At 44.1% G+C, this 142236-nt stretch overlaps 3 protein-coding genes across 6 annotated transcripts; 2 read left to right on the top strand and 1 right to left on the bottom strand.

Moving 5' to 3' along the window:
* Positions 1 to 19101: 19101 nt before the first annotated feature.
* Positions 19102 to 43863, bottom strand: PTPN11 (protein tyrosine phosphatase non-receptor type 11). The gene is made up of 15 exons (XM_086474289.1): positions 43817 to 43863; positions 39308 to 39430; positions 37950 to 38144; positions 36599 to 36791; positions 35220 to 35336; positions 34584 to 34697; positions 29611 to 29707; positions 28936 to 29015; positions 28651 to 28809; positions 25405 to 25536; positions 24374 to 24528; positions 23643 to 23710; positions 22847 to 22998; positions 19426 to 19538; positions 19102 to 19197 (listed from the first exon to the last, which is right to left on the bottom strand). The coding sequence occupies exons 1-15, from the start codon at positions 43828 to 43830 to the stop codon at positions 19128 to 19130; spliced, it is 1782 nt and encodes a 593-aa protein (XP_086330415.1). The 5' UTR covers positions 43831 to 43863; the 3' UTR covers positions 19102 to 19127.
* Positions 43864 to 44406: 543 nt separating this feature from the next.
* On the top strand, positions 44407 to 48338 carry RPL6 (ribosomal protein L6). Its single transcript, XM_086474210.1, has 7 exons — positions 44407 to 44482; positions 45148 to 45399; positions 45492 to 45590; positions 46025 to 46168; positions 47005 to 47053; positions 47463 to 47647; positions 48142 to 48338. The coding sequence occupies exons 2-7, from the start codon at positions 45148 to 45150 to the stop codon at positions 48292 to 48294; spliced, it is 882 nt and encodes a 293-aa protein (XP_086330336.1). The 5' UTR covers positions 44407 to 44482; the 3' UTR covers positions 48295 to 48338.
* A 16993-nt stretch (positions 48339 to 65331) lies between these two features.
* HECTD4 (HECT domain E3 ubiquitin protein ligase 4) lies at positions 65332 to 141817 on the top strand. 4 transcript variants are annotated; one of them, XM_086473921.1, is made up of 76 exons: positions 65332 to 65502; positions 77267 to 77784; positions 80324 to 80413; positions 80776 to 80906; positions 83132 to 83240; positions 83895 to 84033; positions 84965 to 85135; positions 86399 to 86591; positions 87951 to 88112; positions 88209 to 88322; positions 89709 to 89849; positions 90227 to 90459; positions 90959 to 91104; positions 93191 to 93261; positions 93942 to 94047; positions 94689 to 94809; positions 95733 to 95861; positions 97058 to 97182; positions 98236 to 98389; positions 98685 to 98785; positions 99801 to 99999; positions 101446 to 101565; positions 102756 to 102860; positions 103697 to 103860; positions 104216 to 104449; positions 104698 to 104890; positions 105061 to 105165; positions 105263 to 105351; positions 105932 to 106107; positions 106579 to 106714; positions 106865 to 107006; positions 107115 to 107281; positions 107853 to 107999; positions 108319 to 108503; positions 109029 to 109182; positions 109535 to 109815; positions 110133 to 110322; positions 111457 to 111538; positions 112182 to 112384; positions 112584 to 112719; positions 113412 to 113594; positions 113858 to 114028; positions 114457 to 114626; positions 115054 to 115169; positions 116103 to 116206; positions 116490 to 116651; positions 116782 to 116930; positions 117200 to 117279; positions 117406 to 117569; positions 118118 to 118355; positions 118803 to 118939; positions 119110 to 119236; positions 119841 to 119978; positions 120114 to 120250; positions 120423 to 120583; positions 121147 to 121328; positions 122736 to 122941; positions 123248 to 123378; positions 123614 to 123819; positions 124769 to 124948; positions 125264 to 126567; positions 128242 to 128449; positions 129303 to 129526; positions 129608 to 129759; positions 129968 to 130074; positions 130967 to 131090; positions 131852 to 132042; positions 132674 to 132820; positions 133812 to 133931; positions 134069 to 134224; positions 135962 to 136065; positions 137037 to 137258; positions 137716 to 137882; positions 138519 to 138714; positions 139515 to 139737; positions 140184 to 141817. In XM_086473921.1, exons 1-76 carry the CDS (start codon positions 65332 to 65334, stop codon positions 140318 to 140320), a joined length of 13257 nt encoding a protein of 4418 aa, XP_086330047.1. In that variant the 3' UTR covers positions 140321 to 141817. The 4 variants fall into 4 exon arrangements, with proteins under 4 accessions (XP_086330047.1, XP_086330043.1, XP_086330044.1 ...); XM_086473917.1 differs by having other exon boundaries at positions 101446 to 101572; positions 102727 to 102860; XM_086473918.1 differs by having other exon boundaries at positions 101419 to 101565.
* The last annotated feature ends 419 nt before the right edge of the window (positions 141818 to 142236 follow it).

The raw sequence follows: 142236 nt of genomic DNA, 5'->3' as shown, positions 1-142236 counted from the left end.
CCACCAGCATCTCCAAGGGAAGGACGTGCCGAAGCCCAGAGCCACCGAACTGGCTGGCTGCCACCCCCACGTCCTTGCAAAGTCCCTTTGACACTTTGCAACCTTCACCGGGCCGGGGAGGGGGGGAATCACCGCTCTGCTCTGCGCAGTCGATGCATGAAAAGCTCCGACTGCTGCCCTCGGCCACGGAGGGGGAGGAGAGCAGTGATTGTGGGGCTGGCTTGAGGACATCTTTGGGGTAAAAAACAGCAGGATAGGGACAAAAGCACAGCCAGAGCCCCAGAGCTGGAGGGAAACGCAGGAGGATTTCACATCAGTCCCAGGGTAACAGCCACACAAGCCACACGCAGGGGCTGCCGGGAGGACCTGGCTGGCAGGGGGTGGGCAGAAAGGTCACTGTCCTGCCTGGCCTCATGGTGGCTGAAGGTGATGGGGAGGTTTGGGGGTGGCAGGAGGAAGGACGGGAGTGGGGAGCTGCAAGGAGCAGCTGGGTATTAGTGCAGAGGGGCGAGCACCCGGCTGAGCCCTGGACTCTGTTAGAAGTCTGGTGCCTTTGTACCACCCAGGGAGAAGGTTTTCTCCCAAAGGGGTTGGCGTACTCGGGCAACCAGCTCCTGCTCCGAGTTTGCCCCTGTGAGCTGCATCACAGGGAGGAAAAAAAAAAAAAAAACCCAAACCCCAAACAAAGCAGGTCTGTGCTTCTGGGCATGCGGAGGCACCTTCCTCCCCAGCCTCCGCTCCTCTGCAAAAGCTTCACGTCTCCGAAGTGGCGCAGGCGGAGGAGCAAACACTCCTCCCGACGCTGATGAGCCCTTTTGTACTCAGCCCTTGCGCTCCTTTACCTTTGGGCAGGGATAATAGGACAGCCCGAGCCAGGCGGCTGCTGCAAATGTCACCTCTTCGGAGAGGAGGACAGGGGGTGGCCGCCGTGCTGCGGCTCGTCAGCGCTCTTGTCTGGAAGGAGCCGTGACAGCAGGAGGAATTAATCCTGAAAGCTCAGCTGGTACCTTTGATTTGGGGGCCCTGGAGCATCCACCAGCTCCTGCGCTGTGCAAGATCCTGGGAGCAGCAGGGACCATCAGCACCCCCATGGCGATACACCCTTGTCCTCACATCGTCCCTCCCCGGGTCTGCCTAGACACCAATTCCTGTCCCATCGACCTCTCACAAACCAGGACTGATTTCTGCCCATCAACAAGCCCGTTAGGGACAACCTGAGGCTGTTACCTCCTGGTGGCTCAGGAGCACATCTCCCCACTGTGCTCCCGACCTGCTATGGCCACACCTGCTCAGGAAGCCCAAACGCTCTCATTGCACACCCCTGCAGAGTTTTACACTCAGATGTGACCTTCTGGATCATCTCCAGGCTGTGGCCATCAGTAATCCTTCCCCACTTCCCTCTCAAAAACAGGAGAGACAAACATGAAGGACACGTGTCACATCAGGCACCTGGTCTGATGCTCAGAGACACTGAGGCGCCAGAGCAAGGGAGCGAGAAGAACCTGGTTAGATGAGGCCTCCAGAGATGACTCAAGCCCGAGGGAGGACACCGAAGGACGAGGCGCATTGAGGGTCTCCACCCAAGCGCTCTCGCTGCAATGAGCCATGAACACGCCGTTCACTCTGCCTCGCGTTCACTGCTGCCTTTACGTGCTCGGCTTTCACCAGAGGGATGCGCCCAAGGAGAAGCTGACCTGAACGCTGCAACACGGCAAGTCCAAGCAGAGGATGTGGCCCTGGAGCAGAAAGCCACATGAGACTGGCCAGAAACCAGCTCCTCCAGGGAACGAGAGGCAGCAGCACAGGGGATAAGCCCAGTGCCAGACCACCCCAAGAAGCAGAGGGTCTCCATTCCCAAAAGCAGGAGCATCCTTCCTGTTAGCCCTCATCCCTCTGGATTTGGACCTGGTGGGACACAAGGAAGGGACGAGATGAGCCACGTCTCCATTCACCGCTCCCTTTTGGAAACTCTCAGTGCTTCCCAGTGACCTCTCCGACCCCCTTCTCTCCTGCTCGAGGTTTATCACAGACCCTGAGCAACAAACTCGCACCAACGGCCTCCGAATAATGTAAATTATTCCAGTTGTCTCCTGTACGTAAAGCTTCCTCCGGCTTGCTGTATTAATCTGTGCAATTAATTAGGCATTTGCCGATTAAATTTTAAACATCATTTTAGTTTAATTGAAGCAGGGGGGCGAGATTTCCTGTAATAAAAATTAAATAAATAAATAAGCCAAACCAGAAACAGAATGGCAAGTAAAGCCCTAACGACAGGAATGATTAAAGACAGGCTGGCCAAGGGGCCCTTAGAAGACACAGATCAGCAGCCAGCTTGGATCACACCTCTCTCATCCCTAACTAAAAAATAATCGTCATCACAGCATCACTACAAAGTCAATAACTTTAAGACAGTCGAGAATTACTTCCACTTGCTTCATCATCACTTATCCCCGGCGAAAGCAAGCTGCGAGTATTCTCCGGGTAGAGACAAAGCATTTTGTCCTCATCCTTCCTTCGTGGGAGGAACCTGACGCGGCAGCAGCAGACCGGAGCTATTCGGCTGAAAAGCGATTGTTTTCACAACCAGATGAATTCACGGGTAACTGTGAGCACTGAGAGCTTCCATCGCTGGGTGAAACGTGGTTTTCTCAGCGAGGCACAAACCTTCTGGCTCTTCACGGACAAACCCCGGGCCCCAGGAGCCCTGTGGGGGCACAGAAATGGTCCCATTTCCCCACCAGCAGTGGGACCCAAGGCTGCAGGGTGCCAGGATGGTGCTGTCTTCCCTTTTCTGTTCTTCATGAGCTGCTAAACCCACGCAAAGGAGCAAGTGTCACCTCTCCCGCACAGACACGATGTGAGGATGGGCCACTGCCGTGGTGAAAACTGAACCCGCTACGGAGGATAAAGCTGATCTGAAATCCAGACGAGTATCTAAAGACGACCCAGCGGCAGCCACGGATCAAACCCGTGTCCCTCGCATTCACACTTTGTCTCTCACCAAAAGCTCTACAGGCCCTGCTGAAGGCAATTAACTAGATTCACCTTCCCAGAGAAAATAACCTTCTGTTATTTTCCATGAGCAGAGAAGGTTGAAGAAAAAAATAATTTAAAAAAAAAAAAAAATCACAAGTAGCGTTGCTTTCACCCTAATTATTTTAAAAGGCGATTACAAAGGATAATCCTCTGAAAAATTAGGTGATGGATTTCCCTTAAACCTGCTCCTTGTTCACCTGTTTGAGGGTCCCCGTCAGTTCAATGCCGTGGGGGAGGCATGCATCCCCGCAGCCCCCCGGGTTGGCTGGGTGCTGGCCTCCCCTTCCCACCTGCCCAGCCCATGCCATCGCAGCTGCTCCTTAAGATTTTTCACTCTTCCTCTAATTTAAAACAGAAAACGGATAAAGCACCAATTAAAAAATAAAGCAAGCTGTGGTTTGTCTTGGGTTAAGCTGGGGTTTGCAGAGGACACTGCCCCAGTCGGCTGGAAACCAAGAGCAATGAAGCTCTGCAGCCGTCTCTGTTCAACGCCTTTGAAAATCCCAGCCTTTCATCCGGGTTTGGGCTGAAAGCAGAAGGAACACCAAGGGGTGGTTTCATCCCCCTGTGGTCACGCTGCCGGCTCAAACAGGGCCACACGCACTGCCAGGGCAGTGTCCCCGCTTGTCCATCCCCCCTGCTGTAGCTCCAGCTCCTCGTTTGTGCCCAGGGGAAGGAAAATTATTAAAATCCAAGCACCCATTAGCACGATAGAAAAAAAAATCACCTGGGTAGACCTGCTGGCCAAAGAGTCGGCTCTCCGGCTGCTCAGAGATGTACCCCATGCTGGGGAGAGGGGTGGGTTTAGAGAGCGGGTATTCCCAAAAAAAGAAGAGGGATATCGATTCATTACTCTAAATACTTGGGATGTCTTGCTGCCAGCGGTGGTTCTCTGTGAAAGCCCTCCAGATGTGCTGCTGTGCACACGCTCGACCGTAGGCGACACCCACAGCACAGTGCTGGCAGCATCTTTCCATCTTTCTCGATAAAGTCCACTCTCAACAGGGGAGCTCATAAAGACAACGCTCCAGAAGCCAGCGAGGGGCTGATGAGTTTGACCTCAGCACAAGAAGGACCCTCGCTCTTCCCTGCAAGGCCGTTATCCTGACCGTGACTCTGTGGGTGATGGAGGAGCGTTGGCTCGATGGGCTGCTCAGGGCAGGTACATTCCCCGCATCTCACCCAGGGGAGCTGCTGGCTTAAAGTAAAACCTGACCCAATTTGGGCTGTTTCCAGGAGCAGACGTTCGTCTTTGCAGAGATGGACTGGAGCAGCACGCAGCTCGTGACAAACACAACTGGGGAACCTGCCCTACTCCCAGCTAGTCCGAACTTGACATCTGCACTGCCTACCAGCTGCTGTTGGAGAAGGATTTCAGAAGAGTGAGATATTTCACTGTATGACTGATGGGTAAGGCTCAAAGCTGCTCTCAGCAGCATCTCCACACCATGAGCTGGAGCAAGAAGAGACACAATGCAACACAGCTCCATTTATCCAAAGCTCCACAGCCAGCAGGGAGAAGCTTGCAAACTAAACCTAAAATCCAGCCTCAGCCCCACAAGAGTTCGCCGGAGAACCACCACCCACCCAGAGAGGCTCTGGTAAGAACAAAGCTGCCTTCACAGATCCTGTCATAGTGCGACAGGGCAGACAGCAAGCCGTGCTGGAATGCCACGCTGACCTTTACAAATCTGATTTCCACCGCCCATCTCCCGCTCGCCAGTCCCGGCTGCAGCCGGAGCGGGACATTCACGGTCATTTATCATCAGGACTGAAGGAGAGGACCCAGGGTGGGAGCAGGAAGGGAAAAGGAAGGGCACTGCGATTAGGCAGTGCTCGTGGGCCCACCTCTGCTTCCCATTTGTCATCACAGTGAAAATAAGAAAGCGAAGCCGGCTGTAACAATCCAGCCTCTTCCTAAACACACGCATCGTTGGCAGCAGCTTTATGGCTGCCGGTTCCAAAGCCAGGCAGCGTGGCCTCTGCTCTCCTGAGCTTCCCGAGGATACGGCAGAGAAATGCATGGAGGGGATGCATCGCAGTGAGTCTCTACCCTAAAGCAGAGAGCCCACCACAGCACCCGTGGAGAGGGAGATCCCACCAGGACCCTCGCTGCGGGCTGCGGGAGAGGTGCAGCGATGAACGTCTGCTCCTCCGAATGGGGGAGGTTATAATTACTGTGATCAAAAATATCCAGAGGGAAAAAAATGTTACACCAGATATTACCAATTAACCCAGAAATCTAAACATCACAATTGCTGCAATTAATAGGATCCTACACTTATGCTAATTACCAGTCTGCACGAGAGGCGGCTGTGCGGGGAGGGAGGGAATCCGGCTGTGGACCCGCCAGAACGGCAGATCCCAGCCCTAACTGGGGATGCTACAGTCGGGTCCCATCTAGAGTCGTGCCAAAATGGAAGTGGCAGGGGGGACCGGAGGGCTTAGGGCGATCTCCTGCCTTCAAAGCTCTGCCAGGGTGCTCAGGGCCTTGCACAAAGCTCGTTAAACCTCCAGCAAGCCAAATCCGCTCTCGGTGGTATCGCTGCCTGTCCCCAGACCTGCAATCACACAGGCTTTAAACTGGGAAAGGAGCTGATCCTGTATTCAGGCTCACCCCTGGCACAATCCTCCCCGGTTACGGTGAGCTGCAGACCACACCGTGACCATGCCAAGGGTGTCACCGTGTGCCAGGAGGATCCCAGGGAAAGTGCAGCGCATGGAGGACACCACACCTCCACTGGGCAGCGCAGAAGTTACACCGTCTCCTTGTTTCAGGAGCGTTGAAAGGACAGAAATATCGACTAAGGCTGGGTAAAACAACCACCTTTTCCCTCCTGCCCTACGAGCCCAGCTCAGACGCAGCCTTGTCTCAACCCCACCAGAAGCCAGAGCCGCCTCCCCTCGGGCCAGCAGGTTAAAGCAGGAGGGAGGATCCTCCCTCCTCACCAGCACTTTTATAACTTTTTAGCTCGTTCAGAAAGGGGCTCCTCCGTTCAGAAAGCAGTTCCTCCGCACAGAGCAAATGCTCCCACGAACACCGCTTTGCTCTTTAAGTAACCTGTTGGTCGTTACTCCCAGCATGCAAATTCAGCTATCGAGGGCAAGGCGATGCAATATAATGGATGTGATGTCAAGAAAAATTAAATCAAATGTCAGGATAAAATTCCAGGGGGGAATACACTTTTATGATTCATAATGCCAACCAATTATCCCTGTGACAGGCCGAACGGCAGTATTTTATCATGCCTAGCAGCCTGGAAAGGGAGTTGTGCCAATCTAAAAAGATCCTGTAACAACTTCGGCGGACGTTGTGATGATCACTAGCACACACTTCATTTTTCAGCCCCCAAATGACAAAAAAGCATGTGCCAGAGACGATGTATTCCCAAGAGAAAGCACCTCGGCCAGAAACGCTCCGGGTGCTTTGCTCTCCCCTCTGCCCCATCCGCCGGCGCTGGAGATCTCTCCCTTCTCCCAGCAGCACGGGCAGGGCTCAGCCATCCATCCTCAACCGCTCCAGATCTTTTCCTTTTCACCAGCTGACACACTTCAGCGCTACTTGCTTTGGGCACCGAGACATAAAACCGAGGTTACATTTCCATCAGAAACACGAAGTACTTTAATATCTCCACCAGGTCCGACACATCGCTCGTGCTGCTGCCTGCCCCCAAAACGCCATCGGCTGAGGTGACCCAGCGGGGGATCAGCCAGGCACCACGGCCGGGCGCAGCAGCAGGCGAAGCGGCGCTAATACAATCCTATCGAGGCCAAATGTATTTTGCGTGTACGCAACATTTACCCCCGGTGTCTCATCAGCCGGCGGAGCGGAGCGCGCTGGAAGGGCGGTGGCAGGAGATGTCAGCCTGATGGGAAGCCACCGCGCTGAGACCAACCCAGGAGATCACAGCAGAAAGTCCACGCAGCCTCCGGGTCAGGCTGCACCACAGGCCACCCTCGAAAACCCTCTAAATACCAAGGGTTGATGTATAAAATAGAGCACTGAGCGCAAAACAGCACGCAGGGCTAATGGGAGTCAAGCTATCAAAACACAACAAAAACGTCAGCGTTATTTTTAATCCCTGGCAAAACCACACTGAAAATCAAAGGAAAATCTTCAGGAAGGAAAAAGCCTCCTGCACTGGAAGTATTCATCTTGCACGGAAACGTCTGCAAGATGACAGCTCGAAGCGTAATAACCACACGAACTTGTTATTTTGTAGGACCTACAAAATGCTTCGTACTTCAGTGTCCTAAAAAGCAGGAAGGGGGGAGGCAGCTGCACCTCTGCCGGCAAAGGTGGAGGCATTTGCATGAGCCATCGCTCCATAAACCAAGGCAGATGAACAAACACCCAGCCCCGCGTTGCAGCGCTGCCTCTGTCCAACGGAAGGAAAAACCTGGGGTGAAAACCAGAATTTTTTCTGGCTCAGAAAAAGGGTATTTGGACCAAGAGGGGGAAAGACAGATTCCACCTATTAAAAGAAACTGCTCACTAAGACTCAGACACTCGTATCAGCTCCTGTTCCCAAAATGGCTTTCCCCCCCCGCCCCCAGAAGGTGTGCTCAGGACTTCCCTCTGTGCCAGCGCAGGGAGCCAGCGACCACCCAGGGGGCTCAGGGCTCTGCCTGTGCCCAGGAGCCCTGCCCAGCCAGGGAGAGATGTGCTGGCAGACGGAGCTGGGTGGACCTTTGCCTGGCATTTTGTGTTACACGGACCTTTTCCAAGCGAGCAGGTTCAATCTCTGCATCCTGGAGATACGAAAGAAAAACCAAGCCACCACCAGCCGGGTCCCCGAGGAAGAGGCTGCTGACGCTTTCCGTCGCTGTTAATAAATCAGAATTCCTGGCTGGTGCAGGATCATATTGGAGAGGTGTTTAATTGGCACTTATCGCTGTAGCTTTCCAGCCCCCTGCCAGGATGGGACAGTTAACGAAGTGGGCAGCAGCTGCTCCTGCGCCGCTTGCAATAACAACGGGGTTGTAGGAGGCAGCTCCAAGCCACCGGCTCAGCGGCCACCGCCACCGGCACGCACGGACACCTACCCAGCTCCCCCACTGCTCCTACACAGCCACAGGTCTAACGGCAAAGAGATTTTGTTGCCTGTTTGTTCCCAGCCTGTGCCAAAACACAGCAGCGCTTCCCTCGCCGAGGCCGTGGAGGATGGCAAAGCCACATCCCCGGGAGCCCACGCTGGCTGCTCCCAGCCCGGGGCCGGCTGGAGCAGAAGTGGAGCCCAGATGGTGCCAGGCTGCCCTTCCCACCGCTGCTCCGCGTGACGGGGCCTGGAGCATCCCCCTCTCACCTCGCAGGGTGACTTCCAGCCGGGCCATTCCTCTACGAGAGGCAAAAGCAAAGACACCGACAAAACAGGGACAAGGCAGCTGTGCCTACAAAGCCCCGCTCCGCACCGCGACACGGCCCGAGCCAGTTTTCTCGGCAGGTTTCACCACCGTACCCCAGCCTTTTGGGCATCCACAGACCTCCAGAAGGGCTCCCATCATCACGACCCCGCAGAGACAGACCTGGGTATCCTTCCCACCCTCCCAAACACGCATCCCCCCCTTCCAGGGGCTGGCTGGCCTCCAGGGTCAGCCGCAGCCACCCCGCAGGAGCCTCAGCATCCCCCGGGGCAGCAAAGGAGCCCCCGAGGACCCTGCGCAGGCAGGTTTGAACAGGGCTGTTGATGCTGTCCCGCTGCCACATGACACAGCATCCAAACGGACTTAAAATAAACTTCCCCTCCTTCCTCATGCATGACTGAGCTGCCTCCCGAAAGCGCGTGTGCCTGTGCATGCACGTGTGCGTACACACACGCGCGCGCACTCCCCACCGCGCCGGCACCGTAGGCAGCCGCGCGCTCATTATGTTTTAAATAAAGCATTTTTAAAACCTCTCGGAATTTTAGCAACAATCGCCATGGATACCAATCACTGAAATCCCTCTGTTACTATGGCAACACCTTTCCCATCCTGCCTATTTATCCTGGAACTGACACACCATTTATCGCGAAGTGATAGGAAGAGAATTTGAAAGCAACCTTCCCCAAGTGCACGGAAGCATAAAAATCCTGTGAGGAAATAACTATTAATAGAGATAAAACAGCTACAGCGCGTATTAGCCCCAGCCCGACGGTACGCGGGGCGCGTTTTGTTCCTGCGCATCACTGCCAGAGGCCGGGGACAGCACGAGCGAAACGCAGCCTCCAGCCAAAGGGAAGGGGGCAGCAAGGCTCAGGAATGGAAAACGCAAAGGCACATATTTTTATTTGCATGTTAAATACACAAACAATTAACACAAAAGCCCACAAGAGCGAGACTTTGCGAGGTAAAAGGACTGGGGTGACTGTGCTGCTGCGGCAACGCAGGGATGCTGGAGCAAACGCTGCTCGCAGCCTCCCCGAAAGCCTGCGGGCGACACTTGGGGCGCACAGCAAGCCCTCGCCGGGGTCCGAAGGCACCAGAGTATGAAATTACCTCCTCGCTCAGGCAAAGGGGCTTCCAGGGGAGCGGAGTCGGCAACCCAGCCAGGTGACCCGTACGTACCCGTCCCACGGCAGGTACTCGTGGTGCCCGCCGGGGTCACGCTCGACAGGCCCGAGATCTCCACAGTGTTTATGTTCACAACACACCTGACAAGTCAGCACGCTCTGTTACTCCCCACATCTCCGAGGGGTGAAAACTCAGCAGCGCCGGCGCCCGCCAGCGAACTGTTCCACTCGGCCCCTTTGCCCCAAAGCACAGAGGAGCTGAACGCGTTAAGCACAAAGCGGCTCCCGCAGTCGAGCTACGAGCACTCACATGCAAGAGCCCGTGGGCTCTCACGCACCAGCAACCAGCCCGTTCGCAGCACAGGCTGGAACAAAGCCTCTCCCCGGCGTTTCTGACCCCGCGCCAGAGCACCGAGCGTGCTGCACGTCAGAAACACTCAGCGACCGGCCGAAGAAAGGAGAACAAGCCTTGCAGAAGGAATCCCACCACCACCACGGCCTTTCTTCCCACATCTTTCATGAAATAGAGGGGGGGAAAAAAGGCTCCAAGGCCCTGGGTGGGAGATCCCTCCTAACATCAGTCCTCCTGTGACCCTCTTGTCCTACAGCTTAAGGCACAGCAATGGTGACGAAAGCAAGGACAGCAAAAAATGAGGCAAGGGGAGGGCTCCACCTCCAATTCCATTTCCCAAGCTGCATTACCATTAAGACTGAGCTTCATGCTCAAAGGGCAAGACATAGCTACAGGGAGCACGACCCCAGCTGTTCCTTCGGGAAGGACGGAGCACTGAGTGTCACAGCTAACCACCCTGAGGACACATTTGATCTGTAGGGTGGCAGCAACACGCTGGCTCTATCCTTTGGTTTTCCTCAAGGCCAAGCACCGAGTATTTGGGAGGACAGCTTCGTATTTTTTCCATGCCTCTGATAAAAGCATCGTAATCCGGACTGAGTCCATCCAGTGACCTGTGCCTGGGAAGAGCAACTTGAGTCTACTGCTTTTCCAGGTTATGCAGGAACACATCTCTGCAATGGAAGTCACCACTCAAAGCCTTTTGATTGATTCAACTGAATTTTAGGAGCAGATTGTCCAGACACTGATATTACTATGCAGATCTAGGCCTGGGAAATGGACCAAAGCTCATTGAAATTCAGTGCAGCCACTGACCATTTGTACAATTACGAGCCGCTATGAATCAAAAGGTTAACCTTCAGACAGATCCTCGTGGGAGAACCCTTAGAGATTGATTTCAAATTTCATCCAGTATTTAGTCAGACCTCTTTATTAGGGGACAACAGCGGTCTCCGTATCGCAGAAACGAGAAGGCTGGAGGCTGCCCAGAGGTCAGTGCAGGACACCTGCGGGGACAGCGGCACGAAGCGATCCAGCATCGGCGCTCTGGAAGCGCCGCCTTTCCCCGAGCTCATGAGCCACGAGGAACGGGACCGGACTGCACCGTGCAGAGAGGCCGTTACTGACAGTAAGGCGAGTCGCTGCCAACATCAGTGATCAACAAGAGGAGACTGAAGGGGGCGGAGCGGGTCGCACACCGACCCAACAGGCCGACCACCGCAGTCGAGACGGGTGAACATCGGAACTCAGATCTCGGCACCGCTGGGGCAGAGACTTGCGAAGCATCGAGCTCGCGCGGCTGCAAAGCGCCGGGGAGGTTTGCCGTTTGGACAAGAGCCTTCACCAAGAATAATACCCCAATTAAAGCAGCTTTCTGCTTTGCTAAATTAGGGCAGTGCTACGAGTACAATCAGCTGCTGTCAAAGGATGCCAGAAGCATCGGGGAAGCAGCAGGAGGACGCGTCCGTGTGCCCGTCCATACCCAAAGCACAGAGACGCCAATTCCCACGAGAAGGCCAGGGTGGCCAAATAGCCACAGACCAAGCCAGGGTTGCTGCAGGCAGGCAGGAGCTGAAGGCACTTATCTGAAACCATGAGTGCCATCCATTTTGACCAGCCAGCCCTCAACCTGCTCTGCAAACCCGCAGCCCAGCCACCAGGACAGAGCCTTTCCCTTCCTTTGAAAGGGCACTCACCCGCTCTACAAATACGAAACTTTAAAAGCACAAGATAAAACAAGATCAAGCAGTTTGAGAAAGCCACCACTTACGTATTATTTCTCTCTCCTGTTTCTTATACGGTGCTTTATATCTCTTTAGCTGTCGTTCATGGTTGTAAATATACATGGGACTTTCACAGAGCTATAAAATTAAAGATTGCAGCCAGAAAAACCAACCATAAACTAAGCTCAGACACAGGACTATTAAATAAAAAGACCAGAAGGAATCACAGCATCTTCCAGCCTGATTTCCAGCACAAGAGAGACTAGGTAGTTCTTCCCCCTCCCATTTCACATCCAATGACACAAATAAGGAAAATGAGAAAAGCACCGGCATAAGAATCCAAAGATCTTTCCTCCATCAGGAGCAAACCCGCGCACAGTCAAGAAAAAGCAGTGAGTTGTCAAGATGATGCCCACTGAAAATGGAGCAGCCCTTCCAACGCTTGGAGGCATTCATTGGGAGAGCTGGGTTGGGGTTTTTTTTCCCCTCAAATCAAACGTTTTGATCTATGAATTGTTATGCCGAGTCGTACTCCGTGGGGAAAAGAGGAAGCAATCAGCATATTAAGAATCCTTTGAAGGTATCTTTCCCAACCATTACAAAAGAAAAAGGAAAAAAAAAAAAATAATAGATACACATTTGAGCCTCAGGCCTCAGCTCAAGGCAAAGGAAGATTTGAGAGACGAAGCACAAGCGCCATGCGATGGGCTCCAGGGTGATCCCAAGCGGCGGGACCAGCATGTGAAGGTTTAAAAAGCACAAGCAGGTGCAATACACAGGGACGTGAAACCAGACTTGCTACCCTGAAAACGGGACCTGATATGCACCAGCTCTGCCAGGAGAGATGGACTTGGGGAAAAAGAAACATTTTCTTTGGGAACAGCAAATAGGTTGATTGAAGGACACTTTCGTTTCTCCTGACCCATCCAGCTCTTCTCATCACAGGATCAGAAGAGCAGTACGACGCACACGCCTTCCCGTGTAACAGGAGGCATGTTTCAGAATTCACCTAACCTAGACACTGACTGCATAGGAGTTCGTACTGAAGTCAGCCAAAGTTCCAAGGTTTGATGGAGATAAACTTGTCCTTGAGCTATATCCCATCATCTAGGTTTGTGCAAACACCGAGAGCGCTGGGAGAATAAATTCTGTTCATACTCACCTACACGGGGCAAGCAAAAATGCAACACGGCAGCCTGGGCGAAAGCAGGAGGTGCTCTAAGTGTCACCGTATCACTATTGCTTTCAATCTTTGTCAAAACTCTCCGATTGGACCAGCCCCCCCTCCTTCCCCAACCCCAAACCAGATTATAAAACCATTGCAATACACGGAGTAAACTGTTAGACGCATTCATAACAACAACAACCACCAAAAAAATCTTACTCTGCAGGATAATCGCCTTAAAACCAAGCTGCTCTACATAGCTACTGTCCTCATTTGAATTCAGCTTGTACGTGGAATCTGCAGAGGCCTCAACCACAGAGCTTTGCCTCCTTCCTGGCATTTCAGCAGATTATTTCTATGCTTTGCCATCGCCTTGAGATTAAGCTTGTTTTACTACAAATTCAGCTGGTATTTGCTCTGCGTTCAACGGGCACCGCTCGTGTTGTCCGTGTTACAACGCTGCAGTATTTATCGCCTAAAAAGTTGCAGGATGGCTCAGCTGCATTTTTACCACTCATCCCCGAAAGCTGGACCGAGGGGAGAGCTAATGCTTCGTGGAGCCTTTCCTTGAATTAAAAACCCTTCATGTGTTAGCAAAGCCACTCAGGCTCCTTTCTGGGAATCAGTAACAGCAACGACATGCCCAGCAGGAACATTCCAGCAGCTGTAAGAAAGAAAAAGCAGTATTAGTGGACCTAAAATTAGACTGATATGCGACACTTCGGGGCACGTGTACGCTCTTCTGCTCCAGCCTAGGGAACAGGTAGGACATCCCATTTTTGGAAGTGTCTAGCTCCAAGTGCTACAGAGAGGCAGAAATTTTGATAGCTTTTGAAGTATGGTAGCAGCAGCTGGCAGAAAGGAGCCTGGGGTGCAACACAGCTCCTTTTCAAAGCACCAGTCCCTCCTTTGAGCCACCGCATGGTGCTGGCATAAAAGGCTCTCAGGAAACAGCAGAGCCCCAAAGACAAATGGTGCAAGAGATGAAAGATCTGGAAGGAGCAGCAGGAGTGAGAGCAACAGCTTCTTTCTCCCTCACCCCAGAACTGGTTGCAGCTCAGTGTGATGCGGACAGAGAAAGAAGAGGATTGTCCTTCCTTTCTCCAATTAGAAGTGCTGGTTTACACACTAATACTTGTCCAAAAAAAAGAGGCGAATCCTCATCTCGGTTTTGAGGCAGTTCCACACCAAGTTATAAAAATCAGGAAAGAAACAAGGAGGGTCAATAATCGGGAGGTGGAGCAGGAAAGAAAAGCAGAAGGCAGCAGGGACACAAGCGCAGGACTCCAGGGCTGACTGGGGAGGCAGTACCTGGACAGCACGGAGACCCTCCCGCGGGGCAGCCGGCCGGCAGCGGATGGCAGGAACACAGGGATAAAAGCTCGCCTCCATCACACTTAACGGGAGTTTTGCTCCACTGGCTCTCAGGAAGGCCAGCTGCTCTCCAACAGCATCTCATCCCGCGGGGGGCTCAGCAGTGCAGCTCGGAAACACTGTGATCTAGACGGGAAGATTAGTGCCCGTACAACGTCACCTTTCCTGACTGCAAGGTGGAGAACAGAGTAACTGACAAACCATCTTAAGAAAATGATTTTTATTTCCTTTTTCTTTTTTTTTTTAATTTCTTTTTCCCCTTTTTTTCAAAGTTCTGATGTTTACAGATATGCTTTTATTTCTGGTAGTATAGCTTCGCAGCAATAAAAAAAAAAAAAAAAAAAAAATCACAATGCAGCCAGCAGAGCGGCTGAACTAAGACCCATAAATACCAGCACAGAAAACAATGGACAACCACCAATAATTCTATACATGAACTATTATTTTAATGTCACATTTTGACAACTGTAAATGGTCTACAGAATGTATGTGGGCAAAAGGCAATAAGTGAGTCTTTTGAAACACTAGATGTATAATAAACAGCGCATTATCAACATTTACATGATTCACATCAAATTGATGACATCCTAAACGTATTCCTTTTAAAGGATAGAAATTTTTCAATAAAATATTACATTTCATTTAATACTCTGGTACAATACTTCATACACTGCAGGAAAAAAAATAAATGCCAAGGTCTACTCCACCTAGTAAGAGGATCCTTTTTCATTAGTCTTTAGTACTGTAATAAAAAAAAAAAAAATCACAATAATGTCATAAATAAACAGGCTTGAAATTATTAATTACGTTTCACTATTTAAAAGGGAGAAATTAAGAATTAATTTGAAATAATGAAGTTACGGGTAGAAAATCAAAACCTGACAACACATCCTAGTACCAGCTGTGACTTTTTCCATCCCTACAACAAAAAAGGAAACAGGTTTTATCTTCGTTAGCCATATCCTAGTTAACTGTGTTTCAAACACATATCTTAAGAGGAAAAAGTAAAGTTTGGTCAGGATTAATAGGAGAACCAATCAGTCCTAACAACAGTTAGCTGAAATTAAAGTGTATGCTAGAAAACATTCAGTAAGTGAAGTCTGCAGCAAATTCATGCTGGCATAAATTATTGTGCCTTAGGAGTTGGGTTAAAGTTTCCCTTGTGGTATAAAGTCTTCTACAACAGAACACTTCAGAACTGCATCCCTTTTCCGTTCTATTGATACAGCAAAAGCTTGTAAATTCAATGCCTAAAATTTATTCTCTAAAAACTCACTAGAAATACATGAAACCCACATTCACTTATCTCCCCTGAACCAAAGGACATTTCTCTCTCTCACTTCATCTGTCATAAACCCCAGGCATTGTTTAAAATAATTTAAAAAACGCTTTAAGAATCATCCCTCTCTTGCCAGCGCACGAAAGGCAGACAGATCTCATTTTTGCAAGGTCTCCCCTTTGGTACTCAGCAGGGCCTCAAGCTCCAGTTAAGAGAGGAGTATTTATTCACAATCTTTCAGATTCTGTTCCCCCCTCATTGACATTCTCCCACCATATGCTCCCCAGGATTAATACACATTCTGCAGTAAGAATTTCCTGGTTCCAGGAAAAAAAAAAATAAAATCCTACAGCGGCAGGTTCTAAACAGCTCAAAGGAGGTCATCAGAGGCAACTTTGTGTTGGCCATGGAACTGATTGCTGCTTATACAGGTCAATCTTTTAAGACACATCACATTAACTGAGTTCATAACGGAGTTCAGATTCAATCAGGATCCTTCTCTCATTTCTCTTGACTTCTCCCCTGACTTTTCAGCTTGGTGCAGAATAGCTCCAACCCCAAACAGGCATTCCACCTTGCTACAACGTAGGAAGCGTAGAGTTTTTCTGACTCTGCACAAAGTTTTAGACAAATATTTCATTGCTGTCAATTGCTCTACACAAACACCAACACTTATAACTGATCCCTGTTCAGCAGGATGAAGCTGTAAATAGGGACAGGAGAGGAAGCAGGCAATGTATCTCATGACTGAATGAATAGATTTCTCTCTCATCATGACTAGATCCAGAAAGGGCAAAAGTATTTATGACTAGAGTATAAGGCTATGACATTAAAACACGTATTATGGTATGCTGGTGACAAGAGTTCCAAAATAAACCAAACTAAACCAAAAAAAAAAAACCCAACCCACAAAACCAAACAAACCCAAAGCCTCAGAAGACAAAAAGGACAATAGGCAAAGTAACAACATTCTGCTTAACATTGAAGAAGCACCTTCACTCAGTTCAAACAAAGTATTCAAATATTTGATTTTGCAAAGCACTCTCAGGAAAAGGTAATGTAATCTCCCACTTAACCTTCACAAAGCTGCTTTAGTTACATTCCAGGCTTTAGCATAATTTCACCAGTAAGGCCAGCAATGCAATTCCATTGGCCCTGCACCCCTGTCTACAGTAATTTAATGCAGCGTTCACCACCTGCACCTGCTGCAGGAAAATGGCAATAATTCCTTAACACCACGTAAGTCACAGAATTTCCCCAGAAACACGGGGAAAGACGTTGGCAAGACACCACCGGCACCCCCTCCGAGGGACCGATTCTGCCATTAATGCACACATGCAGCTGCCAACGGCTTCAAGGGGGGCGCCTGGTCCAGGTAACTGGACAGAGCAAATAAAGTGAAGAAACCCAATTCACTGGCAGCTTCACAGCAGCTCTTCGTTCCAGAGCCTCTAGAAGAGGCCTTTGTCTCAGGGACAACAATCTGAAGTGGTTTCAGATGGACATGATTGAGTTACTCGAATGGGGACAGCAAATTCAATGCAGCTCCGAAAGGCACTTCAGGTAGGACAGTCATTAACTCCTGCCCGCTGAAACGACCCAGAAGCAGCCTGCTGGCCGCGCTGCCCACGCTGCCCTTTCCACCTAAGGCAAGTTTAGTGGACAGCTCGCTTCCATGCACTGCTTCCCTCACACGACTTTAATGTAGCCACTTACACTAGCATAAGGCGTTACTACAAAGCCAGAAGGCTCAACAGCTTCCACCCCCCCAGCAGAAGGGGAAGAGGGTTACCTTACCGTACGGTAACAGCCTGCACACTGGGTTACTTGTTTCACTGGGCTGAATATGCTCTCATGGTGTCATCATGCAACTTATTTTAAAATGCCTTAACTCTACAAGGTCAATCTCTGGCTTAACAGACAAACACAGACAACACAGACAGTGCCCTCACAAACTGCTAGGCCACTGTGTCTTTTGAGAGATACAGTAAATTTCTATTTTGGATGAAGATCGTGTAAAAGAAATTTCGTTTGATGTCAAGGCTGCCTTGCATAATTACTCAAAAATAGCCCATCCAGCCACTCAGCTAAGTCGCAATCAAAGCCATCAGTTATCACAAAAAGCACCTTCATATCAGTAACTGCTCACCCCTATGAAACTCAGTCTGAGTTTGAAATGTATTAGGACTAATTTTATCATGTAGCTGATTCTATTCACGCTGGTGATCCACTGTTTTCAAACAATCAAGTATTGTTCCCATCAGTATTTTACATTAGTGTAACGGATCATTGCTCTCCCACCACCCCACCCTGCCCCCCAAAAAAACATAAATTCCCACAACTGCTCAAAAAAACCCCAACTAACAGCCATACCGTGAAACAAATACACTATTTAAAAAACAAATGGATGACAGTCCAACAGTTTGCGGGATTCAAAACTGACTCTACAAAGTACTTGTCTACATTGTAGAAAGGATTTCCTTTTATTTGGAAAACAAGCAATTGTAAATCAGGTATTGGAGAGAAGGGATATAAACAACCTTTAGATGGTCTTGCCTACTGTTGAAGGATTAAAACCGTAAATAAAAAGGTACCAAGCCCTCAGAGTTCACCGTTCACGTGAAGCTTCTTCTGTCTCTTTCTTGACCTTTTTAAAAACCACGTTCATTTCTGGGAAAGGAAGGGAGAAGAAAATAAAAAAGTTATTTAGGAAAAAGCCCAGCAGTTATTTCTTATTCTGACATTATACAGAGTGCTCAATTTTGGCTCAAGAAAGCCTTGAACTCAACCAAAAGTGTCAAACTTGCTTATAAACTGCGTGGTACTGTGGCAGTAGAGGACGAGACTGTGTATAAACTTGGAGAAGGTCCCTGAACTAAATGGATGAAGTGCACTTACAGTTACCAAATGGAAAAGGGAAAACAGGATTTCTGAGGTCTTTAAAAACACAGGGGGAAAGATGACAAAAGGCTTTAGATTAGAATCCAAAAGAAGCTAACGACTAAAGACACCTTAAACTCAAAGGTATTCCTTTGCTGTATTCACAGCCCATTCACCGAAGTTATCAGATAGACTTACTAGCTAATAACCTATATATATTTATATTCAGTTGTCTAATTGCAAGAACCAAATTATAAGATAATTAAAATATAACAAAAAGAATCTACAGATTCCCCTCCCAGCAAAAGCAAGGACTTAATTTTTACTGGGATGACAACAATACTATACCAACTGCTCATACCACAGAGGCACAGCAGTGACTGCTCATCACATCTTTTATGAGGCTGAGCATGAGATTAAGTTTTCTTTGAATCTCTTTAGATGCACACAAATCCTCATCATCAGCCAGGAGCAAAGATCGCTTTTAAAAGACATGGGAAGTTCAGACCACAGTTGCTACTCATCCTTTGCAGAATTTCAGTCTCCTGAATAACAGACTTCCAACTTAGGTCTACCAAGCTAATGTTCCATGTTGTTTTGAAAGGGCAGACACAGATGCAACTCAACCAAAACTAGCTTCTGGAATTTAAATGTGCTAAGAGGTATAAATTACATGCATTTTGGGCATTAGAAAGTCCTTCCTATAGTTCTTCTTACAACAGGTTTTGTGTACATTTTCTCCGAACACCACAACTCCGGGTTGAATACACATACTCACTCCTGAATATACGTACCTGGCTTCGCATGGAAGTCTCTTTACATCTTCTCATCTGAAACTTTTCTGCTGTTGCATCAGCCCCACATTTTCATATACTCTAGCACTATCTTCTCTCATTCTGAAACAAAACAAGTATTTACAATCTGAACAATTTTGTTTGAGAAAACAGTATCGGTACACACACACTATAATTCAGTGCCAATTTATTTTGCTCCATTTATTTTAAGAGCAAAGCACAGGGCAACAGTCTAGGGCAGATTCTGTGACAACCCATTCTCATTCAAGGTCCCTGAAGATTAGTTAGCACAGTTCAAAACTTACACGCTAACAACAGAAGCAAACTTACTCTGGACACGTTGGGGTTGGGGTACACGGTGGAAGAGGGCTCTGATCCCCGCTTGTCTGGTCCGATAAAGAATATTTAATGTTTGTGTATTCGTGACCTTTTCTCTTACTCTTCTATGAAGTAAAACACAACAAAAAGCCAGGTTTTGAATTACTAACAGAAAACAATCATCGAGGCAGTGCAGAAATTACATGTGTAACTAGCCATGATTTTAGAAGTAGGGTTTGTCTAGGAGGAGGAGAGAGCTCAATTCTGTAGGTAACACACATAACACAGGTAAGACCTAAAGGTTGGCTCTAGCTATTGGTTACAAGACCCCAAAGCCTCACTTTTCAATATTCCCTGTTCCACCACCATCTCCAGCAGAATATACCAACCTTATGAACCAGCACTCATACGCAATCTTCATCTTCCTTGGCAGAAGAAACCACACTTCATTCTTTAATAGACAGTACCAGCCCGTGGGCTTCCCACTGACCTTATTTCCAGCTTGGAGATGTGGCCAAATGAGTAACAATGTTGTTTGCAAGATCTCTAATAAAATAACATCTTAGCCCATTAGGTTCGATATAAAAAGAAGCCAAGCTGTTATTTGTATTCTGCAGCATATGTTACAAGCTGCAGCCAATTGTGCTGGCATTCATCTACAGATACTGAAGGCTCCAGCAAGCAACGCTACGCTAGGAAAGAAAAGGGATACAGCTTGCTTCCTTTTCAAGACAAACATTCACAACCCATGCAGACACTACATACAAATTAAAGCCTCACTTTAAAGTTTCACACGGTACTGGGGTTTGGGGGGGGGCGGGGTGGGTTTGGGTTTTTTTTCCTCTAAATGCTCAAACAGTTCTAAATAACTGGCCTGAATCAATCTCACAACAGAGGCTGTCAGTCAGGGCCTCTGGGGAGCTCTGGCTGCTGAGTTTCCCTTCAGAATGCTTGGTGCAGCAATGTAGGCTGAAGTTTTTCCAAGATGGCCTTCTGAGACTTGCTCAAAACTTGCTCAGCTTGTTCTGTTATTTTACTGAGCTTCTCCCCTCTCAGCCTCCTACTTACTCTTGACAAATCCCTTTCAGACGACCAGTCCAGATCAATTACCTGGGAGGCAAATGCTAAAAAATAAGATTTAAACAAAATGCAAAGAATCTGCTGCATTCTACAGTGTAACGGCTACAAGCCCCTCACCTGCCAATAATATTCTGAAGCCCAAAACTAGGGCTTGATTTCCCCCCCCGAACTGGTGAGGAACAGCAGTTCAAGTTACAGACGTACTGTACAGTAAAAGCAACTTCAAAAGAATCAGTCAGTTCTTCTATTACTTAAGCTGACTGAAACAGCTGAAACAAGTCAAGAAAAAGTAGGTATCTGGCTGCTTCTTCCTTCTGCTTAATTCACCGTAATTATCCTTTCTAATTCAGAATAACAGAAATGTAGCAAGAACTACTTGTTTCCTAGATGTGAGAGAACATACACATTTCCACAGGTGAGGGAAAAAACCAAACAGACAAAAAACCAAACCTAAATCAAATTCACTTTGCTTCACTGTTTTTTTTTTCCCCCCTCACTTTCACTGTTTGCAACTGCAATTAAAGCAAGTGTAGAGAAGAAGTTTCCAGAAGATAAAGTTTCTCAAAACACAGAATTTTATTCCCAAATTATCTCAGTGGGGTGAAATTCCAGCATTCGGCATAGTATTTACTACTTAAGACAATTTTTTTCTGCTCTATCCAAACATGCTTTGCAGCATTCACAATTCACCACATTTTTACCCAGGACATTAGTTCCTACAGTCACCACAAATCCCTGCTTTTGCCTGAGCAGTTCTATATGGTTTTATTCCTATAGCTGCCACTAGCCCTAGGTATAGGTCAAGACCTCTTGAAGTGAAGCGATGTTCGATTTCTTAAACTTTTCCCCCCGTGCCCTCCGAGCTAGTAACGGAACAGAGGATCAAACACAACTAACTGAGCTTCATCACTACAGGAGAAATACACTGCTCCACTCAGTATCAAAATACTGTTCAAAAGCCATTACAACGATCAAGGGAGTGTTACAGCCCTGCTTTGCAAACGGCAGCAGCAGCAAGAGACCATGTGCAGAACACCGAGGGTACAAGGCTTGTGTAATTACACACACAGAGATACGAGGCAGCTCTAAGGTGAAGTGAGAGAACAAAGCCAGGGAAAAAAAAAAAAGTACACCTGAGGGATTTCTTGTTCTTCACTTTGTGTCTAGTCACCCTCAGAGCACACAACAGCTGTCCTAGGGAGAGGAATAAAGTCTCTCTCCTCTCTGCTGAACACGGCATCCCCATCGTGGAGGCAAATATAAACTAAGCTCTGCCACACTCCAAAGCAGCCAGAGCCACACGAGAGTGCCAAGCCTGAGCTGGCACACGCTCTCTCTCTAAACAGGGGTTACATCTCACACCTGGCACTGCGCTAACCATGCAGCTCCCCACATCTGCCCGAGCAGCTGGGGGGTGTTATCTCCTTCTGAGCAGCAAGCCAGCTGCAGAAGGACAGACACTGAAATTCTGAAACAAACAGATAAGAACCGGAGATGACCAGAGGTTAGGGCAGAGAATGAAAGCAATGTCAGTTCTTTATTACAAAACGAGCCAACTTCTGTAAAAAACTGTAGAATTTGAGTGCAATGAAGTATTTAAACAGGAATAGAGAGGTGAAGGTCTTGTGGTTGTCACCACATGCCCCACAATTTCTCTCATCTTACCACACCAAATCACTCCTCTAACTGCTTTGTGTTGGACACTGTGCTGCAAGATCACTACGTTCATTCCTTAATCTTTCAGTCCAACATACTTACCCCTTGCTAATAAACATGTACTTTAAGACTCCTAAATTGGTATTAAGGCTGACTAGCACTTGATTATCATACTTCAGAAATACAGTTAACAGACTTGAAATCTCTTCAAAATTCAACAGAGCACAAGGTTCTGTATTAATTCACAGAGACTTATCTTTTATTCTTCTTGCACAGAAAACTAGTAATATCAGGGGAATTTGAGATCTGGGGTGCAGGGACTGGGGGACAGGGAGGACAGGATCCCATACACACAAGCATTTCTATGGAAGGTAAACATGGCTGCAGTCCTGTGGAGAAGCCTCTCAGACCAACGATTTTCTTTCTCTGCCAGTGGCCAAACGCACTGGTTTTATGTCACAGTTTTCCAATGCCACCTGATAGTTTAAGTAATTCTTAAGCATAACGAATAACTGAAATACAGGCTAACTCCTCTGAACAGCGCTAACAGGTTACAGACCCAGCCTCCTCACCACACACTGGTCATACAGTCAGCAGTCACGCCTCCAAGAGTCACAAGCAGCAAACAAGCAACGCTGCTCCCTGTTCCAATGACAGCACGTTCCTACGTGACACTTCATATTCAGGACAAAGGTACCTGCTCCTCCTCAATTCTGCGCTGTAGCGTTTCAATGTAGTGCTGTACTGCCATGTAAATAAACCTGTACTGTGCTTCTGTCTGCACCATTCCTGACCGCTGCGATCTCACCATCTGAATGGTCTTTGGAACATCAATATCACAGTCCACACCTAGGAAGAACCATCATCATGTTAAGAACAGTAAAATAAACTTTGTCTCTGGAGGAGAGACTGGGCTCACCTTCCAGCAGAACACAGCACACTTCAGTGACAAGCAAGACTGCTGACATTTAACACAGAGGACTCATCCCTGACTACTAATACACAGGTCTGTAGAACTGTGGCATGGAAAGTCGTCCTGGAGGAGAGAACTTCACGCTGTTCCAAGATGACTTTAAATGCAACCTAGCTCAACACACATGCTGAGTTAGTGTTTATGGCAGTTTATACACCAATACAACACCCTTCTCTGAAAGCAAGTTACTCAAATTCAGCATGTGGGAATACCTGGACAACCACACGCTCATGAATGATTTGAAAAGAAAAACAGAAAAATAAATTATACAAATAGAAATAAGAAAAACATACTCAGACTCCTGGCTCACCCTCAGCTGAAAGTTTTCATTGTGCTGAGCTGCAGCAGGGTTTCAGCACTTTGATTCCATCTAAGTCAAGAGGAATGAGCAAGTCCCTTCTGTGCCAAACACGCCTGGTTTGTAGCACCGTTAGCATCCCGTATTCTATCAACACTCCTGTTGTTTTACTGGGATGTGTCTCAATGTCCCACAGGAAAATAAAGGGGGACGCACACCTACCTTTTTCTCTGATTATGTCAATAAGAATATCAATCACAATGAAAGTTCCCGTTCGCCCGATCCCAGCACTGTGAAAAGAGAACGGGGCAGGGGAGGGGAAAGAGTTAATCGTTTTTCTGAAGACACCAAAACACCAGTTCAAATAAGAGTCTCACGCTTAGAGACATTAAGTTTCTAGTTCTTTTGGCTGTGTGGCTTGTCTAACCAACTTAACCTGGAAGAGACAGAAGTCGTAACAGCACTTCTGTACCTCAGCATTTATTAGCATCCTCAAATCAGAAAAAAACCTGCAAGGTCAGATCTAACATTTCCTTCCCTTACAAAAAGTACCTCCTTCACAAGCCAAAACTGAGGAGAGAGCGCGCACAGGAGGTGGGATGGGAGACTAGAATTTCCATGATCCTGCACCTGAAATGTATCTAGCCAAGACCGGTACCACTACCTCGTACAACATCCGAAATTCTTATTTATACAGACATGCACACTCTGAAAGACAGCCTCTTCGAAGGTAACCATCTGACACCTATCTAGAATACATCATTTTGCAAAACAGAAAGTACAAACACCTTGACAGATCAAAGTCTCAGTAGCTCTTGGGGAAAGTTGTCTTGTTTTAAAGTTTTCATCTCTCCCCACTACAAAACAAAAAGAAAAAAAAAAAAAAAGGGGATCCAACAGAACTCCACGGGTGTAGAGAGCAGCAGCAGGAGAGGCACAGTGCATCACCATACCTGCAGTGGACCACAACTGGCCCCGCATCAGAAATGCTCTCCTGCTTATGGTGCACCTCCTCTAGAAAGTCTAGTACGCCACCAGGGTCACTCGGGACTCCATGATCAGGCCAAGTTCGGAAGTGATACTGCCAGACTGTTCTCTCTGTGTTCCCCTGGAAGGAAGATGCCAATACGTGAAAAGAAAATCCTTCGGATCAAAATCCAGCGAAAAGCATTTTTGTGGCAAAGTTGAGTCAGATGGGAAGGTGACATATCCAACCTGCTGCTCGGTACCCACGGCACCACAAAGTCTCTTAAAGGAGGGAACAAGCCAGAGTTCCCCCTGGCCTGACAAGTCAATCTCCTGCTCCCTCAGCTCCCTCTTTCACATGCAGTTGTTTCCAAGAACATTTCCACCCTCGCCTTTAGAAGCCACGGCAAAGTTCTGCCTGAGGGTGACCAACCACGAGGGACCTTCACCTGCCATACTCGTCATTCACACCGAGGGGCACTTACCTTACGCGCTTCTCCCGCTCAGTCCTATCCCAAACTAATCCACCCTGCTTATTTCCTCCTTACACAATCCTTTTTGCACCCTGTTCCAAACTGTTCCTTGACAAGCAAGTGCTGTTTCCACATTAGTTCACTGTTTCCTTCTTCATCTTTTGTACTCCTTCCCTTAAGGTTCTCTCTATACACTGGACCACACACAATCATTTCCCCCTCACGCCACCACCTCCCTGCAAGGGAGCAAACGCCTAGCTAGACTGAAGTGCGATCACTTAAAAGCATCGTCCCTCTTTCCAGATTTCCTCAACGCTCTGCAGCCGTGCACCTTCTGCCAAAAAGTGCTTAGGTGTAAGTATCTCCAATTATCCCAAGGACAAAGAGAAAGAAGTATGGAACTAAACCTGGAGCTTCTAAGAAAGGACAGCGCTCCATTTATTAATCTCTTAGTGCTTTTATTGATTCCAAAGAAAGTCTATTTGGGCACACTTTTTTGTGATCTGCAACCTAAAGTAAAAGGACAGAGTTACTAACAGACTTACCTGCCCAACTTTAGAAAGCTTAAGTTCTCTTAGCGTGTAATCATGTGCTGCACTCTCCTTAACATTCCTAACACGCATAACACCATACTCCTTTAGCGAATATTCATCAGGCCAGTACTTGACGCACTTACTCTGTAAGATTAAAAAAAAAAAAAAAAAAAAATTTGAAAAAAAAAGTATCAGTAAGAAGAAAGGCTGGTTCATAAACCAGTTAACAAACACATTTCGGAAGCTTTCATTTCTGAATACACAGAGGACAATTACTAGCACCGATGGGACAGTTTAGGGAGAAGTTTCTCTTCCCCACAACGTTTTGCCTTGATAGTTTCAAAACCCAGAGATTAAAATACTGTGACTTTTATCTCCACCCAGCTACAGGTTTCAAAAGACTGAGAATTTCCAGTGGAATGCTGTAGCCTGACAGGCTGTTCTACAACCAAAACCAAAGGCTGCAAGATAAACACAAGTCAAAGGTATAAGCCTTTTTTAGCAGAGATGAAGGCTGGACGCTTGCTTTTCCATCACTCAGAGCAGAAAGGGCTAACGTAGCTCTCTAATTCAATCACCAAGGCAACAAAGAATTGCTCCCTGCGGCAGGGGACGGAAGCCTCATGTGTCTGCAGCTTTTCAAATTTAGAGCCTTTGGTGTGAGGCTCTTCTCTCATCTTCGGTCATCCAGCGATATTCCAGCCACTGAAGAACGGGCTCCCTTGTCTCTGCTCTGATTTGGTTCCTGTGACAGTTCAGGAAGAGACTCTGAACACAACACGAGTCCACACCGTATGGGATGAGAAATGACAGCGCATAGAGAGACGCAGCTCCCAGCAACAGCAAACGCAGACCAAACACCGAGTACGACGGAGAAATGTTTCTTCTTCGCACTTACTACTGCGTATTTATGAGGAGACATGGCAACAAGAAAGCTCCTTCTGCCAACACAAGAATCAGAGATGATGGAACACATGCTTTCCAGCCTAAGTTTAGGCAACAAGATGCTTTTTTGTTACTTTGGCCCTTCTTTCCCTGACATCTCCAACAAAGCACAAGCTAAAGAAAAGATGCTGATCTTAGCGTACGCCAACATAAAGTGCAGTTTTGATACCGAACTCTGAACGCAAAAGCAGTTGGTGCAGCAAGTCTGAACAGTTATACCCAGTGTTAAAATAAGCTTGAGTCTGATAGAGGTGGTGCATGTATTATCAGCTCAACAGACTGCCTCCAAAACACCACGATTTTAATTTGTAAGTATGTGCTGCTCCTGCAGTGCATTCTACAGCATGTTCAGAACTCTATGCAAGTCTGTGACGTTTCACAGTTCCTCACTTCTTCAGGCAACGTGCTCTTGAAGTCATCTCTGGTGCAGAGGTTTCCCTCCTTTCTGCAGATCTGAAAGTATCTTGGCCAGAGATAAAAAAGCTTTTATATCACGATTGTTATTTGTGATTCTTGAAGAGAAATAGGCATCAAGAAAAGAAAAGGAAAAAAAAAAAGGAAAAAAAAAAAAATCAACGCATGCAGCACTGATTAAGTAACCAGACATTAGAATGTTCTATACAGCCAGAGCACTGAAAATAGGCTTAGCAAAATTTGGAAAGAATCATGTAGAAACTGCAGAGGAGCACAGGCCATTCAGTAGGCGATTAAAAAAAAAAAAAAAGTATTCAGTCAACTCTTCCAAAACAACCCTATAATTAACTTCTTTTCTTTCATGAGAAAGTTCTAAAAGGAAGGTCACTGGAAAGGGGTAACTTCTCCCTCCTTCGGTGCATTCTCAGGAAGGAAACACAAATCATGTCTCTTCACAATGGTGATGAATGGGCAGAAGTTTACAAAGCCTAAAAAAATCCACAAGACAGAGTCTAATGGTTTCTACAAACACCACCAATGGCAGCTTTGATACCTAGATTAGGAAGAGAAGCCTATAAAATCTACTGCAATTTGTCTTCAGTACATACACACAAAGCCTCTTTTTTTGTGGCAGCGGTAAGGAACCTCCACAATTATCAGTCACCCACAGAAAACCATTAGCTATACTTCCAATTCCATTTTTTCCAAAGTGACAACTCATCTAACAAGATAACAGCTTTCCATTCAGAAACAGATCATCGGCTTATTGAAAGAGGTGGACAATGGCATGTGGAAAAAGCAGAGAAACTTTTAAAAAAAGGGGAAAAAAAAACCCAAAAAACCAAAAAAGAGAGAACAGAAACTGTTTACTCAACAGAAAAAAAGATCAGAAGCAACTCATTCCAAAGATAAAACTACCAGACGCAGGAAGCGGTATGTGACCATTGCCACAATATCAGTATTCAACTATTTCCTATTCTTTCCGGCCTGATGTCATCAGAACCCAGAAATGAAGCAATAGCCTCAGATTTGCCAGAAGACAGCGAATAAGACAAGATCTCTGTACTCAAAAGGCAAAACGGAGGTTCTTGGGATACAGGAAGGTTTCCTCTTTCAGAGCATGAAACACTGCAGAGCCGTTCACCAGGGGTGTGCAGGCTTCCGAGGCTGAACAGGCAGCCGTGTTCACACAGACCAGGGCGACCAAAGCCAACGGCCTGACTCTAGGGATGAACGTGCTAAATCACACCTGGCTGGGGGATTCCTGACCAGGCAGTTTCATCTGTAATCACTAGCTCAGTAATAAGAACATTATCAAATTCCAGCAAAGAAAGGAAAGTGAGAAGGGAGCATTCTGGCAGGCTAGTAAATGTGACTTGAGTAAGATGAATCCGGGGCAAGAACTTTCACATTATACGGCAGGTTTTGGGTAAGAAGCAATATCAGCTACGTTCATTCTTATAAAGTTCCACAACTCTGCTTTTCTAGTAAAGTCTATGCAGGCTTGGTAAGCTAAAATAAATGGCAATACTTTTGTCACAGGGAGTTTTCCCCTTCAAGCACACAGAATGCCTGTTTGGCTACATCTCGCGTTCCAGTCCCTCACCCCCTGAATCATTTTTTTATTTTCATATTTTTAAAATACCTACATTCATATTCAGTAACTAAAATTTAATCAGTCAAACCTTAAAAAAGGGAAGCCTGATGATAGGATAGGAGTGTACCCTCAGTTCCCACAGGCACAATAACAGAGGACCCTCAGCACCTTCCAGGTCTCCAAAGATAGGTGTGGCACACCAGATTTCAGCACAGAATCCAGTATCACCAAGTCGGTTTAGTCCTTACTTGCATTTGAATGTCATGGCCTTTCCCAAGGCCAGTTTGAGAGTCTGTTTTTACCTTTCCTCTTTCAACTTCTTTTGTTGTCATAACAATAACTCGAGAGTTCTCCTGGAACACCATCCTCCAGAAATCATTCACTGTATTCTGTAGACAACCTTGAGTAGCAATGTAGCTTTTTTTTGGCTTTGAGTTGTTGCACTTGGTTTCAAACTCAGGCTAGAGAAAAGACAATTTAACAAATGGTGACAAACGGTTACAAGGCTAACTCGGATTTACGTGAGTATGTTAAAGAGTAGACATGGGCTGTGCCAACAAGGCTCCTGCAGGTAGGAGCATACTTACCATAATAATATTAGCATTGATATAGTCTGAAACAGGTTCATTTGGATCACCATCATGTAGAACAACTCTGGTATGATCAACTGGAAGAACATATATGATTGTTAAGCAGTTGCATCCTATGGTTGTGAACGCACAGCTACTCTTAAATATCCCACCGACAGGTCTATTTCTTACTGCTACCAGGAGCTATTAAGTTACCCAACTCTGTAAATTAGCGGCTAGAGTATTCAACTCTTCCTCCTTTGCCATTTCTTAAAACAAGCGGCGAATTTATAACAAGCTGGATCAAAATAAGTGTCCGTGGCTCCTAGTAACTCATGAGTACACGGACAGTCAAGCACTAAGTCAAGGCAAACGGCCCCTGGATTTGCCTCGTGCAGTTTTGTACCACAAATTAATCCTGCTGAATAACAGTTTAGGGATGTGACGCTTTTAAATGAAAGCTGAAGATAAAAACGGTATTTGGGAATCGAAATATCGATATCTACAAAGTGCAAATGCTTGAACACAAATTGGAAATTGCATGGGCTAATACTGACAACATAAGAGGGGGAATTATCACTAGAGAGAAGAAAAAGCACAGTGGTGCTTAATTAACCCTGTATTTACAAGCTACAAAAATAAAGCAGAGGAAAGGAGCAGGCTTACGTTACAATGAAAGAAATTGATACTTACAGGGTAAAATGTTTTTGTATCTATTTTTGTTTTTGTTTTCTTGACGCTGACCTTCTTTACGGCTATAGAGAAGCTTGCATTCTTGCTGCTGTAAGGTCTAAATGAAAACAGCACAAATAACTGGGTTTAATAAAAGCAGTATGGACTGTTTCACCAGCCTTGTAGCGACCCTTTCTCATGAAAACGATGATACTTGACTGCACTGTCAGACAGTCAGAGAGAGAGAAAGATACCGGACTTCTCCATTCAGCCTTAGCACAGCATTGCTTCCAAGGTATACAAGGAACACAGAAGCATGAGAGATAAGGCAAGCTATTTTCCACCTGACCATTATAAACACCTACAAATTCAGAGCTTCTTTAACCCAATCTATAACCACCAAGTCCTCATGACACTGTTCTGACTAAGGAGACGCAAGTCGATCCCTTAAAGCTTTCAGCTGTAAAATACTGTGCAAGGAAAACGTAACTGGTTACAAAGGACCACAACAAAATTTTGGCTGTGGCAATCTGGCCATCTCAAAAGGCACACTAAAGAAACCAAACACCACAAGCAGGTCCAAATAAACGTGTTTATTACTATGTCTTTCTCACCAAGCACAGAAGTCAGGAGTACTGTTGTTATTTCTCCTTTTTGCTGAATCAGACCAGTAAAGAGTTAAAAAACTTCCACTGACCTGCCATTAGCTCTAGTACAGACAGAGGTTAGTGACTAACGCATTCAAAACCCTGCCGACCTGCACAGGAGTCAGGCACTTTGTGATCCGGTGCTCCTCTACCCGAGCTGCACTGGACTCCTCTAGGCCTCACCAGCCTTCTTCCTCTCCTTCAGCCACAGCAAGTCCGCAGTCACGCTGCTGGGAAGCCCCCAAAACAAGTCCCTGAGATGTCGACAACTCCACAAGAGCGGATTCTTGTGAGCTGCAGCCAGACCAACTCTAGACAGCCAAGGAGGAGGAAGGAGCAGACAGAAAACCCCAAGTACATCAACACAAGCAACTGTATTTAACCATCAAGCACAGTGACAAGTCCTTCATCAGTCAGAAGCGGAATATTAAGAAGATTTTCTTGTCTGTTCCCCCAAAGCAGAAGCCCATGTGGGAACACTACAGTATTTTCCAAGGTATGGGCAAGAGAGGTAAAATGCCAACGTACAACTCACCACCACAACCACGTATCACTAAGTGCTCCAGTTATTCTCTCCTACCAACACAAGGCTGTTTCACTAAACTGGTACAAAATTTTGTGCAGATTTTCTCATATTACCCTGTTGGGGAAGGAGGGGACGCGCGTCAGGTAACTACAAACCGGGTTATCCGTAAATCATCCTAGCACAGAAAAAATGAATCTGCAAGGGGATTTCTCCTCTTGGCAAGGAGCTGATTTCTCAGTGCCTGGTTCACAATTAATATGCCAGGGACAACAGCAGTTCCACACTCCACAGCCGTGCTGCTTAGTAGCAAATCTCCCTACTTGCAACGAAGCCAGAGGGACCAGAATCTCCATGTCTTTCTTCCAAGTTTTAATCCCAGAAGCAGAACTGGCCTGACTAAAAGGAACACTCAGGCTTTGGAAGCTGCTCCCCTTGTTATTACCACCCTTAATACTCTTGCAAAGCTTGCTTTTACTTTATAACTTGGGCACGTCAGGCACATTTGCTCACTTCTATTTCGGTCTCTGTCATTGCTACGGCCTCACTTAGTGACCTTGGACAATTAGGCTCATCCTAAAGACAGGGAAACCAAAGAACAAAAGCAGTACAGGAGAGCTGTGAGGTTTCACGCTTGCGAAGCAAAGACAGAAAACACATCCCCATAAAACATCTCTTGCCACCACTAGCGAGGGGTGAAACAGCACTTTGCCGTAGGCTCGCCTCTTGCCACACCGCGAGAGTCTTTCCAGCGCCATTATCACACAGCACCTTTGCAGAATAGTAACGCTTTTGGGTCTCAGCCAAGCGAAAAGCCAAGCAAAAGAACCCAAAGCCAAACTTTGCTTGCAGGTTAAAAAATGGAAACAATTCGGTGTGTGGAAACCACAGCTTCAAACACATCTTCACTTTGTACAGTTAATTATTATTGCTTTGAGCATCCCTGAGGCAAGATCCATGAGCAGCAGTAACTTCTAACAAGCCCATTAAGAGATGTACACAATGCAACGATAAATCTGAAGCACAGTCCTCAATTTCCCTGCAACATCCAAGCAGTAAGCTCACCAAACAGCTATTTTTCAGAAGGAAAAACATTACAAGGACTGACAACGTTTCTGTTCACAGAACAAGAGGTACATTCTTAAATATGCCTGAAGACAAGTAATTTATAACTACCATCTGGACTACCAAATCATAAACAGCACAGGCAGAGATCCACGGACAACCTGGAGTTTGCCCCCCTGCCTCCTGCCACCAAGGCTGACAGCTATAGCTCACCTGAGGTGAATGAAAAAGCACGACACTAAAACTGCTACCAGATTGCTTCAATTCCAAAAACACAGTGGAAAAAAATAAGGTTTCGTGCTGACCTCACTAACAGCAGTGAAGAGGAAAGAGAAGTGGAATGTCTCACAGGGAAAATCTTCCATTTCTTACATTTACTTTCCGTAGAACTTCTGGCTTGCTAGCAAATACTCTTCTTCAGGAAAGCCACGAGACAGGAGAACACCTTGCTTCTAAGGACCAACCCATAAACCCATTACAAGACTAATTTATTCAACAAAGCCCAGAGGTCAGAAAAGAAGTCGTAAGGGTCAAGTAATAGTTCAGTCACATTTTGACAAATCAACAATCCATTTCAAAACATGCTGCAGAGGAGTGCTGCCCACAAGGAAAGGAGGGGAAAAAAAAAAAAAAAAAAAAACAAACCATTAATTCACATGGCTTCCAGTAAGCCAGCACCAATTAGAAGAAGGGCAAGCCAACAGGGTCTGCTTTTTCCTTTTTACGCCCTCTGAATAACAGTAAGGTGTGCTTAGAGCCTTCAGGGAAGCCAACAGACACCCTCTGCCTAGCTAACTTGCAAATGTCTGTTGAGGCTAAACCACGCAGCGACCACAGGCACAGTCTACACAACTGTGTCGTGAAATGACGAAGCAGACCACTAAGCAGTCTTTGGAAAAAGCCGTTAATGCCCAGAGGTGAGGTTCAGCCTTCAGCGCAGGCGTGGCTGATCTTCCTGACCCTTCAGGCCCCACATCAAAGTTCACGTGTTGAACTCTGCCAGAGAAGCAATCCAAAGGTTGAGGCCCGTTTACCTCCAGGCGAGGTTCACAAGCACTAGATGAGAACTGCACCCCAGGGGATCCACCACTCAACTGTGGGGTAAAACAGAGTTCCCAGGTCCTCAGCAATGGCCAGAGCACCTCTGCTGGCTTGCTCCCCACTCCAGCTGGGATTCTGACCACCCAGCAGTTCTGGGTCAAGGACTGCCCCCCTGCACTGGGCACAGGGGAAGAGAGAGGACAGAGCTTAATCCTCATTTTATGATTTCCCCACTTGTGACCTCACCTTCTTATACTCCATCCACGTTCGTAGTGAAATGTTTTACCTCTGTCACAAGAGCCTTTTGCTTTTCATGGATTTATTTTTCTCCTCCTGATAATAATCTCGGAACAGATTGGACAGTACATTCAGCTAATGAATATGTCTGATCAAAAAAGAGTCTCGTCAAGAATGGCTGCTTTGCAAATCCGTCACTATTCAAGAAGTTTCTCAAAATAGCATTACGCAGCCAAAATCAGCCTCTCTGACAAAGACCAGGACTTCCCAGTTTCCTATTGCCATCTGCTGGTGGAGTTCCAGACTCCACTGTGGTTTTCTCAGGGCTGTGTGGTATAAACCAGCCCATTATATTTAAGACACTTCGAAGCTTTTGGCTATGACCACCACCTGCATGCAGCTGTTCAGCGACTCCAGTTGTCAGAGAAGGGTTAGGGCCTAGGCTCGACTCAAGCAGTTTGGAGTATGTTAGTTAGTGCTCATACTTAATTGGCTCTTCTTGAGAAATTAACAGTTTCAGCTGAATTTGTCAAACATAAGTAGCTCCCTGAAATCATTAGGACTTCAACGAAGGGGAGAGCTGGGCCAGCACAGCTATGTTACACAAGAGCTGCGTGGGTAAGACAGAAGGAAAGGCAATGCTACTTTCTGCGAGGGAAATGGAATTCTGGCTGCAGGCAGAAACGAAACGCTGAAACAAAACAAACATAAATCTCCAGGAGTACAAGGAATACATCTAATCAATGCTGCTTCACCTCAGAACTTGCCACCACTTCGCAATAGTTTTAAGATCCAAAAAAAAAAAATTATTATCAAAAAGCCACAAACTCAAGGGCAAGAGCATATATTGACTGAGGAATCACACTGCAGTTTGCTTAGAGCAATGGTACCCAACCTCCCAAAGACAGCGGAGCGCAAACCGAAACGTCCTCTGCGCTGAGACATGCAGCAGAAACCGTGGTGCGATTCCCTTCACATGCAAAAGACACCCGACATGTTCCAGCTGCATCACAGACCGCTGCTGTACCGGTACTCGGGTCACCAGGAGTGACCTAGGCTAGAACTAGCCCTTTGCCTCCAGAAATGTTAATCCAGCCTACAGACCTCTTCCCGTCCACATGAAGAAAAGGAACACAGGAGTGAACCCAATTAATTGTCCTGGTGGGCCAGACACGGCTGTACGTAAGGCTCCCTCATGATGGGGAGGGTGTTCAGGAGGGATGGTGCTAGGTACTGAATGAATACCATCAAAGAACATAATTAGCTCTCAGAATCAGGAAAAAAAAAGGCAAATATTTAAATCATTTTACTAGCAGACACAAGAGTGGAACGGGTAAACTTTTAACACATGACACAGGAGACTGGAGCAAGAACAGGGATCTGAAGTGACGAAGGGGGAGATGAGAAAAAGTCTGGAAGGCAGTAACAAACCTAACTTTTCAGAGATTTAATACCATAACACTTGGAATGTAATGAAGTACCTCAAATTCTTCCCAGAAGCCCTGCTTGACTTTATCTGTAGTCTCCGCCAGCTTGCTTAGCTCTCGCACTCTGCTTTCAATCTCTGCAGCATTAATACGGGTAGTATTCAGAGGCTAAAAAAACCACAAATATTAAACAAAGGTGTAACAAATGACTGTGAGAAGACAGTTAAAACATAAATCCCCTACAGCAAGTACATTTTATGTAAGCAATTCCAGGATCCAAGCATCTATTTGGACTTCAAAACTTGGCAGTTCATAGAATGATGAGCAGTGAAGGTAGAGAGGAAGGGGGCAGGGAACAATTATTTTTAGTTAAAGTCTCACAGTTGTTCTTCAATACATTAAGTTGTCTCATTTCTGGACTAGTCCTGCAATCCCTACGGACCACGATGAAACCAAGAGAAATTCTGCATCCATCAGAGACACAAGAGTCTGTCCTTCACAGGCATATAAAAAAATTGATCCTGTTTAAATGACTGACTTCGTCATCCCATTTCAAGAAGTTTAATCCTTCAGTTTTGCATTAGGAAAGAAAAAAACAACGATGCCTCACGGAACACATGGGAAAGCCTTGACTTCAACAATATATCCTGAAGGTAACAAAGCTTAGTGGCGTCTTCTCCATTCACTCACCTGCTTGAGTTGCAATACTGTGCCCAAAGTTTCTACCATAGGGTTCTTCTTGTAATGTTCCACTAGATCCGTCAGCGAGTCAAATTTCTCCCCTCCACCGACATCGTATTTTAGATCCTTGGAAGACAAATGCTCATCAAAATAAAGGCACTTCATACGATGTCTACGCTAACATCGTCTTTGGGCTACGCAACATGCAAGAAGTTCTCTTTAAAACCATATGTATAAGAACCCAGAAAAATCCTTCTGCTCAGGGATGGAGGAACTTTAATAAAAAGAAACACACACACAGACACACTGTGGAGGACATCACCTTTTTTGTCATCTAACTGAAAGTTGTTTTGTCTGCCTTTCCAGGAAAGGTGGCTCCTCCTGAACGGAGGTTCAGTCAGCTCAAGCAGGCGACCTGAGCTACAGGATCAGAATCCAGGAGGTGGCTTTGGAAATCAAGGCAAAATCCTAGAAGAGTACCATTGTGTCCTGAAGGGCTGGTACTGACTGGCACCATCCCTACTTTAAGGCAGCAAAGCTGAGTCACTTTCCTCAATGTCATAAACGCTACTAGTAGTTAACTGCATATAAAAGAGGTTTTCTTGAAAAAAAAAACCAACCCACCAATATATTCTGGTAGTTTAGCTTTTACAGTCTTGGTAGGCCATTTCTACCTCCAAACTATTTCTGTTATTGCATTTTAGCCGTTTTAAACAAGTAAGTTTTTGCACTGTCTGTTAGGATAACAGAAGAAAAAGAAAATGACAAAATCTGTGATCTATCTCTTTTTAAATAGCAACCCACAGGCACACATGAAAATATCAAAAGACTGTAATTTAATAATACTTCAGTGAAGAACTACCCTACATTAAATTCAAGCTTTAGATTTAAAAGCATTCCTTGGATTCAATACTCAAAATCTTCACCGAATGTTGATCATCTATCAGGTGCAACTGTATAAACTGACAGGAGAAACAGACATATTCGGATAGATCTCTATTTGTCCAATTACTCATATTCTCACAGAATTCATCCAGGGCACTGCATCTCACTTAAGAAGATTCATGAACATGAAAGGCTCCATCAGCAGAGGATTTGAGACAGACTTCTGATGCAATCAAAAGCAAATCCATTAGAAGGTACTTGACAGCATAGCATAGCGTGACACGATTCAGTCAGGCAAGCAGTCAAAAAAACTAAAACCCCAACAGAATTTTGATGCTATCAAATTAGTCAATTTAATCAAACAGATGATACATAGCGCACCCAGTACCACCGGGAAAGGGGAAAAGCGTTCGGCTCTCTGAAGTGCAAGACAGCCCTCCTGTTAGGATAAACCCACTGCCCGTGGAAGTAGCCCTGTTAAAGAAGCTCGTGCTTCATCATACCTGGCAGTGAATCATGACATGTGTCACTTTAGACTTCCCATCATTACTTTCTCCTTTATCATCTCCTGTCCGGACAGAAAGAACAAAGTCCCCAGGGTGGCTTTGACTCTCACGCACAAGAAAGCTTCCATGTTTTCCTTTTTCTGTTAATAGTTTTTCAGCTTCTCTTCCAGAGAGATGCCCGTGAAACCACCTTTAAATAAAGTAAGATACAGACAGGTACCGTACTGGTCATTCCAGCCATGGCTGAATCTGCTTGTTCTAACTATTTATAATAAAGTAAAACGCTTATGTGCACCGAACAACAACGCCCAGGCCTACAGAAAGCCTCAGTTTATGAAAATAAAAACCATAATAAGTCCTGGAAGCGTGAGGTACACACACCCCAGTGATTACAGAAACACTCCAAAGGAAGCACTTCCACAGGCACCGAAATCTGCATTTCACGGGAGCTTCAAATGAAGCTTTGGTTTGGATCCAAATGGATTCCCTAGTGTCCAGTAAACACAAGCTTACACTGCAACCTTTCCCGCAGTCAAGGCATTTATTCTGCTTTTATTTCCTTCATGAAGAGGCACTTTCCTGATAAACCTGTGGGAACTTAGCATCTTTGAGACCTTGCGCTTCCATCACATTAGGAACTGGACAGGACAATCACATCAAATCTCGTTTCTTCAAGAAACGTGGCCAAAAAGGCAATAATCCTCCCCACCACTGTTCAATACAAGCCAGTCTGAGGAGTGAGAGAAGCTGTTTTAATATTTTTCCTTGTTTTTTCCCTTCTAGAAATAAACTGATATCTACTAGAAATAAACCGATACCTACTGGCCATAGAGGTTTATTTCTGACATACACACATTTCCTCAGGATACATCAAGTCTAAAGTCTCAGATTCTCCTTATTATCCTTGCTCCTCAAAACAGGAGTTTGAGCAATTTGAGGATTTGCATGTTAGTCACTCTTACACACATGCCCACTGCTGGAAAAAGCATGTAAAGTTATGCCCAGAAATACATTTGGGAATTCCTTGCAGTAACAACGGCTTCAGGAAGCTTCGGGAGAACTGTAACAAAACATTCCCCAGTAAAACCAAAGGGAACTATGCCCTCTTGTTCAGTATCGTATCACACCAGGAAGAAAGTAGTTTCTGAGGCTTAGGTTGCTCTACCTTTAGTCAGGTTTATTAGCCTACTTTGTAAGGAACCCCACTGAAATCAGTGGGACCACTTCTAGTCCAAGATAGTGGCCACCCTTTCATCAAATGGAAGCCGACTGTAGGGTGAACAGGACAAGCACATGCATTTATTAAGAAGTGCACGGACACTGAGGTTTTCACCACCATTTCTCTGACCTTTCAGATGTAGGATCAGCACAGTTCAGTGGATATTTCAACTCTATAACATCTCCGTTCTTTTCCTTGAGCTGTCCATGATGTTCCATATAATACTGGACTAACTCAGCCAACGTAGCAAATTTCTCTCCTCCATAGAGGTCATAGTAGTCTCCTGTGTTCTGGATCTTGATGTGGGTGACAGCTCCAGTTCGTCTAATATTTGAAACAAAGGAAAAAACCCACACAAGTCAGCTGATTTCCAATCAATCACTTTTATATTTAGTGTTCTGTTAGAGACCAGAGAGTTAGAGAAATCCATACTTACATTTGCATCACTTTCCAACCGAAATACTGAGGAACAGCTAAGCTAGCGCACCTCTGAAGTGTGCTTCAGCTACATTTCAGGGGCTTGCAAGAAGGGGAAATGACTGTCCAACAGTCAGGAAGAACAGGAAAAAACCCCGACTTAGTTCTGTAATGAAGGGATCCTCAAAGCCAGCGTAAGTTCTGCGGCCTCACGATCTCCAACAGGAACCCCTCAGACCCCCAAGAACTGCACACACCAGCAGACGGCGTGGAGGGGCGAGAAGAACTCAGCATTCTCAAGATACCCATCAGAGCTGGTTTGCTCCTTTCCCTAGAATTTCCACACTAACTGCTAAGGTCTCTCCTTCAGTCACTGTTGCCTTTGCCCCAGGTAAGTCATTTGCTCCCACAGTCTCCGGCACTAATGAAGAACTGCTCTCGGAAAGAGTCCCCTTCTGTTCAGCACGGCCCATTATCCCCAAGCTATCCAAGCAGCACGACTTATCACCAATCCCGCTTTTCCTTTGTCCTTTATCTGCTTCCTCTTGCCATCCTCTCCCCATCCCTGCCACCATAAACACAGCGTCAGGGGACAAGTGTTACAAAAGGCCTATTTTGGAAGCTGAAAAAGCACCATGGTGGCCCTTAAAAACTTGCTGACTTCTCCTGTAAGAAGAGAGTCTGGAGAGATTTCCTTGCACGCGCTTGATCAGTAATTCATATCATCTCTGCTACTTCCCAATGGTCATCAAATGCATTTTTAAAGGGCTAAAAGCAATGCTACTATGAATCTACTTCTGCTTCCCTTGACTTTACTGGCTCTCCGCAGAATCAGAATTCACCAACCTCCAACCTATAGTCTCCTCGAGCTGGGTAGAAGTATTTGAGAAGGTCTTCAGGGAAAACAGGAGAAAAAGAAGCAGAAAAAAGTGAACAACAGACTGAAAAGTGATCTGTGTGCTCTTTCAGCTCTTTGAAGTAGTTCTTTTACAACTCTTGCCCCACAGAACAGCGTCAAATGAGGACCCCTACCAATGTGGGGAGAAAGACAAAACCATGTTTAAACTTACCTAACAGAGAGCGTAAAGTCTCCTGGGTTACTTTTGCTGGGCCGTGCCAAAAAACTGCCATCCACTCCTCTTGTTAGCAGTAGGTTTTCTGCCTCCACCCCAGTAATATTTGGATGAAACCATCTATAAGAAGTTAAAAATAAAGAGTGTTAATAAATAAATGGAAGATCTTCTGGTTTTCAGAGTTAACTTACAGGACAAGATTAAAAAGAACAATCCAACAGCTTCAAACCAGCAAGCACTGAACTTTGTTCCTAAACTAATAAGAATCTCTATCTTAGCAGAAAGTATAAATTATTTATCTCTTATTGCATTGCAATTTTCTCCATTGGTAAGAGATGCTTTCTAAGTGGAAGAGCTATACCTATACACACTCCGACTGCTTGGATAAAAATGATATCAAAGGTATACAAGGAAATAGAGACCACAAGTCACACGTTTTCCTTACTCCACAAGACAGGACACACAAAGAAACTGAAAGACAAACAGGCAAAATACTTACAAATAAACCAAAACATCCAAAGTGACATTTAACAACATTTTAAAGATTAAAAATTTAACAAAACCTCATGCTTTAGGGCACAGGCTGACCACCAGCTGATAGGGGCCAGGAAGGAGCTTCGCTTGTGCACAACCTATTCAGTCTTCCTCAAGAGAACGCGGTGCTGAGCGCTGCCAGACACGAGAGCACTGCTCCGACCTCTGACTCTCATGGCAATTTCTCTGGTCCGAACATATCCCGCTTAAATACAAACACCGAGGAATCTCATCTTGATACTCACCACCCACAAACAGCCTCCTGCAGGACTGACGTAGCGCCCTGCCAAAGGAGAGCTCTATATGGGCTCTATCTAACCAGCTCCGCGGCCCCACCTCAGCCATTAATTTTTGAGACACCTATTCTTAGCCATTCAGTTAAAACATCTGAGTTTTCGCTCACCTATAATTGAGGATTTTTATTGCACTAAACTTCACCTGTGTGTTCTGGAGGAAAGGGGTTTTTAATGAGGCACGATTTTAGAAGACAAACTAATTTAAAAAAATCAAACCAACCCCCCCTCACCACGCAGCCCAGCGACAGAGATGCGAACACAGCAACTAAGAAGCACTTTAGTGGCTTTGTCAGGCTTGTATTTGGCAATTAAAAGATAGCCTTTATTTGGCAGAGTTGCCACACTCCTCTTCGTACACGAGGTTCTTCATTTCTCCAAAGCAAAGCAAAACACTAAGGCAAAAGACTCTGCAACCAATCTCACTGCAGAGAGGAGACTGATAGAGCCAAAAACCAAACAGCATTTCGGATCGTTCCCGATACAGCCAGCACTTCAGGCGAAATTGCTAAAACAGCAAAATCGGTGAGCGCACGTCTAAATTTAGGGTTATTGCTTCAGTTGTTTCAGTAAGTCCTTCTGTACTGAAAAGTTGACAAAACTGCTACCAAGGCCTTATCCAGCCCATTCTCTTCAGAAACGGATTCTCATGGAAACATTCTGGGGAGTTTTAGAGATTCTGTAATAGCCAAACCTCTCGCAGGTCATGGGAACTAGGATTACTTATGTACCAATGCAAGTTCAAGAAGTAAACGATTCTTCTTGTTAATCTTGCCTTTTTTCTAGTTCTTCTGCTTGCATCAAGAAACTCTAGTGAATACCACCATACCTTTAACTGAAGGATAAGAAAAAAAAAATCAAACCTATGCAGCAGGGGTCATGAAAAAAAATATTAAAAAATACTTTCAAGTTATTACAGCAAATGGGAAAGAATTAATAAATAATGCTACATTTATCCAGTGACTGCTCAAAGGTGAAGAAAAGTTCCATCTTAATGCAGTCTCACAAAGGAAAGTGCACAAGCATCGCTACTGAGGATGAACCAAACATGAAAGAGCGTATTTCAGAACAGGACAGGTTGGTCTGCAGAAGCTGACAATGTATTTGCCACACTTCCACCCCTAAAATTTTACTTCCATTAAGAGAAAACAAAAAAAACCAAACAAAATGGTGCAGCAACATTTTGAACAGTTTATAAGCTTTTTGAATACACACAGGATTCAAGAGACACTTTTGCAAGTTTTTGAGTTTATATTCAAAAAGGTACAAAACTTACAAAGAAGAAATTACTGGAATCAGCCAGATTTGTCACCTGGTGACCTTCCATAAATGTTCGTTACTGTAGTATCTTCTGTGTCTTACTCTAAACCCTAATGCATCCTGAAGTAACTGTACACCAGTTGTTAAAATGATGTAAAATAACAGAAAAATAATAATTTAACGAACAGAAGGGGCTACAAATAACTTGGGCTCGAAGGAGAGGTTAAAAAGATGGTAGGTTGTTTAAAAACAAAACTCTCACCCCCACATACACTTACGCTCCTACTGAAGATGGCAAAAAGTAAGTGCAGCAAAAGAAAAGCGACATCTGGGAAACCGATGGAGTTTATGGCGCTTTATGTAACTTTTGTTCTAATGGGAGCTCGTACTCCTGCTCGCTCAGCTGCGTATTTTTGGCTTTGAGTAGGAAGATGCATTTGTCAGCCACCCCAAATAGAAAAATGGGGGTGTTCGTGATCTCTGCTAAACGGTTCCGGGCCGGTGATCAGGCTCGCTTCATTTGAAGTCCTGCCACCACATGTGCGCTTTGGAACCTCGGGGGCTGCATCCCTTCCAAAACCGGAGGGGAGAGCGAAGGGGACTGCGGACACAGACACCAGTAACATAACCCCTAGAGAGGGCTTTCTCTGACGCTTCCTTTTATAGGGATGGAATGCATTTTGGACTTTTTTTTCTGCTTTCCTTCTCCAACCTCCGTCAGGAGCAGGTGCGGAGGCTATCCCAAGCAAAGGACATCACAGCCAATAAATACAATCAAGACAGTAACCCAGGCACACGTAAACCCACGCTCTAATTAAACTAGCTGTCCTCACTATGCATGGAACACTCCTTACAGCAACCCTGCTCTGGGGGTTCAGCAGCATCCCCTGCCAAGTCCTTATTCGTTTGCAGCAAGATGAAAACGTTGGCAGGAAAGTAACCAGCGGAATAGCAGCGGCCTCATTTACAAAACGAAGGGGATATCAGCTAAGCAAGAAACCTCTTGATGAAAAATAACACACGGTAGGAAATACAGCCTTGTTACAATCCTCTCTTTTTTTTTTGTTAGGATAGTCCAGGAAAGATCAGCAGGAGCTGCGATTTACAAGTCATACATCGCCAGCATATTTCTCTCTTACCAACTGAAGAGAGAAAAGAAAAAAAATCAATACAGTTTTCCATGCTGTGATTGGGCTTTTCTAATCACCTTTTCAAGAGCAGGAGAGATTAAATCAGTTCTGAGTCCCAGCTGTCACAACCGTAGCATCCAAGGGGGCAGTGACTGGTAGTTTTTATTCCTATTTATAGGCTCATCAGTTTATATTTCTCATCGTTTTTTCAGTCTCCCTCATAAGTTACAATTTAAAGTTCTGAGCAGAATAAGAGGATTACTCCTGACAAAGAGGAGTTCGCAAGTGTTTTGAAAAGGTAACTTGTGTACATCTGAGATCTAGAGATCCGCCACACACCCCAAGTCCAAATTCAACTGCAAATGGCCACAGACTGAAAACCAGTTTCAACCATCTTAAGCAGAACAAGAAAGAGGACAACCCAATGTTGAACAACAGATATTGCTTAGAGAGCTACCAAATTTCAGAATGGGTATGTTAGATAAGACCATAAACATCTTTTCCCTTTTTATGACAGTAACTCCTCTTAAGACTAACATTTACCTGAACCCCTCAGCCCAAAAAAACACCGCTAAAATAAGACAAGCATGGAAATACATTAAGGACAGTGACAAGTTCCAACAAAAAAAAACAGATTCAACTCTTTATTGCCCCGATTTTGCAACGCCACTAGGTTTTGAAGTTAGATCGAATGCTGCTCATAAACCAAGAGCTCAGATCGGGTCAGCTTACGGACACTCGTTTTAAACTTGGCTCACGTTTTAGTCTGAGTAACGTCGGTACTGCTGGACTACCGACAGCAACACGACCCTCCCTGGCTTCGGGTGTCAGACTGAGTGGGCTGCCACACGAATAAAATTCGTCTCTCGGCTCTGGTTCAAACGCACACGCGGGGAGACTCGCTTGAAACCCCCCACACGAAGCCAACGGTACTGTGGCAGCTCTGGCCTCCGCACGGGGGGTCGGCGGAGCCCGAAGCCAGCCAGGCCCCTCGCCCCACCGGGCTCCCACGACGACGGGAGCGGGGACATCCCGCCGCAGGAACGGGCGAGAAGCGAGGCCGGGAGGCAGCTGCAGGCAGCGGGGTGGGGGCTGCCCCTGCACCGCAGCCGTGGGGCGCGGGAGGCCCTGCAGGGCCGGGAAGGCCGCGGGGAGGAGGCCCGGCGCGGCAGCCCCCCCCCTCCCCCCAACCAGCAGGCGCTGAGGGGTCCCGGGCCCTGCGCGCCCCTGGGGCAGGCGGCGGTCCCCTGCCCGCCCCCCCTCCCCTGCCGGGCTCCCTCCCGCCTCACCTCCGCGATGTCATTTTCTCCCGTAGCACCGGCGGGTCGCGGTACGCCCGGCCGCCCCCCGCCTCGACGGCCGCCTCTCACATGGGGGGAGCGCCCCCCCCCCCCGCTACCCGGCGCGGGCCGCGGCCTACGGGCGCCCTGAAGGGAGCGTGAACAACGGCCGCCTCAGGCCCCGGAGGCGCACGGAGCGCGGCGCGGCCCGCCCTGCGTCACCCGCCCGTGCGTCAGCAGTCTGCGACGCCGACCCGCCTCCGAGAGGAGCCCGCGGAGGCGGCGGTCTCAGAGCGGGGGCTGTGGGGTCCCCCTGGGAGCGAGCCCCGGGGTTACCGGCCACGGGAGCGGTGGAGTCTCGCCCCGCGGAGCCGGGCCGGCGGGTGGCCGGCGCAGAGCCTTACTTCGGTTGGTGCCCCGAGCTGGAGGGAGGGTGAGGCAGCGGCAGGACCGCGACCCCCGCTCCTGGTCACCACGCAGCCCTCGCGGAACCGGGTGCCCGGTGTTCACTCCCGCCATCCCCCTCCTCGGCTGACCCAGGGCTGCCCTAGGTCGCGCCAGACCCGTCCGAACTACAAGTCCCAGCGTGCTCTGCAGCCGACTCCGTGACGTCAGACGCCGCGGTCCCTTTAGCCCACTTGTACCCGGATGTAGGTCCCTTTCCCTCCCCGGAAGGTAAGAATGGCGGACCGGCGGCGGGCAGGGCTGGGATCGGGCGGGTGTTATCCGCCGCCATCTGCCCTCGAGTGGCTGCGCTGGGCTCACGGGCCTGACCCGGCGCCCTCGGGGAGACGGCGATGAAGCGCGGGGGCCGATCTGGGAGGGGAGCGGGAGGTTTAGCTGCCTCCGGCCGGGCCAGGCCGCAGCTGGTTGTGGAGGCCGGGCTGGGCCGTGACCCGCTGGGCCGGAGCCTCCCGGGGAGCACTGGCGCCCAGCTGGGAGCGGGAGAGTCGGACTCGGCTGGGGCCGGAGCTGGAGGCCTCCCCAGCGCTGAGCGGTGGCCTGGGGAAGTACGGCGTAACCCCGCGGTGTGGCAGGGCCCGGCGGGGCTGGGGGGGGGGGGGGGCGGGAATTGTCCCGAGCACAGGGGGCCTGTGACCACCCTCGGAGACAGAGGGGCGACTGCGGCCTTGGCGTGTGTTGCTGAGGAGGGCTTGAGTGCGTTCGGTGAACTCGTAGTTGTTGGAATTAGCGTGGAGGAGCCTTTTGCGTGAGGGATGGACGTGCAGCAAACGGGCTTTGACTGCGGTGTCGTGAGTAGCCACGGCGGTAGGAGGCGGCTGGTGTAAAGAATCAAGTTCCGATTCTTTTCATAATTTTTTTTCTATTTGGATCCCCAGATGGCGGGTGAGAAGGCAGGCGGCGAGAAAAAGCCAGGTGAGAAGAAGCCGGGCAAGAAGAAGCCAGGTGAGAAGAAGCCAGCTGAGCAGAAGACAGGCCAGAAGGAAGCAGGCGAGAAGAAAAAGAAGACTAAGAAGTATCATGCCAGCCGTAACCCTGTCCTGGCCCGGGGTATCGGGAGGTATTCCCGGTCAGCCATGTATGCCAGAAAAGCACTGTACAAGCGCAAGTACACTGCTCCAGAAACAAAGGTAGGGCTGAAAGTGCTGTGTTCAAATAATACTGTTTTTCTTAGTGACTTGGGTTTGAAACATCATCTGTTTCCCCTTCTCTTTGCGTGCAGATAGAAAAGAAAAAGAAAGAAAAGCCACGCGCGACCATCACCAAACCAGTGGGTGGAGACAAGAACGGAGGCAGCCGAGTGGTTAAAATCCGCAAAATGGTAAGAAAAAGATCTAGCGGTCGAAGGCCGCGACGGAACTTTTGACTGGATGATGCGCCTTCAGGCTGGGGTGACGTAGCAGCTTCAGCCCGTGCTATGCCTCCCCGAGCTGGTGGCAGTTACGGCCTCGAGGTACGGACCGAGCAATGGCCGTCCTCGGGGGAGATGCTGGTAAATTCAGAGATTTGGGCACGAGTGGGTTCGCCTCTACCGTTTGTGTCGCTGTGCTGCATTGGAAGCATGTGCAGAAATATAGAGCTGGTCTCAGCTTTTAGTTGTACAGAAAATACTCTGTCTGCTCCTGAAGTCACAGCAGAGGAAAAAAACCTTTCAGAAAGGTTGTCTTGAGGGAAATTGAGTCTCTTACAAAAGGAAGAGTCTGAACTGCCCTGTGGAATATGGGGTGGTGCAACGTTTTGCTCCTCTTTTTCTAGCCCAGATACTACCCCACTGAAGATGTTCCTCGCAAGCTCCTGAGTCACGGCAAGAAGCCCTTTTGCCAGCACAAGAGGCGGCTGCGGGCCTCTATCACCCCAGGAACTGTTCTGATCCTTCTGACCGGCCGTCACAGAGGCAAGGTAACAGGGACTTCGTCCTCTCACCGCTGCATTTCTGTGCTGGAACCATTTTGACTGAGCAGAGTTATCCTGAATTTTACCAGCTGATTTCACAGGACGCTGCTTGGCCACAAGGGGCAAATCTGCTTTTCTGTGAATTCTGTCCAGATGCTTTCTCTCGTCTTGCCTTTAGGGGAAACAGTCTTTAATGTTCTTCTGCACAGAGCTGGCGGTAAAACAGGCTGCTCTGGTCGCTGAGACAAAATGAAGGGAGCTGCTGTGATGCAGGAAAGTGCGTAGGTCTGTGTCGTGCTGACTTTGCACCGCAGAGCGGCCAACTCGATGCCTGTTAGTGTTGCAGTGAGGACAAAACTTGGTCCTTTTTTCTTGCATTCTTTGGCTTCGATGCCAAGTTACTTAAAATAATGCTGTTCAGAGAAGGAAAACTTGACCAGAAAGAACTGGGGGGTGGCTCTGACCTTGTGGTGCCCTTCTGGTTTTTGTCTAGTTCCTGCCTTTAACTTAGACACAGAATTGGGGTGGCGGGAGGGCCGTCTCGCCAGCCTGTAGAATAGGCAGAGATTAAAGAACGAACTAGTTGGCTTTGCTCAGCCTTGAGTGACGAAGCACGTGGAGCGTCGTGACCTGTCAGAGACGAGGCGACCCTGGCAGAGCCGTGCTCTGAGCGCTGGCGGCAGCTTGGCCGCGCGGCGGTTCCTCGAGCCGCACAGTTGTGCCTGGGCACTTGCTCGCTGCTTGTACCAGTAACGCAGGGCGAGGGTGGGCATGGGCCCAGTTCGGTGGTGGTATTTGGGAGTGCTGGGGCCTGAGGACTGACGTCGCATCTCTCTTTTCAGCGTGTCGTCTTCTTGAAGCAGCTTGCTACTGGCCTTCTGCTTGTTACAGGTAAAAAACTTACATAAGTGTGATGATTTTTTTGGTATGGTTTGCAGGGGGGTGCATTTGGGGGTTTGGGGTGTTTTTTAAGTTCGGGCTTGTCTCTGGGGTCAGTAGTGCTGCAGATCGGCACGCGAGTGGTTTGGCACATCATGCGTTCGTGTGACTACATGGAGTCACGGTTTGTGACTCTTCCGGGGAGGTGGAGGGGGGGTAATTCAGCTTCAGTATCTGACTGCCTGGAGGAGATCAGGAAGTAGTTTTTTGGCTTTTCTAGAGGTGGCGGAAAAGGGTTGTGTGGATTGTACAGATTTGAGCTGTAGGCATCTCTAAAGAAACTAATCTCGTACGCTACCAGACTTCCACTAAAACGGGTGGTCGCCAGGAAAGCTAACCTCCTGCTCTCTTCTGCCTTTAGGACCCTTGGTTATCAACCGTGTCCCTCTGCGTAGGGCCCATCAGAAATTCGTTATTGCGACATCTACAAAGGTTGATATCTCTGGAGTGAAAATTCCCAAGCATCTCACCGATGCGTACTTTAAGAAGAAGAGACTGCGTAAGCCCAAGCACCAGGAAGGCGAGATCTTTGACACTGAAAAAGAAGTGAGGAGCACGATTGTTCATTCTTTATGAGTGTCCGTGTTACTTAGGGCCAGGCTGGAAAGGGGGGAGATACCATGAAACAAATTAATTTTAAGTGGTTGTCGATAACATGAGGTAATACCATTAAAAATGAATTAATACAGCAGCGTTGAGGTAACCCCCTTTGAAATTTGGGGGTTCTGTTCTCCCTTAGCAGAGCAGCAGCGATGATTATTCTGGTTAAATTTCTTTTTTTTTGACCAAGAAACACCTTTACTGTTTTGCTCCTGCCAAGGGCATGCTGCTGGCTCGGAGACATGCAACGTATGCCAAACGGTGGCTTCGGTTCTCTCTGCCACCTCCGGTCTCCTACCACCTTTCCCATATTTAGAACAAATGGAGAAAAAATTTCTCAAAAATGCCAGAACTCGGGGTTTGCCCTGAATTTTGTCATCTCCACAGAAGAGTCTGAAGTCACTCTGGGGGATTTTAACGTTATTTTTTGTACTTTCTAGAAATATGAGATCACGGAGCAGCGCAAGTCAGACCAGAAGGCAGTGGATTCACAGATCCTTACGCAAATCAAGAAGGTGCCTCAGCTCCGTGGGTACCTGCGTTCTACGTTCTGTCTCTCAAATGGAGTCTATCCTCACAAATTGGTGTTCTAACTGATGCAAAAGCACCACATTAAATTTGAAGAGGAAAAAAGGTTTTCTGGTGTCTTCATTGCAATCTGTAATAGAAGGTGTTGCACAAACCTTGCAACGCATGTGATTTAAAGGGTAGGGAAACTGCTTGTGGCATGAAATATGCTGAGGGACTGCAGATGACTAGGATTTGGAGGGTGTAAGGGTTTGATTTGGGGTGTTTTTCCTGTTTTGTGTAACCAGAAAGGAATTGGTATTTGAATTTCAGTTTTCTTAACTATGAATGAGTTGGGGAGAAAGAACCCAAAGGGCAAGAGGATACAGGTGCTGGGTTGACTGCCCACCAGGACCCATTCCAGACTGAACATCCAGCCCCATGTCTGGTGTCTGCGTTGGCTGTTTCTCTGCACCCTTATGCTGAAACCAGCGCTTCAGGTGTCTTTTGTGAAGAACCAGGTCTTGGCCACAAACTGCTGCCAGGTAACCCATTAGTATTTTAAAGCTTGTGTACAGCGTTGTTGGGGTTTCTGAGGAACGGCTTTGATCCAGCAGTCACCACATAAACCTCAGCAAATTTAGCAACTTTTCAGAGGCATTGCAGGAGCTGTGCCTTGCGTTTTGCAGGAAGCTTGGAGTTTTGCAGGTTAACTTCTCATCCCTGGAACCGTAACAAAATGTGGAATGTACGTCCCTTCCCAAATGGAATTTTTTTTTTTTCCTGTTCTTTGTTCATCCATGTGAGATGTAACACTTTTAGTCGGGAAGAATACCACCTGCTTCGATCAAAAAGCAAAAGCATGATTCTTAATTCTGTAGGCTCAGAAATGGGTTCAACCGAAAGTGGTTGGAGAAAGGCAAATATTTTTCTATTCTGGGAGACTGCTGGAGTCTCAACAATTTTTCCTTTCTTAGAAATTGGCAGAAAGTGAGTGGAGAAAGTTAGTCCTGTCTGTTTTCTTTATCTGTTGAGGTCGGTTACCAGATAGCTGGAAGAGGATGCTTGGGTAGTAATAGCTCTGCTCTTAGAAAAACCGAGGCTGTCCGTATGAACGAAGCTGGCACGCTCGAGCTCTTTCTTAGCCAGACTTGGGCAGGAAGCGAGGTTTATGTAACAGCACCATCTGTCTTCCCATGAAGTCGTAGCTGAAAGTAGCCAGTGGGGTCAGACCTGACAGGGAGTAGAGATTTCATCGAATTCATACAAGCGTCAGGAAAAGGGGCTAGAAGAACCCTCGCGGAGGTGGAAGCCTTCATGGCACGTACTAGCCATGTTTGCTGGGAAGGAGGAATTGGGCTTCAGGTGCTTCAGAGCCCATGAAAAAACTGCCACCCCCTGCAGAGGACCTGGCTCTGGATTCTCGCACCGAGGGACTATGGGCATCTCCATAGCTGATGCCGGCTGGTGTTGGTCTGGAAGTATAGAGCACTGGTTACTCTTCCACCATCTTCCTCTTGATAATTAACAGATGAAATATTAGTGTGGCTCAGCAGAGGGAGCCAGTGAGCAAGCTTTGTCCAAATGCACAACTGGCTGGGCGCGAGGCTGGTGTTGCTCTAAAGAACATCTTCCTTGTGGTGCTCTGGGAAGATGCTCTTTGGTTTTCCTTGTTGCTGGCACGTCTGTGAGGAGTTACATCTGCTGCCGTACGTGGTTTGGTGGACAATGGGTATAGTCAGAGGTTTCTTAAGTTGATGTGAGATTTCGCTGCAGTGGTGGGATTGGCCTGTTTGCATAAATTGACTCTAAAAAGATGCAGAAGCGTGGCACTCATCTCGCTGCTGGTACAAAGTTAAGTTTACTGATGCTACCAAAGTGTTTAGGGAGCAGAGTTAAAGTAAAAATTGTATGTGGGAACATTTTAATGGGAAAAGTCCAAAACCAGCAGGTAGACCCTTTGATGAAAACAGTTTGTAGCAGCCCGTGGCATCGCAAAGTTTGCAAACAGGTTTGGTCACAGGGTTGTTGTCTGAGAACACTTCAGAGGCGCTAGTGCTTCAGTCATTCCCTTCCCCTCTGGGCACGGGGAGGGTGTAGCAGAGCCAGTGTAAGGATAACTAGGTGATTAGATACCGTGGTATTTTCTCTAATCATTGATTACTCTGACACAATCAGAAGACACGAAATGACACTTGGAACCATTAACCTTGTTTACTGAAAGGGGAGGTTTTGTCTCTTTGTGTGCTGTCAGGAAGTGATTTGGTAACAGAATTCAGTTGTCTTAATAGGTCCTGGTATGGAGAAATGGTCTCACGTGCTGCCATTGCCTCTCGCCCCGGTCCTGTCACCTGTCTGACTAGGTGGTGACCAGTAAGAGAGCCCTGCAAGGTGGGGACAGAGAGGGAGGAATGAATATTTTCATGCTGGTTTAGATCCCTGGCCTGAGTCACCGTGGGACCAGATGAATGTTGGTGTCAGCACAAAGGGGCGTGGGAGCAGGCCTGCTTCTGGGGGCGCTGGCTGATAAGTCAAATTCTTAACACCAAATCGTGCTTTCGCAGTGCCGAGCAGCTCTTCGGGCTTTGCCGCAGAAAATGGAGACAGCAAGACCCTCATCTTTCATACGGGGAGGCAGCCGGTGGACAGCTGTGATCTGTCTCTCTCTTAACCTCTCAAATATTTTCCTTGAGTTCTGTGAAATCTGGCTTTTTTCTGAAATGCCCTATGGTGGGGGATGGAAAAGAAGAAAAACAAGGGCTGTACAGATGACCAACACAGAAAAACAAAGTGAATATGCAGAAGGATTTTTTCAATTTAGATCATACTGTCCTCTACCTGAAAAATACTTCCACCACATAAAGAGCTTTTGTGTGCGTTCTCGCTGTCCCACAGCTTTTCTCATTCTGAGCATGTAAACAGTTCTGCAGTCCTGGCTAGCTGAGTCATTGCTTTTCACCGAGCATCCCCCACAGAAGAAGCTAGAGACATCCAAAGCCTCAGTCACCAATCAAAAGTGCTGGAGATGTGCAGGTCCAAAAATAGTGACAGACTCAACCACAGCAGCACTTCATTAGCATCAAATGTGTTCTTTGCTTCAGCTGCCTAATAAAGTGATATGTAATTATAACAAAGCATCCTTTTGAGAGGAAAGACGGAGGGATGTTGGCTTTCTCAGGGAATTGGTAATAAGATGCAACGCCTGATTATCTACAGGCACCTATTTTTCCTTGTTAGCTGCCTCTGTGAAATGACCTGGTGGATTCAGTCCAGCCCAGAGAGGCCATGTCCCTCCTGCCACGTTGGCCGGTGGTCTCAGAGCAGCAGATGCCAGCTTTGCTTCTGGGACTAGGAACCTTAGGAGAAACTGAGGCTTAGTTACAAGACAAAGTACTTCCCAGTGCCAGGTTTGTAAAGAACCTTTGGCGTTTCAGGTGCAACACACTTGGTTTTCACTTTAATTAAGAGAAGATGCTATGGCCAGAATGTGAAAGTGCTTTTACAGGACTACCACATGTACCAGGTGTTGAAGAAAATATGCCGAATGCCCCGATGTCCAGTGATCAACTACTCCGTTCACCTACACTATAGGATGTGTCTTGTCCCACAGGGGCAGCTGAACCTTTCTCCACCAGCATATTTCCATGTGATCCCTGCCCTTCCTCTCCTCATAGTTGACAGAACTGTTGCCACTGGTATATCCAGCCCCACGTCTGCAAAAAGTCATTCTCCCCATGAGCTCAATAAAGAATAAATAGAATTTGGGGACAGTTTCTTTGTCTTCACCCCCTGGAAGAGGCTCTGCTGTAGCCTCGCAGAAACTATAGGCAAGATCACCTGAGAAACCATTCATAGAGAAGAGCTGGCCTAGGCAGCTTTCCTCTAGCAAATGTTGAATAATGCCTTCCACTCTTCTCCAAAGGCTGATTCTCATCTCATTTTACATGATTCAAGCATTAGAAAACCCATCCAAATGGATTTTACTACCAGAATTTGTTCCAGGTTCTTTGTATATTCTTCTTTCAGTACATGTTGTTCCTTGTCTCTCAGTGAAGAGAGCTTCCCGGTCTCTCCTTATTAAAATCAACTGGTTTTTAAGATCAAAGCTGTTTTTTACAGTTTTCTAACCAGCACTTAATACTCCAGGCGAGCAATTACCCTGCTCAGTTTGAAACTGGCCAGCAGAGTTCTGCCCTGTCACTGGCTCGCTGTGAACGTTGTCACTGAGCTCTCTTAAAGCTCCAGTAGGGCAAGAGATTGCATCATTTTCCTGTGCTGTTCAGGGGATCAAGCAGCACACCAACCTACAGACACCACTGGCTGCTACGATTTTGTCAGCTATGACTGTGTTGCAAGACGGACACAGGGACAGCTTAGTCTAAAAGATCTAGAACTACGTGGGAAAGTCCTGTAAACTCCACTACTCTCTTCCATCATTCCTGCCCCGAAGTAGCAGGTCTCATAAATGATGTAGTCATGTGGATGCAGGATTAAGAGCTCCTGCTTCCTATCCCAGTTCGGAGGCAGCATTTGAAGTTCCCTGTGACTCGTGTGGGAATGTGAAGATGCAGGAAGAGGGGAACTATTTACCTGCTAATTTGATTCCTCCAGTTTTCTGCATTACAGTTTGCCCTAAGCACTTGACAACTCATTGTTTAAGCAATTAGAGCAATTAAATCCATATTTTTATAAGGATCTTATTCATAATAGTTCTTGCTATCTTTTTTCCTCATTGCTCAGGAAGCCACTAATTGAGCTGAGCCAGCCAGTCCCGCTGGCTGTAGTCCACGTTTGCACTGAGTCACGCGAGAGGGTTGGTCGGCGATGGTTATACGTGGAATTTGACAGGCTTGCCAGTGAGCAACCACGGAATTTCTTACTTGTTTAGCTGCTTTTTCGCAGTTCGTTTGTGGTTTGGGGTTTTTTAGATCAGACCAGTTTTGACCCTCTCGCAAATCAAGAGTCAAAATCCATTTTTGTCAGCTGACTGCCTTTTCTGGCTCATTTTATCCTGTTTTTCTCCCCATTATTTCAGTGTTTACCTTTCTCAGTGGAAATGACTTTACATGATAGGTTGTACACACAGCCAGCAACTTCCATGGCCTAAGCGTGGTTCGCACTATACCAGACCTAAATATTTATTAGTAGTAATAATGATAAGGAGAGAGGAAGCATGGTAGTCAAAATATTCTTGAGATTAAAGAAATTCAGGGTTTTTTTTTCTCAGCTCTATTGATTTTCTGTGTGATCCCGAGCAAGTAACTTAATTTCAGTGAGGTCAGCATTCACATACCAGCAGAATAGCAGTAATACTTTCTCATATCAGGTCTCAAGAAGTGTTTTAAACTGCTGTGGACGTGCAACTCGTGTCATGCTCTGAAGTACATAAAAGAATAAAAAGTCTGTGCTTGGATGACACTGAGGAGAGAACCTGATCCATTCCAATCCTGACCTTCCCCTACTGAGATCATATCAACTTCTAATACTAAAAAATAAAAACATTGTGTGGTGTTGAAGACTGGCACAGGTGGCATCAGGAATAAAGGTTTCCATATTCCTATTTCTCGGTTGTAATGTCATTTTCTGCAGAACTTAGTCCGTTATACCAGGACAGGACAGGACAGCTAAAATATTTAGTCTCTGGTGACATTCTGTGTTTCTGCATTTTGCCCAATTAGCAGTTCCCAGCACTTTGCCTGCAGAATTTTTTTAGTGATTGTAATAAACAATTTCTGATACTTTACATACACTGAGCACATGGGCCTTATGATACCCAGCAGAGGTAAAAACTGCCATTTTAACACCGAGAAACTGCACAAAGGTAAAATGATTTATTCAGTCCATTGGAGCCAGTCAGTGGGATGCAGAGAATCACACCAAGCAGCACCAGGAAAGGCTTTAAACCTCATGAAGAAAATAGGAGACTAAACCAGAAGCAATTATATCTTCATCTATTTTGTCAGTCCTACTTGATCTAGAGGTTTTTCACTCGCTTGACAGATGCACTTAGGATGTAATTGTTTATAAAATTAAGGCTTTCAGATATCACCATGTGCTATACATGGTATCCTATTGTTCAAAATGCCCATTTTCACATGAGGAAATAAAATACAAAGATAAAATGTACAAAACTAGTCCTAGGCAGCAAGCTTATGTCCTTGGTATACAAGGGAGGAAGGTTATTTTTCAGAACAATGAGATATGAAGGCCCTAAAAAGAATGACGCATCCTTAAAATGCTTCACTGGAGACATTTAGGTAAAATCAGTGTTGAAATTACTGCTGTGAATGTCCTGCTAAGCTGAAATTAAGATGTGTTTCATGGAATTTCATAGAAGTTGGTGGGTAACCATAACTGTTCCTTAAAATAAGCACAAAAAATAAACAAGTGCCCCTCTAGAATCAGAGAACTGAAACAACAACTGTTACTCAAACAGGCACATGGCAAAGCTTCTGTACGTTGCACATTATCCGCATGGCTTCCCTCTGGACGGACACAAAGTGCAAAAAGGGCATCTGAAATCTGGAGCTTTGTCTTTGTGTGAAAGAAAAAAACCAAACACAGGCATATACTGGGGACACAGAGGGAGCAAAAGGAAAACTGGTTTTGAGACTGCTGATGCAAGAGAACTTTTTTTTTTTTTGACAAATACTGCCTTTGGTCAAAGCACTGGGCACAAAAATCTGTGGTTTAACCCAGCACTCTAGGAAAGAAAACTTTTTCATGCTTCGTAAATAAATGGAACTTCATCAAGGCAACGTCTAGCATCATCATGTCACTGTCTTCTCGCACAGGCAACCCATTAATCTCCAAACTGGCTAACAGCTTGCATCAAAAAAAAAAAAAAAATCATACAAATAACATCACAAATTATGTGGCTTGGGCTTACTTGAAATAACAGCTGATTTCACAAGTACCTGAGGAGGGTGTCTCAGCGTGAGCCAGCCAGTGCAGCTGCCTCCTGGGGATTTCTAAGAATACTCATTAGAATTTCTATCATTCTTCCCATCTTGTCATCCCAAGCTGCAACTTTTCATGTCGTTCACTCGGCCACCGCACCAAGCCCGGGGAGACTGGATAACCGAGCCTAAGAAGTGGCTTTTTAATGTGTTTGTCACGCACAATCAACAGCCATATGCCAACAACCTGGAGGAAAGAGCACAATACAGGTGATGTGGTCACCGTATCGCGTGTGAAAGGCTGGGCTGATGCTGTCTGTTTGCGAACCAGTAATCTACGGAAGGTGGTGAAGCTGGTACGGTCTTCCAAATAGTTGGTTGGCTTTGGGTGACTGGCAGATAGCGCTGCTCCCAGTTCTTCCGTTGATTGATTGCTCATGGAGTTATTTTAGTTGAAGGGCAATTAACTGTTCTTCATGGTTTATCTGTAGGCTGCTTGTGATGTTGTTCTTTTTAAAGAAACACTGCTATGTTGTTAAGCATAAAGCCAAGGGTTTATAAAACAGTTCCAGAAAAGACTTTTACCTGTCAAGACCAGGATTTTATTAGCACTTGACATTCCACTGCAGCATTCATGAACTCAACTCTACGATATTACAAAGGAAGAAACTGTCTTACCTGTAGCAGCATGAAAAGATTTTCAACCATTCTGGCTTCATCTGGGACCAGTCCATCACAAGTCTGTGGAATGATGAATTATTTGGCCTTTGCTGGTTTATGCCATCTGGCTGTAAGGAACAGAGGGAAAAGCAGGTGAGTCATAGTGAGCATCGGAAGACTGCACCTCTCCCAGAAATGGGCAACATCCCTTCGCTAACAAAACCATAGTAGACATCTATATCCTTTTCTGTTTGTCTCCCTCATATTTATATCCCATCAAGTCATTCACTCGCTGTGACTTTATTGTATAATTGTTCTTACTCTTCCTTTAAAAGTAGATTATTAGCTGGAAATTATAGGAAAGAGATACTGGAAAAAACAGAACTGCTTCAAGAAAGAAAGGAAGAAAGGGGAGGTAGGCACTGTGGGAAGAGCACCTTTGGAGATGGGGGCACTTACAGCTGCAAAACACCACCACCCAGAGAGCAAAATTGTTTTCCCCAGAGGAAAAAGGCGTTCCAATTTGCACTGCATGGTTTCAGTTCTCAATTAGTGGCTTTCAGTTTTAAGTTTGTTTCGAATGCCTGTCACCACTGAAGAGAAAATTGGTACAAACTATAGCATTTTCTCAGGCCAGGGATTCACTGACCTGGCTTCCTTTTCTTAGGAAAAAGGGTAGGTAGTGCTGCAACGCCTGTGAAAACCTGCTAATTAAGACTTCACAGGATCTTGGAACTGATTTGTGAATTTCAAGTAAAAAGACAAAGATAATAAAAGTCCAAAAGCCACCTCATTTAAAATTCTCATTTAAAATCCTACTTTGCCTCTTTTCTTGGGTGTCCTGTTGTTTCAGACTCTCTGGTCACTGTTACCTCTTTTATAACGCCCTCACGAGTTATCCTTACTTCGAGGTGCGCTTGTGAAAGGCAAGTCATTTTTGGATTAATAACCGGTAATGAGTTGTGGGTTCTATTCCCAATACCACTAACTTGGCACGGGCGACTGAACCAATTTTTGGTCAGGATTGGCACTCCCTTTGCATAAAGACCCGGCTCTGGCCTTTCGTAGTCAACAGCTGCCTCAGGCCTTTCATTCAGGATGACACCTACAAAACACGGCTGATGGAAGCAAGCTGGCAAAATTCTGCTTCTTGCCATCTTTGAGGCATTCCTCCATCATTCCCTCCATCACTGCTTCTCTCTGTGGACAAGCTACCTGACATTCCCAAAGCTGCTTTTTTTTTCCGTTGTCTTTTTCCTTCCTACAGGCCCTTCTGCTTTCTCCCTGCCGTTGGGATGGAAATGACTTTGAGCAGAATATAGCAAATAGTGAACGGACTGTGAAAACCATCTAATCCTGCCCCGTGAGATCAGCTCGGGCCCCATCAGGCCCAACAGATACTCACCCAGCGCATCGCCGAAGCCCTCCATGAAGAGCTCCACCAGCCTCAGAAGGCAATCCAGCCTCCTGCCGAACACGCCATACCAACGGGACACGTCTACTGGTGCCTGCCCTGCGTCCCCCCAGCTGCAGGTTAAGCCCATGACTTCTTGTCCTGTCAACAGCAGCTTACTTCTCTCTCTGCTTCAGCCTGTCACACATTCATCACCGTGTCTCCTCTCTGCCTCCTCCTCTCGAGACGGAACGTACCAAAATCCTTGCAAGCTTTCCTCATGGGCAGTGTTTTCAAGATGCCTGGTTGCTCTCCTCGAGACTTTCCCCAGCCCACCCGTGAGCTTCTTGAAATGCGGTGATCAGGTCCAAACGCAGCTATCCAGGTGGTGCTTCGTGTTTAGCTTTCAAGCAGTTCTCTTCTGTGTCTGTAAAACACGACAGCGAGATTTCGTTTTTGAGTGAAGCTTACAGCTGCTGCAGAATTATAGATAATAAGAAAAAAAAAGCAGTATAGACAAATTCTTGCCTGAGATAGTAATGCTTGCTTTCCACCCACTTACCTATTCCGACATTTAATTTTACTGTATTTATTATATGTGTTTTTAAACTCTCAATGTCAAAATATTCCTAACCTTACTGTTAGGATGATGGATTTAGACTGAGAGATATGAATGAAATTAAACTAGCCTAATATTTGTAAGTTTTCCTAGATAGTTAGACTTTCTGGTGCTTAAAAAAGCCATGGAAACTGAAAATTTCTTTTACTCCGAAGGTTTGTTTCTGTAACAAATCAATACTTATGTTATGTTACTTACATAACATAAAGTAGAATTGAAATAAAAAGAAAACTGAAATAAGCTAATTGTCCTGAAACATACTTTTTTCCCTGAAATGCTACCTTGCAGAAGTCAAAATTTCAGCTTTTTATTCTGACTGGGATTAAACATTTTCGATAAATACTCTGTAAAACTGCCCAGTTTTCAGTCAACTCTGAGACACCGTCTGTGTAGGGTCCTGCTGATGGGGAGAGAGAACTCCTTTCTCCCAGGGATGTTTTGTAAAATACAGCTCTTGTTCACCCCAGTGCTTGTGCAGTATCAGGTAACATGAGCGTAGGCTCACCCATGCCGTGAAGAGGGCTGGCTAGTTAACCAACTGGCTAGTTAACCAGCTGGCTGGTTAACCAACTGGCTGGTTAACGAGGGGCAGAGTGTTGGTGGCCTGGTCACAGGGAGCTCTTCCCCTCCTCAGCACCTGCCAGCACAAGGGACGATGCTTCCCCACCTGGCGAGGCAGCTGCAGCTCCTGTCCCTGTGCTTCCCATTTCCACCAGGTTTCAGGGATGTGAACGTCCTTCTCCTCCCCCGGGAAGGCTGATGGCGGGTTTGCTGACGTGCTTCAGTCAGCGCTGAAGGAACGTTTCAGGGAGTCTAATGAATCAGAGAGAAACCCCAGCAGGTCACCGCACCCGTCTCCCAGAGGAGTCGCGGACAGGAGGTAACGTCCCCTCTGCAGAGGGGCCCTGCACTGGGACGGCAGTGGGATCCAAAGGTGGGATCCAGCTGATTTTCTGCAAGATGTGCTGAGGATAACTTCACGTCGTAATTCCACTTGAAATACAAGCGTGAAGCATTCATACTATTTAATGTAAAGGAGGAAAATGCATTTAATTTAAAGATGAGATGGCTTTAACATGTTTAACTGGTCTGTTCTCACTTTTTAAGTATCAGAGGTTTGAAATTATTATATAGGGCTGTGACTCCAAGTGGGACTTACACTGATCTTATTAAAATTAAAGCTGAGGTCTTATAACACAAAAATAGCAAAAAACTTGACATTGTAGATGTCTGCCTTGGAACAAAGGATATCTTTGAGGAACGAGGCGATGCTCCTAGAAGAAAAAACAAAAGTCTGTATGTTCTGTGTCAGTAACTGGAATTCTTGCTTGTTATCAATGAACAGCTCTCAAACACCGAGATCTGCAGGGTTGGTATTTCAACCAATTTACTTGGGAAATTATAGAAAATTATTGAAATACAAATGCAGAAACTCAATATAGTTTAATAGAAAACCAGCTTATGACACTTTTTCTTTCCAAGAGCTTTAAATAAAAATTTATGTAAAATATGGGGTAAACAGAAGCTAGAGATAGTTCTGACGAAAGATACATTTTGTATTTGTGTCTCAGTACCAGCCTCATCTCTACACTGGCCACTTCCAGCATTACAATAGCATTGCTGAGCAGTCCTCCTCTCTCTTACAAGAGGAAGAAAACACTGCTGATCTTGCAGCATGCGTTGAGCCAAAAAACTACCATCTGTGTAACTCAGTCTCGAAAACTAATTTTAAAATCCTCAGATCTCAGCCAAGCTATTAGGGATTTGGTCAATTGAACTTTACAAACCCTGAGAAACACTTTATAAAGTGCACCTTGTAATAATTGGTATGAATTCTATAAATCCACCTTGTTACATTTATATTTTTACAATATTGAGCAGAATATTGTAGGAGATTTTTTTTTTAATTTATTTTTTTCCTCATTTTACTGCACCAGTTTTCAGGGAGGTTGAATTTTAAAACAGTACCGAATAGCTGTATTTAAAACCTACCTATTTTTGGATGTTAATAATGAGTCTTCTGAGACATTAGAGATTCAGAAATTCAGGACAACCACTAAGGGATCTGTTCAACTCCCAACCACTCTTCCTCACTGATGGGCAGCATTTAAATACTTCCCTCCATGAAAGGCTACTTGCGTTAATTTCTTGAATAAGAATATGAGGCATGAGGTTATCAAGAGTAACACTAAATGCCAGCTTGCTTTGTTTCTGCATGTGGAACACCACAAACAGCATTTAAGTGTAAGCTGTTGCTTCATTTACAAGCCCATTGTGAGTCAACAATATCTTACAGCTGCAGAGAAAGCAAAGACGGTGCTGGGACACTGAACAGGAGTACTGCACAGAAGACACAGGAATCTGTCCAAACGATTTCACACCGGTAAGTCTCCATCTGAAGTACCAGCAGCTCAAGAGAGATGTGGACATCTTGGAGGAAATCCTGAAGAGCAGAAGGATGACCAGACTTCCAGAGCACACGGCCTACAGAGAAAGTTGGAAAGGACAGGGGTTATTAACTGCAAAGATGATGGAGAGGAACTGTGGCCACAGCCTTCACCCATGAAAAAGACTGCACATAAGAGGACGGAAATAAACTGATCCCTGTGCCTACAACATCTGAAAAAAAAATGAAAAGGCTTCAATTACAGTAACACAAATTCAATTAAGCATTAGGAAACTCCCTAACTGTAGTGACTATTCAACAGTGGAAGAGATTGCGGGTGGAGTCTCCACCACTCTGGATGGGACAAGTATGTGTCACAAGCAGCGTAGCTGCAGCTCGGGTCACAGCACCGGATTAGCTTGCCTCTAAGAAAACATTCCAGCATTTCTATTATGATTCTGTAATTTACATTTGCTTCATGTCCAATTTAACTAAGGCTGTGGTTGCGAGGTAGGTGATTCATACTTGTGTTTCCTATAATAAAATTGTCCTTATTCATTTTAATAACAATCTCTTTTTATTTGTTCTTCCTTCCTCAAGCCTACCTTGCTATCAGTGAGAGCCTTCTTCAGAGATCATTGCTAATATATCAAAATGAGAAAAATGTGAATATTTTTCCTTTGCTATTAAAATCCATTTCTGAAGTCTGGAATTATTTAATTTCACTGTCTAGTTTGTTCTTTCTCCTCTGTCAAATACTGATTTTTTCTGTCCTTTCTAAGTTTTACTTTGAGAAAAATGAAGAAACTCTATTTTTTTAAATCACAGTTGGCGTGCCAAGAAATGCCAGTATTCCTTGCATAGTGGCCTTATTAACGGTGGCATTCGGGCTCTCTAAATAACATGTACTAGGCAGAGGAGCCAGGATTCAGGGTATGGAAATCTGTTTCTTGCAGACCACATAAAAATAGCAAATATTCATCTGTTTCACACATTTCTTAGTGCCACAATGGTCATTAAAACTAAAACTGCCATTTCTAAATTAACAGAAAGATGTACAGCAAAGCCTTAGGATGAAAAGAATTTCCACCATACGTTATAGCTGCGAATGTAAAACCAAACTGGAGGGCGAGACGTGTTCCTTTAAATTCCAGTACATACTGGGCAAGCAGTCAGTTTGAAGCATGAGCAGTGAATTTCCATTTTCAGCTCACAGGACTGAATTTTTGCTCATAGACCATGAGCATCTTCTCCTAAACCTCAGTAACCGGGATGCATGGAGAAGCACGAGGGCACATACTGCTGCAGGACTGGGGACCAGCACATGGCAAAGCTCATCTGGAATCCAGCCATGAGAGGCAGAGGGGACCACAGCCACAGCTCTAGACAGCAGCCCCAGCTGCTCAAAAAGAATTAAAGACTGGTTTTCTGTACAAGTCTGTTTACAAGTTAAGGATTTTATTTCTTCAGCTTGATCATTCGTGTCACAAAGTTATTCTAGCCTGTTTTTTCAGTCACACCATCTCCCATAATGTAGTACAAGACTTCTTTGTAGTTACTGCAGTACACCTCTGCACGCTACGTTGAAGTTACAGGGCCTGATGCTTTTTGGTGACATGCAGAACAAAAATAATTATTTTTTTCATTATATTATACAACATCTTCTGCAGCAGATGCCAGACAAACTGCATTTCATTTGCTGAATTCTTTACAGGGCCTTAATGTCAAAAATCTCACGTAGAAAGCTGTGTCAGCATTCCATTCTATGTAAGCTTATAGACTGTACAACATAACCCCTAATTCCTGAATGGCAGGCACCTAAAATGATTTAGTAAATCTTTACTAGTAATTATTTTATTTATCTGCACTGAGGCAGGGCAGGACACATTTCTCAGTTTTATGGCATTAGATTAATTAAATAACTGATCTTTAACTTTGAATCGTCAAATCGACACAATTCAGAAGAACTCCAAATAAGCCACTCAGTAACTACAGACCGGCAAACATCCCCTGTGTTCCGCTTGGGATGGCTTCACACAAATACAGCTAAAAGGGCTTTCTGAAACGTCTGCACAATCTCCAACCCACAGCTAAGTGGCCTGCTTTTCACCTGGGGGCAGCTCAGGTTCCTTACCACACAAAACCCCATGGATCAGGATCCTCGCTGTGAGAAACTCAGTTCACCACCTCCCCAGTCAAATGACAAAGCATGGCCTCTGGCCAGCAGATCATTTAGCCACGCACCTCTTGCTATGCTTAGCCCGGTGTGAGTGCACCCAGAGTTACACATTCCTCCCTTTCAGCTCTGAGGCAGCTCCCTCTTCAAAGACAAGGCCTTGGTTTGTATTTCAAAGCAATTAGGGGATTGAATAGACAGCTATATCAAAACCTGATTCTCCATCTGGGAGCTACTGTGGCAACCATATTCCTCTGGGATAAAGCAGTCCAGAAGGCCTTGGAAAGAGCACGTGAGAGCTGGAGACAAAGAATTGCCAGCCTGGGGGTTACCCAGCCTGTGAACGGCCCTTTGGAGAGCAACAGATACATCGAGGACTTGGTCACCTCTACCAAACACTGCAGATCCTTTCTGTTGACAAGCCTTCCTGGCAGGAGTGTTGCTTGTGAAGTGAACATCCCATTTTATTCCTGGCTATTTGTATTGATTTTGTGGAAGATCCTCAACTAGTACCACAATAGTATTGCAAAATCTAAAGACAGAATTTCTTTTAGTGTAACTCCCACTAAAATGTACACACACTTTGCATTTCTCTTCTTCTATTCCTGTCTCATGTGAGCGAATTAAAACAATGTGAAACTCCTACTCTGGTAACAAAACAATAATGCCAGGCACTATCTTGCAATAAAGTATTGTGACTAATCTAACCTCAGCAGCTTCCCCATTCCTCCGAGGAGACCTTGTGAGCACAGCTTATCTCAACTGCCAGAACTCAGCTGCCACGTCCCACCTGCCATAAAATCTTCATATCTCAGCAGTCTCTCTCTTCTGAGCACCAGCAGCGCTCCCGTGGGAGGACCAGGGTGGATTTCATATCTATGGATGTGTTCATCTGCAGCCGTTGTTCTCTGTGTCATGTCTTGACCAAAAATAACAGATGGCCACAAATGCACTCCACCTTACAAAAACCTTTGATGCCAGCTCTCCATACTCTCCCCATTCAGAAATGAGACTTTCTAGTGCAGAGGCAAATAATATCTATTTCTATAATAAACCCAAGCCTGGAGACTCTTGTGCTCTCCAACACATGAATGGCAGTGACATCCTACCAAATACGGTGCACTGACCTGCCACACAGATCTGTAACCAACTGCTCGCAAGAACTTACCTGAGCCCTGTGTTGTCTGAACTGGCCTCAAAGACAAACTACATGACTGTGTGAATGCTGCTGAATCACTGGTATGAAGATGCTCTGTGTGGGTCGTAAGTCAAGCAGTGGTCCATTACATGGAAAAAATGTTTCTTCCCAACCAGATTTAATAGGACATAGAGAATTGGTGGTACATGTCATTTTACTACAGCTTTGAATACACTTTTCCTCCAATACCATGGCACATCTGTTATAACGCACTAATATATTAAATAATTTAATCTGATCAAACAGGTAAATAGATCTGTAGCGCTCCATCTCTGATCTGTTGTGCACAGCCACTGTTTCACAAAAAGCAGGCACTTGCAATGGGAATCCCCACAGTAATTATACACTAAAAATATTTAACATTTATCGTCATGTCTTTTCATTAACATGATTTCTCTCACAAGCATGTACTCTGCTGAACAGTCAGGTACAGCTGACTGTGACACTTTTGTGCCTCTTGAACAGGCTCTGGCAGAGGTCTGAGGCAACTGAGTGTAAAATTAGACTGATGGGAAACAGGGAAGGTTACAGAATGCCACCCAAAAGAGAGTGAGAAAGAGAAGAAGGGTCAATTTTTCTTTCATCTCCTCTTTTTCACACATACTGTGGTGTTGCGTACTTTTGCTTCACCCCCTCTCGCACACTCATGACATAGATAAACCTGGAGGTACAGATTTTAAGGGACATACCTGCTCGCTCACAGGTCCTTTTGGAAAAGGGCCCCTGAGAGGTGACAGGATTCCTTCAAGGAGGTGGCGGAGGGGCAGACAAGGGAGGAAGGGAGGTCACTCTGGTAGGAGAGGTGAGCAGACGAAAAAGGGGTGACCAGAGGTGCCAGGAGGAGAGAAACTACCCCGTGGGGAAGACGAGGCACCAAGAGGGATCAGTCCTTGAAGGAAAAGGGTAGTTTCAGAGGGACCCTCACTAGCCAAGAAGGTGAGGCTGAGGAGGGAAACGGGCTAACCCCGGGGGTAAAGGGCTGGGGGAGCAGCCCTTGGGCGAGGAGCTGAGGAAAAGCGGCCTTTTGGGTGGAGGTGAGGTGCTGTGCGGGGCGGCCATCGCGTGAGGGGGCGAAGCGCTGAGGGGAGCGAGCCGTGGAGGGCAGCAGGGGTGAGGGGATCGCCCCTCGGTGCGCGGCGGCCCCGGGGGGAGCGGAGGGGCGGCGCTGAGGGGAGCGGGGCGGCCCCGGTGGGAGCGGGGGTGAGGCGCTGAGGGGAGCGGGGCGGCCCCGGTGGGAGCGGGGGTGAGGCGCTGAGAGGAGCGGGGCGGCCCCGCGCGAAGGGGTGAGGCGCCGAGGGGAGCGCCCCTGACGGCGGGGGCCGGCAGGGCGGGAGCCGCCCTTGGGGGCGGGGTGCCGGGGGGCGTCGCCCGAGCCCATGGGGCGGCACCGAGGGGCGCCGGGGGGGCGGTCCCGCCCGGCGGGGGAGGGGCGCGGCGGGGGGCGGGGCCCCGCGGGGCTGGGGGGGGGGGGGGGGGGGGGGAAGGGTGTATTGTTCCTCGCGCGGTGCATGCCGGGCCCGCCTCAGCCCCCAACATGGCGTCGCGCTGTCACCTGTGTGTGTGAGGAGGGAGCGGGACGCGGTGGCTGCGGGCGGGCACGGCGGTTCCCGGGGGTCCTCGCTCCGTTGGCGCCGCGGTGGCAACGCGCCGCTCCTCGCTGCTCCCCACCGCGCTCCGGCTGTCCGGCACCCAGGCCGCTGGGGACCCCCCTGCCCCCGCCCTGCCCCCGCCATGGGGGGGTAGCAGGACCCGCCTCGCCTCAGCCCTGCGGAGCCCCCCCGCCGTCCGCGCCATGGGGTCCCCGGCGGGCGCCTCGGCGGCAGCCGCCACCGACTCGGCCCAGTGGCTGTCGGTGAAGGAGGAGACCATCTTCCTGCACGACGGGCTGATCCGGGTCACCGACCTGGCCGAGCTGCCCAGCGAGATCATTGGGGTGGCGGAGCCCGGCGACACGGAGCTGGAGGTGAGCCGGGCCCACAGCCCCCCGAGCTGAGGGGAGGGATGGCGGTAGGGGTGAGGGGGCGGTGAGGAGGGGGAGGATACCCTCGAGGGAGGGGGGACAATGGCAGTGGGGGGCCTGAGGCGAGGAGGAGGATGGTGTTATTGAGGGGGGGACACACGACACGACACACACGCAGGGAGGATGACTAGGGGAAGATGGGGGGCCCGGGGTGGAGAATGGTGGATGCGGCTGCAGGGTGGAAGATTTGGGGTATGGAACCAACTGGTGTTGAGGCAGTCTGCTTCTTTTCAGTCAAATTAATTTATTTCAAATCATGATGAAAGTGGAGCTGGACAGGAGGGTGATGGGGTGCTGCTGAAGATGGAGGGTGAAGTATTGGCGCTGCCTCCTTGCTTTGAATCAGTAGGGTTAGGAAATCTGAACTACGCTTATGGATTTCAAGGTGGCCTTTGGCTCATATATTTTTATTTATGCTTTTGTATCTTTTTGCTATTACTTTTCAACGGTTTGTAATTCATCACCCTTATAACAAGATGTGTAGGGTCCTGGGGTGTCTGGGTGGTTTATTTAGGCTGTTGACAGGGATTGTTATTAAAGAGCCAGGAGGGCAGCTGAGATTTTCATTCCAGCTTTTTACCTTCTCAAAACTGGAGGTGGTTTAGGCTGCAGGCAGACTACAGCTGTTTTATCTTAGGAGGAGTCAGTGAAGGACTGAATGTCACCGATTGTAGGTTGCATCTATTTTGTAGACTGCTTTTTTTTTTTTTTTTTCCTTCTTCCCTGTGTGCCTCCCTTCTCTTCTTTCACCCCGCCCTCTTCTCCAGCAATGTGGCTTGCAATGACACAGGGTCTTTGTCAGAGGAGCTGAGTGGTGTGAGCCGAGAGGGGATGGTTCAGCAGGAGCTTTATCTGTGTGCTATGTTAGGTCACGAGCATTTAGGCCGCAAAACCCTTTAGTGAGGCTTTGGCTGCTAACGGGTGTTCCTAAGAAGAACCCATGAGCCAGGCTTGCAGATCCGACAACATCCCTGTTCACCTTGTGAAGTGAAGTCTTTATGGTGTTTGTGAAAACTTCCCACAGCCTTATCTAAGGGAAGATATTTTTTGCTGAACGTGCGTTTTGTTTTCCGTGTAATGTGGCGCTGGGGGCTGGGATGGGAACAGTAGCTGCTCCCATGAAATGGATGTTGGCAAATAGCACATGAACAGGAAAAGAGAGACTTTTAAGGTGGATGACTTGTCTCTACGTGTGTAAACATGGGATGATTCTCCCTTGTGGTCAGAGTCTACCCTGGCATTCGATGCAGCTTGTATTCGAGAAAATATTTCGATTCCATTACATAGTTCTAGAAGCAGCATTGAGTCTAATAACCGTGTTTGAAAAATCCATGCTCCCACAGCATTATTCGTGTTCTAGCGTAATAAAGGAGGATATCCTTTAAAAGGCAAATCAAAACCCAAACCAAACGTTATTTTTAAGCTCTTGCAAGCTAGACCAGAAGTATGTTCCAACATGAAACTTGACACACAGCTTCACTTGACAACCACTTTACTCTGGAGAATTTTTTGTTAGCGCTAGGCATGTCTGTGAAACTGTAATTGTTTGGGGGAGACAGGGATGGAATTAGTATTACTGTGCTGGTCCTTTATGACACTTTTATAGTCAGTGTTTCAGCAATCCAGTGCCACTGATTCACGTAGTTTTTCCTGTTCCAGAGATTTTTTTTTTTCCTGTTGTGCATGTTTGCAGTGTGAAACTTTAAAATAAATAAATAAATAAGACTCTTTGCTATGGTACTTATTTTGTTCTATAGTCTTTAAGTCGCAGAATATTAAAGCATTGTGTTTCCTTCCACTGAAAAAATTGATGACCACAAGTGACTTGTTTTTCAGATCTTGTTTGTAAAATGGTGTATAGTTTTTGGTATTGAGGGAGGAGGGTTTAAAAAAAAAGTGAAATTTCAAGTGGTGTGAATGTAAATTATTTAGCTCATAACTTTTCTCTGCTTTATTTTAATGTTGAAAGGGCTACCTTGGTAAACTGGAATGCCTTTGAGGAGCCATTTTGTGGAAATAGGTGCATGCATCTTTCTGAAGTGTGGCCATGCAATCGACTAATACACCAAATAGCCCATTTGCGCTGTTTCTACTCCTGCTTGCAATGTAATAAATATACTTGAAAACGGTCCAAATAGAAATCCCTTGGGATATGTTATTGGACAAGGGTAGGAGATGCTGCAGCTGCTGCTTTGATTAGTAAACTTCTTTAATGTTCTTCTTGTGCTTCGTCAATGGTGGTCAAAACACTGACTGAATTTCTGGTATGATGTGCTTAATTAAAAAGTGTAGTATATTTAAGTGGATATTTGGCGGGGGGGGGGAAGTATAATTCTGTTCTGTTCTGCTTAAATATCCCTTTAAAGACCTTGTTGGTGAATAATGTCAATGTATTTGCATGTGTTTCCTTTGTCTTTCTGTTGAAAGGGGTTTTTCTACTTATAAAAAGGAAGTGGAGGAAAAGTGTTGTGGTACTGATAGTATGCTGAGGAAGGCTTATAAAAGTGTATTATTTTGTTATTTTTGACTCCCATACAACTTCTACTTATTTTTTATATAAGTGTGTATTTATTTTTTTCCTTAATGGCAAGTTACAAAAGCATTAACCTTCTCTTTCATGTGAGGGTAACTTGTTCTAGGAGTATCTTTTAGGTTAAAGAGTTGAGGGGGATTTTGTTTTGGTTTTATTTTTCATGTGGTTTAAATGATGTATGCCAACTTCTTAGACTGTCTATCAGCATATTTACAAGGAATATGTATTATCAAGAAGAAAGTGGGCACTTTTTTTAATGGACTAGAATTTTTCAATGATGTGCATATAAAAGCTGCTGCTGGTATAGGTTTCCCAATAAAATCTTCTAGTCAAAAGAGACCTGGATTAGTTAGCAATTATGCCAGCCTTTGCTCCCTTTTTTTTAAAGCCTCTCATACAGAAAAATCACTTGCAAAGTGCAAAGTCTTCTGCTTCTTGGGGACAACCTTATGTGACTAATAACTGAAGCTGTTGCCATGACATTTTGTCCAGTCTCTGCCCTGGATGTCAATGCCTGCACAGGAGGGACAGCTTAATGGAAGATGCGCTGTTCTTTACTGTGCCACAATGAAAACTGCAGCACTTCCAGAATCCTCCCAGTCAAACATCGTTCACAGAGGCAATAACCCCTGGGAGCGAGGCAAGAGGTACGTCTGAAGGCAGAGGTCCCTTAAACCAGGTAGTTTTAATCTGCCGGTACGCCAGAGTCAACAGGCTGATGAGTGTGCCGGCAGCATAAATTGACGTGTTAACCCTTGGTGGCTTAATAAGGAGGACGCTACTGAACAGTGGGTGTTCACGTAGCCTACGGCATAGCCATCCGATGGCAAAATAGCCCTCGCTGGTATCTAGGCAGTTTGGTTTGGTTGACGTGCTTTGCCATTGGGATCCTTCCATTTCAGGAGGCCGCCTTTCTCATCTTCAGATTTGGGGCCAGTATTTTCATTAGTTTTAAATTTGCAGTATTGGCAATTTTTCAGCTAACTAGTGATAAGCTCAGTTACTTTTTTTCCACAGGGAAGTAAGTGCGAAGAAAGATAAATCTTCAATATATAGTCACGCTATATAGTAGAACAACCTTACGTGTCACTCAACTTGGAAGTGCTCTGTGTTTTACCTAACAGATAATAGTTATTTGGATGTCTGTTCTCGCTGCTCTCCTGCATAGCCTGGAAAAGTTCTAAATGCCTCATCTTTTTTTTTCTTTATTACAGTTTTAATGTGAAGCTAGAAGTGTAGCTCCTACCTCAGTAGTTGCCTGGATCATGTATATATCTGTCCTCATCTGATGTTATGTCTCTTGTCAAGCTCTGTCATTGTAGGACAGAGTATGAGGTGCCGCTGGGCAGCTGTCGCTCTGCACTGCAGAGATGTATTTTATTCAAATGTAAGTGTAAAAATAATAATAAAACAGAAAGTGGTGTCCTTTCCTCTTCCCCCCCCCGGTATGGTCTGGGCTAGCCCTCTGGGGAGAAGTTGAATGACTGAAGTCCAGTGCTGTTTTAACAGCATGTGCCAATCCTGTGACTAACTTGTGTTTTCTGTCAACATGATTAGACTTGAAGGTATCTGCTAAACTTGAAGCTTTCACCCATTTTCCTCATGGACTAGAGGAAACATTTTGTCACTTTTCTGTGGTTGCTGAAGGAGAGTGTAGTTCTTTGTAATTATCTAGGTTAGTGCTTCCCAGATCTTTCAGGTTGTGACCTTACTTCCATCTACGAGCTTCACCTCTGTCAAGATAAAAATCTCTAATGCTAGCATAAACAATTAACTGACTTTTTACTAAGTGGATGACCCCTCTTGGGGTTATGACCTCTAGCTTGGGACCTGCTGATCCAGGCATGTATGTCAGGCTTGTCACTGTCCTAGCCCTGCCTTTTGTATCCCTGTCCACTTCAAATACTGCAGTATTTCTCTCTGAGAGTGCTTGTAGCTTTCAGAGTAAGACCAGATGGAGCTTATTCTTGAAGTTACTTCTGCGCAGGAAGATAACCTTTCAAATGCGAGCCTTGGCTGTTCCTTTTGCACAAGAGCTGACAGCATTCTTTCGGACATCACTGTAAGTCTCTCACTTGCCTTTTGAGAGGACTCTGGAGTCTTGATCGCTTTCCGTGTAAGCTCGCTTTCATTAGATAATTGTGCAAACCACCAATATTGTATGATTTAATCCCCCACGGAGTTGCTGATATCAGTCGTCATAAAATGACCTGTTTGAATTTATTAAACTTCTATAATATGGACTACCGTGGTTCTTGGCTTTTTATTTTTAAAGTCTTGGTTTAGTTATGCTAGTAGAGAAATATTAGAAAACTTCTTTTAAAGGATGATTCTGCAAGTTTGTTTCCCAAATACAGTTTTTATTAGCATTTGCAGATGGTTAGTTCAGTGATTTCCACTCTCAAATGTTTAAATGACAAAGATTTTTCTTTACCTTTCACAGACATTTTCATCTACTATTTAAATATGAGCTAAAGAAATATTTTAATAAATAAACAAATGAAGAAACAACACTTTCTTTAAAGCATTTTTGTCTCTCTTTACATCTTGGCTGTACTCTGTAGTTCGTCTCATATCAAGGTTATTTGATAAATTAGTACAGTTAGCAAAAAAATTGTTTGGTGCAATATTGTGTACACAGTAAAAGATACAGGTTTCTTAGCGCATATTTCTGAGCAAGTAGTTAGGTTTCTGATGCTTTCACAAGGGAAAATAGTTCGTGCTTTTAGCTGAGCTGTTAAAAAGCTGTGCTGCTGTGTACCGGGTTATGAGTCAGTAAATGCTTTGAACAAGGTGATACGGTTAAAATTTCTTGGAGCAGAAAAAGTCAGAACAATCTTGAAACTTGTAGTTTTCAGCTGCAACACAAAGCATAGTGTAAAGGATGCAGCAGCTGCTAAGAACCTATAGAATTTCAACGCCAACATCAGGATGAAAAAGTTTGCACATACTTCTTTTACGCACACACAGGTGTATCAAACAAAAAGCCTTATAGAGGGTTTAGAAAAATGTTTTAAAAGAAATCAAGGCAGTGTTTGCACTAAGATAGCTTCCTACGGTGCGTCTTCAGAAGTTGCTGTAAGCAGAAATACTATTACCCAGCAGAGCAACAGAAAGTGGAAGACTAGGAGTGTGCATAGTGTTGTTTATGGGAGCAGTTTAAAGTTTGATGTGTATTTCGATTTTCAGAGTACCATTAGAACTGTCAGTTCTGGTATTTCTCTTGTAGAATAATCTATAAGTTTTGTCATTCAGTCTTTTTTACACGATTTTGTTTGTATTTCTAGAGACAAGCTGAGTAAACAAGTGGTACTCCTGTATGTTAACTCTGTGGTGCAAGAGGAATGACCTTCTACCTGTAATGTGTAGAAAGTAATGCAGTTAAATTTTTTTCGTGCTGCTTATGATTTTGAGGTTGTTTCTGGTTTTCTCTTTGGTTTGTTCCTTCTGTGAGATGAGAATAACACTTGTTTTATACTCAGGGGGGTATTAGAGGTGTAGTTGATGTTGGTAAATGTACCACCATCTTCAAGAAGTTGTTACTGTTGTGTGTGACGTTCAGCCGATTCAATTATGTAGGGAAAGAATTAAATGCTATTTCGGAGATTTAAAGGCTTTTACTTGCAGTATGTAACTTTAGGGAAAAAATACCCCTTGTGAACAGCTTCATTGTTCATCAGTTAAAACTGATCAATGAAACCAGCGTATTCAGCCCAAGACTGTCGCTTCAGCTGGTACACTGGGAGAGACACTGTGAAAAGTCCTTGTCACACATGTCATTGGGCGTGCATTTTCTTCTTGCTTTTGTATTCTGCTTCTTTCTGTTCCACCTGCTGTTCTGCACCAAGAAATTGGTGTAAACCAAAAAATTTAGCTTAAAAAACCAAACCAAACAACAACAAAACCCCAAACAAACAAAGCCTGACAGGCACTACTGCCAGCACCAGGGAGAGGACGAGGGAGGAAGAAGTTTAGCCAGAGGAGAGAGCTGCCTTTGAATGGCAGCTTGCTTTCAAATTTATTTAATATGGTCCTAAAACCTCCGGCTAAAACTCTTCATGTAGATTAGTGTGTCTTAATTGTAGTATGTTCGGGATTTACTGTCAATAGAGAAACGCTTTACCCGAGTAACAGTGAATGCCAGTGACTGCTTTCTGGAGCATTATGGGCAAAAAATAGTGTTTAATGGGAAGAAGTATCTGGTTATGGTTGTGTAGTAGGATGAAACAGGACAAAAACTGGATACAGTGGGAAAGACATCCTCCCATAGTTGACGATACAAAATTAGAAACCTTTCCTGCCTTTCAGTGTTAAAGAAGATGTCAGTGACCGATTAGCGTGATTGAACTTTGGATCGACCATGTCCTAATTAAAATATTTATTAAAATATTAAACAAGGAAATAATATTTAAGGACAAGATACTGCAAAATTAAAGTAGTGACAAACTTTTCACTGACGCAGTTTATATGGAACTTCAGGCTGTTAAGCGTGAAACTTTGAAAATCGGCACTTTTCGAAGGTAGTCGTTGCTAACGAGGAGTAGACAAAGTTGGAAAACAGGGAATGATCACAGTCGCAGGGTATGAACTGTAATTTCAAGGTGACTGAAGAATAAGTTTCTCGTTTGCAAAAAGTGTCAAGGTGATGTTTACCTTATTTACCAAATCGGATGTGGAAAAGATCTTGAACAGTGATGATCTATTTCTTCCCCTACTTCCAGATCTTGGTTACACTAGCATTTCTTCTGGAACTACTTGGCTGTGTTAGAATTACACTTTTTGCACTGACACTGCGTATTTTTCTTATTCATTAGAAGTTATTCTTTAGAACTTTGCATTTCTTTTATGAAGTTTTTTTTGTTAATATTGATTGTTCCTAAGGAGAATGTTAATACGTTCTATCAAAAAGCAGAAAATGGACTACTTTAATGCTACCAATGTACATAAGGTAGACAGACTTTAAATTTTCTCTCAGTTCTCTTTACATTTGTCTTTATAAAATGACTTATTTTAATATACTATGAAAACAAGGACATGAAAAAGTTAAGATGCTCAGTAGCAGTTAATCTGCATTATTTTTGTAGCTTGGCTAGTTCTGAATGTAATTTTGTTTAGTATTCTTCCTTTAAGCATATGTTTGTTTGTGGTTTTAGCTTGATGGTGTTACTGTTAAGCTATTTCTGGTAGAGATTTGTCTTTTGAGATTTAAGTACATACTTGGGGAAGTTGTTTTATGCCAAAGCAATGTGATTGTTACATCCTTTTCATCCTCTTAGATTCTGTTCAAGCCTTGTTAGTCAAAAGTGATTGGTGCTGTGAAGCGACTGATTGTTTACTGGTTCAGGTGACTGCTTGTGATGTGCTAGCTTCTGGGTGTCTGCTGCTGAAGTCTCCCCATGTGCTGTATAGGTAAATATTGAGACAAGGTGCTCAAATGCCACTGACAAAAGGATGCTGGAAGTCAGTCCAAAATCAGATCTCAAACTCCAGTGTAAATACTGAGGCATCAGGGAAAAAGGGAATTTTACCTCTTGCTGAATGAGGAGTAGTTGTTCAGTGAGGTATTGGAGAGGACAGCTGGAGTAACAGATATGTGCATCTGCAGGGAAATGAAGTCTGTGCTTATTCTAACAGAGAGAATGGTCAGATCTTCTGGATAGGAATAGCATAAATGAATTTGGGGGAGAAGGATTCAATTTTGCTGGGGATTTTAAAAGGGAGATTTGGCAGGGTACACCAGCTTTTATAGCCTGAAGAAGCCCTCTTTGGTGGGCACAGCCTTGGGCAAAAGGTGTTCGGAGTGGCAGCTGGGTAAAGGATGGGGGAAGACCTTTCTGATTTGATCTTAGTACAAGTCATTTTAGCATAGATTTTCTATTTCCTTTCTTCACCTGTGTCTTTTATGAATGCTGGCAGTTGTATTTCTGTTTCAGAATTTGTGAATAGATGTGTGGGGGGGGTGTTTTTCCTTGCATTTTGTTTTAACTTGCTTTGACTTCAGATAGCTTCAAGATAACAAGCTTTGCCTGAAGATACGAGAAAACTGCAGTCGGTGTGCTGAGGAAACCTTGGCAAGGGCTGCGATGCCTCTGTGAAGCCTTTAGACTAACCGAAGGGAAGCGGTATATACAGCCTGGGCCAAGTGAAGCTTTGACGTGAGCGTTGGGTTAGAAAGAGGGGTGTTCTGCTGACCAGTGAGAACTGGAATGGTTCCCTGGTGTGTGGCAAGATCGCAGGAGCATGCCTGACCCTGAAAGTTCCCAAGTTGTTTGTCACAGCCAGTCACTGTGAAAATTTGGTCTTGAAGCTCCTTTTTGGAGATAGTCTTTAGTCAGTAAAGTGCCTCTTGAGGAAAACAGACGTTAACAAAATGTTCTGAAGACTCCTGTATAGTAGTGACCTTACACCGTTCTCTGCATAGCCTGTTATTTTCTGGAAGTGCAAAGGCCTACTTAGACCTTCAGATGATGTTGAATGGTTCCTTTTTTTCACTGGTTCCATAAGCTATGTTTGAAAACTAGATGATGTGAATTGCTTTATTTTCAAAAATCTGCAAGTCCCATTTTGGAACTGTCTTCTAAATCTGTTGAATCTAGTGTACTTCATATATCGTTAACCCGAATTAGTGCGTATTTCCTTTATGAAAGACCAAAGCCAAACACTCTTAACAGTTCCAGCAGACCATACTATGTTTATAAAGCAATTTATAAACTGTGAGATCAGTGAGAAAATAAAACTTCAGTAGAGAAGGGCTGTTCATAAGCATGTCTGCAAATACTTGACACTGACTTCTTGTCTTGATTTATACAAGATGGACTCGGAGATGTAGAGCAATATCAAAGACAAAAAATCCATCTTCCTGCTAAAGTGTGGGACCTGAGGAACAAGTGTGTGTAATGCAGGGTGACTAGTGTTCATAAGTGTACCTTCAGTTGGACCCTGATGAGTGACAAAATGTGCAAGGTTAAATTATGTCCAAAACGTGGACCTTTCTGCAACAGTTTGGTTACGGTTCTGTTGATGAGAACTCGCCACACTTAACATTGGTACCTTGAAGGAAACTGAAAAAAACATTTGTTGATTGCAACTGGAACTCAGTCTTTGGTTAAGTTTGCAATTTGGCTGAAATAAAGCACATCTCATGTGTTGGAATATTTAAACCTGCTGCTTGTTATTACATACTGGGTACAGGCTTGGTTCAGCATCCCTGTGAGGTGGTACAGAGTTTGTGAATTGATGTAGTGGTATACTTAGAATTGAGGTGGGCGCGACTTTTCGGAATCTGACCTGGCATGGACTGCAGGGTTCCACTGTGTTTCTGGGAAGGGGAGAAGGCTTTAGGCAACTCCTCCCGCCGTGGAAGTGTAATCTAGAAGGGAAAGCCAGCTAAGCATCCACAACTTGTCTTTTGTGGTGTCTTTGGTAGTAGCAGAACCAAAGACCATAGACCTGTTTTCTTCAGCATTTAACTCTCAAGATGAAAATGTTAATTCTCTTTTTCCTGCATTTCTGCAGCTTGGTATCACTTACTTGAGGATCTATCATGTATTTAGTTTGGTTCAAGAAAGTCAAAAGCAAACTGGTTAAGAAAGTGCTTCTGTAACAGGAAAGAATTAAACTTATTTTTGAGACAATAGGACAGAGAAATTAACGTGAGGTGGTTATTTTAAATGTATAATATGTGGTGTAGGAATTAGTATTCTTAATCTCTTTGAAGAAATTAATTAAAAGAGGTTCATTAGTTTTAAGAAGCTCAAAACTAGCATCTATTCAAGTGTAATTATTATGTGAATTACCTTAAAGTGAACTTTTCTTGACTCTAATGCTAAATGTTCTACTGATAAGCTGTTTCATTGACTTTAGAAAGGGTGTTTGTAGAAATGGCAGATGTGATTTGTCCTGAAGCGTTTTGTCAAGCTGTTCAAATTCTACAATTAGACATAAACATCTCTTCCATATTCTCTACGACTACTGCCTACAGTGAAAAAAAACCCAACTAAACAAAAAAATCCCCCAAACAACCCTGTATGGAATTATCCTTTGCACTCTTAATCTCCCACATTTCCCTTCCCTTATCTTATTTCTTTTTTAATTAAATGAGGGAAGGACAGCTTTGCAGCGTAAAGGTGGGCCAACAAGACTGTGTTTGGGGTGGATGAGATGAGCAGTGTGGGTTGCAGGCAGAGGCCCTTTGGACGCTGGGTCCAAAGTATCAGAAAATGTCCGACTCGTTGCTTTCCCTGAGGTTGCCGTAGCTTAAGTGACCTTGCTGATCTCAACTGTTGTTGTGCGTTGTAGGGAGAAAAGTTGTCTGAATTACTGGAAATTGTGAGTTCTTTCAAGTACCGGCTGGGTACTAATCCATAAATATGTTTCTCTCTGGCTGTCACGGTTTACTTGTTTTCTCTTGTTCCAGCTTTGTCTCCAATTTTACTTAGAAGTGCCAAAAAGGCCTCTTTCTTCTGTCTGGAGGGAAGATGATGAGAGCTTTAGGTTTTAAAACTATGGCAGCAACTGGAAATATTTTGAGAAAGGTGTAGCTAAGTGCAATATGATAAAATGAAGGAGGGAAAAAACAGAGGAGGGAGAGCGTATAACGGAACTCTTGGCTCGTTTTAGAGAACTGGTTTGTTTGTTTGAAAAGCTCTAAAAGTAGAACATACACATTCTTATTGCGAAATATTGTTGACCCATTAGTTTCCATAGAAGGGCTCTAAACTCAGCCCCTGGGACCCTCGACCCCCTCAATCCTTTTGAAGTTCTTAGCAAAATTGCCTCGATTACCAAAAAAAAAAAAAAAAAAAATGCTCTGGGGGAGGCAAGTCTTTATTTTTGAAGATACCATTTCGTATGTATTTTTCTTTACGGCCTACATTATTGTTGTTTTAGCATCATTTTTTTTAAGTTTAAAAATCTCTGTCAGCCACCTTCAGCCCAGGCTCCAGTGACAATGCTGACTCAACAAGAGCAGACTCCATACCACTTGCGTGCTCTTTGGCCTCCAATGTAACTGTAGTCATGCCCAGAAATGTAAAAAATAAAAATAAAATCCCACAATCTGTTGTAGAGAACAGCTGATCTAGAAATCATACTACAGGCATATGTCACTTGTTATTTTTTTCCCCTTAAGATAAAGAAAACCTGTATAAATACCAACTTTTTCCCTCCTTTCAGATACTAACATTTGAGACCAAGAATCCGACGGAGCTGGCTGAGCGCTTACGGTCTGTGTGTGGAAACCAGAGCAATGCTTACGCTCGACTGCTGGAGTACCGGCTGAATGCTTTGCGTGGACTCTGGAACGCCCAGCGCCAGCTCGCCTTGGAGGAGCAGCATGACCGGGAGAGCTCGGGGGATGAAGAAGCACTGGCCTTGCTCAAGCGTCAAGGCTTGTTACAGCAGCCTGAACAGGCTCCGTTTACTTCACGCATGGGGCTTCTACTGGTCTTTCCCCTCATTCAGTCTCAAAGTAGAACAGACCCTTCTCTCTGTAACATAACTGCTGAGGTGCTATTGAATTGCCTTCGAGACTGCCAGCCTTTGAGTCTGACTAAGGAACCAGCTGACTGTCTTAATGGGATAGAGTCTTTGCTGTGCTCCTGGCTGGAAGACACTTCTGCTTCAGGCCAACAGATTCCATATAAGCAAAAAGAAAATGCTGCTGCTGCCCTAGTTGCCTTGGCTTGTGCAAGGTAAGGAAGCTGTGCTGAGGTGACGTGTTGTGGTTGGTACTGGTAGTTAAGTGTTTAGCTTTAAACATAGTCAGAAATGATGTGACCACACTGTTGATACTGATTTTTGGTTTACGCCAGTCTTTTTCTTTCTAATATTTTAGTGTTGGTTTGGAAAGGGTGAAACTGATACGCTAAGCATTTATTTTTTTGCATGTGTTTAGCATATGTAAAACCAGAAGGATCTAGGTTAGAAATGCCTCTTGTGCATATTGCTGCTTCTACTGCAGTGATCTGCTCTAGGAACGGTTCCAAATGGTTTATTGTGGAGGAAGGTTGTCTAGCTTTTCCATTTGTACTGCCCCTTTAATCCTGTAACTTAGGCACCTTCGTTTGGCTGTAGAAGGCAGTACTGCCAAGTTTCAGGACAACTTGTTTCAGATTTCAGTGTTGCCAGTGAAACATCTGGAGGTGTTTTTTCATTTTGCTGCCAGTGAAAAGTTCAGCCAGTGTAAGTTGAACTATCCTGTGCCCTTCATGGGTTTAGCACAGCATCAGGTGATTGAGGATGAAGTGCCCATGACGGCTTTTAATAAAAACTGTTTTGAGGGGACGGGGCTTGGGGAGAGTGGGAGGAGTGTTCAAAACTTAGCTTCTACAAAGCTATATGAACATGGGCCTAAAGTTGCTAGTATCCTTTTGAAAATCTTGGCTTTAATGGTCCTCAGATTGCAGCCTTGTCTGTCAAGTTTAACTCTGATTTAAGATGTTTAAGTTCTCGGGAGCTGTCATGATTTGCTTTAGAAAAAGGTTTGTTCAAATGAAAACCACTTAATTTCTAGTGTACTTGTTCTAATGAAGTCAATGAGAAATCTACTGTATGTGGCAAACTCTTCTGCACTGACAACTGCCTTATCTAACAGGCAGTGTACTTGAACATAGCTCAGATAAATTTGATTTGATAAACACAAACTCATTTATTTTTTTTTTTTCCAGATGTTAATTTTCAGGAAGTATGGGTTGTACTCTTGCAGCTGAATTTGTAAAAGAGCTAAATTTCAAATACAGCTTTGAAATGAAGGTTGATCTTAGATTTTCTTTGCAAATCTGTCCTGCGTTGTTTACGGAGTTGTAATATCCTGATGTGCTTTGTTCACCTATGAAAGCCTTGCATTTTTCCTTTAAATATGTAAGTTGTGTTGGGAACAATTATGAAGAAAAAGCCTTCAAAATGAGACTATTATGGAGATTCCTAGTTGCAATCTTGGGTGCTTCATATTACCAAGAATAAAACCACAGGGTAAATACTGCTTTAAATGATGAATTGAGGTGCTTTGAAGTATTCAGTGCCAATTTTCTCCAAGCTGAGATTTGTCAGCTGAAAGGGACGAGAGGAAAACACGGTTTGGGGTGTGGAAGAAGGAAGTTAAGGAGCTAAGATTGGCCCTGTGTGATAGGAAGCAAAAGGCTACCTTCAGCAGAGTGCATGGGAAGGATCTCTTCCATCGATCAGTGATGCTTCTGAAGAAATCAGTTCCTAACTGACTCCTGTCACACCTAAGACACAGTCAAGATTCTGGTATTTAGCTAGGCTATTGTGCCTGGAAATAAAGCCACCACATCTTTCAGGAAATGACTTCTTCCTAACACCCTGACCTTTAAAACAGGACCCGTAAGAGATATTTTTTTTAAAGACCTCTATATCTCTTTTATTTCTACCCAAACCAGGCGTTTTCTACTATATTCGTGTATGGATTTCATAGGTTCTCCACAAGCAGTATTCAACTTATGAATGAACAAGAATTATAATTAGTTACAAACTCCATATGTTTGTAAATACCACAATAAAATTTTAAAGCAAAACACTTTTAGGCAAGGTTAGAAACAACTTCTACCTGGGTTTAATTTTGTTTTCAGAAGTACCTAGTCCTTATGTACCTTTAAATACATCGCTTCAGAAGGGGAAAAGCTTCCAAGCTTGTGTTTCGAAGCGAAAGCAATCAGACTCTTGATAATAAAGCAGTTGGTATTTTCTATTTTCGTCAAGAAAGCCATCTCTAGCTGTGTCTGCAGCAGCTCTTCCTAATGCTTTGGCTCAGCTGCAGGAAGACCCATGGATTGTATTTGAAGATCTGAATATGATTAATCAGCTACAAGAAATACTGAAAGTAGCTGTCTGTAATAGATGCGAGATGGAGGTATTTTGTCACGTGCCTAGGTTGCCTTTGCTGTGTGTGGTGGTTGTGTCACAGCCCGTGGTCGCTGATCTCCCCACCTGCATGGTGCTTCATCCTCTCTCAAAAAGACAGCAGGATTTGGACTGACAATTCACCAGCATTCTTCCTTTATGTTACCCTCTCTTCCGCTTTTCACTTCCTCCACAAAAGAATGAAAATCATCCAGAAAAGAAATGCAAATTAGAAAAGAAGCTTGATAACGTATCTTGAATATTCTCTCTTTAGGGGACTGTATATTATATTCCACATAGATGCTGTTGTCTGTGTCCATTCAGCCTTGTTTCAATAGACATCTTTAATTCATGTTTTTCTTATCCTTTTAGAGGGTCGCTGAAAACCTTTGTTCATACAGTGCATCTATTACAGAAACAGACTGATCTAGGAACCTTGCCTGTGGCTGATGTATTGTACAGGTTGGTACCGACTTTTCTACTTGTAGCGCTTTTACATCAGCTCTGAAAGTGTGTGAGTGTATTTACAGATAAATGTCTTTAACTGTGATGAAAAGGCTTTAGAGTTATTGAGAGCTTTAGGAAAGATCAAAATTTAGTCAGTTGCAGAAGGAAGACATTAGAAAGTCAAATGTAAAAGGATCTACTAATTGTTTTTTGGGTGTTAAGTTTTTATTTTTTTAATTGAATATCAGTGATTCCTTTAAGTGGCATGTGAACTCTGGAGAATAACTACTTCAAAAGTTAAGATGCAGATATATTTTATTTAGCTACTTTTTGCTATCGCTGTTCTCTCTGCATCGTATTTTATTTTCTGCTTAAAGGTTGTTGCTTTTGGAGGGAGGACCTGGATCGCCCTCTTGTTTGCTGGGAGGAAAGCATATAGTGTCTTGGGGCTTTGAAGACATGTTACCTGCACCTGATGCCAACAGTAGTTCCAGCGGTGAAAATAAAGGTGAATTATTTCATGACTGTCAGTATTAGCAGGGGAGGACAAGATGCTTTTAGTTGTGATAATTGTTTAAAAATTAATGTGAAACTGAAAAGGATTTCTCCTTTTTTGTTGGAAGTAATGTAAAAGCAAGTACAGTACGTATCAAATTGCTGGAAGCTGAAGGGTTTTCAGGATGGTCTGGAGAGAGGATTGGGCAGGACAGGACTGTCTTGAAGCCTGATATATGATGAGAGGGGGAGGGCAGCTACCATCCAGGTGCTCTGTTGTCTTTGTACATTCAAAACTGAAGTTTTGAAAGCATGGACGTAATTTACAGGAGTACTAAACTGTTTACATTGCTCTTGTCATTAACTTAATCTAACTAGATATGTAAATGATTTGTTTGCACTTTTTTAAAGTTCTATTGGGGGTCAGATACAAAGAAATATCCTGTTTTAGATTAAAATTAAGAGGCTAAATCTTAAGTCTGGTGTGTTAATGATAGTATGGCTTATCTTTTTTTTTTTAATTACGAGATGATGGGGTTCAGAAAATGTTGCTTTTGATTGCTGAAGATCAGATGCTATTTTAAATTGTCTAGTTATCAGATTGTAGGAAAAAACCTAAAGCAGTAGGTACAGTGACCCTCCCTGACTTCAGTGGGAGTTTGCAGAGAGGTCAAACTGAGTTTGGGTATGAGCACTCGTTAGTCTCTCCGTAAGCATAATTTACTTGCCCTGTGCAGTATCACTGTATTCAGTAGCTAGCTGTCACTGGCAGAGCACATTTATTTTTAGAAGTACAAGTTCATTGCTTTTTTTTTTCTCTTTTCCTATTCTACTTTTGTTTCTGTCCAGTCTGTTTTGTATGGGTTTTTTGTGCTTTCTCTTCTGTTTCTTTTCATGAATTAATTCTCAGGTTTTACTGCTTTGTTTGCTTCCTATTTTTGCACTAAATAAGAGTTCACATTGCTTTAGAAATAATACTAGTTCGAGCTTTGATGACATCTCATTAAGTTTAATGCCAGCCACAGGAATTTACAAATCAGAATTGTCATTTAGGCTATTTGCAAATTTATTGAAGGCATCTATATTTTGAAGAGGTTTTCTTGCTATGAGAGTCACTAGATTTTTTCCTTTCCCTAGCCAGCTGTTCAGAGTCTGAACTTAAATTGACATCCCTGTTCATTGACATCCCTGTTACAAGGCTTTGCATTGTGTCCCATCTTGATTGTTAATAATTCCTACTTTGTGAGTGACAAAGCTGTGTTTGAAATACATTTTGTCTTAATTTGACAGTGTTCAGAGGTGGAAGGGTCTGCTTACTAGCTTTAAGAGAAGTGCAGAGTTGTACCAGAAATTAGATCAAGGCTCAATATTAGATTATTCCTTCCTCACAAACAGTATGTTATACCAGCGTACTGAGCAGAAAGGCTTGCCCAGACATAAGCCTTGCTTTTGTTTTACCTTGCTGCCAGTTCTGAACAGCATTACCTGTTGCAAAAGCAGAAGAGAATGGTCTTCTGCTCCTTTACATCGTTCTGAAGGCATTTAATAGCAAATACTCATGTTGTGTTACGTTTAAGTAAAGGAATTTTCCACTCAAAATGAGTTTGGTTGAATAGTCCTGTGTTCCTAAGCGTGGTTGGGTATGCTAGTCTGGTTCCTACTGTATTTATACCTTTGAATAGTGTGCAGAAAAAGCAAGTTCAAACCTACTGGGGTGTTTGGTTTTTTACAGCAGCTTGGGACATAATACCTAGAGACAGGTCTTTAACACTGAAATGAGAACACAACACGGGAAAAAGAAATTATTTGGAAATGGAGGATGTACATTTGAATCATGAAAAACCAGCAGTTGTGTCATTTATTATCTCAAAAGAGAAGCTGAATGTCTAGCACCTAATTCTTGTTCAGGTTATTTGGCACAGCAGGAGATCTAAATAGCCCTAGTATTCGTGTGAGTGAGTTAAGTGTAATCTGGGCACCTATGTAAGGCTTGAAAGAAATGTAAAGAAACTACTGTGAAAAGAACTGACTCTGACTGTGTTACAGTAGCTCTTAGAACACTGAATAATAAAGTCAGTGTTTAAAAAATGGTTCTGGCCCGTTGGTGACGACCTGTCATGAGCATCTGTTGGTTCTCAGTTGGTGTGGTAGCTACCGCAGAAGTGTAATGACCGTGGAGAATTTCCAGTTTTTATGTTACAGAGGAGGTCTCTGCTCTATTCTTCCTTCCTGATTCAGATGCAGACTTAGGGCGCTGTCTTGCAGCAGATGGACTCTATCTTTATACGACTAATTCAGTGGGCAGAGGAATAAGCAAATTAGGATCTGGATTACATGGTACTTTGCGGTAAGTGACAGTTGAATATTTGCTATTCTGCAGCTCTGTTGTTAAAAAAAAAAAGTTATTGTTGTGGTAAACCTCTCTCAGATGTCAGGTGTAACAAGACTAGAGCATATTATGAATTTTCATTAAATACTATTTAACGTTTTGGCTTTCTCATCTAAAATTCTTTTTGAGTATGTTTTCTCTAGCGTTGTAGAATCATTTAGGTTGAAAGGGACCCCTGGAGGCCGCTTAGTCCAACCTCCTGCAGAGAGCTGTACTAGCAGAATAGTTAGTATTTTAGATTTTCTTTTATTTTTGTTTAATGTATAGTAAGTTGGTTTATTCTTTGCTGAGAGGGATATACTATGGACTAGTTTTGCGACCTTTCTATTTATAGTTGTACAATTGCTGAGTATGTAAGTATTTGTTTGTTGATTATGTTACTCATTGTATAAATGATCAGTGCAGATATGACTCGCTGTACCTTGTTCCTTCTTTATTGCTTGGAAGTCATGAGGCTTCTTATGCTTTAAGTCTTTTACCATAGAAGTCGCTGCCTTCCGCTGACTTGAATGTAAGTTCAGTCGAAGTTCAAGAATGTGGTTGTGAATTGTTCTTAGAAAAACAAAATAGCACAGGATTTTAAAGAGTGTTCATGTACTGCTTTTTTGCCAGAGGTTTTGTGTACTGCCGTAACGAGGAGCTGGAGACGGGGTGGGTTGCTTTCGGCAACAGCAAGCTGCTTCATCGGCCCGTCTCTTTTGATAATAAGCCTCACTCCCTTTTCCAGGTTGTGGATCAGCATACCCTTCAGGTAAAAGGAGCAGTTCACTGCAGAGTTGTAGTAGAGTAAGAAAACGTTCTTAAATCACAGTCATTTCTAGCTTTAGTTAGCTTTGTCCCTGAAGTTTCTTTTTGGTTTGTGACATTGCCTCTTTATAACTGCCCACTAAAGCATGGCACGGTAGAACTTGTGAGTTGTGTGGTAGTTATTACTGTTCCCGTGTGTTAGTGTGTGTGTGTCTGTGTGTGCATACACATAACGTGTGTGTGCATGTACAGAGTTACACTGTACTGTATGATGATAGTACTGTGAGAGCTAGGGTATTGTGGGATCACGTGATAAAATCAAACAATAGCAAAATGGACTTTGACTTAAACTGAAAATTTCATCTTCCTGAACAGCTCATTATTCTTCTGCTGTAACAAATTCAGAAATTGCTTTTGAGCTAATTGTGTTTTGTAGATAAACAGCTGTTGTCCTTTGTAAAAATGGATAGTTTGTTTACTTTGGGTTTTTTCCTGCCATGGTTTTAAGGATGGATGTGCGCATTTCTGTCCGGTGTGTTTCCCGAAACTGAGAATGTTTGGATTCCCCTTTTCTTCCAAAGTTTCAAGTAATGTCTCAGAGCAGTTGCAGAAAGTATATAACTCTTCAGCATAGATATTTTCCTTGTGGTACCATAGGTATGCTCTCAATCATTAGAGAGGAGACAGTCCATTTATTTTTAGGCATGTTCAATGTTTAGATGTATAAGCTGTTTTGTTTGCCAAATGGATCTACTGCATGCGTTCTAGAGTAGCTCTTCACAACAAATAAATGCAGTAGTACTCTTATGTCCAATAATAAGCCTCCTCTGGACTAACTGCACTTGATCTTTATTTATTTATTTTTAAATACACTGGTAATACTCATAAGAACAGGCTTCAAAACAAGAACTCTTAAGATGCTCTCCTTCTTGTAGGTATGTCAAATAATCCCAATGCCAGTCAATCACTTCCCAGTTGGCAGTACTATGACTACCGTGCATCTTTCTTCAGATGGTACATATTTCTACTGGATTTGGTCTCCTGCAAGCCTCAATGAAAAAACCCCCAAAGGCCACTCTGTCTTTATGGATATTTTTGAACTTATAGTAAGCAAATTATGTGTTTTCTATGACTCTGGAGTTGGTAGCGTGACTACTGCTTAATTAAATACCAGCGCTTTCAAATCAATGTACTTGGGTTGAACATTGATATGTGTAATCTGAATAGCTGTTTGTAACATGTTAGGAGATAACTTTTGACAGAACAGAAGGTGTGTTGTTCAGCTCTATGCAACGATCATACTCCAGCAGTATGAATTGTCTCATAATGTGAAACGTATTTGGTTGTAATTAGCCATTAAGTTTTATGCTGGGACAGTAATTCAGTGTAGTAAGATTTAAAGCATTGTTTACTGTGGATCTTCTTCCTTGTGTTAAAAGCCAATCAGGTCCCACAAGTTACAAATACAACTGTTTTGTCTGTGCTGCATTTTATAGCCTAAAATGTTGTTGTGTTGTATGACAGTAACTGGTTTTGGTGTAAAAATGAACGGGTTTCAAAATATTAACTCTAAAGAAATGTATTGGTAGTTTGAACTCCCTTTTCTTTCTGCTTATATATGTGCATATATACATCTATATTCTTGCATTTTAATTTGACAATGAAGCACCTCGGTCTAAAATGTCGTTTGTTTGTATAGCAGAGCTTACAGGAATTCGTAGACCTCTAGTATTGGTAGTTGACCCTGTCCGAGGGTCTGGCTTGGATGGAGTACTTTGGGCATGATGCCCGTGTCCCTGCTCAGCCGTGGCTGTACGACAGCTGTACTTGGTGGGATGAGGAGCTAGAAGTGGTGGGCTGGAGTAGGACAAGTTATGGAGAGCGCCTGATGCTGTAAATGGGATCTCATCTTCATTAAGAGATGCATTCTTGAGTAACACGTCCCCTGAAGATTATGGTCTAAGAAAATAATTGCTTACACTTTTTGGCTGGAAAACAATTTAAAGGCCCCTTTTTACAAAACTTGCCAGCAAAACATCATTGGGAATACAGGGAGGTTAAATATTTTTAAGTAGAGCTCCGTAAATAAACTTAAGGGTATGACAAGCAGTTCTGCTGTCTTTGAGGACAGACAAAATAGAAGATACTATAGTGAACCACAAAAAAAAAATACTTATCTGTCTAGCTTTTGTAACGCTTTCTTGTAAGAACTTCTGCCAGCAGGGTTGAAGTGTGTCTCCCTTCTTGGTCTACTGTATTGTTCAATTGTACTGTTCAGTTAAGGTTAAAATTACAGTTAAGGTAATCTGTCTCCTACAGATTTCAATATCTGAAAGTAATTTCTCTTTTTTTTTCCTCTATTTTAATAGGTAGAAAATGGCATATGTATAGCAAATCCTCTACAGGAACGAATTATACTGATGAGGAAAGAGGGTGAATCTGCAAAGAGTATAAATGAGATGCTCCTGAGTAGGTTGTCTAGGTATAGAGCCTCCCCGTCAGCAACACTGGCTGCTCTCACTGGCTCTACGATCTCCAATACATTGAAAGAGGACCAAGCAGGTCAGAAGAGGTTTTATTGACTCCCAGTATTTTTCATGGTTTTTTTTCTTAACACGTACAGTGTCAGTTCTAGTAATTATTAACCTCTTAGGATGTGTAAAAAATGTGTGCAATTTTTTTTCCCAAAATAAATGTTTGAAATATACATGCAGTATTTGCTTAATGCTTAGATTACGAGTTCCTTTGCTAAATTAGGTGTTGATAGTGAGAAGAGTTTGAGAATGAAAAATGGGAAGATTCCTTGTAGCACCCTTTTTTCCACCGGTGTTCAGTTATAGGACTGGTTTATGCTACATTTGATCAAACTAATAATTGCACTTCTCTGCTGGCAGTTCAACTGGGCTTCTAATTGTAATGTAAAAATGGACTGCAGTGTAGAAAATGAAACTATTGTTTCACAAGCAAGTTGAATATTATAAATTGGAGGTGATTTTCCTTTTTTTTTTTTTTTTTTGAGGTAATCTGTACAATGTTTGGGTATTCTTTTATGGGCTTGCTGAAACTACCCAAGTTAATTAGGGACTCTTGAGTGAACAGCATTGATGGCTTTCAGGATGATCTGGAGCTTTGTAAAATTTGTCTTAAGATTTTATTCAGTTTATCTTGAATTGCTTCTCTTCCTTCATATGTGCATGTATTTTCTTTCTTCAGTTTTAAATAAATAAAGGTATTTCCATAAAAATAAATTATACAGGAAATAGATATGTTTACAGGGAAATTGGCAAAGAGTTAGCTTGAAGAGCTATTTTAAAGGCTGTGTTTTGCCAGTTAACAACTAGAGTGCTACAGAAGAAGTGGTTATTCTTGGATAATTCTTCAGTCAGTGCTCAGAAAAGTGTTGATCAGCTGTGGCAGGAGCTAGATCATTATGACTGTATACGTTTCATGTGGAGCAGGATAACTTAAAATAGTAAATGCATACTGAATCTCAAATGATATCTTTATGTTAAAAGATTATTTGGCTCCGAGATACTGCTTTCAATATGTTTATCACCATACAATTCTTAAAACAGTTTTGTTTGTACTTTGATTTTGGGCTTCTGATTTTCCTGGTCTGGAAACTAGAGAATGCTGTCCTTTTTTTTTTTTTTTTAAGTTGTTCTCTTTAGTTAAATAACCTGTGAAACTCTGTGTATCCTTCTGGGGATTGATGCTGAATGTGTGGGATTATGAGGCCACTCCTATATACAACTTCTTAAAGCAGTTTCTGAATGCTGCAAAATGTAGCTTAAATGAATTTCATATTGATTTAATTGAGGCCCTAAATAGAAATCTGCCTCGTTTGCTGCCTGTTATTATGAGTTTTTAATGTTATGACGAAATGCATGTTTGTGTTAATTTCTCTGTTCCGTATTTCAGCTGCAAACACGAGCTGTGGGCTGCCCCTGAAGATGTTAAGGAAAACTCCGATATACACGTGTGGAACGTACTTGGTGATGCTGGTCCCACCCCCAGGGGGATCAGGCAGTTCTGCGACACGCTCGCTCTTTGGAGGAACAAGTGCTTTGTCGTCTTTAAAAAGTAAGTCGGATACATCTGTGGCAGAGTTTTAAGTCCTTCATTTTCTGAAATACAATAAACTTCTCAGAAATTTATTGGAGATTTTTTTCTGTGTAGTTCTTGCTTCGAGCTTGGTGTTCAACATTTCGGATGGGCAGTTCACCAGCCGAGCGGATCTCATTGATGCTGCAGGAAGTTCACTTGGACGTGGTGCTCTAGTTCCAGGACTTGGTAAGGAGTAGATCTCTTGTCGGGAAGTATTTCAGAACCAGACATACCCAACCCTTAGGATCTAAGTAATCTGTCTGGATTTCAGTGTGCAGTAAGCACAATAAGCTGGTGGGGTTTCATGGCTACAGTGAAGTTTTGTAAATTTAACATTTTTGAAAGTTCAGAATTCCCTGAAGGAATTTCCAGTGTCTCGCTTGTGCAGTTTTAGCTGTGCACAGGCTCAGGAAAAGTGTTTTCTGAAGCAGAAAAAAATCTTGAAAGAAGTCTGATTTTTATACCCTGCTTGTACTGTGAGGTGATACAAAGTTCCGAGCAGCTTATCTCTGTATTTGAAAATACATAAATGCATCTTAGCTGGAAAGACGTTGCAGGTGTTTTTGATTTCCCTATTGCTTTGTGACAGAAACTTCAAGAGTGTTTTTTTCAGGACTTTTTTAAAAAATTTTTTCTTATTAAACTTGCTCGGTATAATGATAGAATCATCATAAAATAATCTTTTTAACAATGTCCATGCTACTGAAGCACTGCATATCATTGCTAGCATTTTAATAAGCAGTGTTTTTATGTTGCCTAAGAAAGAATGTATGTATTAAAAATGTTTGAGATAAATAGTTTTAAATAATACTCTAATGCTGGGATGCATGGATAGGTGTAATTGTATGTTAACCTGTCAGCTCCTGTTACTGGAGATTTACCTCAGTCATTTGAAACATGGACAAATAAGTTATTTTTGAATTTTTAAAGTAGGTGAATGCCTCTGTCAGAGGACAGTCATGTCTATAATCCACTCATCCCTTTCCTTTTTTACTGTTTTGGACCCACTTGTATTTGTAGGCTTTAAGCTTTTCAGCAGTTGAGTCTCTAAGCTTAAAACTTTTTTTAACCATTGTGCTGTGCAAACTGTCAGTTCTGTTAAAGCTGTTACGCTTTTAGCACAAGGGCTTTAAAACAAGTCTTGAGGTGCTTACTTATCAATAGCTGCAGCAAAGTAAATTTGAAACTTTCTCCCCTCTACTTTTTCTAGAAGTTACTGGTATCTGTATCTATTTTTAGTTAATGCACTGTGGCAGCGTGTGCTGTTTGTGGAGGAATGGTGTATGTTACGTACTTACTCTTATGAATAATGAGCACTGGAGCGTTTATGTGAAACGGATGCTGTTGTAAATTTACTTGAAACATCCAAAGGGATGTGCATTCGCTTCATTCCTTTGTTAAGAAATCTTGTTTTAGGGTTTTTCATTCCAATGCGTTGTTCCTAAATTGCTGTCACATGACAGAGCACTTTTAAAGCAAATAATTTGGATTTATATCTGGTAAAAATTCTTTAGTCTGGCTTTCTGACAAACATTCTAAAGTTTGATGTGCAACATATTTTCCTTTTCTTAGGTGCCTGTTACGATACCATGAATAACATGATATGGACATGCTCTAATGATTATATTGATCAGTGGTGCAATCCTGGGAACCAGGCATTCCATTGTGTCTGCCAGAGACTGGGAGTGAGTCATGTCATTACAGAGCCCAAAGGTGAGGTCGACCTACAAGTCAGCATTTTATGCGAAGTGGAAGTGAAATGGATGATTATCATAGAATAAATATACAGAAACTACCTCCTGAAAGTTTCTATTAAAAGTTGAGTTCATTCTTGAAAAGCTGTTTGTAAATATTGGCCACAGTTTATCTTTGCTTTAAGAAAGGAAAAAGGGAGAAGTGAGATGTGTTTGGAAGTTCCTGGATTCTTGCTGCCTTTAGCACGTTTCAGAAGTGATGTGGGTAATTCTTTTGTTTATCATGTGGGCAGGTGTCCTGAAGTTAGAGCTGCTGCTGCTGATAAATTGCATTTGGGAAGCCAATGCTATAGTCTGTGTTTGTAGACAGCATTTGAACTGCTTTGCTTCTTCTAGGGGATGCAACAACCACAAATGAGGTGATTAACCAGTTACTGCACCATGTTGGTGCCATGTGTATCCACCAACTCAACCTGCTCGCAGCCAGCAACAACCTGCCCATAACAAATTTTTTGGGCAAGCAACACCCAATCGAAGCACATCATCTCAGCAGCATTTGTGACATTATGGAGAAAGCTATGGTGAATGGGGATACCTGTATAATACGCTGCATCCTTGTTGTCTTTCAGGTAAAAGGACATCTTAAATGTACTTCACAATAAACAGTAAAAAAAAAAAAAAACCAACCAAACAAAACAAAACAAAACAAAAAAACCCCACCCTATTATTTTAGAATACAGGCAACCACTTGATTTTATTAGTTTTTTTCTCTGTTGCATTCAGTTTAATGAAGATTGACTTAGCAGTGCTCATGCAGTATCTTACACACGCATTTAAGAGTCCTGCTTTAAATGGGAGTGTAATTGCTGCCTTTTACAGATTAAAATAAAATCCAAAGAGGTTACTTCCTTACTACGGTGGGTTTTTTGTGTTTGGTTTTTGTTTGTTTTTGTTTGGTTTTGGGGTTTTTTGGGGTTTTTTTTTTTTCCTTTTTCTTTTTGGTCCAAAGTCAGTTCCTGACTTGGAGATTTCTAGTGACCTGAACAAATAGTTTGAGAAGCTGACTGCAGAAGAAGTGTTAATGTGAAGAATTAAGTTTTTAATATTGTTGTGTTTAATTTTTCTTAGGTGGTTTTTAAATTTTTCTTCAGCCCACAAACTGAAAGAAACAGAGATATTGTTAGAAGGTCTGGCCTGTTACTTTGGCAGTTACTGATGGCACCAAGGGATCAGATTTGCTCTGAAATTCAGAAGGAGGTTTGTCTAGCTATTAGGTAAATATCTGTTTTGTCAAATTAAACTTAACTTAGATTTTAGATTATTTTTAAATGTTGTGACAGATGAATGTTCAAATTGTATTCAGCAGTTCAGTTGTAATATGAGAATTTAGGTCGATATAGTGTGATAAAATTATTAAGATTTATATCTGGAAGAAGGGAAATACAATGTGTGTGTCATAATGACAATGAAAAAACAGATAGTAATTACTTTCCATACATCTTCTCATTTGTTGCTTTTTATTTGCTTTCTCTAGGTTTTTTTAAAATGCTTTTTTATTATACAGCTGCTGGATTCAAGCAAAGTTTTCTGCATTTCAGTGCTGGCTAGAATGCCTCCTGTATTTAGCTGGTATAGTTGATTGGTGTTCTGGATAGGCAAAGCTAATGTTGTCAGCTTTTCTCCTGGCGTTTGAAGTGACAATACTGAAATTCTTCTAAACAAAAGGAATGTAAGAGGAACCAGAATGAATAATACTGGAGGAAAGCTGTAAGATTCAAGGCCCAGGGGAAAACCACAGGCAGGGTAGTAAGGCTGTCTTGAGACAGTCAGGTTTCTGTTTAGAAAACAGGCATCTCTTTGGGTGGAAGGGTGGGCATTGCGTCTCTGGGCTGGTACACCAGGTCATCAAACACTTCAACAGGCTGCTTGCTTTAGCTCCACAACATATTAGCTACTGCATCTCTTCAACCTGATGCTGTGTAATTTCCTTTCTCTGGCTTGTCAAAATAGCAGAATGACTAAATACAGGGAAGCGAGCAAAAAGTGTGATTGTGTATCACGAAAACGAGATAATGTACATCTCAGGGACAAGGAATGCTGTCTCAAACGTCCTAAGTACAAATCTAATCTGCTTTCAAGTGGGAAGTGCTCCAAAGGTTGAGAACAAAATCTTCTGAAGACGAACCTGCTTTTTTTTTTTTTTGTGAATCACGACATTCTGAATTTCAGTGGCTTTATGCAACTCTGAGTGAAGAAGAATAGTTTCAGTATGACTATCTAGCATTTTCAAGGTCTAGCTTTCTGACAGGGAAAAGTGTATTCTGTCAGCTGTATGGACAGCTGCTGCAGCCTTCCCTTGTTTAACCCTCTATGACTCCAATGGCTTGTAGGAAAGCTCTGAGGTGGGGATTAGGTAATATCTCCTTCCTCCTCTTTTCTCATTGGGGGATTCTGATGTCAATGGAAACCTCAAACTCAGCTTGCGATGTATGATAACTTTTCCTGATGTTTGTATCACAAGTTGGTTGGCATGAGCCAGAGGGAGGGACGTTGCAATGATTTCTGCTCTCAGTGTGAAGCTGGAAAACATACCTGTTTTCTTTTCTATGAGAGTGTTGTTTAAAAAGAAAAGGGGAAAAAGAAGAAAAAGTCTGCGTAATACTTCAGACAGTCACAAAGTACTCCTTTTAAGTTATCGTGATCTTCTGTCTTGATGTGGTAATTCACGTAGAAAGGACAAAGTTCATTGCAAGTTAGCAGGGGAAAAAGATCTCCACAAAGAGTGTTTATGCGTAGCTGTGTTGTTTCTGAAACACTAGTTCTCAAATCTTGTGCGTAGCTTAAACTAAGATTTCTGTAAGGAGCCAGTCTTTAATTAGTATAAAACTGTAACAGTAGTGACTTCTTGATTACTGTCTCTTGCATTTTTCATTGTTCTTATCACAGACAAGCCCCAGCTCTTACCCCATCGCCAGAGTTGGGTCGTTCTCTAAGCCATCACCCGCTTCTTCTGACAGCTGTTTCTTGAAAAAAATCATTGAGCTGTCGTATGTACAAGGGATTAATGTGGAGTTTCTCAGAGGCAAGCAAATAGCTCTGAAGAAGCTTTGAGACCTAAACAATAAAAATATAGTTGATTACAAGAAATTGCTGGAGAAAGCAGCTGCTTATTTTGACTAATATAAATGTTAAAATCTGGAGGATGTCTTTCTGAGTTGGAAGAAGCTATTGCATAGTCGTTCTGAATGTTATGTCACATACTAAGCTGAGACCCTGTGATGCCATTTTTCACATGCCCATTGAAATTGTTTTGTTCGCTTTTAAATACTTTAAGTAATACATGGCTTTGTTTTTCCGTAGCTCTGGTTTAAATATCCTCTATCCTGGAGAAGCAGAAATCAATAATTTATTGAAATTGGTCCTAACCGAAGGTGAGAATGTCTTATTGATATGTGAGAGTGTGGGGTTTTTTTAATTGAAAACAAAAAGTGAAAGTACTTCCCAACCTCTGGAGAGAGAACATGTCAGAATGTTGAGCTCTAGTCTGCTTTAAACTTGTCCTATTCTAGGAGGTTATGGAATGCTTCGAATACTGAAGCTGCCTTCTGAATGGTTATGTGGTCAAACATATGCTAGGTGTAGAAAAGGAGAATTTGCCTCAGTCAGGCAGCTGTTTGAAATTGAAAGGGATTAAAGTTCTCTCTTGTCACTATTAGTAATGTTTCTTGTCCAGGTTGTATTTTAGAACACCTAGTTAGCACTTAGTGTTACCCTTGGCACTTACACAGTAACCAGAGGTAATTTTAGTCCTTAGTGAAAGTGTAACTGTCTACTTGCATTCACCATGAAATGGGAGTCTGGACCTAGAAGCAGCTGATGCCCAGTAATTTGTTACTTCATAGGAACGTGTTTGTGTGTCAGAGTCTTTGGAATTTAAAACAGTACTATGTGCAGAGTCAGTTTTAAGAGCCTGTGGTATCAACAGGGAGTTGGGTTACACTGTAAATACAGTAATTTCTGAGAAGTAGCATATATTAAGCAAGATATCTGAGGAAATAGAAATTAATTCTGTAAAACACTGTTTTGCAAAAGTTTTTGCATTCCATTTTAGGAGAGAGAAATAGTGGTCTCTCTCAACTTCGCGACGTTATCCTGACTAATTTAGCTGAACAGCTTCAGAACAACAGATTTGGAAGTGAAGATGATGATCATTATAGGTAAAATGCAACAATACGCTCCCCCTCCTCCCCGTTTATAATGTATGTTTCTGTTATTTGCTTTAGGTAAACCTGCATAAAATTCTGCTGAAATCGCTTGTTATCTTACTGGCTGTGTGGCCTGAAATACTCTTTGTGTCCCTAGTGGGTAGAATTTCATTAGGACGAGGGAGAGAGAGGTTTGACATTTTAGGGGAAACTTTGGAGACTTCTGTACACAGGCTTAGTCTTGGATTCCCTGCTGCTTACCATGTGTATGGCAAATGTTACAGATGATAATTCCTAAGTACAATATTGTGACATTGCTCTGTCCATATCACTACCTTGGGTGACTTTTCAGCAGCAAAATGTCAGTCTCAAGTAGCTGTTCAAGTTAGGAGGAGTCTTTTTTTTAGGATTCATTAGAAGTCATAGATTTATATCAGTGCAGTGCGGGAAATGGCTGGTAATCTGTTGCATTGATTGTTGTTAAATGTGTCAGGCTTGGTTTTCTTTGTGTCTGAATCTCTGAAGTCGAGCAGATATTTGTTTTGGTTTCACCTAATTTGCGATACAACTTTCAGAGACTTTTGAGATGAGCTGTACAAAATATACCATAATTAGACTATTAAAGTTTTAAATCTTTCTTGCATTTTTTGAAGACTAAATGATGAGCTGTTGCACTACATTCTCAAGATTGTTGTCCGAGAATCTTGTGTCTTAATCACCAAGTGCCAAACTGTATCTAAAGATGATTTTCAAAGGCTTCTTTCAACTGTGCCTGTAAGTAAAGTGTATTTTGATAAAAGTATATTTGCCTTTGCCTTCTTTTCCTCCTTAAATCAAATTTCACTGAGTATACAGAGGTGAAACTTTTATAGCTGGGTGTCTTAGCAAAAACAGGAAAAGAATGTCTTTTGTTTGTGCTGTGCAGGCAAGGAAGGAACAATTTCTTACAGCAAAGTAAATTGTACAGTAATGCCAAAACAGGTTTTTATGTGGATATTTTTTCCAATTGCTCTGGTAGCTGTTTCAATTTAAACAAATTTTGTGTATCTCAATCTTCAAAGCATTACAGCAACTTAAAAACCAGAATAAACTCTTTCTACAGTTGTATATAATGATTCATACCAGCAGAAAGGATTATTATTTACAGGTAAAAATGAGTGAAAGCTGACATTATTTGATGGTAACAGTACGCATAGGTGTGTTTACCAGCGTCAGCTCCCTGCTCTGGCTGATGGCAAAGGCGAGTGAGCTTGTGTGCAGACACAGGGGAGGGGACAAAAAGTCACGGCTGGTGCTGCAGGAGGGTGGGAAAGGAGTAGTGTGAAACCACCACCTTCAGGAGTGTGCGTTACATTTGGGTCTGTGGTGGCATTATCTTTTAAGAATTAATTAATGTTAATAATTACTTGAGTATTACTGTAACGTTACATCTCTGAATAAAACGGTACTGCTTCCTCTATGTTTTGCAGGTTATTTCATAGAATTCAGTGCATTGCAACCAGTTTCTTTTTAATATGTATTAACAAGCTTGCATTATATCAGCAAAAGACATTTCTGTTCAAGGGAAATTATTTTTTGCTTTTGCTTGTACTCTCCCTCATCTTTTCTCCTCTTATATTTCAAAGTACAAGGATTGCCTGACTCGAGATCGATTTAAAGGGTTTAGATAATGTAAAGTGTGCTTATTTATGTTAAAGGCTGCATCTTCGTGTTTGCGGTATCTGATGGCTGTACAGAACCACCTCCTCAGTAACACTATTTTGATTAAACCTGATGAAAATGATGACAGTGACAGCTCCTTGCAGGGAGAGACATTGAAGGTACAGGTAAACACCAAGTTTTATTCTAGCATGGCTCTCTACAGTCAGTGTTCCTGTGACACCTCTTGTTTCTGCAATGCGTTCTCTTACGCTGCTTTGTTGGTTCTTTTCCTCTTGATATAGTTAAATTACTGTAGACAGATTTTTCCTGTTCTCAAGCTTAAGTCTGCATTTGTTCTGTGTTCAGTATTGCAGCTTGGTTCTGTATTGTCAGTGAAAACTTCTCTTACTAAATATACATACAATGAGGTTTAAAACGTGTATTAATTAATATGTGCTAGCAAGAAAACTCACGTGCCGGGAATCCTTTCTGGACACGCTACCCTGCCACGTTCTCTTCTCCAAATCACTTAGGTGGTACTTGAAAAAGTATTTTTCAGATTTAAATGGGAAAGAATTTTCATGTTTGCCTTACCTGGCTTCTGCTTTTTTGCAGTTTTAACTTATAAAGCTTATGTAGAACCACGTACATCTGTTGTCTGAAATAGCGTGAATAATGTTTGTGGCAAGGAAACTGTTAGAGGACAAGGTTTGCTGACAGTGGTGGTTTTGTTGGTATAAGGTTTATTAAAATGGTGTCGTTTTATGTTGCTACTGGAATAGGCTTGATTGAACGTGTAGAAGCCAGATTTGTGCTAGCATGCAGGCTGTCTTGTCACAGTAGTTTTTGTAACGGTGACAATTCTTCTATAATGGTATTGGCTTCTGAATTTCTGGTATTGTTTGTTAAGCTGGTTTTGTCTGCTGCTCTTTGAGACTGGGTGTGCTTGCAATGTGCTGCAGTTGAAAGTTATTTGTTCAGGCTCATTGAGTAAATGCTAAATATTGATGTACTTTTCTTGTCTCGCTATTCACCCGTGTTTTCATTGTTCAGTTTCTCTCTCTACAGTGATCCTCATACCTGCTAGGACATTCTGTCACCAATGCTGTACCTTGGCTGGCTAACAGCTCTCTCTCCTGTGCTGGACTTGGGGATTCCTTCCCTCTAGAAACTGGATGTGCATCATGTAATATATGCACCTAGTTTCTCCCAGCACTTTGGGGCTTAGCATTAATCAAATTTAAGTCTTGGATGAATCTACTGCTGCAGGCCTGCCAGGTCACATTATCATTATTTTAATTTGGAAATCCATCATTTTGTTCTATTGTCCTCTTTTTGTATTCTCTAAGAATTTAAGTATCCTATAACTTTTTCTACCTAGGAGCTAAAGACCAGCATTTTGTCTCTTGCTACACAAATTCTGACAGGATGTGATGAAGTCTTAGAAATGCTGCAACAAGTCACTACAGCACTAATAAACAGTGACATTTCTGATAGAGAGCAAAGGTAAGACAAGATGAGTGTGCTAACTGGAAAAGCAAGTAAACTTGCTTTTTGCAGCTTACGGTACAAGCACAGTTAGCGTGACTTGTTCTTTCTAACTTCACACTTGAGCTTTCAATGTATAGGAACTGGTTTTTACTATAGCATTTGCTTAGCACTTACGTTGTGAAGAATTTAGAAGCAGTCTCTCCACGTCAATACTACTAGCTTGATAATCTGTAGAAACTTCAAACTGATAAGGTTTCGGTCAGTCGCAAGGGTATTTATGAGCAGGGTGACTGGACACAAACTGTAGTTAGTCAACTGGGAATATTCCTGTAAGCTAGGGCAATTTTTTTATTTCTAAATTCCTGACTATCACATCTTTGGTAGCTGGACTAGGTATTTTATCCATGGCAAGTCTTGGATGCATGTTTCATCAGACAGCATAGCTTGCCTTTCGCTGTCTCCCCTTTGCTCAAAAATACATGTTGGGAATGGGATGTAAACAAAAGCTGTCAACCTTTTCTCTCGTTAAACAAACACCTCCCTCTCCCGGGTGTGTTTCTGGTTTCAGTTTCTGTGCTTTTCTGTGCCTGCAAGATCATTTTTTTTTATTGACGATACACAACTCCTTTACGAGATTTTCAGATGGGTTTCATGCTCGAATCTGGTTTTGTAGATACTGATTCTTTTACAGTACTTGGAGCTATGTGTGCTAGGAGTCTGATATACACACGGAACATACATTTGTGTTCGATGTGGACTTTCATCTGATGCCCGTGGGAGCTTGTAATTTTCTAAGTAATTATTACACTCTCTTCTGGTCTGTCATTGTTTGGTAAGAATTGGCAGCAAAGGGGATGCTGGGATGCTGACACTGTGGAGAAATTGTAATGTTTTCAAGATACTAAGGTTTTGGTGCTTTTTTTTTTTTTAATATAGTGCAAATGTTCTCTGCTGAATTTTGAATTGCCTACTTACGCAGTCTGTTACAAGATTAAACAGATGACTAAAAATAGTAGTGATAGTCTATGAAAATGGTTGTTCCTATGTATATCTTGACTCTCCTTACAGATTAAAAGGCCTGGAGCAAATTACAAAGGCTACTATGCTTGGTCATCTGCTTCCCGTCCTACTGACATCTCTGATGCATCCAAATTTGCAAACTCTAATGATGGCTGATGCCTTGATGCCTCAGCTGGTGCAGCTGGTTCTTTACACAAGTCAGGTATGGTCTTTGCGTCAGCAGGTGTCCACAAAGGGAAAAAGATGTGACATGAATGTTTTAAAATGCTTGGTCAACTTTCTGCAGTGAGTGATCCACGGCTCATCATTTAGGAATTGCTTGACAGCTACAAAAGCTGTTAACACTGAATATTAAATTTGACTTGGTACAACAGCTACTAAGTAGTGATTGATTGTCAGTAACCACATACAGTGTGATTGTTGATATGTTTGAATAATGACATCTTAAAATAATTTACTGTTTGCATGTTTCTAACACAGTTTATCTTGTGCCACAGACTGCACTGCTGCTCAAAACTCAGTCTCCAGTGTTCTCAGAACTGAACAGTTCCCCCAGTGGTGCATCAGAACAGAAGGGAAAGCTGTTACCTGATGAGAGGTGATTTTTCTTTACATTTGAGTCTTCTTTCCTTGGGATAAAATATCCTAGCTGTGATATTCATTTGACCATTGAAGCAGCAGTGTTTTTCTTTTTTTTTTCTTTTTTTTAAAGGCATAGCTGCAATGGTTCGTAAGTCTGTCTTGGAGATATATAAGCCTTTACAAAAGGCAATTAGTTCTAAACTTTTTTTTGCATACAGAATTAAATGATTAATATCTTCAGCTTGTTTGCACAGGATATGGTTTGTTTTGGTTTCTCTCTTACCTCAAGCATTAGGAATTCATTCTAAATGTTCCTCTCACAATAAATTAGGCTAAGGAGGACCATCATGAGAAAATGTGAATTGCTCTGGCAGCATGAGATACAGTATTAAAACCATTGGAAAAATATTAAATGGTTTCATTTACATAGAGAAATACAATGATTTTAAGTCCTGCAGTTAAATCCTGTGTCTCAGTTACACAGCTTCTGCTTAGGAACAGAAACACACAGCTAAATGAAAGAAGAAATGCTTATCAGAGCTATTTGCAGTGTTGCAGAATTTGTAGTATTAAACAACTTGTGATAACGTGGTGATATACTGTGTGAAAACTCTGAAGAATTTATTTTCAGTCCTCCTCCAAATTATAAGCTTCAGTGAAATATTAGGCATATTATTTTATGACAGTATAATCAGTTTTGGGTGCTGTCCCAGCGGGGGACATTATGCTACCAATCCATATATAGTACCACTTATTTTTTTCTTTATGGTGCTGCTTAGCTTGGAAACTGGGAAGCACAGGGAAGAGTTGAGATTTTACAGGTTGGAGATTGGCATAGTTATTTCTAATGTACAGAGCTCGTGCTGTGCAAGTCCTGCCTGTTCCCTCAATACAGTTATGCCTAAAATGAGAAATAATACTTTGTGTCGCTATTGAGAGGTGATTTTAAGTACTTTATAGTTTGGTGTCCGAATATATAGTAGGAATCTGTGTGGTGAATTTGAGGACTGACTTTTTCACTCTGATTTCAGAATGCTGGAAGAGAAAGAAGAACCAGGTTTTCTTACGGGTTTGAAGATCCCTGCTCCCTGGGCTGCTGGGAAGACTGTAGAAACAGTTCATCCTGTCAGGGATAACTATAAATTTAAAGAAACTGTACACATTCCAGGAGCCCGTTGTTTATATCTTAGATTTGACAACAGATGTTCTTCACAATATGATTATGATAAGGTAAGAGGGCCAACTCAGAAATTCTTTCTTTTGTATGCATGTCCGTCAGGAGCACTTCCCATTTTCGTCTTTTCTGCCCCTTGTCTTTCACGGCACCTTATTTCCAGTGATCAGCATAATGCAGGAGGTTTTTATTGATAAGAGCTTATTAGTGTGCGCTGTCATGTCAGTCTGCTTACATCAAGGCTGTGAGGTACAGGGGTGCAGAGAGGTTATTTCTTGTGTGGCGTCAGTGTGAATGACTTTTCAAAAGAATTCTGGAGTTTCATCATAAGACTATACTTAGCTAAATGATAGAAAATGTGCAGAGTGGTTGACATGAAAAGGCGGGAAGATGAAGATTAATGGTTTGTGTTTAACTTCTGTTCTTCTTGAAGAAACAATCAAAAAAAAAATATATGTTTAATTCTTCTTGTGTATTGTTTCAGAACATAATATCGAGTGGTTGTTTCAATGTTTAAAACCTATCAGTTATGAGGATCTTTTGTTATGAGTTAGGGTCTGTAATTAAGACGTTTCCTCAAAAGATGTCAGAAGTAGTGGTAGTTACGAAACAGCAGAAGTACAGTGGGCTCCAGAGGAACGGGGGTTGGGGGGTGGTGTGTTTTGGTTTTTTCCCCCTCAGAAATTCATACCAACTCTTCCATTTTTTTTTCAGTTCATTTCATGATGGCTCAGATTATCAAAGTGTGACCTTCTCATTTTTGCTGTGGTTTAGTTTTCCTTACCTCTCAAATTTTAATCTAGCTGCCTACTTTGTAGATCAGCACAGTTTGTTTCAACTAGGCAGAACTGGAAAGGTTACTTTTTTTTTGCCCTGATGATAAATGACTTGTTTACATGGATTAATATGAACAAGTATTTTCAATTTCAAAACCACAATTAATAGCACTTATTTACTTTGTATAATCAGAGCGCTACTTGTGCTGCTTGCTAACTGTTGCCATATGTTCCTCAACGTGGAGCAGGTCCTGTGATACTCCCATTAGTTCCTTCTAAGTGTCTTTAATATTAATGTCACCCATTACTGGTTAAATTCCTCCAGAAAACTTTGGGCCTCGTCATGTTCCCACTGGAGTCACTGACAGAATATTAACTTTGTTGAAAGCGGGATCAATCTGTTTGAGTAGAGAGGCAGGGTGTTCCAGTGAGCTCAGCTTGAGGACTGGAAGTTAGGATTTCTCCCGATTTCTGCTCCCAGTTGCTGACTTGCTGTGTGGCCTCGGGGGCAAGTCACTCAATTTCCTCTCTGCCTCAGTTTCCCCATCTGTAAAATGGGGATAATAATACTTGCCTACTCACCTCACAGGGCTGTTGTGAGGATTTGTTAATGTTGATAAAGCGCTTTGAAAATATAAAGCGCGGTGTAAGTGCTAAGTATTATTATTATTATTAGATTTTCTTGTTTTTCTCTTACAGTCTAACAGTGTATTTTATGTTTTGAAGTTGGTGATCTATGCTGGTCCTAACACAAACAGTAGGAAGGTTGCTGAGTATGGAGGCAATACACTGGGATATGGCAGCCGTAGTGTCTTAGGAACTGGTTGGCCGAAAGACTTAGTAAAGGTACAGTATTATAATCCAACAATATTTCACATAGAAAAATCCCCTTTGGAAACCATGTCTAGTCCCTTTTAACCCTTAGAGCGATGAAGTCCAAGCTTTTAAGTGTGCAGTTATCCGCGATGAGATCACTTCTTAAGTGGGAAATTCCTTGGGGTATAACTTTAAACTCAGCTGTACGTTCTGTGCGATGCTTCTCTTGTTTGGTTATGTCTTACTGGAATTCGGTATCGGTACGTTCCAGTCCCGGGGTCTCTAATGGCACGGCTGTTCTCGTAACTGTACCTTCCCGGGAGAAATTCCCGCCCGGCCTGAGGCTGCGCGTGTTTTCTTAAGGTCCGTGGGCATGGCTGCATTTATTTCAGTCACCTGCAAACATAACAAGTAGTAAATGTAGCCACTTGCCAACCTTTTGTGTTGGGTTTTAAAATGACATTGGATGCTTTTGGCAGTAAAGCTAAGACACAAAATCCCTCAAACTTCTTGAAACTTCAGGATTTCAAGAATTTTGCGGTATGTTCTCTCAGATTGTATGCGGTATGATTATTTTTTTCCTTATGTTTGTGCTGCTGCGTTGTCCCACGCTAAAACCGGGCTTATCTATGTAGCAAAAAATAATTTCAAAAAGAAAACCAAGTAGTGACAAACTGGAAAGCAATTTTAGACAAGCACTCCATTGTTCACAATTAATGGAATTTAATTTATTTTTCGGACGTGGATTTTTATGCTGCTCTTTTAGCAGTATTCTATTAATGTGTTGACATTGTTCTCCTTGAAGAGCTTGTCTGTTTTCCTTCAGGAAGAGAACTGTTGATTATGGCATGGTTTCTTGCAGACAAATAATGAAAGCATTTTGATGAAAATCAAGACCAAGTAACCCAGACTGATAAATTCTACTATTGATTCTACAACTGTGGTGGTTTTATTGTTGTACTGTAGTTAGTCGGCAGCAGAATGAAAATCAAATTGTCCGCTAGAAGATATCCTTACAGAAAGGGAAGAATCTTAAATTGGAGTGTATAATTGGAGATAAAAATAATCCTTAGATAACTGTCATTAAAAACGTTAATCCATAAAATAAGCCACTGTTATGAAAAGCCTGTTTGTTTGCCTCAATTCTTAAATGTATCTATCTTTTTTTTTTTTTTTTTTTCCCCCTCCCCCCCCCCCCTCCTCTCCTTCAAAATGTTAAGGTGGAAGGAGATACAGTCACCTTCTCCTTTGAAATGCGGAGTGGTCGTGAGCACAACACTCCAGACAAAGCCATGTGGGGCTTTGCTTGCACTGTTCGAGCACAGGTACTCAAACATGACAGATTCCATGGGACAGGTTCAGCTTCGATTTACCTTCTGTCTGTTACGCGCTTCAGATCAAGTAGAAATGTACTTCAAAGCTAGAAGTTAACGTTTGAGGTTTAACACAGTAATAGCTGTTTGTTTTGGTGATGAGACAAATCATCTTTTTACAATGTGAAGGACCAGCGCCTTAGACGTTTGGCTTCCTTAGCCAGAGCTACCCTGTGGCACGCTCTGTAGCGTGCTGAGGGGTTTATGAAGATGGTTGTTACCAAATATGTCTTATTTATCTCTTGTCTCTGGCTCTGGGCTTGGGTGGAGTCACAGTAATATCTCTTGCTGCTTGTAGACCAGGATTTCTTTGGAGAATTGTGTATCTTGTAACAAGCTGGAAATCAGAGATTTAATGAGGGAATAATCACAGATGACTATAATAAGTAATGATTCCAGCCTATAAAGAAGAGAGGGGAGGGACGCTGGGATCGAACAGAAGGAAATTTGAATCCCACTACCAGCAAGCTAGGATCAGGCCTGGGAGGTGACAGTTCTGCAGGCTAAAGAATGACTGAACCAAGGATGACTTTACATTTTCTTTTGTTTCTTGGTTCAGGAAAATAATGTTTAAATCTGTCATTTCTTGTCTTGAGTTGTTCTTACATATTGCTTTTAATTGTTAAGCGTTTTTTTAGTATACCTCTGCCTAAGAGACATACGATTGATAGATATATATCAATATGTAAGATAATATGTGAAAATATAAAGTCCCCTATCTTGAAATATATCAGGGAATGACTTTGTGGTTGGTTGATTAGTGCAACTTATCACTATTCCTACTACAGGAGTCTTCAGAGGATGTGTCGGGAGGCTTGCCGTTCTTAGTTGACCTGGCCCTTGGCCTTTCTGTGTTAGCTTGTTCAATGCTGCGGATATTGTACAATGGACCTGAAATTACCAAAGATGAAGAAACCTGTCAAGAGCTCTTAAGATCTAAACTATTACAAAGGTAAAAAAAAAAAAAAAAAATTATCTGAAATCCCATGTGGATATTTTCTGAGGGAAGGTGACCTTTGTAGTTGTGCTCAAGTCTCGTGGTCTAAGGTGATGTTTTGATAACTTTTCTGGCAGTTTGATCAGCAGTTCTGTGTGGCCTGAAACTGAGGGAATACTCTCTAGAATAAAGGTTTTCTTTAGACTAAGTAGAGGAGAATTGGGCTATGCTTGGTACAAGCCATAGTGATATGTTAATATGTAGTCTGTCTTTGTAATGTGTTGTTGACTAATGTGTCTTTGTGAATAAGGGGGTTGAGTTAGGGGAAAAAAAAAAAATCTTTTTAATGTGTTTTTAATTATTTTGCCAGGTGCCAGTGGCAGGTGGAAGCTAATGGTGTAATATCTCCAGCCCTTACACCAAGTCCTTCTCCGTTGCCTCTTACTATAGATGAAGACAGAGAATTCACGTATCCTTCTGATGTTCTAGTGCCTCCCGTCGGACACTATTTCGATCTGCCTAGGATTAGGCTGCCTCCAGGAATCATGATAAAACTCAGGGAAATTTCTGGACGTGCTCGGCCTCAATTTAGACCTAGCATAAAGTAAGCAGTCATTGTTTTGCTCTATTTTTCTAACTTGGCTTTTGTTGTTTGAAGTGCTTGGTGCCAAAGTGAGTGAGCTAAAAAAAGCAATGGTGAGGATGCGGCGTATCTGTCGTGCGTGGTGGTGTGCACTTCATGTTCTGTCAATAGTTGTTTGTGAATGCAGCGTGTGGTGAATCGTACATACGAGCTGTCAAAGTTTGTCCATTGTTCTTGCTTAATCAGTTTGGCTTTACCTATAACCCTAGGGAGGTGATTCAGCCAGAAGTAATGGAGGAGATGGTAGTTTCATGTGTGATTAAACATTTGAATTTGGTTGATGCGCTCCAGTCCCTGATAAATTTCCAGTATCAGGAAGAACATGCTGAAGAATATGATTTACTTTGTAAAATTATGGGAGAGACTTTTAAGAAGCTAAATGCCATGGAGAGACAGTTGCAGGTAAAAGTAATATTACATTAAAAACAGAAGGCTTTTTTTTTTGAGAATAAAGGTGTATTAACAGCATTTTAGAAACATAGAAATACGAAATGTACTCAGATTTCTTCTTTTAAGAGCTCTGAGACTCCTTAAGAAGAACAACTGCAATAACTGTTATTTTTGTCTCTTAGAGCGTGGCCGAGCTGGAGCAGAAATGGCAGAATGAGGTAGATGACGCCATGCATGGGAAGCTGGAGAACAATGTCCCGTTCTTTTATGATTATCACTTCAATGAGGTAAGCATGGTGGCTGCTGTGTGCGTGCTCATGCTTCATGCTGCTCTCCGTTCAAGGAGAAGAATACACATTCATCCTTTTCCTTCACTTTGTTTAGAGCAAGATGAAAGAACTAGAACTTCTGTGTTCAATGAAAGAAGTTTCTTTTGATGGAAGTGATCTTGAGAATGTGGTCCTGGCATTAAGGTTAGTAGCCGGCTGTGGAGTGTACCGTTCAGGCAAGGTGCTTGAAAGACAGGCGGCTTGAAGCAGCCGTGGAATTTCAGTGGATTCCAGAAGAAGTTGCGCAGGGTTGGAGTTGCATACATCCATAACTGCTGATTGAAGTAGCACTTGAATCTCCTTGTACCCTGTGACACTTAGTGATGTGAAACAGAATCTGGCACTAGATGTTTTGGAAATGTTTTATGTCTGGTTCCATTAAAGGCTGGTAGAGCTATAGAAAGAAAATGATCTTTGGGAGCAGAAACATTCATCTGAACTTCTAACCAGGGATGCAAATACTTTAAAATGTAATTTTTCTGTCTGTCTAGCAATATTTGATTAAATAGTTAGAAACATTTGTGCTAAATAGGTACTTATGTACATACAGCTGCTAGTGCTTACTACCAATCACTACTTTTATTTTTTTTCTGCTTTGTTGGCATAGAATAGATTGGTGCTATGTGTCATCTTTAAAATGACCTTTCTCACAGTAACACTTTGTTTTCAGAAGGCATTAAAACATAATTGAGTTGGCTGCTTTTGTTTTCTTTCATAATCTTAGGGAGAAGTTTTTTCAAGAGGTGAATTCGCTGATACAGAGGACCTCTCATCCCCTAGCAAAAACAAAAACGTTAGTTAAGAGCCTGATGAACAGAGCCGAGCTGTTATTACATGTCACTATTGCAGCACAGTCTGGTATCACAAGAAGTATATCTGGTACCCCTGCAGAGACTCCAGGTATATCCCTCATTACCAGCATTGCACTTTCTTTTTTTTTTTTCTTCTTTTTCTAGAGATATAGTTTGTTCCTTTTCTCTTGTTTTCCCTCTTCCACTTAAATTAAAATGAAACCTTTTTCTTTTACTTTTTCAAATTAAATAAGTTCTTTTTCAGTAAATGAAATTGAGTCTTTGTTTTCTGATGACCATAACGGTGGTAAATTAAGGTCTGAGTAGTAATATGTGGAATTTTAAACTTCAGTCTCTTGAATTATTGGGAGAAAAATGCTTAACCTAATCAAAACAAAACTAACTTAATAGGTGAAAACAGGCAAGTCCTTAGAACTGAGTTGCAAGTTCTTGCTTGAACTGTGTTTTCCCCACCCAGTGTTACAGCTTTCGCTGGAACGTCCACAGTGGTGTTAAAAGCCGTTTGTAAATAACCTCCCACACCAGGAGTGACGTTCTTTCGTATTGTATAATATTGCAGCCTGTAAATCGGCATCTGAAACAAAAGTGATCTCTCACGCCGTCCGCCAGCCCGTCTTCCTTCGCAGTATGTCAGCACCGTCGGACTTAGAAATGATTGGGAATGAAGATATCGAGTTTGCCAGATCAAGTCAAAGGTACACAAGGGTTTGTTCCACAGAGCTGCCTTACAGTAGTGTGGCCTGTGTTGTTAAAATAGTTGTAAACTTTGCGAGCGTAGCATGGTTGGTTTATTTCCTTTGGATCAGCTTACTGCTGCCGGGTGTAACTATCCTGTGTTCTCGTAGGCGCCGCCACGTTACCAGCCATCGAAGTAGCTCCTTCACTCTTCTCCAGTCGCTGACCATTGAGGATAGCAGAGATAAACCCACGTACAGCGTCTTACTGGGGCAACTCTTTGCTTTCATCGGAACAAATCCTGACCAAGCGGTATGTCATCTTAAATGTGCCAAGTCATTATCTTGTCAAATTCAAACTTTCACCAAGAAGGGAGGTGCTGCGTCTCATGAACAAAACCAACCAACTAAAATCTCGTAGGTGTCCAGCAGCAGTTTTCTGCTGGCTGCTCAGACGAGGTGGCGTCGCGGGAACACGAGGAAGCAAGCCCTGGTGCATATGAGAGAGTTGCTGACGGCAGCTGTTCGGGTTGGTGGCGTGACACATCTTGTAGGCCCAGTGACCATGGTACTTCAGGGAGGACCAAGGTTTGTTTATTTCTCGGAAAATAATTAAATGTGTCTGTCAAAGATAGTAAATTGCAAAAAAAATCACCCAAACCGTGAGAAGTAACTGGCTGTGAGGGCTTGAGTTTGGAGAGCAAAGCTTGCAAAAACCACTTTGACCCTTGTGAGGCGAAAAGGTGGAAACGTCTAAGAAATGCTTCTGTTGGGCAGCAGAAGAACTTTCCTTTCATAGTGGAGTGACGTGTCCGCAGATATGTATATAGGGTATCTTAGTCTCCTAACTTAATTCTACATTCATGTTACTTAGGTAGTAGTGGTAGATTTAGCTGATACTATCATCTAAAATTGATAAATATTTTGTAAGTATTCTGTTTGTAGTTAAATTTCTATCATCTCTGGGGTAAAACTACTATGCTATCTTGTTTACAGATGTCTCAGATTAAAACATTAAGTGACTTGCAGTTTTGCTTCTAAATCTTCCTTGAGTAATTCTTAATATCTGCTGATTATTTTTTTTTAAAGCTATAGTTGGAAGTTTGTTCGTTTTACTTGATCTAGAAAGCCTACCATTTCAAATATCTTACTACCGCAGAATTGAAGAGCTCACCTGTGGCGGGATGGTGGAACAAGTCCAGGAGGCTTTTGGAGAGACTATGACGTCTGTGGTCTCGCTGTGTGCTCGCTACCCCATTGCTTGTGCAAATAGCATTGGCCTCCTGTGCACCATACCTTACACGAGGTATGAAAGCTTCAGAAGGGGAAGGAGGGCGCCCACAGCTGTCCTCACTGGTCCTTACTAATGCTTTGCCTTAAGGAGAGCATTATGTAGTATAAATATGCTCCCTTTCCTCATAATGAGGGGTGTCTGAGAACATCCTGTTAAACTTTCTCAGAATACAGAATTTCATCTGGGGAGGACAAGGGAGAGACAGAACCATCTTTCTGGAAAGTGAAGTAATTAATTGCTGAGTTAAGAGCAAGTTCTGGATTTTCGTTGTGTCTGTTGTTAATGACTGAAATGTTACTTAAGGAAAATTTGAATTTCTCCTCTCATACAGGAGCGAAGAGAAGTGTTTGGTCCGTAGTGGCCTGGTACAACTTATGGACCGGCTTTGCAGTTTAAGCAGCCAGACAGAATCCAGTTCGAATGAAAAACAGACTAAGAAACAGAAGGTGGCCACCATGGCTTGGGCTGCCTTCCAGGTGCTAGCCAATCGCTGTGTTGAATGGGAGAAAGAAGAAGGTAGGAACGTGGCCAAATGCATTTCTACTGCACGCTTTAGAATTGCCCAGGTGCCTGAGAAGCAGTGTAAATGTACTTAAAGTCGGGCATTCACTCCCCAAGGGGGGTCTATAGAACACCCAAGTGGATATGAAAATAAGTTGATTTTCTTCTTGTTGTTTTAAATTTTAGCTTTTTTTTTCCTCCTCACAGGCGTATTTATGTTGCAGATAATTTCAAGTCTGCCCCTTGGTTCTGCCTAAGCATACATAACCAGAGAACCTAGAGACCCTTAGTGATGCATTTCTCCTGTGATAGGATTCACCCATAACATACATGAACTTACAGACATATGGCCATTATCTAATGGGACATCGATGTTGTATCTGGATTTATTTTTAATTAAAATCATTTTACATGTAAAAGTTTTTTGCTATAGCAAAACAAACCTATTTTTTACTATTTTCAGCTGGTGGCTAAGGAATGCGTAGCTGTGCCTTCACTGTTGTTAACTAACAGTCGCGTGCTCTTGCGTTACTTCTAAAGGTGGTTCCACAGAAGCTGTTCACTCTGGCCTGGCTCGTCAGGTCTCCAGCCTCCTCACCAACCACCTCGCCCGAGCGACCGAGTGTTGTGGCAATCAAGCTGCGGGGAATGACGCGCTTCAAGACGTTCTCAGTCTTCTTAACGACCTGTCAAGGTACTACGCCTCTGTCTCTAGAATGTTTTTTTTTTTTCTTTTTTTTCTGTGTAGGAAAGCAGGTGGGAGTTCTTTTGGGGATTTTTTTACAGCAGTGAGGGTAAGATCACTTTCAAAACCATTCTGAAACTTGATTGTGAACTGACACTTAATCTTGGTGTTTAATCAGTGCTGTCAGGTTATGTAAGCATTGTTGCAGGTAAGGTTAGGCACTGAAATTTCTTTAACTACATCTTGTAAATAGTAAATTCATTTGTTTTTAATTTCAAGAGCATCATCAAACAATGAGTTTTTTTTTTTTTCCTTCAAACAGAAGTTACCTGTTGGTTTTTTTTTTTTTTTTCCCTTTCAGGAGTCACATAGGTAAAGCAATCCTGAGCCAGCCAGCCTGTGTGTCCAAGCTTCTGTCACTTCTCTTGGATCAGCGTCCTTCTCCAAAGTTGGTCCTTATAATCCTCCAGTTGTGTCGTGCTGCACTGCCTCTCATGAGTGTTGAGGACTGTGGAAATGTGGAATTGCCTCCCTGGAGTTACTCGGTGCCCTCTCTGAACAGCGAACAGGATGATCCCAGTGACCCAGCCTCCAAGATTGCCTCTCTGCTGTTGGCAAAGCTGGCAGATTACGTAGTACCAGGTACCGGCATCTTTTTTGGTGTCGTGCTAATTTGAGAAATTGCCAAGCAAGTCACGTTTCTGCAAGGAGCTTTTGTATTGACAGAAAGCTCAAGTGGGAAAATGTATATGGTATGTCAGTGGTGACTGACAGGGTATCTCTGTGACTTTCCATCTGCCTCTGTTCTCAGACTGACCTCAGTCACAGTGGTGTGTTAGATGCATTTTGGGTGTGTTAGCAGTAGCTTCAAGCGCAAGAAAGTTTGTTGATGGAGCTCATGGTTGTGTGTTTTTCTCTGTTTTCAGTTGTTTGTTTTTTTTTTTCCTTTCTCCTTCAAGGGTGCCAAACGGTTCTTTCTCCGACTGCCTCTGAGCCGGACACTACTTTGGCAAAAGCCAGCCCTAAAAATTCCATAAAAGGTGATAAAGATCCTGGAGAAGAAAGTGAGGCAGTGGATGGTAAACTTTCTATTTTTATTCATAAACGAGAAGACCAGTCATCCCATGAAGTCCTTCAGCCATTACTGAGGTAATCTTAACTCACTGGATTGAAATTAGCAACTGATTTTGCCAATTCCATTTCTCTTCTTTTTTTTTTTTTTTTTTTGTGCTATGGCTGTAGGAAGAAAGCTGCATCGTAGACATAATAGTAAATGGGAGAGCAAAATGTCATCCCAGTTCACTGTGTTTACTGGCAAAATAATAAGATAATGCAAGAATGGTTTATAGGGCTGATGCTTAGCATGCTGTTCCCTGGATAACAATGCATATACCTCTGTACTGAATTTGTGGAGAGGCAGCAGCAGAAAGAATCTAAATCCCGATGCTTCCTGGACTTGTCTGCGTTATGGGAGACTACTTAGCAAAGCTGAAACAGTAGAGTACACAGATGTATAAAAGGAGGAGTGGGATATGAAGCGTGACACTCTGGTTTTGGCTTGCTTACAAGTAGTGTAAGCCACTAGCAAAGGAATGTAAAAAATACCTTAATCTGTCTGAAAATAATCACATGAAAAATTAGCTACTGAAATGATACACCATCAGAAAAATTGAACGCATCTTGTTATGGGGTTACAGACTATGTAGGGCTAACAAATAACAGCTCTCAAAGGAAAATGGCTTTAAAAGCATTGCTTTTAATAATGCATACGCTGGGTAATAATTTGCTGTTACAGCTTCTTTGGTATTCTTAGTACCCACCTGGATTTTGAGGTCTCCAAATGTCACGCAGCCAATGTTCTCACTTCTTGCATTTTGTACTATTTGTTTCATCTTCCCCCACACCAAGCTGGGTCTGAACCCCATGCCCTAAAAACAATACTAAAAGCTGTTGGGTGTTCTTAGGTGAAGCGTTAACTTGGAGCCCCCATGTATTTGTGGTCGGTAAAAGCTAATTTCATGATGCTTCTTTTTGAGGGGGGAAGGGTTAAATTGCTATGCAAATAACTGCATTCAAAGGTATTAAATTCCTTTTGTAAGGTACAGTGCAGTTGAGTATGTCCTTAACTATCAAGTGTTTCTATTGCTGTTGAGCAACTCAGGTGCAAGGGCTGCTTTCAAGTAGTTTGGAAACACGCATAATGTATTAAATCGGATTACATAGTTCAGCTGTGTTTTCCACCAGTGAAAACAAAGCTAATGTGTCCTGTTTTCACTTTAACAGTAGCTCAGAAGGTCGTCCATTCCGACTAGGAACTGGAGCTAATATGGAGAAAGTGGTGAAAATGGATCGAGATATGACAAAAGTAAGGAAAGAAATCACTGAAGAGTTATTCAACATTGTAAAAATCGGTGGCCATGCAGAATTGTTGGTTTTTTACTGATGTTAAGCCCCCTTTGTTAAATGTTGTTTAATTTACAGAATTATTCAGGAAGATTTGTGTGTAATGTTAGCATTATATAGTTACCAATGTAAGTACAGGGGTAAATGAAAAAGAATTTCAGCTAATGCTTCCTCCAGCCATTGTAGATCACGTTTAAGTTCCTCTAATATTCTCTTTCCTGAAGTGTTGAAGGCAGTTGATCATATGAATTTTAAACCACATACTTAAATTTTCATGTATATTTTCAGACATGTTCTTGAGTATTTGCACCAGACATACTCACTGATGTGTGACTTTTTGAGCAGAGAAGAGAAACTGTACTGTTAATCTCAGAGTGGAATGTTAAAGGCAACGAATCCACATTGATCTCTGATAAGAGATCTCTGATAAGAAAAAGCAACAGAAAGAATTTGTCTTATGACTCTGACTAACACGTACACAGGGGGATGTTTTGATGTGTTCTCAGTACTTCTGCACGTGCAGAGGGAGGAGGGTTAAATGCGTCACAACGTGTGGCCACATAGAGCTGACATTAGTTTTTGTCTTACGGCAATTTTATTTTCAGAGTGGCTGCTGTGAAGTTATCACAGAAGAAGCTGCTGCAGCTCTTCGAAAGGCAACTAAGTGGGCACAGTCTGGTCTAATAGTTAGTGTTGGGCCACCCATAGAAACCGTCAATCCAGAAACTACCAGTGGGTTGTCCACTGGGGACAAGAAGAAGACCGCACAAACATCTATATGCAGAGAGAGGAATTCTGAGCTCGCCAGGTAGGTCACTGCAGTTCTGTACTTAGAGCCTAGATTCTGCTTTTCTGTACACCAGTATTTGTAGATCTCTAGAAAATAATGTGAGTAGTGTTCACAAACTTTCCTTTTTTTGTGCTGTATATTGTTGCTGACAGTTGAAGCTTCTTTTCCTTCTCTTCTTTTGAAATTAATGGGCAAATTGCCACCTCCTTCTGTGTAGGACGGATCCTGTGAGGCCGTTCATTAGTGGCCATGTTGCCAACAGCATGGCAGCAGAAGTGATCGCTTTGCTACACAGCTTGTTGATGGCGCCGGAATCAAATGCAGCTCAGATATGGACAACAACTGCTGAAAAAGTAAGCAAACAGAAGATTAAGTATCAAATTCTCCACCAAGCATGTCTTGAGTAGTTAAGAGAACTTAAGGATTAGCAGTTTCCTAAGGTACTCCTTTCCATTTTCCTCCTGCTAACCCTTCAAACCAGGATGTGTAGCTGCATAGAAGCAGCCCTTTCTAGTAGATGATATCTGTCTGGTGTCTTCAGGTAGAATAAATAATCAAGAATTATCCAACATCAGCGAATGTGTTGTCATTCTGTAATCCACCTGTCATTCTTTTCGGTAATTAATAATGCTGTTTGTTTAGGGAGTTGTCTTGCCTTTGCCAGGTAGTTGTTGTACCTTTGCTGTTTGGTCCTCTTTGCCATGACCTCTGAGTTGGCCAGTGTTGGCTGGACAGTATAACACGTTGCTTTTATGTTCCTCTGAGTCCTCTAGCACCAAATCTGTTGCTTAGGCTAAATCCTCAGGCAAAGACTTCTGCCAAGATTATGTACGTAACTCTGTGATTCTGAAAGTTATTAGGGAACGAAGCTGCCTTTGATGGTGTTCACACTTCAGAGAACTTAGAATATTCCGAGTTATATAATTCTCTTCAAGAACAAAAATAATTCTTCTGAGACTGTGTGTGGGCTGGAGGCTTGGGGCGTTGGTTTTTGTTTGAATTGTGCTTTGAAGTCATTCCCTGGTATTTTTGCTTCTGTCTTCAGGTGCTGTCTCGGGCTCTGATGTACATTCCACAACTTGGGAAATATGCAGAGAGTATTTTGGAGAATGGGAGTAGCAGTGGAAGGAAACTTGCTAAACTTCAGAGGATTGCTCGGCAGGCAGTGGCTGCCCTTTGTGCTCTGGGTGGCTTTAAGGAGACAATTAAAATAGGTTCTGAAGTTCAGGTAATTCAGCCCCGTTCATGTTTTATATCTTAAATGAGGAGCAGTGCTTTTGACCGTGTTTGGCCTGCGTTGTGAAGCGGCGTGCGCTTGCCTGCGGCGGCGAGGCAGCTGCGCTGACGCTTGTGGAGACTGCTGTTGCGTGTGACTCCCATTTCCTGAAATAGCCAGCTCTGACTGTGTGTCGAGTTGGTGTGTGGCGTTAGACACTCGGTGAATCTTGTTTGTCAAGCCTTAAATCTTACGCAGACCTTCTTTGGTTGTAGGTTTTAGGTAAAGGAATAGCAGGAAGCATTGGAGTTGTGGCATCTATTAATGAACAAGAAGGTATAGCAACGGTCAAATTTCCACCTACCAGTATAGACAGTAGAAAGACCTCACAAGCATCAGACACATTAACTATTCCATTATCTAGGCTCTGTGTTCCAAGATCTGAGGTACGGTAGTTTTAAGAATCCAATATTAAGTATAATATCAATTTTTTTTTTTTTGGTCACAGCATACTGGCAATTAATCTACAGCATGTAAAAAGTCTGTTTCATCTTTGATTAAAGATTATTTGTAAAGTTTGCCTCATTATTTTAAACATATCTTAACAGTATCTATATTTAAGTTCTCATTCAAGTAACATGGATATTCATCTTTTGGTGCTTAAAGATGTTCCATTGCATACTGTGTTGGTTTTTTTGGGTTTGTTTCTGTTTTTTTCTCTCTCTTTTTTTTTTTTTTTTTTTTTTTAACTGGTATTTGGTGCTGGTTTTGTGATAGTACAAAATGAGAATTAACTCCAGGTAATAAAACACCCTCATTTCTTAGAAACTAACTACTTGAATTTAACTTTTTACCGTGCCCCCCCCACCATCAGGCATTGCCTCTTCATAAACTGTCCATTACTGAGAAGGTAGTACAGGCAGTCCAGTCCATGTTGCTCCCTCAGGAGGGAAGTCTATCTATTCACACCTCACTTCCTGCAACAGGAGATGGCTCAACTCCAGTAATGGCAGTGGTCCGGCTTCTTGCTGAAATCAGAACCAGGTGAGTCGCTGGGTTTTGTGCAGCACCTCGCTCTGTTTTGGTACCGTACACAATTGTTCAAGAAAACTGCGTGGGTTCTCGTTTTCTTCCTCTGTGGGTACTGATGTCTGACAGCAGGGGACAGTGCAAAAATTCTTCTGTGCTTCCTTAAGTGCATTTAGTGTCTGGGTGGTGGTAAAACGTGCACCAAAAGTACGGTGCCCCCCGTAACACTGCGTTGAGCAGATGCTTTGTATAAGTAGATGCTGTGAAGCAGGGGAGAGCTGTCCTTGTGGAAGTCCCCGTGGACAGCTGACCAACCGGACAAAGAAATACCTCAGTTGGCGTGCTGTCTTTTAAAATAGTCTTGAATTCAATACATGTAAAGACAACTTTGAATTCAGCATACACTTTTGTAATGCTTTAAATGTATTATTTTTCCATTAAGAGCATGCCTGGTGATGGCTCAGCTGTTAGAAGACAGCTCATTCTGTGAAGAATTCATTCAACAGTGTCCAGCTGCTGTAGAAGTGCTTAATTTGGTAGCGCAGGAGTGCAGCCCTGGTGGGTATTCAACACGTTCTTGCAGCTTCATTGTCATGTTCAGTTCAGAGACATAACAGCTTTTAAAATCATTGCAGTGTTTTGTCCTGCAGCTACTTAGAGGTGGATAGCTGGCACAGTACAGCATGTCTTGTCGTAGCTGCAGAGCTGTTAATACAGGAGTAGCTAATACTCAGACTAAATCACTTTAAACATTAGGCATAAAGTTTAGGCCGGAACGTGATTATCCTGTGCATCACAGAAGATGCAAGTCCTGGGGCTGGCTCTCTACTGCTGTGCTTCTGATCCTGCTCCAATTCTCTTGTTTCCAGCGTAACCTGCTCTGTATTCCTTGACATTATCGTGTCTTTCTAAAAAACATTATGTTTTCTTTTATGGCCTTTTTGCTGGTTTTCACGACGCTTTCTTATATTCCTTATCATTGAGCTCTTGATTTCGTTCCCTCTTGTTTAAGGATAAGCAGTGGGCCCAGCAGAGGTCTTAGTTCAAGGGCAAGCTTTAGGAGCATGTCGGAGCCTTTCATTGGAGGAAAAGTGGCAAAGTGAAAGACGTTAGGGAGGAACCCAGTGGATTTCAGTATGATCTCCAGTGTAAAAGGGAGCATACTGCGCTTTTTTGGCAGTAGGCATGAGTTCTTTTGACTTCCTGCTCTTGCTGGGTCAGAAACTTGCTCTCTAAGATGAACTTTGTCTTAATTGGCAGAACAATGCCTTTGCTAACCAAATATAAATTAAACATGAGGAAGACAATTGCTCATGTGTGTTAGATTTTGTCCTTAACTTTGTTGATTAGGTAAGTGAGACAGTTTGATCAGATCTCTTAAAATGCAAATCCCATGTTCGTTTCCATTTGCTGGTATTAAGAATACATTGTTGGACTCGCGTAGCTGGGTTTGCTTGGAACCTCATGAGCCGGTTTGGTTTGTTGTTACAGGGGAGAGGCTCCTTGTTGTAGAAATGCAGTGTGAAAGGTTACGAATGTTGTATCGTGACTGTGCTCGACCTCCCCCTCCTCCACTCCAAGCAGACAGAAGACAGGTGAGCACAGAAACGGTGCTGAGTCTTCTGCCCCTTGAAAAGGAAGCCAGGCACTGAGTGCAGAGGGTCTGCCTGCGGTGTTGGAGCCCAACTGGGTGGATTCTTGTTGAAACGTTTCACTCAGTGGGAATTCCTGTAGTGGGATTTGATTCGTTGTGATTGCAGTTGTGGTAGTGGCATGTGATGTATTAAATGTGCACTTCATAAAAGAATGTGTCGTTGCATTTCAGTGGATGGCTTCAACTGTAATTGGTAGAATAAAATGCTCTGTTCCTGTTTGTAGCCCAAAGAAATCACTTGGAACCCATCAAGAGTGTTTCCCCCTGTGCGGGCATGCATGTTTTCATCGCACCTCACAGCTGTGACCTTTTTGGCTGATCCTAGCGCAGGCGGGGGACTTCCTCGGGGCACGTTTATCTATGCCACTTCACCAGTGCCAGTGCAGGTAAGAACTTGCAACTGTACCACAGTTTGTGTCATTCAATATGCAATAGTGCGTGAAAAGAACAAGGAAGAAAATGTTCTCTTACCTATATTTTGTAATTTTTTTAAAAAACTCTTATTTTTATTTCTAGGCACCGTCATTCTACTGGGAAATTGAAATAGTTTCCTATGGAGATACAGATGATGACACTGGACCCATAGTTTCATTTGGATTTGCTACGGAAGCCGAAAAACGGGACGGCGCTTGGACAAACCCCGTGGGCACCTGTCTCTTTCACAAGTACGTTGGAGAAGTGCATCAGGAATCATGGTCCTGCTCAGTCCATTTGTATGCTCCTTAGGGAGGAGTATTGTGAGCCCGTTGTAGTAGGCAACGTGTGTGTTGTAATTGAACAGGCTGATGAACTGGAATTCATCTCCTTATCAAAATAAGGAGAATTGAGTTGCCTTTTGTTGGTGTCACAGCTGCCTGAACTTGAGCTGGTAGCAAGTTGTAATCCTGCTTTGTTCCACCGCTCTCTTTAATTTTCTTCTTGTGTTACTTCTCAGCAATGGGCGAGCAGTGCATTACAATGGCTCCAGCTTGCTGCAGTGGAAGAGTGTTAGACTGGATGTGACTCTTTCCCCTGGTACGTAAGAGCACAGTGAACTTGCTTATCTAGTAAATCAGAGAATCCTCTAAATGCAAGGGAAATGGTGGATGAGAGAACAGATTAAATCCATGTTCTTCTTTTGATGATTGTATTTTTCTACAGGCGATGTAGCAGGAATTGGGTGGGAAAGAACCGAAGGAACTCCACCCCCGCCAGGGCAGCCAGCTAAAGGCAGAGTTTATTTTACGTATTGTGGGCAGCGACTTGGGCCGTATCTAGAAGATGTCTCTGGTGGAATGTGGCCAGTTGTCCACATTCAGAAAAAGGCAAGTTTTCGACAGAAATACGTTGCTTGATACATATTCTTTCAGAAATATTGGAAACATTATATAGAAAATACTGAGCCTGCTTACCTATCTATAAAAAGGTAGGTGATAGTTTCTACCTTTCCTGAGTTAGGTTGAGATGTTCCATTACCCTTCCTAGGTGCATATATGTGTTGTCATTATTTTGAACTTTTTCTGCCTAGTAGGACACTAATGTGCAGCTGGCTTGATGAGATGGTATTATTCTGTGCTGATAGCCCTTCTGTTAGTATTCCTTCCCAGCAGGGACCTTCCTTCAGAAAGTACTAGCTAAGTATGCTGTACCTTGAAGGTAAAAAAAAAAGGCAAGTTCAAAGTTTGTGTTAAGAAGCTTAACTTTCCCTTCTGCATCCAATTTCGTAGCTAGTGATGCTATGAAAACCAGATGGCGTGGAGCTGTGATCAGCTTATCCCTTTGGCTGAGGGTTTTTTTTTTGTAAAAAGAGCAAAGAGAAGGATCAAAACAATCCACAACTCACCTTAATGCTTTTATGTGCATCTTCTTTCAGAACACAAAAGTCCGTGCGAACTTTGGATCTCGCCCGTTTGCCTACGCTGAAGGACAGGCTCACAGGAACGCTGCTGATCTATGCATCGACCTGGCTGAGGAAATAAGTGCCAACTTCGAAGCGTTGCCTTTTGCCATGGCTTCTGATAGTGACAACGATGCTGGCACCAGCATAGCTTCTGATCCTGGGACCCATGGACCTCCTTGTAGAATTGCTGCTGTTGCTACGGCTCAACAACGTAAAGTGATGATTAACATTTTTTTTCTTTAAGAATTTGTTTCAGGAGAGATTGCGCTCAATTAAATAGGATTTAAGCACATCCTGGCTGCAGCCCTTAGGTGCCGCCTAGCTGGATAAAGCAGCACAAGCAGCATTGTCAAATACAGGCTTACGTGATTTTGGACGAGGCAGTTAAAAAAATCTTAATTTTGGTCTTCCTTTGTATGGATGCACGAATTGTTCTCAATTAGTGCAACTACAATGAGGAATTGTCTTATTAGGGCTTTGAATACAATAAGCTCTTATCACTGATTGAATCAGGCAGTTGGTTACGCTGTCTCAGTGCATTGCTCTTCCACAGGCGGGTTGGATACCGTGGAATGCAGGATGTCTCAACGCCTGATGGAATATTTCAGCTTGCCTTCTAGTGCGTTACGATCTCAGTATGTCCATGTGTGTGTTGCAGAGTACGACAGTGACACATCTTGCCACTATAAAATGGAACTCAGCTATGAGAACTTCATCACATCAGGCCCCGATCCTCATCCTCCTCCTATTGCAGATGACGAAAGTGATGATGACGATGATGATGATATTCCCCGGGTGAGGAACACAGCAAGCTCTGCCTGCTGTAACTTGTAGTCTAAATACAGATCTTGTAATTCAGATTTGTAAGTTTTGCCACCCAAGGCTTTTCCCTGCTTCCGCTAGGAACATATGGCTGTTGTTAGCTTTTCTTTTCTTGGTGTTCTAAGTAACTGTTGTCTTTGTAGGAGGATCACTATGCCCTGTTGGTTAAAGCCTGGGAAACTAAAGTTTTCCCTACAATTAGAAGAAGATTCCGTAATGAGGCTGAGAGGAAGTCTGGGTTGGATCAGATTAAAGGAGCTTTACAGTTAGGTATGGCTATGCCTGTTTCCATGCGCGTTGTTTTATGTAATGCACACTGAGCGTGAAGATAACACCTCTGTTTCTGTTATGTTTTAGTGTATTCAGGGCTGGAAAAATTAAATTAAAGAAAAAAAAATCACTTGCTATTTTCGCCAAGTGCTTAGAATTTGTTTCGGGGTCATGATTTCTCTTTAACACTTTTACTGAAGTTGGACTATTTGAATAGGGAAAATGGTTTTAGCAACAGTGGCAGAATTTGTTGTCCTGTTGTGCTGTGGATGCAGAAATACTTTGGAATAATAGTTTAGGAAGGAATTATCTGCATGCGTTTTCTGTCTGTGACTACATCAGTGCAAAACTTTGGCGGAACACTTTAATAAGGGGGGATTTGTAAATCTGGCAAGACAACCTGATTGTGGGCAAGTCACAGTAAGAGTAAAGTAAGAATTCTGAGCCCTAATGAGAAGCATACAGGTGTGTCAGGAAAGCTCTGCTCCCTATCTGTCAGACTGTTGACATAATTAGATATCTCATCTGCTTATGGTGTTAATGAGAACAAGAAATTACTTCAAGCGGCTGGGGAAAATAACTGGCACTCCCTTCTGTCTGCCAGGAATGGTTGATATAGCACGACAAACTGTAGAATTCCTCTACGAAGAAAATGGTGGCATCCCAAGAGACCTCTACCTTCCTACTATTGAGGATATCAAAGATGAAGCAAACAAATTTACAATTGATAAAGTACGAAAAGGTAAGGTCAGCAAAAAAAGTATCTTGAGGGGGGAAAGAAAAGCTAAGGGGCTCTGGTACTTGGGTTCTACTGCATAAATTGTCAGTCTGAGGAAAATGCTGTACCTTAAAAATTGCATCGTCCCTTTCTGTCCAGGTCTCACAGTGGTGACTCGGTCTCCTGACAGTAACAACGTTACCAGTAGTGCTGTAGGAACAGCCTTACCCAAGTTTGCTATTCGTGGGATGCTGAAGACATTTGGTCTTCATGGTGTTGTTCTGGATGTTGATTCAGTGAGTAAAGAGAACACTGGGAGGGCTTTTAGTGTGTCAGCATCACACATCTGTGAGCAAACACGATTGAGTGCACCAAACTGCTGGGGAAGCTGATTTGGTGCTCTTTTGGAAGGACAAAAGAATATTATCGTGACTCTGTTTATTGACAGTGTTGGTTTTGGTGTTCCAGGTAAACGAATTGGTACAAGTAGAGACATACCTCCGAAGTGAAGGAGTTCTGGTAAGATACTGGTACCCTATTGACATGTTGGAAAGGCCCCCAGCCGGTTACAGGAGGACTGCAACCAATGGCTTGGTTACCCTGGACAACACCAATATCCAAATTCACAGGTAAGAAAAGAACTGTAGTCAGGAGGCATTTGTGTTATCTGACTTGATCTGTGGCATTCCCTACAGTACAGTTATCGACTGCAACCTTACTTTGAGCGGGAGGAAACTTCTGAATTCTTACTGTTATGCTGGATTAAAGCTGACAAAGATTCATGTTTTAATGGGTAGCAGGGGTCTTGGTTTTTTTGTAATACAGGAAATTGGTTATAATTTCCATCTTGGAAGGATTTTACTTAGTCATGTGAAAGCGTTCGTATACATGCTGCTCGAACAGGCACCCTCCTTGAAGCTTAGGTTTCTTGTGCCATCAGTCAGTTGTTATCTGAAAGCTCAACAACTCTTGACTGGCGTTGTGGAGAATTGGCTTCTCATTCAGGTGCCTTAGCTTGGTACCAGCGTTAGATGGGCTGAGTGCTCTCTTAAGTGAGTAAGAAAGATTTGGGTCTAATTGACCCTTTTACATAATTAGGTGTATAATGTTTGGATTCAGGGGCAGGTTGCTGGATGTGGCTTGTTTTAAATGTGGTGAAGCAATTTGATGTTTTGATGTTTGTGTTTTCTAGAGAGCTTTTGCGAAGTGAAGCTTCTCTGGCCAAGCTATACTGCCGCATGGCGCTCCTGAATATTTTTGCCCCCAAATCTCCACATATGTTTACTCGGCTGTTTCATATTCCTGCTATCCGTGATATCACTCTGGAGCACCTGCAGTTGCTGTCCAACCAGCTTCTTGCACCACCTCTTCCTGGTAAACTCTGCTTTTCATCACAGTTCAGTTTTGGTACAGCAGTTTTCTGGGGACATAAAAAAAAAAAAAAAAAAAAAAAAAGAATTTGGCACTTACTGACGAGTTAGTTAATAATGATGGGACTTGGAAAAATGTTTTAATGGACTCCTGACCCTAGTGGTAGGGTATTAAACTGAAATTCTTGTTAATGGTCCGATTCAAAGTATTTGAGAGAGTTCAGAGGCCCTCCTAAGACTCCATTCAGTGTGCTCTGTCCCTTCGTCATCGGGGGTCTTCTGTCTGGTGGGGGGGGCAGCATTCATATGGGATACTTGTAAGGAATTGAGGCTGTTTTATAGTTTGAATCCAGGGTAGTAAAACTAAATGCCAGAGGGGTCTCAGTTTTCAAAATTCAATTCTTCTTCATTTCACAAATTGGTTTGTCCTTTTCCTACTGGAATCACAGATCTGATTAGAGAATGTATGTGCTGAATCATGGAAAAGAATCTTTGGCTAATTCAAGTGAGTGTTAACAAAGACAATTATCGTGACAAAGCTATTCTGCATGCAAAGAAATGTGTGTAACGTGGCTGGAGCATAAGGAGGAAGTAGGAAGTGCTAAATACAGGTTATTAATAACTGAAAGTAATTATTTACCATTGGAAAGATCCTGTTCCCTCCTCCAATTACTTGGAAACTTGGCTACCTCTAACAGATGCCGCATTGTAAAAGATTCTCTTGCAGAGTACAGCACTACTTTGCATGGCTTTGAGAATAATTTTACAAGCTTTTATTTAGTTTTTCCTCTTTAAAATATGTCTAATTCAAGTTCTGCTAATACATACAGTTCCCAAACTGGCATTTTGGTGAATTGCCCACTCCTTTGTGCGCTGCCCTTTGTCTTTGACTTCTCCCATTAGCTCCAGAGTGACGGCCAGGAGATGGCGGGGCTCATGACCCGCCTGGGGCCAGCCAAAAGCTGTCTTGGTCGTATATGGGGAAGGCTTGAGGACAGATAAAGCTGCTTTCACCTCATCTGGAATGAGCGGGGAAGAGGTGCCTCTGGTCACGTGTCCTCGTTGCACTTGACACAGTCAGTGGAAACAGGCCTGCCTTGGCGCAGGGACAGAATGAGGCGGCTCTGCGCCCGCAGGCCTCCTTAAGGGTGGCTTAAGGCAGGTGAAGGACACAGCTGGCGTTCAGAGAGCCATCCCCTCTGCAGCCAGCTACCTCAGGGGTTCGGGGCTGGTCTTGGGTGGACCCTTTCTGCTGCTGACCTTTAGGAGGAGGTTTGCACTTGCCCAGGCGTGAAAGTAGAGACTTGTAATCTTCCAAGGGTTTTAAAGCTTCACTTTCCCCTGTCTGTTTCACAGCCTGCATCAACATGTTGAAGTGATCTCCGAATTTGTCTCTTACTTGTTGTTACAGATGGAACAATCAGTTCGAGTTCTATTCTTTTGGCCCAGTCCCTGCAGCACTGCATCCATTCCCAGAACTGTGCTGCCACAGACCTCTTCTACCAGGGCAATGCGCAAGCCATCCGAGAGTGGCTTACTGTTGCCATTACTCGGACGCTGCATCAAGGAGAGGAGAGTCTGTTAGACCTCACTAAACAGATCTGCTCCTTTTTGCAGGTAAAATACGTAGTAAGGTTTTATGAGCAGCATTGTTTTTCTTTCTGAGGAGCCCTTGCTTTATGTGTGATTCTAACTTCCCTAATACCGTCCCTGGCACCAAATTGTTTCTCTGGGTGGATTATTCTGGTCATAGGGAGCACTCTGAAAACACAAGCAGTAGCAATACTCTGGATCGTATTAAAATGAAGTGGCCTCACAACACGTCATTCCTTACAATGCTGTGTTTTATTTGAGGAGAGAGGGAGGTGGTTTGCTGCTGCTTCTGCTGCTTGGGGGCTTTCATTATGAAATGTTCTGTTACAGACGGCGCCAGAACAATTTCCTGCTGAAGAATTCCCAATTTCAGAATCCAAAGTCAATATGGATGTTAATTTTCCTGGGGCTGCGTTTGTGATTGTGTCCTGTAAGGAAAGTCAGTCTGGATTCCGCAAAGAGTAAGTAATTGAGGGAGCAAGAGTGGCAAAGATTAAAGATGTGCTGCTGAGCCTCTGTGAACCCTGAGTATGCAGTTGCTCATTTATTTATTTTTTTTTAGATTTTTCTCTTCTCAGAGACTTATTTTCTGGGTGGTGGGATAAATGCCACAGAGGGTTTCATCTTTCTATGATTGGGTTGGGATTTTTAGTAGTTGGTTTCAGTCTAACCAAACTGTTCTTGCTCTTTTCCTAGTTCATCCCTGTATAAAGCTCCCTGGGCTCGAGTGCTTGTCTACGGGCTCGGGCATAAAGTTAAAAGGAACGGTCAGTTAAACCTGATTGAAGCGGTGTGCTACCCTCGAGATGCCTCTCCAACCAACACAGGCCTCACACCTCCCCCGACAACCAATCAGTACCCTTCGGTGATCACCCCGACGGACAAGGTCCACATCAAACTAGGTAAAACAAAGATACAAGTAAAAAAATCCTTTTTAGCTGTATTCTCAAAAGTGAGACAGATGTCGTCATCGCCTCCGTGTAGGAACTTCCTATGTTGTCACCCTTCCTGCCATTGGTTGTGACAGTGGTTTTGTACAAGGTATGAAGAACTGTGTCCTAGCGGAAATACACAATCATTCTTAACCAAGACGACACTGTTTCATAACTGTTGGAAGGCATCTGACTCTGATTTTGTTCCTGCTGTTAAATCTGTCAGGATATGGGGTTGTTTTTTTCTGATTTTTGTCTTCCAGGAGTTCACAGAGCGGTCTGTCTTACTATTTCTGCAGTGGTCAAGTTGGTGCTGTTTGAGAGGTGTTTCAGATGGAGATTAATTTTTTTTTTTTTGCGCTTGTAGGTAATTGTAGGGCCCCTTGATACGCAGAGTAATACATGTGCAGAGCAGTAATGCATAGGTCATCCCAGCTTCTCAAGCAGGAGCAATCATTAATATTCTTTTTACCCTTCCAGCCTAAGGGGGAGAGAATGTGATTGATTTAGAGCAGTGAAGGTGATGGAGCTGCAGTAAGCTTTAAAACTTTCCATTGAAGGTCCTGAAGTTCTTTTGCTGAACTACAGCGTCACTGATGATTTGATCAGTACTGGTCACACATGTCATACTACAGAGAAATGGTGGTGTAAAAGTCCTAGATGTATTTCGATATGAAATAGAGTTATTTTTACCCTGTATATATGTCATGTAAACAAAATGTTATCTCTGTGTTCATAATTATAGATGATATCAACACACCTTTATAGATAAACAGTCCTATTGGTTTATTCCAAGGTACTTAGTAGAGAAAAGTCTCACTTAGCATAAATTTAGCCTCAAAAAAATCCTAAAAGATATGGTACTACTTTTACTTTACTTGGAATAATGATAAGTATTTTCTTTGACCTCCTCGCTTAGGAGTATCTCCTCCTCCTGGAGCTGTGTTGGTCTTGCATTCTCTTCCTCTTGAATTCCCCCTGGCAATGGCATTCGCAGAACAACTCTTAACTTGGAAATTGGAAGATGGGGATGGAAAATCAGAAGATGAGCTGGATACTATTCCTGCTTCAGTTCTCTTGCAAGTAGTGGAATTTTTAGGTGAGAATGCAGTATTTACTTAGTGATGAGCACCAATAACGTGCTGGCTCAGATGGAAAGTGTAGGAAAAAAAAATAAAAATTAGTCACAAATTATTTCTGAGCTCTTCCATTATATTGAGATTTTTCTTCAAAGTCCAGAAATTTTCTGTTGATACATGCACTTCTTAGAATAGCCTTCCTGTCTTTCTGCTGACATTCAGCCATTGAAGTGACCTTTTCTGGTGCTTTTTTTAATGTCACTGTTGCGGCTCATGCAATAAAGCTGCTAACGGTGAAATACTGCTGACTCCCATGTCTTGCCTTCCAAACACAGGGAACTTTCTCTGGACAACTGACATGGCAGCGTGTGTGAAGGAGTTAATATTCCATCTCTTGGCTGAGTTGCTTCGCAAAATTCACAACCTAGAGCAGAAAAAAAATCCAGCAGGATTGTCGTCTTCCATTGCCCTTCAGCTAAACCCCTGCCTAGCTATGCTTATGGCCCTGCAGTCGGAGCTTCACAAGTTGTATGATGAAGAAACGCAGAACTGGGTGTCTGGAAACGCGTGCGGTGGTTCTGGGGTTGGAGTGGCTGACCAAGGAAGATTTTCAACCTACTTTCATGCTCTGATGGAAGTCTGCCTTGCTGTAGCAGAAGTAACCTTGCCTATCAATATGAGTGTAACCGCTAATGTGATGTCATCAACAAGCGCCCCAAATCTTAGTGACTCTTCCTCCTCGTCTTCATCTTCTCCGGGACAGACACCACAGAGTCCAAGCTTGCTGTCCAAGAGGAAAAAAGTCAAAATGAAGCGGGAAAAGACATCCTCTTCGGGCAAACGGTCTTCATCCAGAGCAGCGGAAACAGACGCCGCACTCCTCAGTATAGGAGGAAGCAAGCCTGAGGATATGTTATGGTTCCACAGAGCACTGACTCTGCTTATCATTCTCAGGCACCTGACTAAAAAGGATCCACAGGGATTGGGGGTGACAAACGACGCCGTAGCAGATGCCTGTCAGGCGCTCGTGGGTCCCACAGCTCACAGCCGCTTGCTTGTCATTTCTGGCATACCGACTCACCTGGAGGAGAGCACGGTCAGAAGTGCCATCAGAAAGGCCTGTAACGCCCATGGCGGAGTCTTCAAAGATGAGATCTACATCCCTCTGCAGGAGGAGGATCCCAAAAAAATCAAGGACAAAGCGGAAGGAGGAGAATGCAGAACTGAACTGGAAAAACCGACTGTTTCGAGTAGCGCCGACAGTTTGGATATCAGCAGCTCTAGCAGCGTCACACCTGCCATGAGCGTTAGCGCTTCAGCGTCTACGAGCCAGGCGTCCCTCTGCAGCTCGCAGGGCATTTCTCGGACCGTTAGCGATATCTCAGTTGACCAGTTTCAGGCTGGGCTGGAGCTGGCCATCCCCCCCGGACTGCTAGAACCGCATGTTGTTTCCAGCCAGGAGAGTTTGGATCTTTCACACTGCAGTACGGGAAGCCTTGGCAGCCTCGGCAGCCTCGGGGAACCGCTTGACAACGTAGAAACGGCGTCGGTGTCTGATGTTGGGTCGATGTACACAGTCACATCTCTGGACAACCAGCCGCTTCTGTCACGGCCGATCAAAGGTTTTGCTGTAGTGGAGGTAATAGCCTTCAGTCAGGAGAGAGGGTGCCTTTTGGGTCAGGCTTTTTCTGAAAGAATGAGATCTGGTTCAAGTAACCTGTTTTAACCTCTGGCTTTGAGAAATGCTGTCCATTTTGGGGTTTGTGTGTAACACCATGGTCTGACTGTTAAGGAACAAGCATGCTGTATGGATTCTTCTGCTTGACTGAGGTGACAACTTGAATGATAGTGAAAGGTCTTGTTAGCCAGGATGGATGCAGAGTAAATGTGTGTCAACGTGCGCGCGAGAAGGAGACTAGGAGTTCTCAGCTTGGACAGGATGGCTGAGGGACTTTATTCTCCATTGACTTTCTCTGTCCCATTCGCAGTCTAACAGGATTCACGGTCTCTCAAAGGACAGAGGGAATTAGCAGTGGAGTTACCAAGTAGCAGTTTTAGAACAGAAGGAAGTACTCTTGCATACTCCAAGTCGTAGAGCTCATTGCCGCAATTGTTGTGGAAGGCAGGAGTATAAGTGAATTCATAAGGGGTTGTTGAGTTCATGGAGGGTGTGCCAGTTGGTAGCTATTAAACACGACAGTCAGTGCAGCCTTCAACTTGGGAAATCTTTAAACTGCTGATTTGTGGAGGTTGAGAGAGTGTGTGAAGGAAGAGGTCTGTTCCTCTTTCATGTAACTTTCTTCAAAGATCTGCTACTGGCCTCTGCTGGAGATAAATTTAGAGATAGATGGCCCTTTGGTTTGACCCACAAGGCAACTATTTAATGTTTAATGACTGCATTTTCACGTATTTTAAACCATCTACAGATTGCTCTATAAAGTTAGTTGAGAAGAGATGATAGATCTTGTTGATGTCTGGTTCCAAATTAATTTTTAAAAGCATTGTGGGTGTTGTCGTTGATGCCAGATTGCTCCAGGTTTTCGGCTAGGCACAAGAACCTTTCCTCTCCGTTGTTACACCAACAGCATGCTGCAGATCTATCAGAAGCTTGCAAAAGCACCACCATTTCCGATAGCCTCTGAATGTAGAGAGACATTTTGCATAGTCTGGGATTGTGTCAGCTTCCCTTTTAGAAGAAAATTGGCTTATTCGGGTAGAAGATCTTCAGTTGCTATTCTTGAGCTATTAATTGACACAAAGACACCAGAGCTGAAATAAACGGTAACGTGTGTACAGAAAGCTGTCAGGGTATTCCTGTTGAAACCTGCTCCAGGTCTGTAGCTGCTCTCCTAGTGATGCATGGTGGTTATTCTGGGAATCAAAGGGAGTTGTTGTTCCTGTTCCCGCTTTGTGCAGCTGAGACTTCAAGGCCTGTGCTCATTTAGGTAGATTTTTCTAAACGGAGAACTGAAGCAAGGACAGCAGGGTTGCAAAAAGTGGCAGGTTACCTGTCTGAAACCTTGAGCTGAGACTTCTAAGGGCTGTCTCCAGACTGAGAGATGGAATAGCTGATTCAGAGCTGAGCCATAATAACTTGCAGCGTGGTGATTTCAGTGGCCAGGTGTTCTTAGAATGTCTTCTAGCCTGAACCTGAATTCTGGTATCAAATTATTGATATAGAAGAATGTTAGAAGAGATGCAGTAGTGATTATCTACGAGGGGAGGGGAGAAAGCGTTAAGACCCAAACTCATGTAAATGGAAGCTAATTTGTTTTGTCAGAATTCCTCTTAACTGATTTCATTATTTGTACAGATAAGGTCAAGAGCTAAAATAGAGAAAATCCGAGCCAGTCTATTTAATAGTAGTGATCTCATTGGTTTGTCAAGTCTGGATGGTGAAGATGAACTGATGGAAATGTCAACTGAAGAGATTTTAACTGTTTCTACTGTAAATCAGAGTTTATTTGACACACAAGGGAGCCCAGCACTAGAGGATTATTTCAATGATAAGTCAATAAAAGGTATGTGGCTTCCCTACTGGCAAATATCTTACTTGTTTTGTGCATTTTCTGGGGACGTACAGGGGTCAGAGTCTCCTTGCTGCTGTAAATTCAGCATGGCTCGCTGATTGATGGGTGACAAGGAGGGGGACCCAGGGAGTAGTTTCAAAGCAAGTTTCCTCCCTCTCCTCAGCTGCTAGGCAGCTATTTGCAGTCTGAACCCTGCTCAACTGTCCTCACAGCTAATCAAACAGTAAAAAAAAAACCAAAAACAAAAACCCAAACCCAAAACAACAACAACAAAAAACAAACAAAAAACCCAAAAAACTACTGACAGAGTTGTTTAGTGACATTTTTGAGAAAATAGCCAATGTAATAATTTACCACTATTAGACACAGCATAATTTCAGAGTAGAAACAGCTCAAGTAGAACAGCTACTGATTTATACTCTAACAACGTGAAGGCTGTACAGACCCTACTACCTCTGGAATGGGCCAGAATCTTGACTCAGGAGACAAGGAGGATAATACTGGGAGGAAGTTCAGCTGACTGCTAGTTCAGTTGAGGTGTTGGTGTGCACCTACACAACATCATTTTTACACTGAGGTCATAAGTAATCTACTCTTTCATTACCCCTGCAGTCACTCAGACAATGATTGCAGTGCATGGCCAATACAGAAGCACTCAGTTCTCTGTCGAACATGGGGTATTGGGGTACAGAAAGGTTGAAGTGATTTTTCTCTCTCAGAGCAAGCGGCATGGGATACGATATTTTAGCTGAATGCAAAATGTTTTTTCACGTTTCAGATTCTAAATGATCGTTGTGGTATTTTGTACCATATTCCTTTTTTTGTTGTTTTTTCTTTTAATTAGGTGAGAAATTGGTCCCAGGTGCTCGGGAAGTCCTCACAGAAATATTTAAAAGCTGCGTCCATTCTGAGCAAATGCTGAGCCTGACGCCAGCAAAACCCATCAAGGTTGCTGACATCTATCTTAGTAAAGAGCAGATAAATTCTCAGACGCCTGGAAACCTTCTTCATGTGTTCTTCACAAACGTCCGCCCTCCCAAGAAAGTGCTAGAGGATCAGCTTACTCAGGTAGTGCTTTGAAAACGATTTGCAGCATCTTTTTGTGTAACTTGAAAGCATTGGGTCATTAATCCCTTTCTGTGTTGGAAGATTTTGAGGAAATACGGTGTGCCCAAGCCAAAGTTTGACAAGAGCAAGTACAACAAGGCGGGCAAAGAACAGCATCCAGTGAAAGTTGTGAGCACCAAGCGCCCGGTTACTAAACCACCTACAAAGGAAAAGTCGATGCTCAATAGTGTCAGGTTGGTGTCTTCAGCCTTTTGAAAGTTATGAAACATTTGATTTCTCTTTAGGAATCCAGGTTTCTTTATTCCCCCTCCCTCTGTATTTCCATGGGTGGCTCGGGAGAGGGAAATGTGACTCTGAGATCATAGAAGACGTTCAAGGAATGTCTTGGTTTCTTGAACAGACGGAGGAAAACTTTGATCCTAACATCCCTTTGTCCCTTAGCCGAACAGCCTTAAGTGAGAAGAAACCTACCGTAAAGCCAAAATCTCCTGAGAAGAGCAAACCTGAGGAGAAGGACCCCGAAAAGTCTCCCACAAAGAAACAGGAAGGTAGTAGCTCTAGAGAATGTTTCCGTAGTATTACATCATGGAGAAGAAATACATTTTTTGTGTTGGCGTGCTTATATCTTAATATTTGGTTGGTCTTTGTTTTTAATGAGGCTAACTTATATTTTTTTAAATAGTTATTTAAAATGCTTTTATTTGTGTATCTGTAAGTCTGGACTCATCAATGTAAGTGAGAGCAGACCATGCTCTTGCAATTCATCCAGCCGCGTGCGTAGGCCGTGTGAATGCGTTGGGTAGAGAACTGACTTCCTGAGAGGTAGAGTTTCAAGGATTTTTCTTTTTGTATGGGGGGGTATTAGGATGTCACGGGGTTGAACTAGGTTATAAATAGTGTTTCTCAACTTGTAACTTAATAATTTGCCTATATAAGAAGAAAATTGGATGAAAGAGAAGCTTCAGCTGCCTCAGAACTAGTCTATGCCTGGAGGGGACGGCCCAGCTGTGCCGTGACAGAGTTTATTAGTTCCAGGGTCTTGCTTGGTATTTCTTTCTCTAGTCAGGTGGGAGAGTGAACAGACACGGGCCTGGACTCGGCTCTTCACTGCAGGAACTGCCAGGTTCAGGAGAGGGGGATTTCAGCATTCAGCCACCTATGGACCCTTGGTACCTGGTTAGATACCTGGTGGAGCGATTCCAGAGGGCAGCTGGGGGATTTTTGTCCTTGAGAGGCAAGAATGAGAGCTGTTCCCTGAAGGCCAGATGGGACCTGAGCAGCATGGTGTTTAGAACTACTCAAAAAATGGGGTGTGGTGGGATGGGTAGAACCAGGAGAAAGCTGGCCGGTAGCCACCTCGTACACCAGCCATGTTCCTGCGTGGTGGGTACACGTTATAGTCAGTCATTAACTATTCGATGGTCCTGTCTTTGCTATCAGTTCCTGAGGAGAAGTATTTGACACTGGATGGATTTCACAGATTTGTGGTTGACCGATCTAAACAGGATATCCGTAGTGTGTGGAGAGCTATTCTGTCCTGCGGATATGATCTACATTTCGAAAGGTAAATTTTGCAAATCTTTCTGTGCTCACTTTAAAAAAAAAAAAAACACCTTGATCCCGAGTGTTCCTACTCCAAGCAGCTTTAACCAGTGTGTTTGTAACACACAAACTTCTCTCCAAGGCCGGTGAAGAAAACTGTTGGTTATTTTCTTAAAACATGCTTTAAGAGTCACTATGCTGTCAAAATGCAGTCCTGGCTTTCTGGTGCACACGTAGCTAACAAAATCATAGGCCGTGCTGTCCTTTATAGCTTCCAAACTGTACAATAAATTGGCCTGATGAGAATTGTAGCTCTATCTGGCTGTCTCTGGTTTCCTTCTGCAACAGCTTTCTGTTCCGTGCGCTGGGTAATTGCTTAAACCGGCAGTGTTGGTGCTGGGTCAGCAGTAATGCCGGAGAGGGAAGAGTTACTTCCCTGTGAATGTTGTACAGGAAGAAAGTCCCTTAAATGAATCCTCCTTATCTCCCCGTGTCAAGCCGCAGGCTAATTGCCACATCCCGTTCCCCTCTATCTGCCTCAGAGCCTAAAGAAGATAGCGCAGTAAGTAAGCTTAATAGGCAGTTCCTTTTTTATTATTATTTAATAACAGTGAGGCGAGGTAGGTGATAAATCAGTTCTTACTCTCCAGCTGGAACTTTTTGTCATGAAACAGCTCTGCTTAAGAAAAGGGGAGAGAAGTAGGATGAGGTCCCTGGTGCAGTGCTCCTAGTAAGTGGTGTTGCACTTGGGTTTCAAGAGGTCTCCTGCCTTTTTCGTTTCAGGTGTGCCTGCATCGATGCAAGACACGCCCAAAAAGCATCCCGGAAGTGGACGCTGGAGATGGATGTAGCCCTTGTCCAGTATATTAACAGGCTTTGTCGTCACCTTGCGATTACACCAGCACGACTCCATCCCCATGAGGTTTATTTGGATCCGGCTGATGCAGCAGATCCCAGAATTTCCTGCCTGTTGAGTATGTATAATTGTTTGCATAGAGGCTTTCTTCAATGGAGGAACCAGGTGGTGCTCCTGAACGACCTGGTTGTCACCCGGGTAGTTGGGACATTCCTTTGGAGGTTGTAGACTGGACAACCTATGGGCTGAGGGGGACGCTGAGTCTAGATCTTCTCTCTCCTGGGGTGTGCGTGGGCACCGCGGTGCCTTTGGCAGCATCGTTAGAAATGCCCTGCAACTGTTCTCTGCTCTCCAGCTGACCTCCTCGGTCAGGCTGGAGCAGGAAGATGTCTGGTGGGTGTAGCTTGCCAGGGGAAGGAAGGTTGGATTTCAGTTCTGGACCTAGGCAGACCTCAGCCACCTAAATCCCGTTCTAAGCACTAAACTCCTTTAAGAGGGTCTCCAGATAACGCTAACTCAGTGATGATGAAAGATACTGGAGTCAGACCACCAGAGACTTGAGATCCGGGAAGGAACATCACGGATCGTGGCTGTTGATGCATCCTCAGCCCTCTTGATGTGCAGGGATCATGAGGGGCTGCTTTTAGAAGGAAGTTTGTGTGGCTCCTGGGCTGAACCTTCCAGGAGGATGGACTTTGCAGTAGGTAGGGGATCTCTTTCTCTCTCTGACTGGATGTTTCCCACCTCAGACGTTCCCGTTGAAAGTCTGCGCCTGCGGTTTGCACTGCTTCAGTCTCTCAATACAACTCTGGAGACCTTCTTCTTACCACTGGTGGAGCTCCGGCAGACCGAGATGTACGCTGATAGTATTGCTGCGCTCCTGCAGGAGGCCAAAGGTCAGTTCCTTGAGGAAACACGGTTGTGGCTGAAGGGGGGCGCTACACACCGCATTGAATTCCGTGGTGTATGTTTGAGATTTCAATGTGTGTGTACGCGTGACGGGAAGGAGAACGTGGAGGGGAGAGGGAAAGCGAGATGGGGAGTGGTGAGGGTGATGATTCTTGCATGCAGTTAGTTGAGACTGTGCACCTTTTTTGACCGTGGAGGGAGTTGGTCCATCTTTTCTGTTTGGGTGGCCTTCAAATGTCTCTTCATCTTCTTGAGGCTATCCATAAATTAAAATTCTTTGTTAGTCGACAAGCAGCAGATCAGGTGGAAGTCCCAGGACGTGTTGGCATCCTTGTTGTCATTGAAGTTGTAGAATTAGAGAGATCAAGAAAATACTTAGCACGCGTCAGCGTTTAAAGTAGTTTTTACAAGCCTTCATTAGACAGCAAACAAAACCACAATTTAGGTCATTACGTTCCCCAAACTTGTTTCCTTCCGAAGAAGATACTGACGTCTTTGGTGAATTCTGTGTGTGTGTGTGAGCCGGCTTTTATATTGGCCCAGCTAGAACAAACCAGCCCGTTAACCCAGTAGGGGGAAGTGAGGAATCTTGTCTTCGTAGCGCCCGTATCTATGGTGCGATGTGACAGCCCTGTTTTTTTATTGTTTTCTTGCCTCCAACATGACTGTCAAAACATTGCAGGTTTCTGAAAGCTATTTGGCGATGTGTTTCTGACTTACAGAGGTTCTGATGGAGCTGCTAGGATCTATTTATGTAATGTTAGAATTGTGTTCGTCAGTGTTCTAACCCAGTGGGCTTCTTCCAGTAAACACCAGTAACAAATACTTTAAAACAAAAAACATAATAGTGGCTTAGGCGTATCTTTCCTGCCTCATGAAAGTGAAATTATTTTTCTACCATGGTCCATTAGAGGATTTCAGAAAATATGATCGTAGAAGGATGGATTTAATGACACTGGAATGTGTTTCTTTCTTTAGGTTTAATCTTTTATGACACAAAAGTGACCGTAATGAACAGAGTGCTGAACGCCACTGTCCAAAGAACTGCCGACCACGCAGCCCCAGAAATCACCCTGGATCCCTTGGAAATCGTTGGAGGTACGGGAAACACCCTTTTCAAAAGTCATTTTAATCTGTCGTGACAAGCCAGATCTGTTTTAACCCAGCTCGGATGCTTATTAACGCAAAATACTCTGAGTGTGGGGACTTTATTTTTGTCTCTTGTTTTTAACCAGGGGAGATCCGTTCTTCAGAAAATTCCTATTTCTGTCAGGCAGCGAGGCAGCTGGCCTGTGTGCCCTCCTCGCAGCTCTGCGTTAAGCTTGCCAGCGGTGGAGACCCCACGTACGCTTTCAACATTCGGTTCACAGGGGAGGAGGTCCATGGAACAAGTAAGTCGGGATTACGGAGTTACCAGCGTGGGTGACCTCAGGTACAGTCCTCCGCTCCGGGTGGAATCCAGGTTTTCACCAGCACGTGGCTGATGGGAACTGTAAGGAGCGGAGTTACCTTTGTGGTGGTGTTTGCATCCTGCAGACGGGAAAGAACGAAGCTTCCAAGAATTAAGCAAACCAGATGGTTCTTTTTCGTATTTTAGCTAATACAGCAGAATTGTGTGTGTGACTGCTGACCAGAGCAAGTAAAAAGTGACAGTAAGTTGTTTGAAGCGCGGGGAGAGCATTGAGTGAGAATGTCTCTGGAGGTTGTTCTGACGCTCGGCCATGGTCAACCCAGGCTGTGCTGATAAAGGAGATCATTGCTGATAACGGAGATTATTGGGGTTTTTGTAAGTACTTCCTTGTTAGTAATGAGCTGGGTAATGCTCCTGGGGTTTGTGTTGTTAAAGTGATGTGAGTTGTGTAGCCGACACCTTAAGATACCGTGACGTAGGAGTACCGGTTGCACTCCCGATGTAGCTGTCAGGAATACGCAGGCACTAACGATTAAACGTGGGCAGGTGAGGTGGCTTTGAGACTTGTTTTCAACTTGACATCAGAAGTGTGAACTTTAGCTTGTCCCAGCCGAGCTGAAGAGGTGGCGAGTACAGCGAGGGTCGAGGGTCTTGTTGCTTTAAAAACTGCCGTTCACTAGTGCAGTAAATAGTGTTAACGTTGCATCTTACCCATTATTGTGAGGTGTACGGTATTCCTTATAAGCATTTCAGTAATCTCCACGTGACTGGTTAAAATCTTTCTGTATTAAACAAGACTATTATGGCTGCCCTTTCTTTTGACACTATATTTTAATTTGTGAGATTGCATTTTTAAGATCATCCCTATGTGGATGCTGTCCAGCCCCTTTCGGATATTGGCTTTCCTGGGGGGTGCTGGCTCCCTTGGATGCCACGTGGGGCACGTGTGCTCCGGGAAGAGACTTGATTTAAACGAGAGCTGAGGACACCTTCCTCTGCAGATCTGTTGAGTAACTGAGAGCGTATCGAGGCGAATACCAGCTGCGTGTCAAAGGGGAAAAGGGATCGCTCTGTCCAAATTAACGGGCTCTGCGCAGTGATTGTAACAGCTCCTTCTTGGAGACGCAGGGGGGTATATGGAGTTGGAGAAGAAACGCCCCAAATGCGCTTCTCGTGTTGCCGACTAGTGACATCTGCGCCTGTCAGCTGGGCGAAGGGCCCCTTGACGCCCTCTCTCCAGGGGAATTGTTTTCTTTTTAAGGTCTGTGGTGGTTATTGAGAGTCTCTGCAAAGAGATAAACGTCCATCCGCAGCTCAGCATCTGTAACGGTTTCTGGTGCCGCCCGTGGCTGTGGGAGTGCGGCGTTGTTGTGACGGCAGCACCGTTCATCTTCCAGCCAAGTGTCGCGTCCCGCTGGCAGGGTGTGACGAGCGCTCGGGCTAGTCCTGCGCCGAGCGCTGGAAGACGAAGCAGCGCTTTGGAACTCAGCAGGAAGCAATTCAGTGAATGTTTTTTGCGTGTCATTAGACTATTCAAATGTGGACTTGCACGGGAACAGTAAGCTGGCGTGGCTGGCACGTACCCTCCCTTGTTTAAGCCACGTGTCTGTGCAGTCAGTGGAGTTCGAGCCAAGGTGTGGAACGGCAAATTGTGGGTTGAAAGGCAGCGCTGACAAGCCTCGGAGGCGTTTCACTGTGTCGCCCCTCTCTCTTTCAGGTGGATCTTTCCGTCACTTCCTCTGGCAAGTTTGTAAAGAGTTACAGAGCTCCGCGCTCTCCCTTCTCCTGTTGTGCCCCAGCTCCGCAGTCAATAAGAACAAGGTGTGATATCGCAACGCAAGGAACGCGGTTGCTTTTCTCGTTTTGAATGCACGTGTTTGCCCAGGGGTAGAACACCCTCGGTTAGCGGTGCAGAGAGCAGCTTCAGACCGCCAGCCCCCGTTAGCCCGTCCAACCAGATAGGTTTCACGTGCCTGGTAGAACTGGAAATGACTGTTGAGGCCCCTGTGGCGCTTCAAGTGGCACCTCAGGTACTTGAAGAAGTGGCCAAGCAGTCAAAACTGCAAAATGTAGCAGAATTAAGACTCCTGGTCCAGGTTCACTGAGAATGGGTCTGATTCGGTTGTCTGATATAGAGGTGGCCTGTCCCCAGCTGGTGAAGTCATGTTCTGCTGGTGTTACTCCAGGAACATCACCAGGAACGCCAGTCCAGTTGCTGGTAGAATAAGGTGCTCCACCCGTGCTCTTTAGTGCATATTCAGTGTCGTCCTGTTTGGGGCAGGAGCTGTATTAGAGAAAGCTTATGGCCCAAAGAATTTACAGGAGTTGTGGCGTAGTTCCGTCCTAGGAATATTCACAAGGTGGGGAAACGGGTCGTTTGCCTCAACTTTAAGACCAACGACGTCACAAACTTGGCTTTGCACATCCAGGCTGTAGTTCAGGACCATCCCACAACCGCCAGATTTAGATGCTGCTCTGATGGTACCAATGCAGAAAAGCCCCGTGAATGCTGATTAACAGGGCTCGTAAGGCGGGGCTCTCGAGGAAACCAGCTTTATGGGATTGCTTTTGATCATGAAGTGATACGATAACGTGGTATAATGTCACTGTACAATACATACAGATCCCGTGCCGCGCTCGAGCAAGCCCTTTTGTAGCCAGCCACGGAATATTCATCATGTTCAAATCGGTATTTTCGCAAGCCTGTGAACCTGGGGACCTGCAGGGCCTGCGTCAGTGGTCAGGTTCTGCTTCGGGTGCTCGATCCTGTTTTGTTGTTTGTTTTTCTAAAGGGGAAGTACATCTTGACGCCCAGCCCCATAACCTACGCGGAGGAGCAGTTATTCCATTTCTTTGGGCAGCTCTTGGGCATTGCGATTCGAGCAGATGTTCCTCTGCCACTTGACCTCCTGCCCTCCTTCTGGAAGACCCTGGTAGGAGAGCCACTGGATCCTGACCTTGATCTCCAGGAAGCCGACATCCTCACCTACAACTACGTCAAAAAATTTGAAAATGTAAGGAACGCTTTTTTTTTTCCTTTTCTTCCCTCCTTTTTTTTTTCAGGGTTTCCCCCACAAGCACGTTATTCTAGCAGCAGTTAATGCTGCTGCCCGCGCTAAGCGGCAGTGGTTGGCTCCACAGCTAGCAGATGTTTTTCATGTGAGCGAGGTGCTGAAGTGTTTTGACTCATCTTGGGTGTGGGATTTTACATCCTGGTGGCTTGGGAAAGCTGCTCGGTCTCCTCTGCTGCCAGGCCCCGTGGAGTTAAGGCTCCTGAAAGATTTCCTGGAACTTGGCAATGCTGAAGCAGAAAATTGCCCACCGAAGCACTTACGGGCTTTCCCTGCCCGCGATGTCTCCGGGTAATAGCATGAGCGCGCTGCGTGCGTTGGGCGATGCCTTAAGTGAGCCACAGGAATAACACGGTACGACACGCTGGTCATCGGCTCCTCTTCCTGTGTTTCGTGACAGATAAATGATGAGACGGAACTGGAAGCTCTGTGTGCAGAAATCGCTTCTCAGCATCTAGCAACAGAGAGCCCCGACTGTCCGAACAAGCCGTGCTGCAAGTTCACCTACCTGACCATGACGGGGGAAGAAGTGGAGCTTTGTCCCAGAGGCAGGCACGTTCCAGTGGGGTAAGTAACAGCCTTCGTGGCAGGACATTACACCGTGTTATGGGGTAAGAAGGATTTCTGGAATGATTTTTCCAAGCCCCAGGCTCTCCAGAGGTGCTTCTGTAAGGAGCTGAGGGCTGGAACAATCTGGGAAAGCTTTAGTTACTGCTCTTTGTTCTGTGAGGAGAGCAGCTCGAGGAGCAGGGTGTATCAGCTGTCCGCTGGACTCGGTAAACACCTCCGGTTAGGAAGCTTGTGAGAAATGAGTGAGCTGTTGAGAGGAGGAGGAAGCTGAGGGAAGTGGAATTCAATTGGGCAGCATCAGAGTGGGAATAGCTTAAGGCTCGCTCGTGGTTATTCAGCAGCGGAATCTCCCCGTGAAACCCTTCCATGTGTAACAGCCTGGGCTGGGGTGAGGGGGCTCTTCCACGCAAGGGGGGGCTCTTCCACGCAAGGGGGGGCTCTTCCACGCAAGGGGGGGCTCTTCCACGCAAGGGGGGGCTCTTCCACGCAAGGGGGGGCTCTTCCACGCAAGGGGGGGCTCTTCCACGCAAGGGGGGGCTCTTCCACGCAAGGGGGGGCTCTTCCACGCAAGGGGGGGCTCTTCCACGCAAGGGGGGGCTCTTCCACGCGTGTCCTGAGTCTCTGCCCTCGCAGGTGGGAGAACAAGGACGTGTACGCCGCAGCCATCCGGAGCTTGAGGATGCGAGAGCTGCAGACTCCGGAGTGCATGACCGCGGTGCGCGCTGGGCTTGGGTCCATCATCCCCCTGCAGCTGCTGACGACGCTGACCCCTCTGGAGATGGAGCTGAGGACGTGCGGGCTCCCGTACATCAACCTGGAGTTCCTCAAGGTGGGAACAACCGCGGCAAAACGGACCTGGCTGACACGTGGAGGGGGAGGATCCTCCCCCGTGGAAGGGCTTAGGGGAGAACCTTCTGCTTGTGATAGAGCCAGGACGGTCCCTGTGGAACACTGGTGTGTGCTTGGACACCCCCCTTTGCCCCCAAGAAGTGTTTAAAGATTTTGCTGGATTCAGGAAATAACAGGAGTGGGGCTTGTTCTGTTCCAGAGAGGAATAACGAATTTACTTTTTAACATCAAATTTTAAATCCATCTCCATTTTCTTGAGCTTTTTTCAATATCTGCCACTTGAGCTAAAGGCTGAAAGAGCCATTGCCCTGATTTTGAATTGCAAATGGTTTCTGAAAGGCTGAAATGAATCTGTAACGGACAGCTTCTGGTCCTAAATACTTTCATTTTGTTACCATAAGAATTTTGCTGTAAAAAGAACATTTCTCTTGTGTCAGAAGCTGCAGAATACGCTCAGGTTACGGGCATTGGTGTTGTTTTGTGCTCTCCTTGAACAGCAGCAATGCTGACCTGCCCCAGTCCTGCCCGTTGAACAAAACAGCAACGTACTCGACGGCAGTACAGGGCAGGCGTGCTCTGATGAGCCTGTGACAGGCGCTGATGGGCTAAAAAGACAGAAAACCACAGTCTGCTGTGGCTGGTTTCCTGGTTACTTTGAAAAGGCGGGAGAACTTGGGGAGAGCGGTGTAGTTACCCTCCCTCTGCGCTCTTGGAGCGTACGCGGGGAGGAGTTCTGAAGGGAGAAGGCCGCAGGGGACATCTTGCCTTCTGTTCTCCTAGGCACACACCATGTACCAGGTGGGCTTGATGGAAACGGACCAGCACATCGAGTTCTTCTGGAGCGCGTTGGAGATGTTCACCCAGGAGGAGCTCTGCAAGTTCATCAAGTTCGCTTGTAACCAGGAGCGGATCCCCTTCACCTGTCCCTGCAAAGACGGAGGCCCCGATACTGCCCACGTCCCGCCGTACCCCATGAAAATCGCGCCCCCCGATGGCGCTGCAGGTACGTCCGGCTCCTGAGGCCAAGAAAAAACCCGTTTTGCTCGCGCCGTGGTTGTAGGGGCGGTTCCCTTTCTTCAGCTGAAGCGTGTATTTAGTGCCGAAGGAAGGGAAGAGAGGCAGGGAGCTGTGGCTGTGGCGATGAAGAGAGAAAACTTGTCTTTAAACCATGTAAAAATAAAATCTAAAATAAACTTTAACTGCTTGAAACATTGCCTCTAGAGACAGCGAGAGACTTTAGAGACTATTTGTCTCGTACGCTCCTAAAGCGGTTGGGCTATTGGCAAGGCAGCGGGCCGAGGCCTGATGGTGGGATTTGAGGCTCAAGGGACACGGGCAGGAATTTTATTTCGATCTTTCCCAGCGAGGGGCGGGAGGAGGGAGCTGTTGGAGAATCAGGTGGAGAGCAGCGGGCGTGCTTAGACCCTTCTGGTGCTTCTTCCCCTGCAGGTTCTCCAGACTCCCGGTACATCCGTGTGGAGACGTGCATGTTTATGATCAAACTCCCGCAGTACTCCTCGCTGGACATCATGCTGGAGAAGCTCCGATACGCCATCCACTACCGGGAGGATCCGCTCAGCGGCTGAGGGGGAGAAGGGGATGCCTAGAGGCGACTGCCTGGGTGGTTTCGTGACTCTGCTGACGGTGGAAACCCTTCGATTCACGTGAAAATACCTCCTGTGACACTGTGTGACGAGCTGGAGGTTAATTTATTTTCTGAACTTCTGTTCCCGTTACAATGACGACTTACATTTTGTATTTGTAGACTTTGTGGTGGACTGGTTATTTTGCTGCCTTGTTTGTGGAATATTTGTAGGATAGTTTAGTAAAGACCGGTTTGTGTATAATTTAATTTTGAAAAACCTTTAAACATGTACATTTCTAATTTTGTAACGTAGAACAACATTACCCATGCAAACACAACAAGAGCGAGGGCGTTCTGAGGTGGGGAGCACTCAGAGGTGAAGGCTCGTAGATTGCTCCCCCCTGAAACATTTTTGAGTACAAAAATGGAAAGAATCGGGTGCGGGGAGGGAATCGCTGCGGGAGCGGAGCACGGTACCTCCTCTGTCGTGGGCAGAGATGGTGCAGAATTTCCAGCACTTATGAGTTTTAGAGCAGAAAATACGCTGCCAAACTGCATGTTTACGTTTCCACCATTTTCTTGTAACTTTTTAGACTGTAAGCAAGCACAGGGGTAGCCGCCGCAGCTAGTTGGGGGTTTCAGCTAGACACGTTTGGTTAGGAAGATTTCTAACGGAAAGAACAGTGAAAGGGCCGTAATTCAGTTGGGTTCTTGCCCTCGATGTTCTTGAGTGTCCGCTTTGCTTAGTAACAAAATAATTTATTGTAATTAAAATATTAGCAGAAACAAAATGGCTTCTCTCTGTATGGTGTAAGATAGCACAGTTCAAGCTCATAATCCGTGACTTAATCCTATTTCCGAATAAGCTTTCGGAATAACCAGTGTGTGGCGAGACACCTGTAACTCGTTTTTGTACTCAAAAATGATCTTTGATCTAAGAGCCAGTTCTCCTGGAGACGTGACACCCGAAAGGAGGATGAGGTGGGGGTAAGGCACAAAGTTACGCGTTTTTGAAGATAAAGCTTCTGTTTTCTGTGGAAAGCCAATAGCAGACTGCGGGGGGAGAGAGACAGAGAGAGAGAGGGGGAGAGAGAACGATTCTCTAGGTTTAACTTTTCGGTTGGGTGTGAAATACGTTCTGGGGTGGTTTCAAAACGCCGCATCCACACCTGGATCTTCCTTCGCTCGTGTAAAAGCGTTTGCCCGGCACCGGGTGCGCTCAGCAGCGCGGTGTTGCTTTGTTAACTGCTCGGAACCCGGCACGAGTGAGAATTGCCTGCGAGCTGGAGGACCGAAGAGAACGTCCCGAGATCGCTGCTGCGCTCCTGGGCTCGGTACTACCTGTCCGTTAAGTGCCAGTACTGAGCCGCAAGTGCAGTATTTTCCTTCCGGCGTGTCCAGCGCCCATCGACCACAGGAAAGGGCGGCGGCGGCGCGGGTGCGCCTGCACTTCGAGGTCAGTGCTGCCTCGTGAGGAGACGGCAGGCGCTGGTTTGGCTCGTCGGTGGTGATGGGAGTTGCAAAAGCTGTATTTATTGTATATTATTGTGAATATTGGGAATGATGAGTGTGTGGTCCTTGGAAGATAAAACATGAGGAAGAGAGAAAAGCCTCAAGCAGTGTGTATATTCTTGTTCTTCTGTGAGCGAATGGGAAAACGTGTGTGCTCCAGTGGTAGAGGTAGTTGTTGGCAGCCAGAGTCTCCAGCCCCCGGGGTGAGGAGAGCTGCGTATTGCCCTCCCCAAGGAACAGATACATGTGGGAAGAATATTTGCTCTTGAATCTTGTCCGTTTCCTGGTAGAAGCGTGTACGTAGCTGAGAAGTCACTCGGAGCGAGCGCCAACGCGCGGGGAGTTCACAGAGACTGAGGGGAAAACGAAGCAGCAGGAACAGCTCGGAGCCGGTTTCATCCCCTC

This window comes from Leptosomus discolor, chromosome 16, assembly GCF_034619465.1.
Source record: "Leptosomus discolor isolate bLepDis1 chromosome 16, bLepDis1.hap2, whole genome shotgun sequence".
Lineage (NCBI taxonomy): Eukaryota > Metazoa > Chordata > Aves > Leptosomiformes > Leptosomidae > Leptosomus > Leptosomus discolor.
The sequence above is the reverse complement of the archived record's forward strand: the minus strand, read 5'-3'. Positions and strand labels throughout refer to the sequence as shown.

Excerpts from the sequence above, each read along its gene's own strand:
- PTPN11 (XM_086474289.1), bottom strand. Across the intron at positions 29,016-29,610 it reads ATACAAAAACATTTTACCCT|TTGATCATACCAGAGTTGTT; the intron begins GTAAGTATCAAT and ends ATGTTCTTCCAG. Across the intron at positions 24,529-25,404 it reads AGCTTTCTAAAGTTGGGCAG|GGGAACACAGAGAGAACAGT; the intron begins GTAAGTCTGTTA and ends TCTTCCTTCCAG.
- RPL6 (XM_086474210.1), top strand. The coding sequence starts at position 45,148 with ATGGCGGGTGAGAAGGCAGGCGGCGAGAAAAAGCCAGGTGAGAAGAAG. Across the intron at positions 46,169-47,004 it reads CCGGCCGTCACAGAGGCAAG|CGTGTCGTCTTCTTGAAGCA; the intron begins GTAACAGGGACT and ends CTCTCTTTTCAG. Across the intron at positions 47,648-48,141 it reads TCTTTGACACTGAAAAAGAA|AAATATGAGATCACGGAGCA; the intron begins GTGAGGAGCACG and ends TGTACTTTCTAG.
- HECTD4 (XM_086473916.1), top strand. The coding sequence starts at position 65,332 with ATGGGGTCCCCGGCGGGCGCCTCGGCGGCAGCCGCCACCGACTCGGCC. Across the intron at positions 97,183-98,235 it reads ATTTCTGATAGAGAGCAAAG|ATTAAAAGGCCTGGAGCAAA; the intron begins GTAAGACAAGAT and ends CTCTCCTTACAG. Across the intron at positions 111,539-112,181 it reads TGGATCGAGATATGACAAAA|AGTGGCTGCTGTGAAGTTAT; the intron begins GTAAGGAAAGAA and ends TTTTATTTTCAG.